Here is a 144179-nt window from a genome sequence, read left to right as displayed (position 1 = left end):
GTTAGAGTGTCCTAGAACTTAGCTCTAAACCCTCTTCTCCGTCTACATTGGTTCCCTAGGTGTTTTCATCCACTGCCATAACTTTAAATACAATCCATGGGCAGGTAATACTCAAATTTATACGTTAAGCCCCTTCTTTCTTCTGAGTTCTGGATGTGTATTATCAAGTGGCTGTTAAGCATTTCTACTCAAATGCATAAGAAGCAGTTTAAACTAAACATGGGCACATTGAACTCCTGATTTTATTTCCCAAAGTCGATGCTTAACCATCCTGGTAACTTCCCACTACTCCTTCAGTTCCTTCAGCTGCAAACACAGGGTCCTCTTACCCTCCATGTCAAAGCCGCCAGCCGTTCTGCCGGTTCTGTCCTCAAAATGCCCTCCCACCCACTGCTTACTACCTCCAGCTTACACACCCTTGACCCTGGAGTAAGTGCACTCTTGCCTCCTGCTTCATTGATCTCCTTCCTTCTACCTTTGTCCTGTTTGCTGTGTCAGTTTCTACTTGGAAGCCAGAGGAAGTAGAAATCAAAAATGATTTACAATGCAAATCAGATCCTAGTTCTTCTCCCCTCAAAACCCCATCCTATGGCTACCCACCTTACCATGGTGTCTAAGACCGTACAAGATCTAGTCTCTGCCTTCCCCCAACCCCCGTCTCTTTGACGTCTTCTTTGACCAGAAACGGCTTTAGTTTCAAGTGAGTGAAGTTTAAGTTTCATGGGCTTTCACTTGCATAGATCCTTCCCAAAATTTGGGAGGGTCCCTAAGCAGTTTTCTTTGTCGTAGAGGGTCCCCAAAACTGCCTAAGATTTAAGCCCCACAGAATCTGTTTTCACCTCTTCTAGCCCTCTCCCTCTTTATTTCTTCTCTCCAGTCATATTAGCCTGCTTTACTATTTCACACATGCCAAGCTTCTTCCTACCTTGTGGCCTTTGCCGTCACCCTTCTTCTAAAGCGTCACACGGTTCACTCCCTCTCTTGTTCAAGTTTCTGCTCACACACCTTCTTCTGAGAGAATCCTTCCCTGATGGCCCTCTCCCTGCATGCTCTACCCCTTTCCTCCCTTTACAGCTTTCCAGTGACACATTATTATACATATACTTGTTTGTTCAGGGTATATTGTTTGCTTTATATGTTGTATCATCATCCGCTAGAATGGAAACCACTTACTAACAGGGACTTTGCCTCATTCATTGTTTATCCCAAAATCCAGGCGCAGGGCCTGCCCATATCCAGGGGCCAGTGAGTGCTAGTCGGATGAGTGAAGGTGGGGACCAGCTGTCCTCTGTCTTCCTTGACACAGAAAGACTTTGAGGAGAACTGAAAATGTGGCACAAGAGAAAGAAAAAATTACTGCCTGGTGGTGAGGTCAATGGAACATAAAGAAAGGGAAGCATTGGGACCCAACTGTCTACAGCAGCTCTGTCCTCTAGAACTTTCTTCAATGAAAAAAATGTTGCATATTTGTGTGGTCCACTAGCTATTAGCCATTGTGGATTGAGCCCTTGGAGGTTAGTGAAACTCAGGAAGCTAGGTTTTAAATGTTAGTTGATTTTAGTTACTTTTATTTCAGTTAACGTATTTGATTAATGTAATTAACTTTAAATAGCCACATGTGGCTAATAGTTACCACATTGATCAGTGTAGGTCTGGGGACTCAGAATCCTTTGTCTTGGATAGCATGATCTAGCCAGGTGCTGAAGCTGAGACCAAAACTAAGTGCTTCTGATTTTAGAAAAAAAAAATGCCCTGAGATCACCACAGATAGTGACAGGGTGTAAAATGAGGCCTCTTTTTCATTATGCCTTAAGATCCTCCAAAATCAAGACCTTTCTAATTTCTAAGAACAATGTCTGATAGTTAGCAACTCAGATTTTTTTTTTTTACCTTAGCCAGACTGCTTAACTTAGAAACACATACACCCCTAAAGGTGAGAACCAAAAGGCCAGGTGACCTACACCAATTAGAAATAGGAGCTGCCCAGGAAGGATGAGAAGCGGTTGTTATAAATACAAGGTTTCCCACTCACAGGGATGCAAACAGCCATGATCTAAATGAGAGCAAGACTCCTTAACTGCAGAGCTGTTGTGTCTGAAAAACACCTAAGACGAAGAGTTAATCACCAACTAAGTAAGGTTTTGCATGGCGACACCAATTCTCTTTTCACACGCAGGGAGTATGACAAGGGGATCCAGGTGGGCAAATGCATTGTTCCAGCTCACCCGAAAAGATTCTAACCACATCTGGAAAGTCAGCTGTGGTTCACATCCCCACAGTTTTAAGAAGGAAAGAAAATGTAGAGGAAATCAAAGAAAGGCCACAAAAATGATAGAATGTTGGAAGAGCAAACTTGAGTGGTCTGACTGAAGAAGTAATTTATATCCTCCCCGAAAGAAAGGCTTCTATGGAGGAACTGACTGCAGTCTATAAATACCTTCAAGGTAACCATATAAATGAGAGAAAGGGATTAGTCACCATTTTCTGGGATGTCAGGACTAGGAGTTGTGGCCCAAAGCTAAGAAAGAAAAAGTATTATAGCCATTAGTTAAAAAAAAAATTCTTTTAGGCTCTAAGGACTGGACAGTGGGCAGAGCTCTCAAGGGAAGGAAGCCAAGTCTTGTCACTACACTCAGAAGCTGATCGAATGAGATAGTAATGGAAATAAAAGGAACATCAGACTAAGGACTTATTATGTCCTGTGAAATAATTGGTCTGATAGGTCCGGAAATCTGCCTTTGGCCGTGGCCCATGCATGAGGCCTCAGAGGAAGGTCAAAGCCCCGCGCAGTGTTTCTCCAGACATGCTGGAGCAAGGTAAATGAGAAAAAGTTTCTCCTGACAATTGCTTTAAATAGGCCCCACACCCTCTTCATGTGGATTTTTGGTTTATCTGACCAGCTGTGCTGTGGGACCTGGGCTGGGAAGAACCCTGGTGCCAGCTGTCAGGGAACACCCCTCAGGTTTCTTCCTGAAGGGGAAGATCCTGCAGCACCGTGTGCAACCTTCCAGGGTAAATTCTGGCCCTGCCTGACCCATGCAGACGAAGCAAGGCTATGGCTATGTTAGTCATGATTCTCAAAGTGCTTGCATATTTGCCCTTGTCTTTCCTTGGAGGACTTTATAAATTGAGTTCTCTGTAATCTTCCCATCATGCTGAGGTGTTAGCATCCCAGTCTCTTAGCATCCTAAGCATTTGAGTCTAAAGGAGTGTTAGAGACCCTATCATCTGCTTATATTTTTCCCAGTGAGAAAACCAAAGCCCAGAAATAACAAGCGAATGGCTGTAGGTCACACAGCTAGTTGGGGGCTGAGCCAGGCACCTGAGTCACAGTCCTTTGTCTTCTTTGTGACAGTGTCCTGCCTTGCAAGGAGGAGAGAATGATGTGTCCTCTCATTCAATAAATAATTATTGTCTCTTATGATGATATGGCACTGTGTTAGATTCAGCAGCTGTGTTGGGGGAGGAGTTGAAATATGGATCATGCATAGATTCTAGCTTCAAAGATGGCCATCTCCAAAGCACAGCTACCTATATCGAGGGATACACAATGCAATCCACTGAGGGCATACAAAGAAAATGTTAGGAACCCTGTTTCTGAAACATGTCTGTTTTGTGTAAGTTCTTTTATATAAATGATATTGCTACATTAGGTTATATATACGCATATATGTAACTTATAAATGAAGTAAACATACCTTTATTGGGAATGAATAGCCAACGTTTTATAAACTGATGTAGAATGAAATGCAGCAATATAAATTCATGTAATTAAAACAGAGCGAGCCTAGTGATACTGCTGGATAACTGGGGACCCAGAGGAAGTTTATGGTGGGATTAAGTCGAGCATAGAGGAGGTGATGTTGGAACTGTACTTTGAAGGATGGGTAGCATTTGGTAATGTAGAAGAGACAGAGGAGATAAAGAGCTTCCAGTGTAGGGAGAAGAACCCTCCCAGCAGGAAAATGGTGATTCTTTAGGGAGTATACAGGAAACACGATGTAATTATTATTGCCTGAAACGTCAGGATAAGGAAATGAAATAGTAGTAAATATGATGGGAAAGGCAGAGTGGTGTCATATTGTGGCAGGCTAAATGTTAAGATCTGCCTTGACTGTTTACTAAATTGGTCCTCTTTGAACCAAATGGAAGGGGGGTAGATGAGATCATCAGTTTCCCAAGGGAGTTCGCATGAGCTGATTTGTGGTAAAGAGTTTTTCTTGGCTAAGAGTAGAAAGGAAGGCTGTGTACAAGGTAACAGATGAGCAAAGGCATGGGGGTGGGGAAAGAGAAGGGGTTTGTCAAGTAAGATGGTTTCTTCCCTGCTCAGCCCTGAGAAGAATGAGAACAGAAGCCAATGAAGCTGATTTCAGTAGGGCACTTGGGGCACAAATTATGACGCGGTGATGAAGTTTGCTACATCTGATGTATCAGTTAACTACTGCTATAACATGCTGTGTAACAAACCACCCCAAAACTCTGTGGCTTAAAAGAATCATTTATTGTCCTTTATGTGTGTGGGGGTCAGATGACATGGCTTTTCCCTCTGAGTGTGGCTTCATGTTGCAGCTCTTTAAGTCACCTGTGAAGTTCTCTGTGTTCTTTGAAGCACACTTTAAACCCTTGCTGGCATTACACATGATAGCATCCCATTGCTTAAACAGACCATATAGCCTAGCCCACTATCAGTGGGATGGGAAAAATCTACTCTGCCTCTACGAGACCATGGCAAAAGTGTGGATGTAGATTGCTGCAACAGAGGAGTGAAAATTGTGACCAATAATTTAATTTACTTCAATCCAACCCTCTTGATCAGGATTACACATGTTATTAACTCATGAAAAATACACTCAACTCCACCTCTAGACCTCTGGTACTGGAGGACTCAGGGTGGCCATCATAGGAGACTTGAACTCCCTCTGTCTTGCATTCATCTGCAGAGCACCGAGGTAGATGTGTTCTTATAAAGATCATTGTGGCATTTGATGGTGGCCAGGCCCCCTCAAGTGAGGGTGGCAGTAGACCCTGATGAGAGGATGGACTGAAAAAACCAGAAGTGCATTTGTTCCTCAAAGTATGTGAGTCAACTTCTGGACATGTGGCAGATCATGGAAACTTGTAGAAATGGATGGCTCACCAAAGCTTCTATCTCAATAGCATTTTTAATGTGATTTTTATTTGTACATGGACACTGGGGAGACCAGGAGTCCTTTCTCACTTATTTGCACACATTGCTTTTCTTCCTTCCTTCTTTACCTGCTCATGCAAGAACCACTCTTTGGTGGGGCATAGCTCAGTGTCCTTATCATGTTAAGCAGTATTGTCTGTCTCACCTTTGCCAGAAAGTAAGCTCCCTGAGGGAAAGCTTTTTGTTTCTGCTTTTTTTTTTTTTTTGGTTTGACTTTTGTTTCAGTTTCTTCTGTTACCTGCTGTATTTCCAGCACTTACAACAATGCCTGGCACATAGTAGATGCTCCATAAACATTCATTAAATAATTGTACATTCATTAAATAACTGTACATGTTTGCTGTTAGTGATAGTGATGTTTGTTAACCTACAAGGGTTACAGGCTGAGCTGGCTGGAAAGTTGTGCTAGAAGGTAGAACTTCTTCCATTAGGTTGCTTTGCCTGTTGATGACTCAGCTCAGCATTTCTACTGTTCATCCATGTCGTATGATGTGGGCAGGTGTTTAGGAAGTAGAACTTTTCAACTCTGACCCTTGCAACCCTTGTCTTCTGTTGATGGCAAGGGAACTTCTAATAAACATGGAGACATATTCCAGATGGGCTCTTTATTTTCACCAAATTACACTCTTGGCGCCTTGTGTCCCTGCCTATGCCTAGTTGTCAGAGTCAAGTGTAGAAATCTCACCAGTTAACTCTGTGAAAGTCCTCCTTACTTGAAGTTGCCATTTAGAAACAAAGTGACTCCTAGGATCTGTAATGCATTCCTCCCCACCCACCCCGGTGTGTTCTACCTAGGTTTTTACTGCATATGACATTTTCAACTGTACTTTCCACTTTTAAGAATTTGAAGAATCTACCAGAGCTGGACACTAGAGAGGAGTGGGAGATACCATTGTGGTAAAGATCATTATTGTCATTAGTAGGGTTTTTTTAAACAGTTCAAGTGAAGATGCCATTAAATGATAGCCATAGGGCCTAATAATAATATACTATCAAATATGTTAATAAGTTATATACTGTTAAATGTCCTAAATAACATCTGAAGTATCTAAAAGCATGGCCTTCTGAACAGATACCAAATTTGATAGGTTCTTTCCTTCAAAAAATTTCAAACTAGTATATGGGGGGTCATATAAGTTTCTAAGATGGGTAAGTTAATCTTCAGTTTTTATAAGGCAAGTAATATACTGAATCATTTTGCTGTCATTTCAATGATATTTTACATGATGAAATTGTGTCTAATGGATTCTCTTGCATTAGTCATCTTGTCAAATTGTGAAATACCTAATGTTATTTGACCAACATTTTCTCACTTGCTACCATGACTCAAGGCAAGTGTTCCTGCTGTAGTCATTTTCAAACAAATTATTAGATTTACATTTATAGTAGAGAATTATTCCACTTGAAGCCCAAAGTGATCTTTGTTACATGGCTTTTAAGTCTTAAAATTAAAAAATAGCATACACTGTGTCTTGTGGTAAAATAATAATAGTGTTTATAATCATGCCTCATTGCAAAGAACCTTCACATACATTTTTGCCTTACTATCTCCATTTTACAAGAGAGGGAACATGGATGCAAATAATTTGCCGAGAATCAAAGTGACAAAGCTGAGTTTCACATTTTCTTCTTATGAAGGTAACTACAGTGGTCTTTGGAGCAGCTCACTACATCCTTCCATTGTGAGGGCATGAGCATGATATATCTAGAGTAACCCTGTATGTGTAACTTTCTACAGTTGTAACTGTATGAGCTTATGTTCCTGGTGAGCATTTTTCCTGAAAATTATGGCACCTAAGTGCCAGGTCTCTTCATGTTGGCAGCATGGTTTTTTTTAGTTTATTTATTTATCTTGAGAGAGAAAGAGCGTGTGCCTGTGGACACACAAGCAGGGGAGGGGCAGAGAGAGAATCCCAAGCAGGCTCCTCTCTGTCAGTGCAAAGCCAGGGCTCGATCCCATGACCTGTGAGATCATGACCTGGGCGGAAACCAAGAGTTGGACACTTAACTGACTGAGCCACACAGCCTCCCTGGAGGCTTTTGGAGATTGATTATTCAGGAAAATATTTATTAATTTCTTGTTGGTTTTTCTAAAATGGTTTTGATATATCCAACTCTTGCTTTTGATGGTCCTGAATATCTACTGACTGTTTCTGTGTGTGTGTGTGTGTGTGTGTGAGAATATATACGTATATCTGTCAATTGGTTCAGGCCATTTCCGTTCACTTGGCTGATTAGTACATGTAGGTTAATTATTTAAATAACTTGATTGTGGAATCAGTACCGATCACTTATTGCTCCGAGTGTTCTTGAATTGAGCAAAACTGATATTTGCTGATCTTTGAGGTTTTCTCATTCTCTTGGCTTTCCCTGGGAGATTTACATCCCCACCCTGTTCATTTTTTTATGGCTATGCTGTGGAAATAATTCGCTTCCATTATTCTCATTGTTGCTGCCATTATACTGTGATATATCTGCTGTATATACATACTGAGGTTTCCACTAGCTTTCAAGACTCTGTTATTTAGGTGACTTGCCTTTTCAGAGTCATGTATCTTTGAGAAGTTGAGTTTTTGTACAAGATCAGTATAGCTAAATGCCACTAGAGCTTTAATCAGATGCCTCCACAACACATGAAGCATTTGCAAATCCTCCCAGTACTTATTCATGGACACTGCTGGCTCTTCCTTTGTTCACTGTCTTTCCTCTTGCCAGAACCTATCTCTACTTTCTGATTCATCATCAGAAGGGGACTCTTCACTTGTTATTGGTTGTATCTCAATTCTCATGAAGCCTGATCTCTGACGGCTTCCATTTCCACTGTAGTCAGCAGGAATCTCTTCAGCAAGGCCCCATTCCATTTTGCACCATTTTGTTCTTTTACCCAATTTTTGTCAGTATAGAATTTGGGCTAATCAACAGCCTGTGAGTTTCTTAACCATATGTTCTCATCTCCTTTTCCATTTGAATTGGTTGCAGACAGCAGTGTAGTATTCTTGTTTCTTTTGATTGTGTCATCAACTTACTTTGTATAATTCTTATGATTGAGAGTGACATTATAATCTAACTGGTTTGATCCAGTTTATTAATACATAATTGTTGATAATTCTAGAAAAGTGTTGCATTACTCTTCTATGGCTGCTGTAGCAAATTATCACAAACACGGTAGCTTAAAGCACAGCAGATTTATGATCTTTTAAAAATTTTTAAAAAAATATTTATTTTTGAGGGGGGAGAGAGAGAGAGAGAGAGAGAATGAATATGAATGCAAATGGGGGAGGGGCAGAGAGAGGGAGACACAGAATCTAAAGCAGGCCCCAGGCTCTGAGCTGTCAGCATAGACCCTGACTTGAACTCAGAAACAGTGAGATCATGAACTGAGCTGAAGTTGGAGGCTTAACCAACTGAGCCACCCGAGTGCCTCCAGATTTATTATCTGAAGAGTTCTGGAAGTCAGAAGTCAAAAATGGCTCTCCCTGGGCTAAAATCATTCTATTCCGGAAAGTCTAGGGGAGAATCCATTTTCTTGCCTTTTCCAGTTTCTGGAGGCTGCCCACGTTTCTTAGTCCATCTTCAAAGCCAGAAACAGTTGGTCTAGTCTTTCTAACATTATATCTCTCTGTCACTAGTTCTTCAGCCTCCCCCTTCCACTTTTAAGGACCCTTGTGATTACATTGGGTCCACACCCAATAATCCAGAATAATCTCTATATCATAAGGCCATCTGTTTAGCCACCTTAATTCCTTCTACAGCTTTAGTTATCCTTTGCTAGGTAACATAGCACATTCACAGTTTCTGAGGATTAGGGTGTGGACATAATTCTGGGAACCATTATTCTGCCTACCACAAGTGAGTGATAAATGATAAATAAACCTTCAGCACATTATTCTCGTGAACAATATGATGTAATACTTTTAAAATTTACATACCTGAGTTATCTTTTGTCTTTGGAGCTGTACCTATACACTAGAGAGAGAATTCTGTTGACTACTGGGGCCAAATAAATGTGTTGAGAAGGAGTGATTCAGAGAGATGGGGTCATAGGCAATAACCTTGTTGTTCTTCTATGTTTTCAACCCTGAACATATTTGAAGGATAACTGATTTGTTTATATATCAGAAACATTCCAGCAAAATACTTGTCCTTTTAAATATATTGTAGCTTTAGAAGCAGTTTCAGTGATTGAAAAGGTAAAAATTTTCATTTCACATTTTAAGTTACTTTTTAGCTGTAATAGGTTTTTGGATTGTCACTGATTTTCTGTCTTTATAGAAAACCAAATAGCTGCTTGATTTGGAACTCCTGAGTATAAACACAGATGCTCACGCCCATTAAAATTTGAATAAGAATGGTAGCATGGTGCCATTAATTCTATAAGGATTTGATGAATTTGTATAATATACTGTACATTGCAAACTAACACAACACTATCATGAAATGTCATTATGACATTTTCCAGGTCATATTTTCATTCAATATAAAAGAGCTCATTAGGGACTTAGGTGGCTTGGGATGGTTTGCTAGGTGGCTTACAGACATGTTTAAATCTTCATGAAGTTTATGATGTAAGACAGTGAGGAAAAGCATGGGACGGTAGAAGTTTTGCTTCCAGTACTGATTCTATTTTAACTGGCCATGTAACATTGGGAAGTTTCGTGATAATAATGGGCCTCAGATGCCCCATCTACCAAATGCCAAGTTTAGTGAAGAATTTCATCCAGGTTCAGGGTCAGAATTGCCAAATTTAGCAAATAAAAATGCTGGATTCCCAGTTTAATTTGAATTTCAGATAAACAGTGAATACTACAGAGTGGGACATATTTGTAGCTAAAATGATACATTGCTTATCTTTAGTTGAAATTTAATTGGTCAGCTTGTATGTGTGTTAACAAGATAAATTAATTTCAGGTATATGTGCTGTCACCCTCCCTCCATCAGCTGGAAGAGACACATTCCCTGTTGTGTTGGGGTCTGGCTTTTGATTTCTGTCAACACAGTGCTCCAGGGAGCCCCTACCAATCACTTACAGTTGGCATGGATGACAAAATCCAAGCTCAGTAATTATTTATGGAATGAAGATAGCTGGCATCCCTAATCTAATGTTATCTTCATTTTATTTCTAAAGTTTGTTAATTCTAAAACACTTACATAGTGTAGGTATGAATAAAGGCGAACAAGAAATGTGTAATACAGAGTAGCACAAGGTTATGTGCAAATTGTAGAGAGACTGGTTTGAATGTGGATCTCAGAAAGGATTAAGGTTATATGTAATAATTCTCTTTTTCTGTTGAAAGCTTGAAATTGAAGATAGGATTTCAGGTATAGTTTGGATTAGAAGAACAATAGGCTGGAGAGCCATCAGAGGGGTTGGGCTCGGTACATTTGTGAGGTGTTCTCCTGGGTATTTTCATTTGCCTCCATATCTGTTCTCCCTTCCTCACTCTGCTTTGTGCCTCAGGAGGCCAGCGAGCATGTACTGTATCAATGGGATCGCTTGCTTTCTGGTTTCCAGTTAGATTTGGTAACTAGAAGGTAGAGAGTGGGAGGAGAGCAAGAGGGTATTTATTTCACATTAAATGGCCAAGGGTTGGTTGTATTCCTTTTAAAAAAGACTCCAGATCCTTTTTGGCATGTTCTTCCTACAGCTCTTACTCCCAGATTATGTGAATTACTCTCTCTGTGCCCCTTCAGATCTAGGAACAGTAATGGCTCCCTGCTGTTGCTAGTCCTAAGGTGATGTACTCTTATTTCCCTAAACCCTCTCTCACCTTTACAATTGGTCTTTTTATTAAACTCTCCTCAATTAGTCATTTTGACTGTGCCATCTGCTTCCTGCCGGGCCCTGACTGGTACATGTGGGTGCGGTTATTAGCTGATTATATGACAATGCAGGGCTCACAGGGTTTAAGTCACTTGTCCAAGGTCACGTAACTCATAAGTGGCAGAAGTGGGACTCAGACTCATTATCTTCAAGTGAATTAGTAAGAAATAAGAAAGAAGAGAAAGTATGTTGGGAATTCCATGGGGAATCTAGTTATGGTCTTGGAAATATATAGTATACATTTTTTAATTGCCCTGGAAAATATTCTAAGGAAACAAACATACATCATCATCCATCATGTTTCTTTTTCATTTTGGAAAAGTCAGAATAACAATGCTTCTTATGTACCTATTCTTAGTCTTTGAAAAAATGGGAAATCAAATAAATTAATGATGTGTGATTCTTAGCCTAGTACTCTGTACTCTAGAATATGCTGCTTCCAATTCATTTTACCTGTCTTGATCACTTTTCTTGAAGTCCAAATGACTTTAGTTTTTAAAAAGAGGATCCTTCTGCAGTGCATGAATGTATTCTTGGCGAATTATTATTATTATTATTAATTATTGTTATTATTATTATTTGACAAGTAGCTTGATATTCTTGACATCGAGTGCCTCCTTTGAGATAATTATGAATTAATTGGAATTAATTAACCTTTCTTGGATCAGACCATTTCCCATGAGTTTTCTTTGCTGCCAGCTAACCTGGGCATGGCAAGGAGGGACAAGTCCTGGGAACCCACGTCTCTCTGACCAGCAATATATGCTTTGGGCAGCCCGCCTGGCCATTCTGCTTCCGTTCATCATTTTATGCATCCTGAACTCACTCCACTTTCCCTCTTCTCCTACTAAACACATCTTTCCAAAGCTTCAGACTGCCTCACACTCAAGTTCTTCTTGACTCATGTCACTTTTCTGCTTCCTGCTTTATTCTTATTGGTACTTGCTAGGTTAAGATCCAGTGCTGGTTCTAAGAAACATGAGTGATATTGACAAGGCAGGAATATGGTACAGACATCAGGAGGAGGATGCTTCCTTTTATTTCTGGATGGAGAAGGGTTTGGTGGCTACCAAAAGATCTAGTATGTTCTAAAGCCTTATGATAGATGATACATAGGCAGTGAACCTGGTGTATTAACAGAGCCATTTGAGCAGAAGAAATAAGAAATTTTAAGTTCAATACTTAAAATACTGAACAATGAGCCAACAGGTTTTTGAGGAGAGGTTTGGGTTTTATTAATGGAGAAGTTGCTGCTGAATGGTTTTATTTTAGCTAATTTCTTAAAACTAGAATTTATTCATGCTGTCACTCTAGGGGACTAAAGTGACAATGAAAGTGAATGCTTTTTCTTGTTTTAAAGTTTATTTTGAGAGAGAGAGATTATGTGCAAGTAGGGGAGGGGCAGAGGGAGAGGGAGAGAGAGAATACCAAGCAGGCTCTGTGGCAGTGCAGAGTCCAATGCGGGGATCTAACTTCATGAACCGTGAAATCATGACCTTAGGTGAAATCACGAGTCGGATGCTTAACCAGCTCTGCCACCCAGGATCCCTGTGAGTGTTTTTTCCATAAAGAATTTTCTTAGTGGATATGGAATCCAAGGAACTTTTTTCAACGTCATATAATGCACCTATGTGAAGAAATTCTGCTATAGGGACTAGATAGGTCAGGGGCTTTACTTTTGTCTCTGTTCTTTCTTATTTTTCATCTCTGCTTCCCGAAAACTCAACCATATTGAAATGGACTGAGAGTAACCCGAGGGCTTTATTCTAAGAATCATCCATAGGTTACAGGCACACCAGCCAATTTTATGTGACCTTCCTGGCCAGAGTGAGTGGTGTGACTAAGAGATGGTATGGAGACAGATGAGTCATTCTGAACATTCATCTTCATGCTGGAAAACCTAACATGTTTAGTTGGCATTGAACTTCTTTCACAGAGAGTTAGTTGTACCCAAACTGAACCCGTTATTTTTCATGGAACTCAAACTAGACCTGTTACTTTCTTCTCTGTAGGGACCACATAATTTGGGCAGTGTTTTCCTTAGTTACCAGTGGACTGGTAACTGGCCTTGAACCAAAATGAACTGAGTGAGTCTGGTCATGACTGAAATGAAAATGTAACTGATTTAAGCCTCAGGTGTCTTTCCTTGGTGTTTTATTTAAATTCTAGATTGAGGCATTTGGCCTGATAGCCACCGACAGGTGACCCTCAGCTTTACCCAGTCCTACAGCCCACCTTTTCATTCCATGCTTTGTCAATCAAGTATGTAAATCAGGTCATTTTCATCATGGTAGTTATAGTGGTAGTTGTATCAGTATTGAGAATCAGAATTGCTATTTTCTTTACTAAGATGTTATTTCCCATATATTCACACTGAAAAAAAAAAAGGTGAAGAAATTTTAGTAACTCAGTAAAATGTTTCCCATTCAAATCAGACACGTTTGCATTGCAAATACTGCCACTACTCTTTGCCTATAGAGAATCTGTCTTTTTAAACCTTCAGGAGTGACTCAGGTTGCTTGGGGAACCCATAAGACAAATCAAAGAATGTAGATGAGACTTTTTTCTTTTCAACGGTTTCCTTGGGAGCAGGAGGGAAAGGCTATGCCGTAAGGGAAATAAAGATGGCTTTTCTGTAATTTTGAGAAGAGAAAAAGAGGAAGAATATAAGTGAAAGTGAAAGACAGTGAAATTAAGGAAGTTGGGGTATAAGACTCTGGAGAAAATGAGGGTCCAAGAAGAGGTTTGGAGATAGAACTGTGTTGTTTGTGCTTCCTGAAGAAAGTGCTGAAATTATCCTAAATGGGTAAGACAGTGACTTCTGGAGGGGCACAGAGCAGAGTATTTCCAACCCAGCTGCCTATAAAATATGCATCAAGACACAAGGTACCAGAGGGCTAAGAGCTGCAGATAGGGATTAATTCGGGAGAAAAGCATGGTGATGTAGAGTTCCTGAACTTCAGGACATTCAAGCCACTGGTGTGCTCACTTTAATCCTGATTTTAGGTTTGTGTGTATGTAGGTTGACTACGGTTTGCTTTTAGAAGTTTTCCTAGCTATTATTTGGATGCTCCTGTCCTATATATTCATCTTGGCCAAGCATCCTACATGGTTGGATTGCCTATGAACATAGAGCATTCTCCTTCCTTCTTATCCTGAGCCAGAGATCATTCCCTTTTGTATCTGCTGTTTTCCTTGGAAGCGTGAAGCATTAGCTTTAATCAGTTTATAGAGCCCCTGACCTAATTTTACATCTGCAATAAGATCACTATGAATTCTCTGCTTCCCCATGGAGGATAAAGCTCTGTCTTCCCCCTCCCCTCTGCGGTCTTTCTTTGTGATGGACGGTAGAGAGCCTGGCAGGCTCTGTTCCATACTGCATTGCTCCAAGAGCAAATTTATTTATATATTAATTTTTATATTAAAAAGATTTCTCATAGGGAGCCAAAGATTGAATCATAGGCAGAAACCTGATTTGAGGTTGAAGGCAGGATGGCAGCAAGCAATGTCAAAGATAAAAAGCTTTGGGAGTAGGAGGTGAGCAAGGATTAAAGATTTGCTTCCAAAGAGCTCTGCACCTCTCTCTGCCCCTTCAGTGCATTGGCACATGGTGAGCCTACTACTTGTGTATTAGGTTCCTTTTGTTCCATAACAAATTATCACAGCTATAGTGGCTTAAAATAATCTCCGTTTATTATCTCATGGTTTCTGTAGGTCAGGAATCTGGGCTTTGCTTAGCTTGGTTCCCTGCTCAGGGTTTCATAAGGTGGGGATCAAAGTGTTGGCTGGGCTGTGTTCTCATCTGTAGGTTCAACTAGGGATGAATCTGCTTCTAAAGTCCCTCAGGTTGTTTGCAGAATTCATTGTCTTGCAGCTGTAGAATCCATGGCAGCTTGCTGCTTCAAAGCCAGTGTGTGTGTTTGGGCAGGGGTGGGGGGGGGGGTGGGGCGTCTATGCTAATGGCTCTAACCTCCAGACACTATTTTAAAAGATGGCTCTGATTAGGTCAGGCCCACCAGGATAATCTTCCTTTTGATTAACTTAGTCAACTGCTGAGAAATTTTAATTATATCTGCAAAATCCCTTCACCATTGCCATATTATATTAGTTAGAAGCAAGCCATAGGTTTGAGGCCCACTCAAAGGGAGGATATTATATGAGAATGTGGCTCATTGGGCATCACCCAAGGGAATGTCCTTTATATGTTATCAATCCTCCAAGCTACCCAGGGTCCAAAAAAATCACATGTTCAGCACCACTGTATCATTTTAAGCAATGAAATATGGTCAAAGGAGTCATTAGCAAAGTCATTTGTGAGTTTACTTAAATAGGGTTCATGTGGATAATAACCTAGAAATAGAAAGGAATTAGAGTTCATTTATAATTATATACCTCACTCAAGTGTGATATAACTACTCTCCATTTTTACAACTGCATTTATTCAGTGAATGCCTTGGACTTTTAAATATTTTGTTAAGTTTGATATCAGCCTTCTCTGGGATCTTTAGCACATGATAAATCAATTAAAAAATAATTTTTTGCATAAATAAGAAAGTATTATTTTAAAACAGTATGCACATTATTTTAAAACAACAGCATTTGAAGACTTGTAGTTCATTTTTGTAAAAATATTAATTTTTAAAGAATTAATGTATGAGAAAATAAAGGGGCATTTCCTTTCTAATACATTTGGGAAGAGATATTTAGGGGAGGGAAGCTCACTTTCCACTTCTTTTCTTTCTGTAATACCAACACAACATCAGTTATGCTCTAGATAATCAAAGTTCTCAAAATTATTCTGCATCTGGAAATAGGACTCTGCTTCCTTTCATTGTACTACCTTGATTCACAAACTCAAAGGGCATAGCCTAGAGATTGGTCCAAAGTACAGCAAAGTGTAATATCCTTTAGTTAAACAAATAGTTCCTGAGAATCAGGGACTTCATTCCAGAAATAAATCCTCAGAAGGAGGACTTCAGAAGACCAATGTAGGTAGAGAGTCCTGGAAGAGAAGAGGTTTAACTTACCTATACTCGTTAGTAGTTTTGCCTCTTCTTTTTAAGCTTCTTTCTGTTTTCCCCTTCTCCCTTGCTGTAACCTGTACTGGTTTTTTGATGGGAGCTTGTAACTCCGAAGCCAGTCTTTGGACATAGCCATTTGCCCTTTCTGTATAACAAGAATTTTCAGCTAGGCACATGACTTCCCAGTATGCATTTCCCAGCTTCCCTTGCAGCCAGGCATGGCCATGTGACTAACATCTGATCAATGAGATGTGAGTAGCAGTCATGTGGGCCACTCCCAGGTCATGTCCTTAAAGGAAAGGTACGTGCCCTCTCCTCTCCTTTTTTTCCCTTTCCTTTTGGCTGACTGTGAACCTGAAGATGGAGGTGAGATCCACCCTTCTGGCTCACATGATGGAAGCCATGTATTAAGGATGGCAAGGCATCAAGAGAGAAGGAGCCTCAATGCCATTAGAACTGTGGAGCCACTCTACCTATCCTAGACATTGACGTGAGAGAGAAATAGTCTTCTATCTTTTTTAAGGTACAATTAATTTGGTATCTTGGTTAAGTCAGCTAATTGTTATCATAACAAATGCAGCAGTTGAGAGGTGATTCACCAATGATGTCCGGAGACAGCATAGTGGTGGAGAGCAAGGCAGAGGTGGGGAATCAGGCAGACCTGGATTAACTTAGTGCCATTCTGACACCCACATCTGTGGCTGAGTCCTATTTTCATCTTTTGTAAATGGGGTTAATAGTAAGTGCCTCAGAGCACATCATGTGAAACCAAGGGATGAAAATTCAATGGAATTACAAAGTAGAGATGGTCTTTGTTCTCATAGAACTCAAGGTACAGAGGGGGAGATACATAAGTAGGCATATGCATAACTAATGCCAAATTGTAAGCAGTGCTGCAGAAGAGCAAGGAAGATGATGAGCGGGGGATTCCTTAGAAGTGAAGGGATTCCATTAGAGGAGTACAGTGAGAAGGAAGCAGCCATACCAAATGTATCACTGTGGCCCTATTTGATATGCCTGCATCAGACCACAAGGATGTCACTTACTCTTCTCTGGCTCTTAGTTAACAAAGTTGCACTTAAAGTACTTGAATTTGAGGTTGGGCTGTCCTCACCAACTAGCTTGTGTGCCTCACAAGGGCAATGTACATGTTCACCTTGCTTGTTGCTGAAAATACGGGGCACACTATTATTAGTGAAGTGAAAAATGGCTAATGATCAAAGCACAGATTGCATATCTTCTAAGAGAGGTTTAGTCTTCTTCAAAGACAACTGGATTGGAGGTAGGCTAGCAAGGTGTGATCTCTGAGAACTCTGTAGTCAAGTTACTTACATAATCATATTTATACTGAATTCTTAATAACACAATACATGCCAAATAGAGGGAATTTAGTAAGTATTTGTTGAATAAATGAATGAGTTTCTAGAAGTATTCCAATTCTCATGGTTAGAAATGTCAACCTGATGAACATTCTAATAATGAGGGCTGTGCAAAAGTGGAATGAGCCCCTTGGGAAGGTTGACTTCCCTGTTGTTGGAGGTGTTAAACAGAATCTTTCAGGATTTGGGGCAGGATGTCATGCTCTCAATGGAGGGCCTTGTCTTCTGAATTCCTGCCAACCCTGAGAGACCATGTTCTTGAGGTTTATACTTGAAGCAGTTGAAATTTATTCTTAAGGTGTTTCTTATCATTTTTATTGGAAGAATCTGTGTGTTCCGAAGTTACTTAAATGGTCTGACTTCTGTACCAATGAGTCATAAATTCTGAATGGCATTGCGTTCTCCTGTGTTTTTTGGGCACGTGGAAGCTGTTGAAGCCTCTGGAGACCAGAGGCAAGGCTTCCAGTCCAGGTTTTATCATTTCACACCTATGTGTCCTACAGGGACCCTCTAACTCTCAGCTCCATTAACAATAACCTTTCCATATTTCCATCATGAAAGTCCCCATGTTAGATTATAATGATCTCTTTTTGAGTCTGTTTCCACCAATAAATTATGACTTCCTCGTGAGTATCTTATTCCTATTTTATCTCTGTGTCTGACACCATGCCTAGCCTTGATAGGTGCTCAATAAATATTTCTTGAGCTACTGTACTCCTGGGGAGAGAAAAAGGGGAAAGAGTTCTCTGATTTTCATGGATAAAGAAACTACATTGTAGAAAAAGTAGAAATTGCCACAGCTGGCATTCTGGGAATGCCATCTTTCTAGGTGTTTCACTGTGGATTTCTAATCCACTATGGAAGCTTATCCATACACACAAGGGGGAACCCACAGAACTCATGTGAGATGAGAGGGTGAGATAGACATACTTCTGTCCCACCTAGTTTTTCTGTCCCCGTACTGTGGCATACCAACTTGACTCTTTCCCTCCTTCCCCTTCCACCATAACCTCACCCATCTCTTCTCATTACTGGCTTTCTCAACCCTCCTGCTTCTCACCATTTTTGGATTCCCAGCCATTCTTGGGAAGAGATAGTGAAGCGTCTGTGAGCCAGCATTTGTTCCTGCACTTCCTTACAGTGACTAATGGGTAACACCTGTCCTGTGGATTCCCTCTTGCACTCTTATGATTGGATTTATCACTGCAGTAGTTTAACCATAACTAGAAAAATGTAGCTCTCTAAAGTCCCTATAATGTGGAGGTTCCTAATGTGGTTTAAGTTATTCTTTGTGTCATAAATAACACAGACGGCACTATTATGGACCAATACCCTGAAAAGAAAAGGCACTAAGATAATAAATAACACACACAATAGGGGCTTGAGCAGAGTCATGGAAATGCTTTGGTTCCTGATGGAGGACAGGGACGTAGGTGGCTTCTAGGAAGGCTTGGGATTTCAGGGCTCAAGCTTGGAGAGAAATCTCATCATGTCTGTGAAAACCTTTCCAATTAATCTAACCTAATTGTGCAGGAAAGGGATTTCACACGGTCAGAGGCCAAGGTCAGCCTGGTTTCCCACCCTAGGAAAGAAGAGAAGAGGAATCAATCTGTTAGTGTATTTTCTTATCCTGTACATCCCCTATTATTGCCAGGAAAAGGGAAGAGGGTACAAGCAAGCCCATGATATGCATGAATGACCTCAGTCCCTGCAAGGACCAAAAGCTGCATTTTGTGATCACCTGTCTTTCCATCTATTCTATCTCTTGTCATTTATACTGTTGCAAGTAGTTACCATTTTTACTGGATTAGGCCTATCAGATTATACTCTAAAGATGAAGAAAATGCTACCTCTCCAACAAAATGGTTTCCACTTTACCTCAAAGGCTCTCATTCTCTTTGCTTTGAGGAAAAGAGAAAGAGAGAGAGACAGTGTGTGTATGTGGTGCCCTTTATTTGGACTTTCATCTTAACCCGGGAAACACCTGGTCTTCTATTTCCTTCCTTCTCATGTAACTCTTCATTGATTTTCTTTAAATCAAACAAGCCACCATCACAGACTCTTAGAAAAGAAAGTCAGCCATGAAGAAGCCCTGGGCTTGGAATAGAAACCAATCTAATTTTAGTTGCCAGTGAGCATCTGTAAGCAGTGGACAGTGGTCAGAAGTTCATCTTGGCGCACATTGTCAGGATGCAGTTGCAGATGGCCACTGTCACCCAACTTCCTGGGGGCGGGGGTAGGCCAGGGGTAGCCCTCCCTGATGACATTTTCTGCCATGATGTCCTGATAAGGCAGCTTGTCTGCTATAAGTAGGCCTTTCATTCTTTAAAAATTTTTGTCTCATATATGCATTAATCTCTTGCCAGCATCATGGGTGGGGGTTGATGTGCATCACTGTGATGTGCAGCTAGACTCCACACTCCAGCTTTTCTTCATGGGAGATCCTACTCTTTGCCTTTGGCTGAAGTCAGGGGCCTGGGCTGACCATGAACCATCAGGAGAATTCTGAGGACATATCTGCAGGATCCCCAGCCTTTACAGACCATCCCTTCAAATCCTATTATAAGGACACTGCATTATTTTTTAAAAAATTAATTGTTTGATTTGTTAATACTAATAAGTTCCAGAAGTTCTTGTAGGATTTTTTAAAAGGAAGAAGTAATGTGAAGAATTACTCATGTATTGTGTTCTGTCTTGAAAAAATAGTCCAGGCCCTATCTACTTATTCATATAATTAAAACTAGGTTAGTGAGGGAGATTAGAGACTTCCTAAGACCATCAAAGTTTTGAGCTCCAGAATTTTCCCACCCCTCTTTGCCCTCCTCTGTACTTCTTTAATTCAAATTTATGTATGTCATTATATCTGACTTATGCAGACCACAGTCTTGAACACGGGACCTTGTTTAGCAAAAGGGAGAAATCTTGGGAAAGAACATAAAATGGTTGAGAAGAAAGGGACCTTAGAGATTAACCAGGAAGTATAGAAAGTGATTGTATTAAATTGCCTGAATTTAAGCCATGACTCAGTAGCTGTGTCCATGTGGAGGAGTTCATCATCTAGCCACACCGCACCTCTCTGAAATGCAGCTTCCTCGCATGTGAAATGGGAATAATAGCATCTATTTTGTAAACTTATTCTGAATATTAAATAAAATTGTGCTGCAAAGTGTAAATACAATAAAAGTTATCAATACCATCATCATCATCATCTAGTCTAAAGTTCTGGGGTCTTTCTTGGAAGGGAAACTGGGGCACTGAGAAGTCTACCCATTTGCCCAGTAGCTCAGAGCTATAAGCAGAAAGGACCCCAGCTGAACCTTTGCTTAAGTGAATTCCATATATTATGTAACATACAGAAACTTACTACTCTCCTCTCCCATTTCTTCCCTCCGATGTTAAATTTTCCTCTTCCTTCAACTGAAAGAGAGCATATGTAGAAAAGTCTACTCCCAGTGCAGATCCATAAAGCTAGGTTGATCAAAAGAACAAGTCTGAGAAACAAAGCAGCCTCTTATGAGAACACAAAAGTCAGATTGAGGAAAAATTTGTGCGTTTTTCAGTTACCTCTGTGTCATTACCAACAAGATTCTAGCACAGTGGAGTGTATGGCACCTGATTCAGCAAGGACAGCGATGAGCCAGAGATGCAGGTATGTGCCATGATGTTCATATGTGCCAGAGAGAAAGAGAGATGTCTCTTCCATAGCAATGCTCTCTGACCGCTGGACATAAAATGTGCCAACTCCTCTCTACCAAGGGTGAAGAAGTTGGTTCCCATACTGAATTTTCTTCCTTCCTTTACTCCATTTACCATGAAAGTGAAAAATAGTTTTGGGTGGACACCACATGTGAATAGATCTAGGACACACCAAGAGAAGGGAAAGATAGCAGGTCATGCTCTAGAAGTGTTTTTGCATGGGAACAATTGAATGAGTTGAACTGAATTGATGTAGGTTCTGTGACCAATATATCCATAAATCAGTAAGTTTTGAAGTTCCTACTGTGTGCCTTGCTGTGTACAGAGCCCATATGGCGTGAGTTCTACAGAAGCTGGCAATGTAGTTGGAAAAGACGAAATACATGAAACATTTGGGGAGCAGTCCAAGAGAATAACATTGAGCTCCTTTATACATACACACCCGCACAGTTGATTCTTATTATTTGTGGCAGTTGTGTTCTATGAAGTCATTGCAGACATTGAATTAACAAAAACTGAACTTTGCTACTAGGGAAATACAGGATTTGGTTCCTGAAACCCTCTGGTCACAACATTTTGTCAGCTGCTCCACACATAACCTTGTTTTATATGTGTTTCTGTTTAAAGGCACTTGAATATATATTGCCGATTCATGAACTTTGAACTCACAGCCAAGAGCACCGTGAGTCATGCCTGGAGGAAAGCTTATCTAGTACATGTGTTTTCTCCATAAGGTACATCACAGCCTTCTTGAGCCAGAACACCAGCCAGCACTTTGGCACTCTTGTTTTGGGGCCATTTTAAACAGTGAAATCGAGACCACAATAATCACCAATATAAAAAAATTTAAAAAACACAAAAAGGCAAAAAGAAAAGAAACTGGGACTAAACAGCTGTAGAATAAAAGGACAGTTGTTTACAATGTGAGTGTTGAAACCAGGAGACAGCGCATTGCCTCGATTGACCACAGCTGGGAACGGGCACAAGGGTGACTCAGAATCCTTGCCTCTCTGGGCACATCTGTGAAAGTGCCAAGTACTCTTCACAAGTGGTGAGTTTGGGGTAACAAATGAGTATTAGTAGGCAAATTCACAAATACTGAGGACCCACTGTATCTCCAAATGTTATTTGGTATTATTGGAGGTTCTATGCTTCTGTATGTGCTGTGGTGAATGAGGGAAGGAAACAATCAGTGAAGGTTTGCTGGAATAAGGGAAAATTTCATGGGGGAGGAAAGATTCAAGTTGCACTTTTAATTTGTTTTTAATATTTATTTTTTAGAGAGAGAGGGAGAGAGAAAGGGAGGAGATAGCATTAGTAGGGCGGCGGTGGGGGGGGGGGGCGGTGGAGGTTGTGCAGAGAGAGACAGAGACCGGGAATTCAAAACAGGCTCCAGGCTGTGAGCTGTCAGCACAGAGCCTGATGAGGGGCTCGAACTCATGAACCATGACATCATGTCCTGAGCTGAAGTGGGAAGCTCAACCGACTGAGCCCCCCAGACGCCCCTGGAAATGCGCTTGTAAGGATAAGTAACATACATGCTTTTCAGAGAAGAGGGACCCCAACAAATGTGCAAAGATAGGAATGATTTTGTGTTGATGGGGATGTGAGGAGGCTGACCTGGAGGTCAAAGAATGTCCATCTCAAGGAGTAATGAGAGGTGAGCTTAGATGTGGCTGATGGACATTGATTTCTTTTGCCTTCCTTGTACCCATCCCCCCTCATCCTCACATTGCCTGAGTCTTCCTTTGGACACTTTTTGAGTTCCTCCCACTCCATCTGTATCATTTGCATGGAGCCAATACTTACCTCGTCCTCAAGGTGGACCGTGACACTGGGCTTGGCCAGTCAGGATGCTTCACCTCTTTGACCACAGGGACTGTAGTAAGGACTTGGCATTTCATCCACAGCCAGTGAGAGTCACCTCTGGAAGTGTTTTTCTGCTAAGACTGACAGTTGCAAAAAGATGAAGCTTGGAGCTTTTGGGGACTACCAGGAAGAGAGAATATGTCTGAAAATAAAACCAACACAGAGTGAAAAGAGGGACAGAGAGACAACAAAGAGACAGTGAGTGAGACTGGGTGTCAGTTTTTAAAAGTAGCTGGATCTCACCATGCCTAAAAGAAACTTGAGCCTTTTCAATTGTGTGAGCCAATTGAATCAGTGCATTTTTGTTTCTTCACATAGAGCTGGGTTACATCCAGAAGAGCAGGATAGTAAGTAGGTGTCCAAGTGAAGCAGTTTTGAATAAGGAACAGACACCTCCTCTAAATAGGTTAAGTATAAAAAAAAAATCTTGCTCTAAACCACAGAAACTCACATGGAATCCAAACACAAGAGGTTTAACAAGTCCTCGGAAAAACTGGAATTGCGAACTGAGAACTCTAGAATTAGGGTTATTCCCCTATGTATCGAAGGCTGCATGGCTTTGCTCATCTCTGTTTCTCTGGAACCCGGCTCCGTTCTCCTTTCTCTCTTTCTCTCCTTACAGATTTTGCTCATGGCTGGCCACAGTGACCTCGACTTTTTACACCATTCCCAGCGTCTTTGCCAGCCCAGTTTGTCACAAAACCAGTTCTAAAACCCCAAGAAGGGAACTTTATTGACTTGGTTCAACTTTTTTTGAAAGACTAGCCTATAGATTCTTTCCTCAGATTAGAAAGAACTCTGTTCAGGTCCAGCTGATATAAAGCGTCAGAGGTAAAGATTGTACTATGACAGTAACAGACATCTCTGATATGGATGAGGCTAGAACTGAAAAGGTTTCCAAGGTCAGATGGTTGCATTTGGGCTTGAGGCTGTGGCAGTAGGAGGCCAGAGATCTCAGAAGATAGCTCAACCATTACCTTCCTGTGAGGACCTCTAACTTCCTATTTTTGAACATGAGAAGATGGGGATTAAAAAAAGACATTTATATTGAGAAAATTATTTTATTTAAAAATATTTATCTTAAATATATGTTCATAATATATTATGAAATATATTAATATAATTAAATGTGTGTGTATATATATATATATAAATCCATACATGTATACACGCTCTATACCTATGCCTTTCCTCATATTTCACTCCCTTTGACTTGCTTTTCTTTTCTAAATTCCTATTAAGGTACATGTGCCTGTCTATCAATGTATCTATGCGATTATATATAAAGATGCATAGTCAGGCATTGGTTTGCAATTTTTGTGCATACAAGGATGGACATTTTGCAAGTTGATACACAGTGTATCCTTGATTGAGGGTAATATGTGTGTTTTTAAAAACCAGAATGTATTATGACCCTATTTCTTAAAACCCTTCAGTAGTTTTCCATTGTACCCTGCTTTTTCCATTCATGGCTCTCTAATCTAATAATTCTAATCTAATAAACACATATAATTATGTATTTATGCATTATTTACTGAAGACACTATTCTCAGTGCCAAGTGCAGTGTGGGCATGTAGGACCTGTTCAGTGCACATTTGTTGAATGTGGGACTGAGTGACTTTGTGTCTATGGATTGAAGGACCTTCCTGCAATAGCTCTTGAGTTCCTCCCAGAGGTTCTCTGTCCACACATCTTGGATAATGATTTTGAGGTATTCATAGATTCTAGGAACCCAGGTCTGTTTATTATCCACGACAGAGTCCCCATGCTTTAATTAGACGGATGCAACACACTGACTTTCTATTGAGTTTTCCAACAGATGCAACTATAGGTATTTTTCAGAACAACGGCCAGACCAGTAGACCTCTAGGCCTCATTTTGAATTTTTACGCTCTTTTGATGGTTATCATAGTCCCCTAGGTTGTTATTTAGTCAAATTATGTTCATTTTATCGCCCCTGCCTTTCCTCATATTTCACTCCCTTTGATTTGTTTTTCTTTTCTTTTCTAAATTCCCTTTGAGGCATCACATTACCCCTAATTGCCTGCAATGTTGCAAGTCTGGTCTCATTGCTGACACAGACACAGACTCTTAGCCATGGTATGGGATGCCCCTGTGCATGGCTGAAAATGTTGCTAGCTCAGAGAATTGCTTCACTGCAGTCCTTGCCTAACCTCCTGATGGCTCTTTACCATGAGCTCACGGTTTTGTTGTTTTCTCTATTGCTGCCATCCAGGAATCCCCTTCAAGTTAAATTCCGTCTTTAAGTTTATTCATCCCCAGATAGATCATCTGCATTTTTTCAGCCAGAGCCTCATTGTGTTACTTTTGACATCTATTACTAAGATTCACGTATAGCTTGGTATTGTGTGCCAGTCTTCAACTGCTGTTGGGAACACCTCCCAATTCAGTGTCATCTGCAGATGTGATTATCATGATAATAGTAATAAGATCTTCCTCTCTCTTTCTTGATTCTTAATAAAGTTAGGAAAGCTGTGTATCTTTGCAGACCGTACACTTCAGACTTCTTCTCACAGCTCTTGTCAGTATCTACTGTTTGCTGGGCTTGGTTTGGGGTCTGTTTTTATTTCCTGTGACAGTGCTGAAGGATACACCCAGACTTCTCTTTATTAAAGGGCTCTTCAGTTGCAATTTACCAAACCTAGGGGAAGCTTTCAGTCTTGGTTTCCTTCTCCTTTTTTTGGTTCCGTCCTCTCCACTTCCATCTCAGAGGTAAGGTATATATCCCCTGACCCCCTAAAGGAGATTGTAGAATGCTAATGGTTGAATGGATGAATGAGGCTCTCAGGCCCTAGGCTGCATACTGCCCTGAGGTTAGTGAACGCACCTTGGGAAGCCAACGAAGTGGTACTTCCCATTGGTCTGATAGAAGTTGTGGTGTTCTTTTTGGCAATTCAGTCAATTTCTGTGCCAGGCTGCCCTTCAAGGAAGGAGCTTCTGTCATCTTCCAGAACAAACCTTGCATTCTTGCTTTTAACTCAGCCCCTGCATGTATCCATTGCATGAAAGTCAAACCTTACATGTTGTAGTGCATTCCACTGTATGTGGCATTGGTGCCCTGCCTTATCGTTCTTGTCTCTTCCCTAGGACTCTGCTATGTAGTCACGCATAGGGTAGTATCAGGAAGGGTTGCCCCCTGCATTTCAGCTGTATTTATAGTACTTTTATTTCTTGCTTTTGGCCTTTGTTGTGTTATTCTCTGTATGTTTTTGAGTGTTTCAAATGTTTTATAAAAACTTACAAAAATCAAAGACCAGGATTTGCCCTTACGAGGACCACCCGTTTACCAGGGAAGACTTGCGTAGTATTAGCCATTAACAAATGACACGAAAGCACTACGGATGAGATGTGTCTGCAGTCCTGTGGCTCTGGAGACGGGTGAGCGACCTCGACCCAGTTGGAAGTGGTGGTGGCATTACCTGGGGTGGTGGGAAGGGAGTCACATAAGTAGAAAAAGCTCAGAAATTATCCTTAGGACCAGCCTTGAAGAGTGAGTGGAGTTCACCAGGCAGACAAAACAGTAAGGATATTTTAGGCAAAAGGTATAAACAGATAAAAATAGATAGTACCTTTGGAAAGCATAAGTGGCCCAGTAAGGCCAAAATGAGTGTATTTGGGAGGCTGGGAGACTTGGGCTAGTGATTAGTTTGGAAAGGAGAGTTTGGGAGAGATGAGGTCGCTCATGCCAGGCAAAGACATTTACATTTTACCCTGTAGGCCCAAGGGCTTTTAAACAGCAGAGTGATGTGACCAGATTTGCATTTTAGGAAAGCTGAGCTACAAGTTGAATATGGGGCAAGCCTGGAGGCAGAAGTAATGGGTCTTGAAGGATGGACATGTGGCATTGCTGGGAACAGCACACTAGGCACAGAGAACAGAAGAGCATCAGTACAAAGGAGGAGAATAGCATATGTTTGTATGAAATAAGTAGAGAATAAGCATTTTCCGCAAAATTCTTAAGCATGATCAAATTTGAAAGCTGCCAATCAAGTCTATGAATTCACAGCAACTCTGCACTGAAGCTTCTATGTTTCCTGTTGTACAGTATAAGGGTTGATAAGATTTTTTTTATTTGTGGAACTTCTTTGCTTTGTCATATTTGTTCTTGGTTTAAAGCCACACGTTGTTATTACCCATCCTTAAAGCATTGTCAATAGGGAACTACAGCAATTATAGCCCAAAATATTTAAAAAGAATTGTTGAATGACGAGGACTGAAGAGACTGGAAAGGGTCTTGAATGCCAGACCGGGAAATGTAAACTTTATTTACATGGTATTGAGGGATTCTTCCAGGTTTTTCAGAAGGGATGACACGCATTGAGTATAGCTTTAGGGAGATGTAAGTTCATGGTAGACGGAAGCAATCAGACAATGAAATCAGGGAGACCTGTTTTGTTTTGGTATAGCCTCTATAGATTGGATTTTTGACTTACCAAGTTCTCACTATGTCCACTTTACAAATGATATTGTTCTTTTGCCCATTTCACACATCTTCATCTCTTTCCATGCCATATTGCAAAAAGCCTCTGCAAAGTTTCAAATGTTAGATTCTGTTTTTCTGCAAGAAAATTCTCAAACAGTGATTCCAAGTGGTTTCTGAAACCTAGCTAATAGAATATTATGCCCATCTTCTTTTCCTCTTACTGTATGTATTTGTAAACAAAGGATAGAAATCTCTCTCAGGAAAAATTTGACAAGTCCTCTTCAGGTGTACGATTACAAAATAGACTCTTTGCCAGGATATGGAGCTTGAATTCCAGGTGCTTCTGTGAGGAATCAGTGATGACTACCAGTTTTGGAACTTGATTAACTGAATGCTGTTCATGCTATTTTATTAGGAAAACTGGTAGAGACCTACCATGGTAGGTGTGTGTGTGTGTGTGTGTGTGTGTGTGTGTGCGCGCGCGCACGTGCGTGTGTGCGTGCACTTGCGTTTGGTGGAGGAGAGAGGATTCTCTTTGGCAGTGTTAAATATAAGATGCCCGGTAGCCATGTAAGGAGAAAAACCAAGTTAGAAATGTGTGTGTGTATACAGATATATTTATATGTATGTGTGTGTGTATATACATATATATGTATATATATACATCTGTATCTTTGGCTATTTAAGGGTGTTGACCTGGAAGATATATTTAGGAGTAATCAACATAGAAATTTTTGTGTTGTTATTGTTAAATCCACAGGCCTGATTAGATCACCTAGTATATTAGTCAGGGTATGCTAGGCTCTGCTGCAGAAACAAACACACCTTGGAAATCTTAGTGATTCGACAGAGTAAGGTTTAGTTTTTCTTCAAGTCAGATGGAAATTTCCTGGGCAGGTGACTCTCCTATAAGCAAGGACTTCAGGAATATAGCTTCTTCCACTATGGGACTCTGCTAGCATAAGTACCAGTGTCTACCTAGATATATGTATTTGTTTTCTATTTGTCCTTCTGTTTTTGTGATTATTAAAAAAGATTAATAAAAATTTATTTAAATTCAATTTCAGAATTCATAGAAAGCTAATAAACTATAACAGAGCCCTCATTTTGAAAAGTATGTATTTTGGCAATTAAAAAAAAAAAAAGCCAGTCTCTTAAAAGTAGATAAATTTAGACTCCAGTTAATTAGATACATGGGAAATTTTGGTCTGTTTTGTTTTTACATGAATAATCCTTTCAGGGCATTTGTTATCTTGCCTAAGGAATGATTCATAGTGCTTGATAATTTGGTTAATTTAACTTTGATGTTGGAGGAGCCCAAACGGATTCATGCCACTATCTAGACAGCTGCTGCTCCATTGCATTGATATTTTAAGAAAGTTGACCCTCAGTGCAGGAAATAGTCTCATCAGTGAACCCCCACTCAACATAGGACATAAGTCTCAGGGGGCTGGAAATAAGCCACATGCTCTCTGGAGGGGCTTTTCTAATCCATTGGCCCTAAAAGATAACTCTGTATTTAGTATTCTGTCAAGAGACTACAGAGGTGCTGTATTCATGTATCATGACTGAGAATGGTTTAAAACTAAGTGCCATCAAGCCTGCTTTTGTTCCATGTATGAGAAAGAGATTTATAACAAAAAGCATAAATAAGAGACAAAGGAATTCTGAAATTTCTTTTTTCTTCTGCCTGCCTTTCCCTGTTCAGTGATAGAACAATTTATGAATCTGACAAATCCTCCCCTAGATAATGGTAAGAGTAACATAGTGTTCAGCTGAGTAATCCCGGGCCACTAAAGTTTATTGGACTGTGGAGCCACAGCAGCAGGATTGACGCAATAATCAAATGACATGCTTGATTTGGGCTCCCCCTGTCTCTTTCTCCCCACCCGCTCCCCCATTTCCCAACCCCCCTCCCTTTTTCCTGCCTGCGCCTAAGGAAAACTAAATACAGGGAATTTGAAATCAAATAGGTTGGCAAGGGTAGATTTCCAATTTCCACAAGCAACATTCACTCAGAAAGTATGAGAAGTCTGTGCCAAAAGGTTAAATGAAAAGAAGGAACGTGGTTGTAAACACGTTCCGACTGAATTTTTGGTTTGGATTCGAGTAACCTAAGAGCAGGAAGAGAAGCCTATTCTGACAGCCTCACTCTTCGGCCAACACTGAATTGTTGGGACACCAGAGACATCATCAAAGGATGTCAATAACATGAGTTAAACTAGTGTTGATTGTTCAGAATTGGCAAGAAGACAGAAATTTAGGCACTAAAAAGAAACTCAGCTGTGCTTTGAAAACTGTGGACTGCATGTAAAAGCAAAGTTTTTTTAGAAGTCGCTTAATCCAGTACTTCAAAATGGCAGCTGCAGGCTGCATCTGGCTGTACGTTTACTTAGTTTAGTCCTCACGGACAATTTCGTAAAGTTGAATTTTAATGCCGTCAGGGTGGATTTGCATAGTCCGGTCCACCAAGGGGATTCACCTCTTTCTGTTCTGCCTCTTCTACATATACGTACCTTACCCCCTGGCTCCTGAGGGAGTTTGTGGTTGAGTCATGAATCCGTCTCTTGCTCTAGTAGGACCAAGGAATGACTTCCAGTTGAAAAGAAGTGGGAATCTTACACTAGCCTCTTCATTCTTTGCTCTTAAGAGGATGGAATTCAGTTGAAATGGCTAAATGTTACCATTGTTCAGGGGAAGAAGTTAACATATTTTGAGAACACCACTAGGAATGACACCCAGCCCAGGAGACCTCAAGCTTTTTCAAGACAGTGAAAGAAAAAGGTCTCTCAAATATCAAGAAACATACTTTATAACCAGAATAGTCTGTGATGAATGGGGTAATAATATTCCACCCAGCCTATAAAGAAAAGTGGTATGGACATTATTGCTTTTTTGGACACTGGAGCAACTGTATCACTCATTTCTGAGAGGTTGTCAAAAAAAATTGAAGGGTTTAAATATATGACCTTTTACAGGAATTACTTCAACAATAGCTTATTCTACTGAGTCCACTGAAGTTGCGGTTTGCAACAATGAATTTCCTGTTGCGAGATGCAAATTGTGGGCTAATTGCAGGATTTAATCCAATCTGTTTAGGGCAGTACTTGAAAGATCGGTTCTTGCGACACTCTTTTATTGGTTGATACCAAATACATTCTGTCACAGAGGAGAAATCACAGAAGAAAACTGAACAAAGAGAAATGGTAATACTCAGAATGCAAAAGTGGTCAGAAATAGGGACTGATCTTGAGGCACAGGGATTTTACTTTGTGAATCAAGGTGGTAATGAAACAACAGAGCCATCTGGATTGATGCAGAACACTGAGCCCTCCGAAAAACAGGGCACAATATATAGATGCCAACCACGTATGTATAATATAGCAAAATAAGAAAAATGAATGTACGTTTCTTCTTTGGTTAGTCACTCTCATATGAGACACCATGCCATTATACCTGCCTAGACCATGCACAGGATCTAGTCTGAATGACAGCATTTCAGAGATACCAGGGTGAGGTAGGAGAGAATGTTTATTGAAATAGATAATTGAAAGCCCCATTTCTAGCCTGTCAGTGTTGCCAGCTGAATAATTGAGTCTGAAGCCCTGAGTAAACTCCATCTATAGATGAGCTGTTCAGATTAAATAGTGTCACGTGTCATCATGGACAACTCCCTGGATCTTCTCTGTCAAACACCATATGTGCACACCAGAAACATATCCAAAGGCGACTGGCAAACGTCTTTAGATAATGAGTACAAATTAATAACTAGTTTTGTACATCACAAGAGATCATGCCATTTTAATGTTATGCCCTTTGGCTGAACAAATAGGACAAAGATCTTTTAGATACTAATGAATAGTGTCTTAGAAGGATTAATTTGCCCAACTTTTTGCTGAGTTGACATCGCAGGCAACATGGCTTGATTTGTTGAGTCTGTGGGACTCTGGTTGGCTCTGTGGGACTACAGAAAAGAGAGAGTTTGAGCTTGAAGCTTTAAAACTATTATCTAAGAGGGATGTCATTCTGGATTCTCAACGAAGCCGCTTGTCATTGAGTCACCATGTACAGTTGTACAGGCTGCACCCTCATTCATATCAGTGTAATATACATGAATGGTGCCCCCTGGAGTTGGCTGTGCATAGCCAGGGGAACTGTTTGCAGTGGCTCTAAAAGCTTCTTACGATTGCTCAGCATTACTTTCTAATGACATTGTGTAGTAAGAGTGTGATACTCCATTGAATTAACGAGAATTTGGTTGTAAGGATTTATAGTCATTCTGATTAAGAATATAATGGCTCTTGTTTTTTGTCATATATGGGAGGTATAATTATGTTTTCTAATAAAAATCAGATCAAAGTTTTTAGCTATTAGACTTCCATATGCTAAAAGTGTAGATAATTGCCATTATTGGCTACAGAACAGGGAAATGGGCATTCTCTTAAATTCTTATAAATTAGTATAGCTTTTTAATTTTTAGGGAAATTTGGAAATAGCTGTTATATAAAAAAATGTGTGTCTGCTCTGACCAATGAATCTCTTTAGGACACGAACAGAAATGCTTTCACAACGGTACGGTATATGTATGAGTATTGTCTACTGGAGTTTGTAATGACAAAGACAGACATTCAGACAGTCAGATGTCTTCCAAAGTAAGAATTTGATTACATCAACAGTGGGCTGTCTGTCTTTGCAGCGGACTGCTATGAAATGGTCCAAGAGTGAAGTAGATCCACTGACTGCCTGTACAATGTCCAACATTTGCAGGCATGAGCAGCAACCATGTCTGTTTATAAGACCTGACCTAAAAGAGACCCGAGATAAATCATTACATGGAAAAAAGCAAGTTGTAGTACAGTATTTAGAGTATGATCCCATTTATATAAAAATTAAGTAAATAAAAATGACACACACACACATATGGAAACAATTCAGTATGAATAAACACTGAATTGTTGCCTGGGATTATCTCGGGAGGATGAGATTTTAAAGGACTCTTGTTTCCTATGACATGGACTTCTGTACCTCAAAAAAATTGGCGATGACCAAAAAAGCCTCTTTAAAACTTTGTCGTTAGAAAAAAATAAGCCTGCCATCTTCTGAATGGGAGTGCATTTAGTCACATTTACAATAATGAATTCTCATGATAAGGTGTATCCCCCAAGACAAGGAGAGACTGGGTGCTGAGCCCAGCTCAGCGCTGATTCCTGGCTCTGTAGAAGGAAAGAAACCTGACTCTTCCCCAATAATGGTGACCACAATCTTCTACAGTGGTTACTTGCTCTGTGTGCTTCAATCCAAATTTTGACAACATGCTGCTATGTCTATAAAACTGACATTTCAGATAAATAGTCACAAAACGGGTTGACCGCTTTGACTTCCACTCCTCCAGGAAGTCCTTGTAGTTTTTGTGTATCACTGAGGGATCAAAATGGCTCAATATGAAGTATGTTTCCTTGGCCTAGTAGAAGACCAGAACCCATCCACTTGTCAAGTGCTGTTAGTGGTAGAAGGGTTCCTAACCGTTTCGGTGGGAGGCACTTGTGAGAATCTCATGGAGGCTATGGAAACAATAACCAGTCTACCTACATACTTGCTTCAAACATCATTTTGTACATAACTTGGGGGCCCTCTGCCCTTTTAGAGACAGTCCATTAAGGTACTATTTTTTAATTAATTTATTTAAATTCAAGTTAGTTAACATAGAGTATAGCATTGGTTTCAGGAGTAGAACCCAGTGATTCATCGCTTATATGTAACACCCAGTGCTCATCCCATCAAGTACCCTCCTTAATGTCCAACACCCATTTAGCCCACTCCTCCCACCCATCTCCCTTCCAGCAACACTCAGTTTGTTCTCTTTATTTAAGTGTCTGTTATGGGTGGCATTCTCCTCTGTTTTTACCTTATTTTTCCTTTCCTTACTCTATGTTCATCTGTTGTGTTTCTTAAATCCCACATATGAATGAAATCATATGTTTGTCTTTTCTTTAACTGACTTATTTTGCTTAGCATAACACACTGTACCTCCATCCATGTTGTTGAAAATGGCAGGATTTCATTCCTTTTGATCATCGACTACTACTCCAATGTGTATATACACCATCTCTTCTTTATCCATTCATCAGTCAATGGATATTTGGGCTCTTTCCATACTTGGGCTATTGTTGATAGTGCTCCTATAAACATAGTGGTGCATGTGCCCCTTTGAATCAGCATTTTTGTATCCTTTGGATAAATACCTAGTAGTGCAATTGCTGGTTAGTATCCAAAATCTGTAAAGAACTTATCAAGCCCAACACCCAAAAAACAAAGAATCCAGTGAAGAAATGGGCAGAAGACATGAATAGACAGTTTTCCAAAGAAGACATCCAGATGGCTAACAGACACATGAAAGATACTCAACATCACTCGTCATCCTCCGATGATGTGGCAAATCAAAGCCACCATGAGATACCACCTCATACCAGTCAGAATGGCTAAAATTAACTCAGGAAACAACAGATGTTGGTGAGCATGCAGAGAAAGGGGAAGCCTCTTGCCCTGCTGGTGAGGATGCAAGCTGGTGCAGCCACTCTGGAAAACAATTAGGAGGTTCCTCACAAAATTAAAAATAGAACTCCCCTATGACCCCATTTAAACATGATAAAAATAGACTGGATAAAATATGTTGGCGAGTAATATATGTCTGTGTTCATTTGCACATTTAAAAGTGGCAGTAACTTCAGTGGCCTGATGGCTCTAGGGAGGTAGCCTTCTTCAGAGATCTGAATAATGAAATATTCCAGGTTTATGCTTTGGAAATTTGAGTTGGTTATGGGCTGATGATCTCAATATTGGTGATGCATACTTGCTAAATGGGGACCCACTTAATCTCAGCACCAAGAGTTTCTGGATTTCTCCTGGTTTGTTTTCATTTTGTGGACACTGGAGACTTCATAAATGGTTAAGTTTTCCCTCTTTGGCTTTGTTGCTACAAAGTCTTAGAACCAAACTGGTGGTCCATTGGGAACAAGTACATAAGACTCAGTGCTATTTTGCATTTATCTGTTTCTGGGGCCAGCTTATACTCCTTATGATTCCCTGTATTCCCCCTTCCCTCCCAGTTTCTCACTTGGGTTGCCTTGTGTTGTTTTGCATGGTAAAATATGCAATAAATACAGGATATAAATATAGAGAGATAAGCAAATGTGGTAGTCCTAGAAATGACGGCATTTTGTCTCCTGCATGAAGCTCAAGACTCCAGGTTTTCCAGTGCTCGTGGAGCATCCAAGGCAATTGTTAGAAACAAAGCTGCCTGCTGCCCAAATAAAGCTGCTTCAAATTTGTAGTGATGCCGCTCAGAGCATCTGCACAGTTTCTTCCGCTTCTTCCACCCATGTCATAAACACACATGAGAGGAGAGAGCGATGGAGACTCTATTTGTGGAAGAAGTTATAGACCCGACTTGGGGCCATGGAGGAAGAAGGGCTTCCGGAGCAACGTGGACTTCCAGGATCCAGAAACTCCAGAGAACTCAAGTCCCACTCTTTCCCTAATTGTCACTATGATAAGAGTATCATCCTAATTTGACACGTGAAGTGGATACTTTATAAAGGTGGTGCTTCTGCACATGGTTACTTCTTAAATAAACTGATGAGGAGGTGTCCTGTTTTTGCCCTTTTATGCCGTACCTACAAGAGCATTTCAGAAACAAGTACAATGGAAACTGTCTTAAGTTTTTTACTTAAAAAATTAAGTTTATAACCTTAATCACTTAATTTATGGGGGAAAAAAAGGTTCATTGTCCTAATCACTGTAGGACATACCTCATCACACGTGGCTACTATGGCCATGTTAATCCTCAACATGAACATGAGTAACCAAGGTGACCTGAGGATGTCCTTTCAGGAAAAGCCTCTTTCTTCCTGGTGATATGGCTTTTTGACCCCCGTGTATTCCATGAGGGACATGATTGAAAGCAGGGGTTGCTTTCTTTAATAATTTACTGTGGTCTGAGAATCTGGGATTTGGTGGTTCTTTGTTCATTAAGTACCATTTCATTAGATCTCAGCTCAGAGAAACCCAACAGAAACACGTCATTTAATCTCTCAAATAAAGTAGCCTTTTAAGTATTTTGCATTTATGTTTTGCTTTTTTGGAAGGCATTCGAAGCACAATAAAATGACTGCCACTTTATTGTGGATAGCATCTTGCTGAAGGAAGTGAGTGGCAATTTTTTTTTTTAATGATTTGGGAAGTTAAGGCCCAAAGGCAGAGACAGAACAATTGTCAGCAGTGTATCTGGGCTAGAATAGAACTTTCCCATCTGATTTTCATAGCGCTGGGAAACAGCTCCCACTCAAGGATCAGAAGTCCAGGTTAAGGGATATTCATTTTTAATAGGGAGACTCTCAACCTTTAGAGACCAGACTTCCCAGCCTGCCCAGCGAATACTCAGGCACTTCAGTGTGTATTTGATAGTAGTTAGCAATACAAAGCAAGCCCAGTGTCCAAGGAATGTGCAGAGGAATGTTAAATCTAGGAGCGACCATAACCTGATTTTCTAGATTTCCATGAGTTTAAAGTCTCAGCCACAATATTACATTATCAAGTTATTTGCATTTGAAATATAATACCTAGCGGGTTGACATTTAATTAAATTACTGTGCTACCTCCAGGCTGCAAGGAAGTTGGATGGCCTGTTGTGTGGATGGGGCCATAGTACCTTTCTACCCTTTCTGAAAGACAAGGGACCGGGAGGAGGAAACTTCGCTTGTCCCCAAGTGCACCAGGGCCAAGTGCACTTGGTTGGTTTGCACTTAACAGGATGAAGTGGAAAGCAGACAAGCAAGACCTTAGGGAGCATGCACAGCACTGCATTTTTTCATACATGGGGGCTCCAGTGGAAGAGAAGTGGCAAGTGAGAATCCTTTGCCCTTATCATAGCCACAGTCCAGCCTAGACCATCATTTTCCCCAGTGAGGAAGAAAAGTGGTTCTTCACTCTTCAGAGTCCCCATGGCTTAAGATAACTGTATAACTGTAGACCTCTTTGTCTCTAACTCTTGAGAATCCATGGTCATCATTAGAAGAGCTCACCAAGAACCCCACTGATCAGAACTCCTGCCTTCCGTGCTCCTAAGCCCCATTCATTGACCAGGTGTAGGGCAGGAACTACAAGTGTTAGCACAGGGCTGTGGCTCCCATATCTCCCACAGCATGTATTCTCAGGGGACGCTTTGCAGTGTCTAGGGATGTTTTCATTTATTATGATTGTAGAGGTGCTCCTGGCATCTACTGGGTGGAGGCCCAGGATGCTGCTAAATTACCTACAATGCACAGGACAGCTCGTTACAGCAAAGAGTCAGCCAACTCAATGAGTAAATGTAGTGAAGTTGAGAAACCCTGTTCCAATAGAAGACGAAATCACGAAAGAGTAGATTCCCGCTACTGAGGTGCCTGTCAAGAGAGAAAATAATCTATTAAATGCACCGCCACGGTGTGTGAGTCAGGATCCAAGCAGGAAAGCAGAAACCACTTTGGTGTTGAAAGGGGAGCAAATTCAATGCCGAGAGTCAGATGTACTGGTGTTGGAGAGGCTGGAGCGCAGCGAGTATAGCGAGGCCAGTCACAAATTAGCAACAGCAGCAAGCCACTGACATTCCTTGGTCAGAGGACAGAAGGTGGACAACGGCGTTGCTGTTGAGGAATTCTTGTAGTCAGAACCCCAGCAGTCCTGTCTGGTGGGAGCCAGAGCCACACAGATGAGGAAGCTTCTGGGGCTGCAGCCGGAGGAAGAGGGAGAGAAATCCTCAGATTGTCCTGTCTCCCCATCTTTGAATCCTTCACCAGTACCCCCCCCATCCACTGAGTCCCTGCAGCATGTCCGCCTGGGAAACACAGCAGCAGGGAGAAGGATAAGTAACTGAGTGCAAATAGGCGCAAACCGGTTCATGTGAAGTCTTAGAACCCCATGAGTCTTCCAGAGCACGGGAACCAATGGAACGTTGGTACCCTTGAGCAGTCATTTCAAGAGTTCTGCCTTGCAGCTGGCGCTTTTCTAGCCTGTGGAGTCTTTTCTTGTGCCTCGTAACTCTAGGCTTAAACTAATAAAAAGATGCCCTTAAGAAAGAGTAGGCAGACCCAACAGTTTCTTTTTAACGCAGGCTTAGAAGTAGCAAACTTCTTGTTTGCGTGCCCCCCAACATGATGGAGGGTTTGTGTCTCTACACAGACAGCAAGGTTCGATGGAAACCCATGTGAACACACAGAGCACACGTTGTTAATTTTACTGTGTCTGTGGCTAACTCCATCCTTCATTGTCAGGCTTTGGCTCATTTTGGTGGTAGTGATCTTGCTTCTTGCTTCAACTCAGATGTACCCTCTCCATGGGTCCTGCCCCTCTCTTAGCTGGAGTCAGACTGAAAGGGGGAGGTTGTTGGAGAGCCAGGGAACCTGCAGTGAAGGTTTTTATTTTTCCTTACAGTTGCAATTTTAAGAATCTAGACAAAGCAAAGGGAATTAATTTATTTGTTTTCTATTTGAACTGCCCAACAGGTCCCCAAACTCACGGGGATAAAAGTGATAGATTTTTAAGTGTCTTCTTTAAGAAAGTTCTGTAGTTGCTTAATTATTTCGCCCCACTTTTGATTATCTGCACTAATGGAGATGTGGAGGACACAAATCAATAAAATCCCCTGATAATCTAAAAAATCTCAATGTTGCCATTAGTTTTGACCTCCTCCCCCACCAAACCTTTTATCGGAGCTACTAAAAAGTGCCTCTGCACCCCCTGGGCTCTCAATATATTCAACTTGTTGACAGGCTGACTGATAAAATTGTCTGATTTGAGTTTTATCTCTTTTTCTCTTCTCCTGCCCACTCTCTGGGGGAGGTGCTAATGAGCAGCCCAAGAACAAAACCACAGGAAAAAGAGACTGCAGAAAAGCCAGGGTGACACACAAAATGATTAAATAGCTCCCGTATCCCTGAAACTTTACTATATAATGTCAGCTTTGTGGGATTTTTTTTCTTTTTTCCTGAAGTAAATTGAAATAACTCAAATGGCCCAAGTGTATGGGGTCTTCACAGACCCTTGCTTTGAAGCTTTGAATAGCTTTTGTATGGTATCCATTTTCTGGGGAAAGATTTTTAATTGCTAATTTTTATAAATGGCGTTCATATTATGCTGGAAAAAGGCCAGGCATCTTCTTAAACGACTTCAGGGCAGCTGAGAATTGGGATGGCGGTGTTTATCTTAATGTCTGCAAAGAAGAAAACAAACAAACAAACTTGGTTTTCTTGTTTTGTATTTGCCAAACGTATTTGTCCATTATCCAAAATGGACTCACAGATACCATAGAGAAAGACCAGAACGTGACAGGCCCTTACCCATCCTGCTGCCCCAGCCCACTCTTGCTTGCATCCTCCAGGCTCGGGGGATCTGGCACAACTGACAATGAAGAAAGCATATGTTAACATGAACATGCAATCTCTTAGAAGTCCCAAATCCCTTTCTTCTTTAAGTTACTAAGTTTACTAAAGATGACCACCTGTCTTCCCATTGTGCCAGAATGCACCCCTAAACAAATTCGAATGGCTGATAATGGTTACAAAGGTGGGGTGAGATGAAAGGTTCCTATAGGGAGCGGAGATGATGGGATCCCTGCATCGGGGTCAGTGGCCCTTTCCTTTGGACTTTACTTTTCACAGGGGAGTGAAGTTTGCTCTTTCCAAAGGAAAAAAGCACTGCATTTTCTTGTTTTTCTTCTCTGTATTTCCTTCAGTCATTTTATTTCAGTTTGCTACATATCATTTGAAAGCAATTTCATAAACATCAAAGTGGCTATGAAATTCAGTGTTTGTATCTGGCAGGTGGTTTATAAAATCAAGCCAAGGAACCACCTGGGTTTGAAGAATTGGGATGATGTGTCAAGGTACAGTCAGAGAAACAGAACCATCTCGACTGCTTAGAATAAAGGATTTGTTACAAGGTTTAAACCTTACACATTGTGGGAGCTGGTAGATTGATCCAGGCAGGCTGTTGCTTTGGTGCCCAGCTCTGGAACTAGAATTGGCATTGGTCAGTCAGACCAGCAGTGGTCAAGAAAAGCTTGAAATGGCTAAGAGTGAGGCTGAACTAGAAACTCATGAGGACAACTGAATCCAGTAGCAGCAACTGGAGTCCCCATCTATCTTTGACCACTTATAATCTCAGTGCTGTCAGTGACTGCAAAGAGAAGATGGTACTCTTCCCCAAGGAGCTGCATGGGAACCTCGCCAAGGACTGAGAAGTTGAAGCAGCCGAAGCTGGAGAAACTGTGGATCCAAGGGCTGTAGCATGTCAGTGGGCTATGCCAGCAGGTCCCGAACAACGCATATGAGCTGTCACTGTACCTGGTGCCCAGTCACATGCACCGGTCTTGAGAGCATTAAAACAAGTCTGCTGCTTCTCTTCTGCCTTCCAAAACTTGCACAAAATGTCACTTGCGGGCACTGCTGACTCTAACCGTGCAGGAAGGGAATGCTGGGAATCAACCATAGTTCTTGCTTATATTGGCATTGCACAAAGTCACACCATGACATGGCTCAACAAGGAGTGTCTGTGCGCTCACAGATCTGTAATGGAGATCTCACACTTCGGAGAAACCTTACTTCTTGGTGAATAGCAAGGTGTCACGGTTTGATGATGTCACTCAAACATATGTTGACCATATATAATTTGTAAGAGGGAATGAGAGAGCTGTAGTTGGCATACTTACTTGCTGATTGATCAAAAGGTGTTTTCTTGTAACTGTATTATTCCACTTAGGTGAGGTATATGACGAGTCACATTCATAGAGACAAAAAGCAGAGTAGTGGTTGCCAGGGGCCAGAGGCAGGGGGAAAATGAGAACTTATTGTTTAATGGGTACAGAGTTTCATTCTTGTAAGAAGAAAAATGTTAAGTAGATGGATAGTGGTGATGGCACAACCATGTGAATGTGCTCAATGTTATTGAGCTATACACTTAAAAATGACTAAAATGATCAATTGTATATATATTTTAAAAAATAACTTTAAAGATATTTTATTGTTTGGTGGGCTTACAAATGGTTCTATTCAAAAAATATTTTTAAAAATATAGTTCCTCTTAAAATATTAAAATAACATATCAGTGTATATTATAAGAAAATAAAACACTTTTTTATATTATGTGGACATTAAAAACAATGTATGCAAAGTAATTATTCTTAGTACATTTTCCCTACTTTTGTAAGTTCTTGAAGCCATGTTTCTAATAAAGTATCACTAGTATTCTGAAGAATATACTCTTTTTATTGTTATCATTACTTTTAAATTTTTTCATAAAATTGCCTGCAACTTTCAAAGTTGCATTTTTGGTTTGAAACTATTTACACTATTTAATTTACTCTGATACTCTTAAGCAAATAATTACTCTCTCTATAAATACTCAAGTATCTGATGAGCTCAGGGAAAAATTCTATTAAGTGGATTACATCTCAATTCTTCTTCTTCTCCTTCTGTCTCCTCCTCCTCCTCCTCCTCCTCCTCCTCCTCCTCCTCCTCCTTCTTCTCCTCTTCCTTCTTCTTCTTTGTCTCCCCCTTCGTAATGAAGTGTGTAAATATTTCAGACCTAATATCTTCATGGGTACTATCTTACTGCTTTAATTCGGGGAAACTTCTTGTGATGAAAAGCTTGTAAGACAAAACTCGTAATCATCTGTCTTTTTGTAAATCTTTTGAATGTTTTGCCAAGTTAAGCTGCTTAAAAATCCTAAAAATTTTTTTAATGTTTACTTATTTATTTTTGAAAGAGAGAGAGAGAGAGACAGAGCACGAGCAGGGGAGGAGCAGAGAGAGAGGGAGACACAGAATCTGAAACCAGCTCCAGGCTTGGAGCAGTCAGCACAGAGTCCGACGCGGGGCTTGAACTCACAAACTGTGAGATCATGACCTGAGCTGAAGCCAGACGCTCAACCGACTGAGACACCCAGGCACCCCAAATTGCTTAAAAATCCTAAGTTTTCTCAATTTCACTTTATCCAGTAAAGACATGAATTTATATAATTTTTAAAGAACAGATGCATCCAAATATTCTTTGTACAGTTTGAGATAGTCTAAAGGCTATTTATAGAATTTCAAAGTAAAATCTTTTGTATCATATGTGCTCTCATAATTTAATATGTTTAAATTTCCTTCTTGCTTTTTGGGGGATACATTTCAATGTATTCTTACATACAAATTTTGCTCCCAATTATTGTGATTTTTCTGAATTCTTCAGGCTGTAGTCTTTTGGTGTTCATCTATTGAACACTTAATTAAAGCCCTCTAACTGATTTTTAATAAAATGCAAAAAAATATAGAGGACTCACTTATTTATAAAATTCATACCACTGTAAAACAGGTTGATTTATAAAGTAGTTCTTCAAAGGTTGAGATCTAAAACCCACTGATAAAAAAAATTAATGATGAGTAGCACAGAAAGAAAAATACAGTCATGGTCAGAATTTCTTTAAAAAATGAATTTTTTATCAGCTGAGTCATAAAATCTTTCTGCCTCAATTAATTTAATTTTGAGTATATAAAATATAAATTTTAACATCTATTTCAATTGAAACCTAAAGTAAATAAAATTAAGAGAAAATGACATTTGATCTAAATGAAAAGTCATGGTTGATAAAGTGGTACACTATCAAACCTTCTAGAGCTTTACATATTAAGTAATTATCTTTTGGTATTATCTTCTCAGAATAACTAACTTTTTAAGTGGAACATAATATTTGTTTAGCAGATTGTATCTTTAGCTTTTTTTGTACTCAGTGGTATCACTATGATATCTCCACAGTAGATGGTCAATGTCAACATACGTTTTGTGCTAGTTATAAGCTTTCATCAACTTTTTTAAGGAGTAGAAATTCATAACTGAAATTTCCTTTCAACATCTCTTTTTGCCATTTTGGGCTCATTGCTGGCTGAAGAGTTCATTGCAATATATAAAGCATTATTGGATATTAAATAAATAGTCGTAGGTTCTCACCCTACATGGAGGCACAGAGCCCAATAGAAAGAGTACACAGATTATTCTCTATGACCCATGACAGGACTGCTATAATTTTCCACTTCTGATGATTCTTCCAACCTTGTGCATCTTCTAGGCATGGGCCATGGCACACAAGAAGCCAGCAAGAGCAGTGGTGACAAATATCTTTCTCACTACCACTGTCAACCAGAGGAGTTAGATTTCCCTAAGTGCTTACTTTATCCACAAATCCCCTGCAAGCTGTCCTTGAAAAAGAAGTATGAATTGAGTCTTAAGATAGACATGGGTTAACAGTAGTCCTCTTTCAGATTTAACCATGTGCTAATGTGAGAATTCTGTTACTACACATGAATTGCATCCACAAGTAAACAATACCATGGCAGAAGCTAGAATTACAAAGTGCAGGTCTACTAGATCTGTCCTGGATTGATACATGATTAATGAGAGAAAAATCCAAGACAAATGCTCAGGTAAATGAGACACCAGGACAACAGGAACACCCTGGGGTGGGCCTGGGCTTATCAGAACCTTTCACCCTACTGAAAGGCAAATTTTGTTGTGGTTGTTGATTCGTATGTTGATTTCACTGCTAGTTTAAAGAACTTGAAGTAGGTTATTTTCAACTCTGATCTTCCTTTGTTGGCAAGCAGGTGATTCCTAAGAACTCATTAGGCCTTGATGAAACCTTCAGAAGGTAGCACTTTGCAACATCGTTTTCTTAGCAACCAAGCCTGGGTGTTAATGATGAGTAAATATTGAAATTCTGAGTCCGCCTTCCTTGCCATTCTTAAGAGAGTTGATCCCTTTTGGTTTGATATTATCAAATTTGAGATTATTTAGGTTATTACTGAGTCTAGAAAGCTGTACACATTTTTCACACTCATCTAATTGATGGAAATGGTTATTAAATGGAAATAGTTTCATTCAGAGTTAGAATAATTTCTAAAATTACAGTGGTTGCTGCAGATTAAAAAAACAAAACAAAACAGGAAATCCTGCAACTCCAAGTAGGGATCACATATTTAACAAAGCATCAGGCGTTTGAAACAGAAAAATGGTTTTATTCTGTGAGTCTGTATATCAGATGGTTCTTTGCTCAGAATATGTCCAATTCTGTCTAGTGCATCTTTCCAAAATATGTATCTTTAACCCTTCAGTCCCCCTATAAAGAATGGCTTTTCTCTTGCACTTTAAGCCCAAATGACTCCTGCTTCCAGGAATATGTTTGGGTTTTTAAAAAATCTTGTTTGCCTTTATTTTGAACATAATGCCCCATTTGCTTTTTCTTATTGTAGCCTGTCTCTCCTTATTTCAGAAACTTTCCTTGAGGAGTTTGGAATAGCTTTTTTCCCCTCTGAACATCACTGGTTTATGTGTATGAGCTGTTATAAAGTGCAGTGATTGCTTAAAACGCTATAGTTACTTTAAAAAGATGACTTTGATTGTGTGTTTTTTGTTCCCATCACAATAACACTTTGCAGGTGATTATTAAATTAGAGATTTTCTTTGTTTTTCTAACAAGAAAAAACCTTTTTTATGTCAGCGCCAATTATGAGTGGTAATTTTTCACATTTTACAAAAGATTTTTCTGTCCTACCTCCACGCCCCTCCCCCAGATAAAGAAGGGCTTTGACATTCTATGACAGGGAGGGTTTTTTGCATACACAGTGCTTTTGACTTTTCTTTTTAAAAAATCTGTTGACTCTATTGAAATGTGACAGGACAATATTTAACCTGAATAGAGGCATGTTGACTCCTCTTATTAAAACTGACAGTTAAGGACGTTTCTCTCTTTATTCCTTCTGATACACGCAGACAAGTCTTCACTGCTAACTAGTATACAAAATCAAAAACAAAAAAATACGGAGCGAAGAGATGACTACCTTATAAACAATATATGAATGACAATCGCAAGTTTAATCTAGCAAAGAAACCTTTTTTTATCCTTTAAGAAAATTAAAGCCCTTTCAAATTAGCTTGATATATGAAGACAGACTGACATCATTAATTTTCAAGTATTCACTCTTTTACTCTGGCTGCCTTTCCTCTCAAAGATATGGAGTTCTCCGCTAAGCCCTGGACAGGGCCACAGCGACATCTATGGAGAGAGTCCAAGGCCTTACTTGAGTCTTTCATAGAGCTTGAAACCCTGCATCTTGTTCCTTGGAACTCATCCATCTATTTTATCTCTCATGGGACAAAAATGGTGGCCATGATGTTTGTCCCTGAGCTCCCTACTGATGCTTGGTCTCTCTAACAAAAAAAAAAAAAAAAAAAAAAAAAAAATGTCTGGAAATATCAAGCTTTCGAAGTCTTTCTCTCTTGTTGGACAAATAAAGGGCCTCATTAGCATGAATGAGGCTTAAGTTCCTTTGAATTGTGCATGAAGTGGGCCTCTTGGGAAGAGTACAATTGGGAACCTGATGCCAACTTTCAGGGATAGGCAGAAACCATATGGAATTTGGATGTCTTTGGGTACTTGCCCACTCTGCTTAGCTTCCAGGAGTCAAATCTCTTAACAGGAAATGTTGGCTTCCTTCTGTATAATGCACTGGGTATTTAGGTGATGTAAGTAAACTGTCCACTGATGCTCAATTTTTTGTGTGTGGGGGAGGGAGGGTATCACAGAAGGATTAATGATGGAATAATTTTTGTGTAATGGAATTTGAGCTGCAGCAAAAGGGTGAATGGAACTGTGGGCTATAGTGCAGGCAGTTACCTCTTACTTTGATTTCCATATGAGCATGCTCTCTTCTGTATTTACCGCCCAATAAGGGTTCTTTAAACAGTCTTTAAGTCTTTCAACATTTGTGTTGTAGAGAGTCGGAAAAATAGTTTGTTCCATAGCAGCCTCTTCTATTAGCCATGCAGAAAAATCAGTCTTCTGGGCATCTATGCTGATGTGTCCAGTTTATCTCTAGAAATTACCTTATTTGCATTACTCTGGTTATTCTGAAAAGGGCCACATGGGACACCTGGTCAGGAAAGCCTCTAGATCATACCACAGAAGCAATTCTAGATTTCTTTCCTCTTGAGAAGAAGGACCCACTAATGTGTCTATGAGATTCAACAGTGCCTATGGTAAGAAAACACCCTCAGGCCATTAGGTCTAAGGGTTTCAAAAAAACATTAAAAATTGGTGTATAAAATTCAGTCCCTCTCCTTTGTGTGTGTCAAGGTTGTGGGAGAGGCTGCTGTCTGTCATGGTTTTTTAGTTGAGGATCCCCCAGAAGCAGATCTCAGGGTAAGGATACGAAGCAAGTAGTTAATGTGGGATTTGAAACAAGTAGTTCATGTGGGAAATGGTCCCAGATGTGCTGGAAGAGAGTAGGGGGAAGGAATATGTCCCACGAAGAATGTGGGCAAGTAGGTTAGTACCGTGAGCAATTGGAGCTTCTTCCTGTTGGAGGTCCTATCAGATTCATTGTAGAACATCCTTCAGAAGGGGACTATGGAGAGACAAGAATGCTATTTATGACTTCTATCTTTTGTTGCTTGAGGGCCATTCCTGGGCATTCATTTCTCAGCATTAATTTCTTTCTTCTGCTCCTAGTCAAACAGACCCACCTTGGCTACAGAGCGCAGGAAGGCAATGTATGTGGGACATTTTGCTGGTTCCCTCTGTGGTGGCCTCAGGAGATAAGGGGAAGGCACCAATAGCTTCTGGTTTACACAGTTTAGAGAATTAAGGTAGAGTGTGGGTATGTGTGTGTATTGCCACCGTGACTCTCAAGCAGAGGTGCAAGGTTCTTGTTAGACACAGAGGCAAAGCTGTCACATGGTACAGATTCTCAAGTCCTCTGCATGGATGTTTGGGCTCTAGTTGAATATATAGGCAAGAAGAAGAGATTCATTAATTGCACAAATGTTACCATGTATGAGAGTGAGTTGTGAGCCACAGCAACATGTGTTTTGTCTTTATTTCAGCTGTTACTAGCTCTAGAACATAGCTATCCTGTAGAACGTGTTGCTCCTTCCATGTGGTTATTGAGATATGGTTAGTGTGACTATGTTAGTTTGCTAAGGCTGCCATAACAAAATTCCACAGACTACGTGGCTGATAGAACAGAAATGTATTTTCTCATGGTTCTAAAGGCTAGAGGTCTGAGATTAAGGTGTTGGCTAGAAGTCTCAGATTTCATTCTGAGGCCTCTATTTTTGGCTTGCAAATAGCTGCCTTTTTTGTTGTCTGTCTTCACATGGGCTTTTCCCTGCGTGAACACATCCCCGGTGTCCCTCTGTGTCCCTCTTCTTATAAGGGCATTGGTAAGATTGGATTAAGACCCACCCTAAAGACCTCATTTTATCTTCATTACCTCTTTAAAGACCTTATGTCCAAATATAGTCACATTCTGAGATATTGGGGTTAGAACTTCAACATGAATGGGGGAGGGGGGATGCAATTCAGTATAATGATGAATGAAGAGCTGTAATGTCTAACTTAATCTAATTTTAGTTAATTTAAACTTGAGTAGCCATATGTGGCTAGTGGCTAATATTGGATAGTGTAGTTCTAGATTATTTACTTGTTAGCTTTTCTTCTGTGAATCCAGAACAGTCTACTGCAGCTATTGAAATTCCTCTTTGACCACCAAGGGGATAGTTTAACTGGGACACCAGTCAATGGGTTGTGTCTTAGGGATTTCCTACATCAGAAAGAGCCATGATTCTGACAAATAGTGAAGTTCAAGGTTGGAAGAGACAAAAAAAAAAAAGTCAGATTCCAGGGTGATAGATCAGGAGTAGAGTCACCCACAAGAGTCAGGGGCAGAAACCTAGGGAGCAGAAGAAAATCTGGCATAGAATGCAGAGGGTCCTGGACACTTGGGGCAAGTCTGATTATAACTGGTCTCATCTTACTGTTTAGCGGCTACAACCCTTGACAACAGTCTCTAGGTTAAATTAATTCTGTTTAGGGTAAATGTTGGGCTAATGTAAGATTCAAACACCTTTTCAGGGAGGGTTGTTTCTCTCTCTTTTAAACTGTCTAATCCCACCACACTTCTTTTATTCCAGTAGCTTCTGGGTACAGGGGAAGAATATGTCTTCTTCACGGTGGCTCACAAGAGAGGGTCCTCGATATGTGTGCTATCCTTGGGTCTTTTCTATGGTGTCAGTGGCCTGGGTAGTTTCCTCACATGCAGTATGAGTACCCACTGTGGTACAGTTGGATCTATCTGGTCTTTCTGGGTTCGGTGTTGGCCTGGCCATTGCCTCTGTTCCCTCCACGCGTGGTGTCTTCTGGTCTACCAGTTCAGCCACCAATTCCACATCCACCCCTTTTGAGGCATCTGGTCCTCCTTGATTGCCTGTGTTCTAGCATAGGTTCTGAGAACTAAGGTGCTACTTATAGTCCCATGGTTCTCTAGTCCCAACAAAGAATGATTTTTTCCCCCTCCCTAGGGGTTCTTGGCAATGTCTGTAGACATTTTTGGTCACCTCAACCTGGGCATGTGGGTTGTATGCTGGCATCTAGTGGACAGAGGCCAACGATGCCATTAGATATCGTATAGGATACATAGGACAACCTCCAAAACAAGGATTATCTGGCACCAAATGTCATGTTGCTGACATTGAAAACCTCATTCTAGTCCATCCTTTTAAGCAGCTCTTTCAACCATTTCCAAACAGTGCTTGGCAATAACATTACGTGAATATTTCTATCACTCCTTACTCCCAGTCTTTCTCTGGGGTTTTGACCCCAAAGGGAAATTCATGACACTTGTATCTCATCTGTTATTCCTTACCACATCTTACATTTACTCTGCTCCATGGCTAATTGATTCAGGTGCCATAGGCTTAGCTCCATGAAGGGGAGTTTTTACTTCTCCACCTTTCTCTTGAAACAATGAAACTCCTTTATTTAATGGATGGTGAGGGAAATCCACTTAAAAGAAAAAATTAAATAGTTTAATGTTTTCAAAATATCACCCTTTTATGCTATGGCTATTGGGGTTACTTCAGAGTTGTTGGTGAGCATGTGGTGCATGAGCATGTCAGGTGCATAAAGGTTTGTGACCACACACATGTCCGAGTCTGTAACTTGGTCACTCATGGTTTGAAGGAGGATATTTTATTTCATTCTTAGCACTACTGCTCAGCCCTACTTCCACATAGCTCAAATTATGTCCTTAATCTTGTTCCTAATAGCTGCTGATTTGAGAGAATTAGAGCAGGAAGTATAGGGAGACACTTGGTGCTTCTCTAGTTCCTTCTCTTACTCCTGACGTTAAGCAGTCTATACTCCACCGCATTCCTGGATCCCCTACTCCGAGTGCATGTACGCACACATGCACGCACACACAGGGAGGTAGCAAGAGTGAGAAATGGTGCTGATAGGAGGAAGATCTGTGCTTCCTTGGGAATCCCCATAACCACCTTGGTCTCTTCCGTTGGGGACCATAGCTCCAAATCTTGGCACCTTCTGAGCCCTCCTGGCTGCTTCGCCTTTGGCAGTGTGATTCGGGAGGGCTGCAGGCTTGCAGCTTGAGCACATTTCTCTTTTGCTGCTGCCTCGAGAAAACAGAACCCTTTGTGGCTAGGGTTTGGCAAAGCACAGAGCAGTTGAAGTCAGGCTAGGCCAAGAAATGCAGGTCTAGTTTTCTTTTTATATATAAAAGCTTTTAAAAAATCTTTAAATTTGTTCTTCAAGAAGAAATAAACCTTTATTAGACCCTCTGTATTGCTGTAAATTTGATTGACCAGATGTTTGTCAGATTTAATACACGCTGTTTAAAAAGTTGTTTTCTACATTTTGACTGAGGCCCTTTCTGGTGAGGAAGGAGCCAGTTTATAGGAAACAATGAAATCATTTTTTACACCTTACAGATGCTCTAATCCCATTACAGACCGAGGTGTTTAAAATTCTTGGTGTTTTCTTGCTTTATTTTTATGGTATGAGTGATTCTGAAGGAGAAAGCCAGGGCAAGAAAATATTTAAAGGAGACGTCCCCCAAGGGGGCTAGTGCTGTGGGGTGGAGGAAGGGGTGCAAGGAATGGTTGCGGGTTGCTCTTTGTATTTGGTTGGCTTTCCAGCCCTGGCTACTGGCAACGGCTGAAAGGCTACTGCTAGAACTTTGATCAGTGGTGCCAAGTGCTTGGACCCAAATTCTGAAAGTTGCTAAGGAGAAGAACTGGGGCTAGTTTCTCTCTGATCTCACTAAACAGAATATGGCTTTCATCGTCTCCTAAAATTCCTTCCTGAAAAGAGGCTGGTAGTGTGTTTCCTAAGAGGGTAGCAGACTCACATACCTACAAGGGCCAGGCAAATAGCAAAAATGACCAAAGTCAGCCAGAGCGCCCACTGTGTCAGACTGGAAAACCCCAAGTCCCTCCCCACCTTAAAGAACACTGGGTCCTCAATTATAGCATGTCCTTTCCTCTGAGGATGTGAGCCCAGTAAAAGAATATTCACGAGAAACTTCTCAATTGTTAGCAAACACAATTCATCCACAGGGTATATTCTGCCTGAGGACTGCAGGTTTTCAAATCTTGTTGGAACACAATGTGTATAAATAGAAGTGCACTATTTATAGGTAGTTAATCCCCAAATTTGAGTTACCAGGGCTAGTAAAAATGATTTTAAGCTTTGCAAGCTGATGACACAGGAGCTGTCAGCCTTTTATTTTGTTATGTAAGGGTATTAGTTACTATTTACTGTCACCAACATGTTTCATAAAAGAATGGATATTTAAATACCCTCCCCTCCTCAATTCCCCACCCCCCACCAAGAAAAAGAAAAAAAAGAATGGGAAGGAGACTATCTGTGACTTAAGGACAGACTGTAATATGGAAAGCTTTATTTTTATGGAAAAATCTTCCAGTTATCCGTTCATTTCTAATTTTCAGGTGACCATTTCATCAAAGGCCAATGGTGATCTATAGACCATTTGCCTAAGCCAAGCTACCAATTGATGCTAGCATAGGTTGTTTTTTTGAACTATTTACATTATTAGAGTATTCTTGGGTTTTGTCATCTTCTTTCCCTTCTTGATATCTTTGGCTTCTGATCTGTAGAAACATTGTTCAGTAGAGTTGGAGGAACACTAAAGGTCACTGAATTCAGCCAATTTATCCAATATTTGAAAAAATTGTTTCACAGATTGTATAAGTCATTGGTGTAATAACAGAGTTTATAACTAAGTCACACATGGGAGAAATATATAGTTTTTTTAACTACAAAACCTCTACAAGCAAAAAGAAGAAACTAGACATGGCCTTAGTTTTGCTTCTGTGTGATACTGCTTTAAACATTCTGGTGTGTATCCTTCTCATCTTTTTTCTGATTGTGTATTTATTTGGAATCCTGCTGTCTATGCTCTTTCTGTATTTTCTATTCAACAGTACATTGTGAACATTGTTATTTACTTAGTAATCTTCAGCAACACTTTTTAATGGCTGAGTAGCATTATATTTTGTGGCACAATTTAGCATTTAGCGTTATATATTCACATTATTTCTCATTTTGAATTTTCCGAAGAACACCAGAATGACTATCGTTGTAGCTGCAGAACTCACCTTCTGAAGATCTTATTTTGCTTATTCTTGTTTTCATACTTCCCTAGATCTCTAGTAAATTCCTTATACATTAACACAAGTTCAGTTTATCTGTGTTTCCACTCTGAACCATTTGTGAATTGGTTAGGGAATCACTGTGAAAGATAAGTTCTCCAGTTGAGGCTGTGTTTCTCTCTTTTCTTTTTAATGTTTATTCATTATTGAGAGAGAGAAAGAGACAGAATGTGAGTGGGGGAGGGGCAGAGAGCGAGGAAGACACAGAAACTGAAGTATTCTCCAGGCTCTGAGCTGTCAGCATAGGGCCCAACATGGTGCTCCAACTCAAGAACTGTGAATCATGACCTGAGCCCAAGCTGAAAGCTTAACTGAGCCACCCAGGCGCCCTGAGGCTATGTTTCTTGTAGTGGGTGTTATTACATAATAAGTCTGAAGCACCATTGAGCTGCGTGGGTAGAATGGATGACAAGTGCTGGTCTTACCAGTGGAAGGGAGAACATTTGCACTGTGTCTTCTGACCTCAGCATTTAGCTTTAAGATTGTACATCAAGAGGCCACATGAGTGTTGATGAGTTCGAAACTGAGGCAGTTGGAAATGCAAGGACCATACGACTCAACCACTCTGCTTGGAAAGAGATAGGAAATACCTAGCTCTCAATATCTGTATGCATCTTCCCATATTATTTAAGTAGATTTAAAACAATTATAAAACATACCCTTTCCAGAGAGACTTAGAATCTTTTTGTGTTAGATCCCGTTTGTACAGAAATGTTGTAAATCTTCCTTATCTAGGTTATTGGAGGCAATTTCATTAAATGTGTCATGGTTTATATCCCCATTCAGAATCTTCTCACCACACGGCTTAGCTTTACAATTTAGTTCTTCCTTAGGAAAAAGATACACTTTTCTGGAGATTTGGGCATATCTAATTTTCATGCCATTGTATTTCATGGAGTACTCTGTCTACAGCACTTTGAACTATCTTGTCTGAATGGGAGATGAGAGAAAAGAACTTCTGCCTTTGAAAGAAGTTTAATTTTGCTGCCTAAGAATCAGAACCAAGTGTGAGAGGATTTCTTGGTTCATAAAGTCAAGGTTATTTGGGGGAAAATAGTGTTGGTGTCCCACATAGCTTGAAATTGAATTCTTATGGCTGGAATTTGTTTAATTCACTTTATATTTTTCATAAGTCCAAACAAGCAATGCTCCAAGGCACTCAACCAGTTGAGTATTACATCATTCTCTTCGGTTTCTTTGAATCATTATTTCTGAGCCCAGTGCGAATGCTTGTATATTGTCTGTTGTTAAATTAGCTTGTAAGTTCCATGAGGGCAGGGACCTTGTTATTTTGTTAACAGCTATAGGCTCAGTACTTAGCTGAGCCCTATGCATATGGAAAGTACTTAACAGTTATTGAATGGGAAAATGAATGAAAGAACCATTACTACCAGGTAATTTACTAGTGGCATTATTCACACTGGCCAATAATAACTTGCCTTCGTCATGTACAGTTTTCAGAATCCAGATATTATTCTCATACAGACTGGATCTATAGCAGGAGAACAAAAGAGCATCTCCTTGCATACATCTTCAGGAAACTGAAGAAATAAAGCCCTAGAGGGAACAGTTGGAACACCTTGCCCAGTGAGGCTTGAAAGGGAGCTACGTTCCAGAAGAAGACACAAGGCTACCTCTGCCTTGGGGACACCTGCTCTGTGCCCAGGTACCCAGACAGATTTATGAAAGCAGCCTTGATTCCAGATTAACTCCTTGTCTTTATGATTTCTAGGGTATCTTTTCTCATTGACTATTTTCTGTATTATATTAACGATAAAATTGCCTTCTTTGATAATTCCATTCCCTTTATCAATTCGTTCATGTAGTTAGCAGCTAGGAAAACCAGGAGGACAGTAAAAGATGATGTGTCTTTGTTTTGGCAGTGTTGTACAAAAGGGACTGTGTATCCTGCATTTACCCCTAACTCAAATCCAATTCCCCTGTCATTTTTATTAAGATTGCTGCAGAATTACGATTTAAGAATTACAATTAATAAATAAGTTAAAATTGCAAAGTAGTTCATTAATCCAGCCCTTCAACAGGGATACCCTTACTGGAAGAGATGATGGGGCATAAAATAGAAGAACCTTTGTGGTAAAGAGCATTGAGGTGCAGAGGAAAGAACTAGGTTTTGGCACTGTAGACCTTGGCCCAGGGCCTGGCTCATACTAGGTGCTCAATAAATATTTGTTTGTTTAAATTATTTAATCCTTTTGTGCTTGTTGACCATTCATACAATGGAAATAAAAATAGCTTTCTAGAATTGTTATCCTAGTAAAGAATTAAAGGTGCTTATAAATACTTAACATGTTTTTTGGCACATTCTAGGCTTTCAATGAACAGCAACAACCATGAACTATGTGTTAGGGACTGAATATTGTGTCCCCCAAAATTCATATATGGAAGCCCTATCCCCCAGAAGGCAGGATCTTTGGGAGGTAATTAGGATTAGGCGAAGTCATGGGAGGGACCCCTCATGAATGGAATTAGTGCCCTTGTAAGAGTCACGAGAGAGCTTGCTCTCTCTCCTCTCTGCTATGTGAGGCTACAAGGAGAAGTAGGCCATCTATAACCAGGAAGAGGGCCCTCACCAGAACCTAACCATGCTGGCATTTTGACCTTGGATTTCTAGAACTGTGAGAAATAGATTTCTGTTGACTACAAGCTACTCAGTCTATGTTCTAGCAACCCAAACTGATTAAGACACTATGTTTACAATGCTACTTACAAAGCACAAGAAAACTTTTCTACAGCTTCTGTAAGGCCCTGATTGTAGTGAAGCTAGGAGTATACATGGGGAAGGGGTAAGTAACGTGCAGGTGGATGCATACATTAGGAAGAAGGCTGAGGGGCCCTTCTCATTCTAACTTGGATTTCTGTTTATGGCAAAGTTGTTTCACGGAAATAGATAAATGAATTAGAAGTCATCGAATCCAAGAACAGGGAATTGACTCAGGATTATGTAAGACCTTGTGGAGGACTGAGGACTGTGGCAAGCTGGGAAAGGTAGACCTGCTCACAAGAATTCAAATTCATATGTTAAAAATACAAACAAGACATGTCTGTGGACTGCAGGTGGCTCCTAGTTTGTCACAGCATTATCCAAGAATGAATCCAGTGTTCTGTTTTTCTGATGAGAAGGTTGAAGCTGTTAACTTGGAAGGACAGTAGATGAATTATCTGTTCTCTGAATAATCAGAACAAAAATAGACGCAGTACCTTAGCTTTCCTATGTTTTCACGTTTTTTACAACATTAAAAATTATCAGGAAATATTTGCAGAAAGGAAGAGCATATTTTAGAAAATTTGGAAAAAACGGGGAAGTATGGGGGGAAAACACAAAATTACCTGTAATACCATCGCATAGAGATGACTTCTCCTTATATTCTATGGGTAGTCTCCTAGACTGTTTTTCAGTACAGAGGTACAGTCTTACAGACATCCTAGGATTGTACAAAATTGAGATCATGCTCTACAGTTTGTTTAACTCAACATAACTAGTGTATTTTTCTTTCATTAAACATGACTTTAAAAACATGATTTTAAATGGCTACATTATAGTTTACTATATGACTCGACCAAATTTTATGTTGCCATTTAATATTTGACCACTGAAATGGACAGTTAGATTATATATTATCTCTTCTCCCTTTTGAATAACATTATGATAAAATCTTCACATGCAACATCCATCCGTAATTGTCTGATACTTAGAATCAATTTCCAAACACTGAGATTTGTGGACGGGGAGTACGAAGATTTTAAGGGTGTTAATCAGTATGGCCAGACTGTCACCCAAAAAGTCTGTACCACTTTATACCCATGCAACCTTTGTCTGCAACTCTTCTCCACACTAAAAAAGGTACTCATTAAACCATGAAGCAAATGAAATGTTGGCAGTATGTTAGATTGAAAATACTTTTTGTTGTATTTCCATTTTTGTTGGCTACTACTTATTGGTTCACCGTATTTCTTCTTTGAGACCTTATTTTAATGTCCTTGTCCATTATTCTATGGGTTATTCATCAATTTCATAAATATTTATTACACAGCTACTGTGGACCAGGTACTTTTCTAGGCATTGGGGAAACAGAAGTGAAGTAAACAGCAAACACCTGTTATTCTGAGAATTAATTGAAATCATGTTTATAATATCCTTACCCCAGTAGTATCTGGCTCACACAAGACTGTGGCAGATTGTCAGCCAATCTTTCTTGGTATAGTTATGAGTCTCTGCCTGGAGCATCAGTTACTAATCTGGGAACAAGGTGTTTCTGGAATTTTCCTATATTGCATTGGTTAGCAATGACTTGGGTGTTCCTGGACGTGACTGTGAACCTCACATAGATGTATTTCTCTAAAACCAAGCTGAGCATAACCAGATTCCAAAAATGCTGGTGACCATTTGGGTGCCACCTGACACGAAGGGAAGTGTGACAGAGCTAACGCGAAAAAAGACAGCAGCCTTAACTGAATGCCTTAGCATACCTTAGTTTTACCAATTTTGTAAAAACAGCTGACCTTTACCATGGTTTCTCCCAGCACCTCACAATTAATCTGGCTCTGGGTAGGATAGAGAAGAGAGCTTGAATAGCATTACTCAGACTCCGTGTTGAGGTGGGATTATTGAAATACAGTTAAAAAGCGGAAGTTCGAAATCACCAACATGCTCGTTTCTCCTTCTTGCTCCACAAGGATTTTCGAATCTGGTGTGCACTGCCATGTTGAAGTTGAGTATGTGGCATCAGGGTGACAAAGAATTAGGCAGTTGCAGTCAGAATTAGAGGTTTTATAGGGCTAATCCCATTCCTTCCCCTGATTTCAATGTGTTTTCCATATGGTCTGATACAGGGGGGCTGGTTTTTGCTTTTAAACACAACTCAGTTCGTGATCTAGTCACAGCAGGTCAGGGTCCAAGTGGATTCCAGGTCTGCCTATTTTAGCTACACCTCAGTCCCTCTAAACTTGTATGTTTGCAAGTGTTCCCACCAAGCAGGAGAGAGGGAGGGAAGGACGTGTGTGCTTTGAAGGGCTGGCTCTTGTAGTTGGGTGGTGGAGAAGGATAACATGTTAGGTGTGATGTTGTATCCTTTCAAGAAAGCACCGCTTGGAACAGAATGTCACCAAATCCTCGCTTTTGACCAAGAGCAAACTGGCCACTTTTCATTCTGCCATTTGATGGCTGTTGAGCTCCTTAGGTCTGAGCCAGAGGCTGGCGGCCTGTATGCAAAGTGCTGTGTAATTGTGCAGTTTTCTGTGGTCCGCCTTCGGAACAATGTCTCATAAAAATCTTAAGCGGCTATCACTTTTCATGGCTAATGAACTGAGGAACTGGGAATGAGATCCAGAGCCAATTCTTGGATTAAATCTTCTGAGCCTCAAACGAGGCTGTGGTTAGGAACTGGGGCGGGGGGTGGGGGGGGTGGGGGGGGGTGGGAGTGGGGAGGCCCAAAGGAGGGGATGAAGGATGATAAGCCTCCACCTTCCCCACCAGCCTAGAAACCTGCTGGAAGGAATGCACCAATGACCGATGAAGGACATGAATATCAAAAGGCTTGTTTGAGAGTCATTAAAGCATTTAGTGTGTTTTTCCTCCCCTCTGTTTGTTTTCCATGCGATTTCTAAGAGGCTCTTTCTCATTTTAAGAAATATTTGAAGTAAGAAGCTTTTGCATTCACACACTGATTGGTGACCAAATGGTGATCGCCTCTGGTGAACAGTGAGTTGGGGGAGGAGTGTAGAGCAGGAAGCCTCTGGCACAAAGGAATGAAATAGAATGGGAATTGGTGGTCTCTGTTACAGAGGGGTGGTCTGCTGAGAAAAGCATTTAAAGGCAGATTCCATCCTGTGATGCACACATGTAGATAAATAAATAAATATATGTCCACTTTCCCTTTATTTCGTACTAAAGACAATGTCCACAAATGCCTTAGCTCCCTGAGGAGGAATGATAGTGAGATGGAGGCCAGGTATAGCTGCATTAAAAACATCTCAAATAATTCCCAACTAGATCTCCTTGTCTTTCATCAGGTCTTGTTTCTGAGATACCGCAAATTTCCTTTCCTTTCTTTTATTTTTCTGCCGGTCTATGGTGCTTGCACTCATTTCCAGCGAAGGACGTGAACATTCTTTCGTATGGCAAGGTGAAAATAATTTTATTTTCATCACTTCCCTCACCTCCCCCCACCCCCAACCTTGTGATGGATTTACTTGAAAAAAAATAATGACGGGGCTTCACAAACTGGCCTGACAGTTGTGATGCGGAGAGCGAGCCAGCTGAGTAGGGACGGTGAGGCATCTCTGTACCTATTATGGCAAAAATCAATAATGCTTTCTGTAAATTGCTCCTCCCAAAGGAGCCAAACAAATGCAGGAGACAGGGGAAGCCATCATTCTGTGTGAAGGCTTCGCACACTTGGTCCAGTGCAATTATGAACGGGAGGGTGATTTGATGTGTGTGTGTATATGTGTGTGTGTGTGTGTGTGTGTGTGTGTGTGTGTGTGTGTGTGTGTAGTAAGAATTCTGGGGAGGGGGACATTATTCATCATAAAACTTTAATTATACTCTTCTTCTTTCGGAAAGGTATATCCTTCCATTGTACTCTTCTTCTTTCAGAAAGGTGTATCCTTCCATCTTTGCGACCAGGATGGGAGAGAGCCTGGTGTCAAGTTACCCCAGGCAGCCATTTGGAAGGTGCAATGGGTAGATCAAAGGGAATAGCCAGCCTATTTAATTGTTGATTTCTGGGCTGGGGACTTAACCATTTTGATGCTTTTCTGGAAACTCACAAGGGCTTTGGGAATTCCAAAGGAGTCTTCTGTAAGCAATCTTGTATGTTTGGGCTGTTTAAAAATTTTCTTTACATTCCAAATCTGTCATCTTAGGGATCTTTGACAAGATAATGTATTACAAGTTCCTCTAGTGACTGTTTTTTCTGTAAGATTATGACACCTTTCCAGGCTGCCGCACCCTAACTCTCCAGGATTGCAGACTGGAACTGGGAGCCCTTTTCACAAAGATGATTATCTATCGGGAAGATCACCGGATTCAGAGCCTAGGTGTGAGGACCAACCATGCTACCTGCTAACTCCACCCCCAGCATGTTTCAGTCTTTGTGTCTTCCTCTATACAATGGGGAAAGTGATACCTTCTAAAGCTCTTTCCCCATATTGAGAAATGCTCTTTCCCCATATGAGAAAGTTGTATGAAAATCCATTGCCAACATGAAAGTTATATAAGGAAGTCAATTATTATTAACATTGAAGGAGAGAAGCAAGGTCAGGCCTGGGTATGCTTGAATGCAAAGAACAAGTGGGTCTGTCCACAGTCATACAATGTCTGCATGCTTGATCACATTTGGTCTTAGATGCCGTTCGTGAGATGATAAGAAGCCTAGGTTTCAGCCCATGTTGGAGTTGAGCACATACATCAGGGGGAAATGAACCTGTAGAGATGCAAGCTGTTGGAATTTTAGCCATAACCTGACAAAACCCCATTTCCCATGGCATCCAGTTTAAGTCAAGCAGGAAGATTGGGGACCGACTCTATATCCTCAAATAAAAGGGAGTTGCATTTTTGGTGGTGGGAGGGAGGCAACATACAAACTATTAGAAGGCGATGAAAGGTTCTAATTGAGAGAGAGAGAGAAAGAGAGAGAGAGATTTGGATTTTACCTGAGGAGATGACCCTGTCAGAGTTTCTGAATGTTTTGTTAGACTGTTTTGTTTAAATTAATGGGTAGGGGACTGGTGGGTTAGTATGGGAGATCTGTGTGAATCCGTTAGTAAAAAAGTAAACAGCAGGAAAGGGCAGGTGGTAAGGTAAGGGGAGAAAACATTGTGCAAATGCTGAAGTTTTAGAAATAGTCACACATGTGTAGTGTTAAGGATAAATAGTTGTAGGGGCGCCTGGGTGGCTCGGTCGGTTGAGCGTCCGACTTTGGCTCAGGTCACGATCTCGCGGTCCGTGAGTTCGAGCCCCGCGTCAGGCTCTGGGCTGATGGCTCAGAGCCTGGAGCCCACTTCCGATTCTGTGTCTCCCTCTCTCTCTGCCCCTCCCCCATTCATGCTCTGTTTTTCTCTGTCTCAAAAATAAACATAAACATTAAAAAAAATTTAAAAAAAAAGGATAAATAGTTGTAGAATAGGGGAAGTAGACACACTGGAAAGCATCACATATAATCAGTATCATCATGACCTGAGGAAATAAGGCAGTAATGGTTGAAAACATATTCCAGTTGCTTGGGAAGTTGGGAATACAATCTAACATGCAGGTTGAGATGAGTTAGGCAGATATGTCTAAGCAGGAAAGAATTTGAATGCATGAGTAGAAGAGGAGTCAGAAACTGGGGTGATTGAGAGGGCAGTTGGATGGATGGACACTTGGGGATGTCATTTGAGAAATAGAGTCACAAATACACTAGGAAGGAGTAAAGCTAATGGCATTCTACCAGTTTGGTAGAAATGAGTTGAAAGCTGGGCAAGGGGAGTCCCTTGACCCCATCCCAGGCTGGGAGTGAAAGCATATCCTTTCAAACGGAAGGGAACAGTGTCTGATGCTTGCCCCCTGCTGGAAGCAGCCACTTTGGATCCCAAAGGTGGAGGAGGAGGGGAAGGAGCAAACACAGGGAAAAAAAAAATTGACCTATTAAAGTCAATAATCCCGGGATCCTAATGGGTCCAACTGCATCTGAATAGCATATTAAAATTACCAAAATTGTCTTTTAAAACGTACTGATGTGGGTCACCCCAGCAGCGTGCTCCCAGTTGTTAATAATTAATACAGAGCGTCCTGGGGGGGAATCACTGTGGATAATTGTAGCCAGTAAGGATGAGTGTGGCAGCCCGGCGCGCTGCAGGTTGGACAAGGGCAGCAAGGAAGGCATCCTGCATCACGCCGGTACCAGCTGCCAGGTATCGGTGGTCCGCTTCCTCCGGCTGTACTTCTCCTGACGGGAAAGCCTTCTAAACAAGGCTGTGAATTGGTTTTCATGCTCGCATTGACAGATTGGGAAAGCAGTTTGTTCTACCAAATTTAACAATGATATATCATTATCACAACTTTGGGGGAAATCTATAAAATCAATAAGTTTGTAGCCTGAACAGGATTTGTATCGCTTGCTTGCTGTGCTGGTGTCAAAGCGTGAGCATATGGATTGAGTCACAGCCTGAGATCAATGGAATTTGTGGACAGTGAGCTCAATAACAAGCCCTTCTGAAAAGAAATAGATGTAAAAAGCAAATTTACTAGAGTATAAAAAAAAAAAAAAAAGCTAATATCTTTTCCGCGCCTGGCTGTAAAGTGCTGTTTGGCTGCCTTTGGCTGTGGGTACTTTGAAAGCTGTCTAGGCTATGTGCTTGCAATGCTGAATGTTCCTGCGCCAGCTTCATGCATTGCATGTACAGTTGGGTGCTTCTATTTGCAGGGTTTGTACTAGGAAACTCGCCAAGAATAGGAGGAGGGGGAAAAATAGCCCTTTATATTGTAAACTGAATAAAGAATAAAAACAGTCAGTGTGTCTGCTGGGGAAAGACCACGGTGGCTTTATTTACTTTGTGCTGGTAGGACTTGCTAATGGAGAAAAATAAAAAGGCATAATTAAATAGTTTAATGAATTCGCAGCTCTTTTGTTTGAGTGGGACAGGAATGCATGTTCCGGAGAGGCCTCACAAAGAGCTTGGCTGGCAGTGAGTTAAAAGTAGGAAATCAGTTCTTTGAAGGCATTTTTATACTTCATTATCCCAGCATGTAAAATGACTTGTACTAAACGACTGAGGATTTTATTTTTCACTCTCTCTCTTTCTCTCCTTTTTCCTAAACAAAAGGGAGCATGGGGCGGCTGGTGTCTAATTCCCCTCTGGGTCCTGGAGCCGGGAGATCAGCTAGGCTGATCACCAGGCTGGTGGCCAGTCCCTGCACGGGAGCAAAGTCCAGGACTGTGAGCCACCACAGAGCCCACCGCACAGCCGGCCAGCCCAACCCCCGCCACTGTGTACAAGCCCCTGGAGCTGGTGCCCTTGGCCCCTCATATCTTCCTCACCAAGGAAAGCTACTGGCCGTTGCCAGGCTGCGACCTGGGGTGTCCTTTACATTTTGTTTTCTGAATGGCCAAGGTTACTTCATCTCTTATGGGGAAAACAAAGGGGAGAAAACACCTGGGGGAGGTGAAGCCAAGTTGGAGTGCCCAGATTCTGATTCTCAGCCCTCACCTGGTTCCCTTCTGTTCTGGGAAGGGAATGTGCTTGGGAGAGCAGATCCTTCAGGGAAGCCAGCTGGCCATCAGCACACTGCTCTCCCCCAGTGGCCACCGGATTTGCACGCTGAAATTGGCCAGCTGGGTGCTCAGGGGCTGGTGGGAGGTAGGCGTGTCCTCTGCCCTCAAGAGCCGGGGATGCCTGGGTGGCTCAGTTGGTTAAACCTCTGACCCTTGATTTCGATCAGGTCATAATGTCATGGCTTAGTGAGATCCAGCCCTGCCTCGGGCTCTGTGCTGACAGCATGGAGCCTGCTTGGGATTCTGTCTCCCTCTGTCTGCCCCTCCCCTGCTCATGTGTGTGCTCTCTCTCTCTCTTTCTCTCTCTCTCAAAATAAATAAACGTTTTTTTGAAAAAAGAGTCAAACAGGGCTTGTGCTACCTGCACAGGACAAGTTGACCAGGTTGAGCCCAACAAAGGTGAATTCTAGCTGCAATCAGGCAGGGGATGGGGGAGGGTGCAGGAGATCTCAGGGGGTCCGAGTTTCAGGTGAGACTCTTCCTGATGGCCCATTGAGGCAAGGGCCCAAAGGAGGGTAGACTTTGCTGAGGGAGTGGGGCAGCTTGGACTTACAGGCATAGCAGGTAACTGAGGGGCATCCCAAAGTACCTCCGGGCAGGCATGGGTCCCCAGTTTTAATACCATGGTGGGTTAGTTGAGCTCCAGTTCAACCTCTGGAACTTGGTGGTGACAAAGCCCATGTAAATTGTGGCCCAGGATGAGCTATGGGTGTTTTAGGGCCAGTCCTGACCATTCTTCAACCTCCATGTGAGGCTAGTGCATAGAGAGTAAGCAGAATGATTGCTTTTTCAATAAGCTGATTATTTTAAGTGCTTGGCAGGTTCCTGCCCTCTCTCTGCCCCCCTTCCCTCCCTCCCTCCTGTGCTGTTTGGGCACAGGCTTTCCTGGAGGGTGTGGCCAGGGCTGGGGCTCCAGGGGATGGCCCTGGGACCCGGCAGCTGCCTGAGAGCCCCTCTATAGATTTGTTGTTATTTTTTCCTTACAGACAGAGTGAGGGCCCTCTCCTGAGCTTTGTGTGGCAAGACTTTGAAGGCAACGGGAAAACAACCCTGCTGAGGTGGTTCTAGGTGACACGCCTAATCCATCTTTGGAGGAGAAGGACCCTCTTGGGTCTGAAAATAATTGTTTCTTGCCGCCAGCCTCTTATTTTCTTCCTTTCCCTGCTGTACTCATGCATTAGACTTGCTTCCAAATCGAGCCCACTGTGTGGTTTGTGGGCTCAATTTTTCCCCAGCTCAGTAGCATACCCCAAGTAATCCTCAACAGTCTGTCTCTGCACCCTCCACGTCAGAAGGCTACTTCCAGGTGGCCTTTTCCCTCTGTCCCCTTCAGCTTGAGAGTCTCCCGCCAGGCCAGAGGCAGGGAATTGCCAGTGCAGTCCTTCCCGGGGTTCGGAGATGTGCATTTACAAAGCCTCTCTATGCCTTTAAATGGCTCTGCTTGCTTATAAATATCGCTTGATGTTTGTTTCTTGTTCAATTTTACCTCATCAACAAATATTACTAGGGGAGTCTCACCTAACAATTGTTTAATCCTGACTTCTTTATTTTTTTAATGCCTATAAACCCAAGATTTAACCTTTATATAGAGGATTCCTCCCCCCCGCCCACCCCCCCCACCATTGCCCGCATCTCTCTAGAGAGCCAAAGGTTTGTCTGTGTGTGGGTGTTTGAAGTGGTTGGACCCATCTGCATAAATACCAGATACAAAGCGCATCTTCAGCGTAAATAGAGTTAAACACCCTGGTGAAACAAACAAACCCCAAATGGACAGGCTCTGAGTTCTCTTGCCTCCTCTGATCCCGGTGCTGAAAAGTGCAACAGAAATGATTTTCACAAATTAGCCCTAACTTTTGAATTACAGCATTTCTTTGGGTATAATGACCGGGCTGTGTGGTAATTTACAGCCAGTCCCGGCCTTGCTGAGTAGCAGGGAGATGCTGTGAAAGTGACTGTTAATATTGATCAATGAGGGCTGGAGAGAGTTGTAGACCCTCAGCATCGCCACTTAAAGTGGGCAGGAAACCCAAATTGACCAGTAATAAAGTGTTTGAGGTAGTGCGAGGCGGCTCCTGGGGAAGCTGGCTGCTCTGAGGGGAGGCTGGAGGAGAGAAGCTGTCAATTACTCTTGTTTGATGCCCGGTTTCGGGAGCAGGACGGAGCGGGCTGGGGCCGCTGGCAGGCGGAAGGCGGAGGCGGGCCGCCTGCCTCTCTCCGGAAACCACCCTGGTCATTGCAGGAACTGAGACACAGTGGCTCTTTTTACATTCCTTGTGGGTCCAGAGGCCTCAACTCATCACGATGGAGGCCTAGTTTTCTTTAATCTTAGGGGAGGAAGTAAAATCTCAGCTGTTTGCAACCTTCCCCTTACTTCTGTGCTGGATACTAGTTGACCATTGGGCTTTGGTTTGGGCACTGATTGGAGTCATGTGGGTGACAGACCAGAAATCTCGAAAGATAGTGTGGGAATGAAAATCAGCTTCTGTTAAGGACTTTGGGCTTAAGTGTCATTTAAAGTGATCACGTTGTCATTGCCATTGTATAGATAATTAATAATAGCAGCATGAACTGTGTGCTCCGATCTCAGTCCTTAATGCATTAACTCTTTTAATCCTAAAACCAGCCCAGGGGATGGGGGGTGCTATTGTTTTACTAAAGGAATAGTATGTGATTGCAGTTTTGATTTGCAGTATTTGATTGGCAGTAATGTTACTACTTAGAGATGAATTAGAACATGATTGGGATAAGACTATGCTCCAGGGGTGCCTGGGTAGCTCAGTGGGTTGAGTGTCCGACTCTTGATTTCAGCTCAGGTCATGATCACAGAGTCTTGAGATCAAGTCCTGTGTCGGGCTCTGCACTGAGTGTGGAGCCTGCTTAAGAGTCTCTCTCTCTCCCTCTCTCTCCCTCTGTCCCCCTTTCTCCCCCTCTCTCCCCCTCTCTCCCCCGTGCCCTCGGTTGCTCTCCCCTGCTCATACACACTCTCACTCTCTCAAAAAAGAAAAAAAAAAGTGAACAAAAGACTATGCTCCAGAGAGAGTTCATGAGAAATCTTTCTTGTGCTGTGTAACCCCCATAATCATTGCTGGACTGATCGATTTCCTTTAATGAACCTGTGGCATGCTAGCATTATTTGGGGTTTGTGGTGTTAACCTTCCAATTCATTGGGGTTTTGTTGCTTTGAGTCAGCTGCATATCCTTAGTTGAGAGTGAGTAACTTAGTTAAAGCTAAAATTGGGTAATCAACCAAAAATAGACCATTGAAATCAATTTAGATTAAAAGATTAAAAAGCATTGATAAAAGTGAGACATCACTTATGTAGTCATTGTAGTTTTCATATGTTTTGCCCCATGCTGTTCAAATGTTCTTTAAGTTATAGATCTTATTTGGGAACCCTTCCAATACTAGTAAATACATTTTTTTTCAAATTATGAAATATTTCAATTGTACAGGAAAAAGTATAGAGATTAATATCTATCTTATCCACCAAGCTTTGTCTGAACATTCTACCTCATTTGTTTCAGACCATTTTTTTCCAACATATAAAATGTTCTAAGTCTGTTTGAAACCCTTGTATGTGACTCTCCTTGGTCTCCTTTGTCTTTTTCTCCTGGGTCCCTGCCCCCAAGAATTAACCAGTCTCCTGGCCTTTTTCTTTCCTTTCCTTTTCTATTCTGTTCTGTTCTTTTCAGTCTCCTTTTCTTTTTTTTCTCATATGCGGGTGAACATAAATGGAATATGGTTTTGTTTTTGCTTATTTTTAAACTTTACATAAAGGTTATTATAGTGTATGTATCTGAAACTTGCTTTGTTTTCATTCCTCCTTAGATTTAAAAAATGTCTCCACATTGATGTGTATTCCACAGGCCTTTTTTAAGTAAATTCACCATCTTTCTGGAGTATGGAGTGGGCATGTTTCCACCGACTCTAAGCAAAGGGGTCACTCTTGGTGGAGTGGTTTTAGCTTGAATCATGAGAGAAAAGCAAATACCGAGAAAGTTGGGCAGGAAGGAGTTTTTAAAAGTCAGCCTGACAACTTCAAATGAGTTGAATTAATTTTTTTATTTTTTTTATTTTTTAATTGAATACAGTGTACTATATAATAAAATATATTGGCTGTTGAATTAAGCTTAAACTCCCAATTTAGTAGCCAGTTTATTTGGATTGAATTGAACATAAACTATTAATTCAACAAATCTTAAAATTCTGCACGCAACACGCTGTGCTAGGTGCTCCAGGGAGACAGAAATGAGGGCAGTAAGAATAGCAGAAGACATGCTGGTCAGAATAAAGACTGTAAAGGTAGTATGACAGTACATTCTGATCTTTGAAAAGGGGAGAGATTCTGGACTGGGGATGGGGGAATAGGATGTGGTGCAAGGAAAAGCTGCTTGTTGTATGAGACAAGTTTTGAAGGCTGGAGAACCATGTTTCTCATGAACAAAGCAGCTTAGGCAAAGACTTGGAGACAGAAAAACTCTAGGCATTATTATGGGTCCAGTAAGCCATTTAGTTTTTAAGGTCTTCCAGAGTATGAAGGAACATAGGTGGAATAGGGCTTAATGGGAGATTGGGCTATACCAGAGGAATTAGAAATGCTTAAGATCTCTCATTGGCAACCATTGTACCACTCTTCAAGGCATGGAGGAAAAATTACTCCAGAAGTAATTTGTAGGTGGCTTGGAACCAGATGAGACTGGAAGCCATGACTCTACTTAAGAGGCATTGGGAAGAGGTCTATGAGATGTAACGTGGGTCTGGACCAAAACCAAATACATTGTCAAAGGAACTGTAGCCAACAGTTAAGAGAGGACTTCTCAGGGGCTGACTGGATATGGATTCAAGATTAGTGGAATGGGAGTGCTGGGTGGCTCAGTCAGTTAAGCCTCTGACTCTCGATCTTGGCTCAGGTCATGATCTCATGGTTCCTGGGATTGAGCCCTCCATCGGGCTCTGCACTGACAGCACAGAGCCTGGCTGAGATTCTCTCTCTCCCTCCCTCTCTCTCTGCCCCTCCCCCACTCATTCTCACTCTCTCAAAAATAAATAAACAAACGTTTTAAAAAAATTAATGGAATGGGAAGAGGAGAGTGAGTGAATTTGTTTTGGACTTAGTCAATTTTAAATCATAAAGCAGGCCAAGTCGGTAAAGGAAATGGTCCAGTGTTCACCTGCTAGCATCTGCTTAGTCTGGCTACTTTGGTCCATGTCACCGCTCACATCCCAGACTGGAAGTAACAGGGATTTAAGTCACATTGGGTGTGTCCTTCAAACAGTGATTATAGGGAATTTGTGCTCTGGTGGGTTGGAATTGGCTCACCCTGGTTGGCACTACCTGATTGCTAACTTTTCAGAGATTTTGTGAGTCACTTATTGAACACAGACATTATTAAAGTTAAATCATGTTCACTTACAGTGAAGTAAATTATATTAAAAGTAAAGGTAATCAACCCTCACTTCCTAATTATATTACTATATTTTATGATTCCCCATGCTCTTTTGTGTGTAGAAATTGGCAATACCATAGAGCAGAGCCTGCTATGCCTGTGTTCCCAGCTCTCTGTTCAGTGATACTCTGCTGGCGGCTCAAAATCAGCCACTTTGGGAGTATTTACACCATGCAAATTGGCAAATGCTACAAATCAGGGGTCACTGAAACCCACTTCCATTCCTGTTGGAGAACTCACTGCTAAAGACTTACCAGCACACCACTGAATTGGTCAGTGAATACCCAGCCCCTTTCCCCCACAGGTGGGACAGCCCTGAGGCGCATGTCTACACCTTGTGAGTCCCCAGCACAATTAAGGTCCAGTTTCTCACACTGGCAACTTGCTTGGTGGCAAATAATTTTTGGCTGCTGCTTTCTTTCTCTCACTGTTCCACTGCCTTTTCAACAATTCTCCTATCACTTGTAAAATAAACTGTTTGCCATTAAATCCTTGTTTTAAGGTTTGCTTCTCGGACAACTAAAACTAAGATGGGGGTGCCTGGGCGGTTAAGCCTCCAACTTCAGCTCAGGTCACGATCTCACAGCTTGTGAGTTCAAGTCCTGCATCGTGCTCTGTGCTACAGCTCGGACTCTGGAGCCTGATTTGGATTCTCTTTTTCTCTCTCTGTCCCTCCCCTGCTCATACTCTGTCTCTGTTGCTCTCTTAAAAATAAATAAACATTAAAAATATAAAACTAAGATGAGTGGCAGGGATAAATGACAAGGTCAGTCAACAGATGCCTGTGGCCCATTGGGTGATACGTTGAGTACGTGCTCTGTGGATGACCCAAGTAGGGATTAACACCAGCATGTTTCTTCTCTCTGTGAAGAATAGTCATAATGACCTTTAAGTAGTTGGCTTCCAACCCTATTTTATTTTTATTTATTTATATATTTTAAGAGTTTATTTATTTATATTGAGAGAGAGGGCATGCAGAGAGAGAGGGTGAGAAAGACAATCCCAAGCAGCCTCTGTGCCATCAGCCCAGAGCCCGATGAGGGGCTCGAACCCACAAACTGTGAGATCATGACCTCAGCCAAAATCAAGAGCCAGACACTTAACTGACTGAGTCCCCTGGTTCCCCCACCTCATTTTATTTTTAAATCTTACTTTTTTTCTCTTGTGTGTTTTGGAGCACTCTGTATGTACAATTTCTTGTTGATTCCTGGAAGAATAGTATGGTGAACACATGATTGTTCTCTCCTCAGGGACTGTGAGTTCCAATTCCTCTGACACATACTGCTATGGGGAGAAAGTCACAGGATAACTGCGTATGTTTTTTTTGTTTGTTTTGTTTTGTTTTTGTTTTGTTTTTTTATGGGGATTCATGGGGTATGAGTGACCAAAGAGCCAAGAGTTGTCACTTTTTTTAGTCTGGAAATGTATAATGTGAAATTGTGTAATTTGCATTTCTTTGTGACTGCTGGTAGGAGACAAATTTCCTTGTCCCAGCTGACATCTTATAGATGTGTATCACTTGGTGGAATGGCCTTAATTCCATTGAGTTCTTTAAAATAGAGGTGGGAGTGATCAGAATTAGCCAGTGAAGATAGACCCTGTTTGGTGTGGTATGGCCACCCAATGCTCAATTTCATCTTGCTTTTTTATTTCCCTACTCCTAACTCACCCACTCTGCCTTGGGTGCTTTGAAAACTTACCATGGTGGAAGCAGAAAATTTTTAGTGCATCTTAAACCTGAAGATTGCCTGTCTGTGCTTTCCTATCCATCTACCTGTATGTCTACCTTAATGTACTTTTTTTGTTTAGTTATTGGAACGTCCAGTCCAGTGTCTGCCCTGAACCTCTTGGGACTCTTAAATCTTTCTTACTCGTGAAATGATTCAGGTAGGCACAGTCTACCAATCTCTGCACACCTCTTTATTACTAGTTCGTTATGGATACCATTTCATGGCTCTCTCTGCTACTGCTATTGGAAATTATAGACCTTCCTCCTATAAACTTCTCCCTTCCCCTCTCCACATCAATGTTTCTGCTTTCTCTTGCTTTCTGGTTTTCAATTCCTATTTGAATCCACAGAACCTAGTTTTAATATTATTGACTAATTAATATTTTATCTTTTAAAAGAATGACTTCTTTTTTTCTTTAGGTGGGTTATTTTTAACGATTGCTTTAGTGGGAGCCGAGGATGTCTCTGCTTAGGGAGGCCCTTTCTTTCTGTCCATAATGAGGCATAACTCATTTGCACCATCCGGAGATTTATGGAGGGACTGGGTGCAGTTGGGGGGGAAGCACCTTTTCAATTTATTACATCTTAAATGAACTGCTCCCAAAGCAAAAACAAAACAAAAGCAAACAAAAGGGCAGTAAAGCAGTGTCTGTGTCCTGTTGAGTTTGACGTGTATTGAGCTGGATAGGAGTTTGCTGACTCGTCTAAGATTGGTAGGCAAGAGTTACCATTCCATTTGCGTTGCTCTTTTGCATTCTCTTTGCCGGTCGCTCTTCCTCCTTGTCCACCCTTACTACATCCACCTCTGCTCCTCTACTGACTAATTGAAATAATTGCCCGGGTGTAATTCTACCTCAGTCATTATTAGATAGTTAGATTTAATCCTAACTTGGATTTGTTTGGAAGGAGGGGGAACAAGGTGAAAGAGGGACCTCTTTATTTCCTCCTACTTGGCACAGCGGCTTAAGCTCTTAGGTGTATGATCTCAAGGACATTTGTAATTTAATAGGAATCGTTTTTCTTCCCAAACCCTTTTGTGAGAAGGTAGTAGAGCTTTCAATTCAGTCTTCCACTAAAATGCCACTTTATTTCATCTCTGGGGTCCGCTCCCTGAATTCTGTGCTCTCCCATCTTCTCAGGTCACATAGCAGGGGCTCTGCCACCAACACAGCTGACTTTTGACCTGTGACCTTCAAGTGCCCCGGGGAGGGGCAGATGCCTGCACAGTGGGAGAATCGGGAGGGAGTTCCGGGCACCAACTGAATGTAATCTATTTTCCTGCCACTAGCAGTGAAAAGAGCAGCTGGGTCTTTGAGGAGGGAGAGCAAACCCACGGTTACCTGCTCTTTGCTCTTGGTTTTGCTCTTGGTTTGTGAATTCTGGAAGGAGAGAGGAAACCCAGCCATTCAGCGGAGTTTTGGAACCTTCCCAGGAAGGCCAGAGCTGCCTGTGGTGTATACTCCATGCCCGCGCGGTCGCTGCCATTGCGGTGTCCCCAAGAAGCCCTTTCCGTTCGCTGCGCCCTAACATCCCACCGCAGGACTCTTTACTTGCCCACCGTGGTTCATTTTCCTTCCTTCTTTTCTTCGTCCGTCCTCACCCCAATCCTCCCATCGCATCGGTGCAAAGAGGGTGCGGTTTTTATTCACCCTGCCCGAAAGCGGACTCGGAACTTGAAATTGTCGCTCACGGCAACATTGCTCTCTCTGCTTCCTTGGTTTTGGAAATGAGGCATTTCATTTCTGACCATGGTTTGAAGACTATAGCAATGCATTTCACACAGTACGAAACACCAGCTGTATATAGATTCTAATATTTTTTTTCATTAAAAACCTTTTGCTTCTTTCCCCTTGCTTCTCTTGATAGGTGCTGAGATAGAAGGCTCCCCTACACCTAAGACATGCCTCCCCCCCTTTTTTTCCTCCTAGACTCAAACTTCAGAATATTTTCAATATCTGCAACATTATCTTTTGAATAATAATTACCTCTTATATTAAATTATAAGACAGCAGGATTCAGGATTAGATCTCCCCATATTATTCTAGTGAAGGAAATTATGACAGGGGTCATTTTTTAGAATTATGTAGCAGGGTAAAAGGTCCTAGGCAGCATTAGAAGGCAAAGGCGTTTATAATTAAATTGTAATTTAGGCCGGTGATTTATCGTTTTCTCAATGAAAAATTTGGTGCTGCCGAGAGCTCCTAAGAGGAACTTTAGTGAGATACAACTTAATGAAATAATAAAAAGAAAAATTATTCTGCAATGGATTGTATTACAGTGGCGGAACCATCATTGCCTGCCTTCTGTGGGTATTTCCATTATCAATCCTATTTTTCAAGGATTTCTAATTTAACTATCATTTTCTTTTCAGAATAAAACATGGCACGGGAATTCTGAGTTTTATATCTAGAACATCTTTTTTGAAGACTTGGAAAATACAGGCAAAATCTTAGGTGTTGTTCGTGTTCATAAATACATTTGGAACACATAGCCCATTTGCTTAAAAGCTGTTTATTCTAATTCAAGCCATGCCTGCCTCTGTGACCACAATAAAAAAAAAACAAAAAAAAACGTATTTACTTACTTCAAAATAACAGATGACTTTTCTTTGTTTATTTATTGTGGAGGCTTGTGTCCATGAAGGTGGACCTTTGGTATTTGTTACTTTCCTTCCCGTCGACAATTTGGCATCTCCTGTGAGTGAGGGATGAGATACAATCTATGGGATGGATATACACAAGCCAAACGGGACGGTACAGAATAGGAATCATTCTTCTGTTGAAAATAAAAAAGCGAGGGCAATTTTAAAAGTAAAAAGAGTGGAGTTCTTTGCTAAAAAAGATCTTTCGCAGCCTCTCTTATAGGAAATCAGCAGTTTTACAAAACTAATTGTGACCGAAGATTTGGCTCATGATAAGGCCAATTTAGTTGGTGTTTTGAGCCAAAAGATTAAACAGTTGAGTTATTAAAAAAACAAAAGTACATTTTAAACTTGTGGTGTGATACTTGCATTTATTATAATTCAAATTGTTCACTTATTGTTATATTCTAATTTTCTCCATAGAACCTTGATTGCTTTAATGATCTTGGTGGTAATTCTTTAAAAATAATCACGCTAATAAACTTTTAATGGCATGTGTTTTAAATAATTGATTGAAAATGGTCTAAATATCTGCTTATCCAGTAGTCTATAATAGCTTCTTCACTAAACACTTAATCTATTGAGTAAATAATGTGTTTCAAAAAAAATGTACTGTGTGATTTATATAATAGACTTCAGGTGTTAAGAAAACAACATGTACCTTACAGATTTTTTTTTAACATGTTTTCTTCACTAACAGAAGTTGTCACCATTCATTGAGTAAAGAACATGCACTTGAGTTATCTAAATACATGGTTAGATGAAAGATGATAATATTTTGCATGGATCTATTAAAGTTTATCAGTCTCTGCTCACATAGTACATTTTATCTTTTTACTTAAAAAATGTATATTTTTGAGAGAGAAAGAGAAGAAGAGAGAGAGAGGAAAGCAGAGAGAGACAGAGAGAGAGTGGGCAAGGGGCAAAGAGAGAGAAAGAGACATAGACAGAGACAGAGAATCCCAAGTAGGCTCCACAGTTGCCAGTGCAGAGCCCGACATGGGGTTCAGACTCACCAAGTGTGAGATCATGACCTGAGCCGAAACCAAGAGTTGGATGCTTAACTGGCTGAGCCGCTCAGAAGCCCCAGTCTTTTTTACTTCTTTTATTTATTTTTTAATTATTATTTTTTTAATGTGTATTTGTTTTTGAGAGAGAGAGAGAGACAGAGCGTGAGCAGGGGAGAGGCAGAGAGAGAGGGAGACACAGAATCGGAAGCCGGCTCCAGGCTCTGAGCTGTCAGCACAGAGGCTAGCACAGGGCTCCAACTCACAAACCTCAAGATCATGACCTGAGCCAAAGTCGGATGCTTAGCTGACTGAGACACCCAGGCACCCCTGTCTTTTTCACGTCTTAAAAATGGGTCTGACAGGCTTTGGGATAAAATTTTTAGGGAGAGCGAAACCCTCAAAAACATTAACTTTTCAGAGAGGAATGCTCTTTAGTTTTCAATATGCACTATGTCCTTCTGAATACTATTTTAGGCTGTTAACTTGTAGTTGCTTCTCTGGTCTTCCTCTTTCCTTCAAATTTGAGGCAGGATTGACCTGGTATGGTTTCCCCGACACTGTTCTACAGGCAAAGCCCAGTGGTCAAAACAAAACAAAACAAAACAAAACAAAACAAAAAACATGGGAAAAGCAGCATGACCTTGGGTGGTGACTTAATAGTTTTTCACAAGTAAAAATAGAAATAAAAATAGGCTGAGCCTCATAGGGTTGTTGAGCACATTAAATGAGTTCATACATGCAAAGCACTTACAACAGTGTTTGGCATATAGTAAGTACTTAATAAATGCTAGCTAGTATGACTGTTTATTTGTAATTATATTCCATGACCATCTTCACTAGACAGATATCGACAGAAATATTCTATTAAAGGTAATAAAAACTTGGCAATCTAAATTTTGACCTACATATGAAAAGCTTTTGAAAGCAAAGCCAGTAAAGAAACATGAACCCACTAGGGGAAGTGATCTGATAAAGGAGGTGATCCACAAAACATAGCTGTTTTATTAATGTGTGATATGTTAATTTGTCCTTTTATATTCAATTCCCATGACTTTGTTTTTTCACTTTTTATTTTCAAATAATTTTAGATTTAGAGAAAAGTTGTAAAATAGTAGGGAAATTCCCCATGTACCCATCACTCAGCTTCCCCTAATGTTAACGTCTTGCATAACCATGGTACAATTATCAAAACTAAGAAGTTAACACCATGGAATACAATTAACTGAAGACACTTGGGTTTCCACTGTTGTCCTCTTTCTGTTCAAAGCCCTAGTTCAGGACCACATAGTGCATTTAGTTGTGATGCCTCTTCATTCTCCTCCGATCTGTGAAAGTTCCTCAGTCTTTCTTTGATCCCTAGGACCTTGGCCTTTTTTTTTTTTTTCAATTGAGGTAAAATTGGTATAGAACATTATATAAGTTTCACGTGTACGTTATAACTCAACAACTGTACGCCCTTCAAAGTGGTCACCATTAAAAGTCGAGTTACCATCACCACCATACAATTGACCCCCTCCACCCACCCCCAGCCCAGTTCCCCTCTGGTCATCACCAATCTGTTCTGTTTTCTGTATCTATAAGTTTGTTTTTATTTTTGACCTTGGTAGTATTGAAGTGTACTTATCAGTTATTTCATAGAATGTTCCTCAATATGGGGTTTTCTGATGTTTTCCATAGTTAGATCAAGGTCACACAGTCTTGACAAGAATATCACAGAAGTGATGCATCCTATCGTATCATGGGGTATGTGACATCGATAGATCTTATTACTGATGATGTTAACTTTGGTTACTTGGTTAAGATGGTAACTGCTGGCTTTTTTCCCTGCAAAGTCACTATTTTTCCCTTGGCGGTAGCAAGATAAATATCTTGAGGGAACTGCTTTGAGATTATGCCAATATCATACTTTTTCTCAAATTTCCACTCACTATTTTTAGCAGCCATCAGAGGATCATACCTGCAACAATTATTACTGTGGTTTTCTAGTGGTGATTTTCTATTTTCCTTATTTCTTCCACCTTGAATAATTGGAACTCTTCCAAAATAAGAGCTGTCATTTCTCCACTATTCTTTAATTTATTCATTTATTTATATTAAAGTGAATTCATTGATATTTATTTTAATCTATAGACTATAACCCAATACTACCATTAATTTTCTTTTTTTTTTTTTTTTTCCTCAAACTACTCCAGTTGTGGCTCTTTCAGTTTGGTGCCTATGTCCTTTCAACATTTCTCCATCCTATTTTAGGACTTCCTTACTCTCCTCTACCACAAGATGTTCCATACTTATCTTGGATTTAAGGAGCCCTGGTTCCTTTTATTGGATAATGGTATTTAGGTACCAATGTCTAGACTCTAAGTAGGCTCACTATGACTTAGGGTATCATGGCTTCTAGGCCATCTCAGAGAGCAGGGCTTGGGAATACATGTATGTGTGCTTAGTCAGGCATATAACCACATCTGGTTAGGGATTCTTATGTCACTTAGAATTGTCTATCATTTTTGTTTTTTAATGACCACAGAAGAAAAGCTGTGAAAGTTTTTTGGCACAAATAGTATGTTTATAGGTAGAAAAATAAGATAGGAAAATTTTTAAGATGGAATTTAGTACATATCAAGGTTAGGACTGTGAACCTATCATAAGATTTTTGAGAAAGTCGTGACTCTTTGGTATATGAAACAGACACATGAAGTTCCTCCCCATCCTCGTATGTCAGTGACTTGGGGACCTGGTGATGACTCATCTTGAATTCCATTGTCACATATTTGGCAACTTGGGAACAATGCTGAATCATTTATCTTAAAAAAATTGTAATAAATATTGGGATATTTTAATAATTAGATGACAGCTTAATATTTATATGTGCTAAAGAAAATGTTTTGCATCTGTGTTTTGAAACCATGGTTTGTTTCTGTTCAAATATACATGAATTTGCTAAAAAAAAGAGAATAATTTTCAAAACTGCATTCATATTTTAAACAGCTTTTGCCTCACATGATCTCTATTCTCCTGATCATTTCTTACTGTCTACATAAAAAAGTTAAAATTTCAGGGGCGCCTGGGTGGCTCAGTTGGCTAAATGTACAACTTCAGCTCAGGTCATGATCTTGGACTCTGTGGATTCGAGACCTGTGTTGGGCTCTGTGCTGACAGCTCAGAGCCTGGAGCCTGCTTCGGATTCTTTGTCTCCCTCTCTCTCTGCCCCTCCCCTGCTCAGGCTCTCTCTGTCTCTCTCTCTCTCTCTCAAAAATAAGTAAACATCCAAAAAAATATTTTTAAAAAGTTAAAATCAGAAGTAGACATTTCCTAACCTCACAGAATAATTTTATCTTGAAATATCAGAAGTAAGTGATCTCAGAATTGGTTTTTCTATGAGTCATTTCAATTAAGATACTTGTTTTCTATTCCTTATTTCTTCAAGAAAGATTTTATAAGTAATTAAATCCTCTTTTTTCTCTTTACCTATTTTTTTTTCCTTTTCTGCATAACTCTTGTTTTCCTTGATGACAAATAAGCAAATAGTTACTATTTCAATTGATTGCTACATGTTAGGTATAATGGTCACTATTGATTATTGTATAATTTAAATTTGGAGTTTACCAGCACTTATTCCCACCTTAAAACTTATATTTAAGGAATCTTATTATTTCCAGAAGTTTCTATAAAGATTAAAGATATGAAAGCCAAAAGCCAAATGGATAAATGAAAATTAAGGAAGAACTTTGGTGTGCAGTTGCTGTGGGAGAAGGAAAGTGACTAGACAATAAATGACAGTGCCACTTAACATGTTCATAAATCTGGTGGCTTTGTAGGGCTGACGGTACACATAAGCCCCCACAAAGAGAAGCAGTGAGTTTAGAGCTGAACGATGAGGCATTTCCAGTTCCAGTTGGTGTGTCATAAAAACCAAATTGTATGAGGAGCTTTCTAGCCTGAATGGTTGATGAGCATTAGAGATGTCTTCATGCTTCTTTTATCAGTGGCTCTTTGATTTAGAATTTTTGACTCAACATAGAACATACTGTTTCCTTGGCTATTGGTGATTCCAACAGCTACCACAGAAGTGGCAAAATGTCACAATATCAACCTCAGGAAGAATCTCAAGGTGTCATTGCTTGTATTACTGTCTTTACTAGTTGAAAGTCAAGTTATCATTATGGCAGACCCTGATGGTGTCCCATCCATATCCCATGGGCACTGACCTCTTGACACTGAAGGCTGCTTATTGAGAACAGCTGTGACTCTCTGCCAGAGCAAGTTTTTTTTTCTGATTGTATGCTTACCTTGGCCAGCATGTAGGGCAAGCCAGAGTTGCCAGAGAGTTTATGTCATCAGAAGCAACCATCAACCAATGACAAATGAAGGTTTGACAAATACGCCCTCCTTCTTTTCTTGGTTAGAATAACTCTGGGGTAAACAATACATTGTCTCCCAGACTTGCCAGTGGCTCCAATTTAATCAGAGCTTAAACTTAATTTTAGGGCCCAGTTGCCCCCTTAATAATATGCCCTTATTGGCCTCTTTCCCTTCCATATTTCATGCCCTAATTGCCTACTGGTTTTTCCCAGGATGACCTATGAAATAAACTAATTGTATTCCAGTTCTTGTCTCAAAGTATGCTTTTGGGAGAACCTAAACTATAGCAAAATTTAAGTTATCTCTTAGCTTAAGTTAGTTTGTATATCCTTTACCTCCTCTGCATTGCTGCCTCTCTACGTTTACTTTTTTCTCTGGCCTCTTGTCCACCTGGTTCCTTCTGGAGAGGTTGGGAATGAATAGGTAAGCAAGAAAGAAGGTAGTGGGGACACTGAGACAAATGGGCATGATAGAGTCAAGGCAGGGAAGAAGAATTGTGCATTTATTGAGCACCTGTTGTAAACAAGGCAGCGACTGTATTAAGTGCTTTGTAAAAGTTATCTCATGTCGTTGTCTTGACAGCCCCTGGAACAGAGGGGTAGGTGGTATTATGTCTGTTTTGGAGATGAAAGAAATTGATATGCAGAGGGCTTAAAAGATGTGCATAGGGCTACCAAACTGCTAATGAGTAGAACTAGGTTTGGGACCTATGCTTGTGTGTGCCCTTCTAGAGAAAGACCTAGACCAGCAGCCAGAAAGCTGAGCTTTGAATCCCAGTTCTTCTCTTTACATGTTGTGTGGTCTTGGGCATGCAATTTGCATTCTCTGAATTTGTTTTCTCATCTGTCAAGTAGAAAGTGAAAAGTGAGAAATGATTATCATGTTAAGACATTTTATTTAGTCTTAGCCAGTTGGATGCACTAAAATCATTATTTTAGAGAAAAAATGAGTATTGATCTATTTGGCTACACGAGCTCTGAAAAACTACCAGCTGGAACTAGTCCACGGGCAGGAAGGGATGGGTCTGGGTGGGAAAAGTAGCTTATTTTTAAATTTATGGCATTTTGGTAATCACCTGTGTAAATAGCTCTGCAGTGATGGGGCAGAGTTGTGCATCTGAGTAAGTTGCCCTTGTCTCTTGAGGTGGCCAAGCCATGGATCTGAACTACCTCAGCTTAGTGAAAAACTTGGGTCAGTCATGGCTGGTTTTTTCCATTGGTCAGCCAATGGCTTAATCATCACGTGGCCTTTCATTTCATATTTGTCACTGTCAGGTTGACTTTGAATTTTGGAAAGCTTCCAGCATTCATTACCATAATGAAAAAGAAAAGAAGTCCGTATTCGCGGCACACAGACTTAGAAAGCTACTCAGAGGGACCATCCTTGCTCTTAGTATTTCCCCTTTCAACCCAAAGAACCTGCAAACATAGGTATTTAAAAGAATCGTGGTTATTTGAGTCAGAAACAGTGGAGCCCTAACCTTGTCCAGAACTGGCCTGCAAGATAGACAGGATTGATAGCAGAGCCCCCTTGGGCACTAATTGATTTATCCTTTTCTCTTGACTCTTTGCACTTCGGGAGTCACTTGTAAGTGTTTGGTAATCACGAGACATGCAAACTCACAGGCTGCTTCTTTCCATGGTTGGTAGATAGGCAAAGGATTTCTAAGAAAATCTTAGATGAAAGCCTGGCATCTTATTTTGTATATTGTCATAGTGATCCTCACCTAGGAGAAGAGGATTTCGCACTGACTTACAGAGCTTCCTTGATGTGCCTGGAAGCGCTTGAGTTTATGCTTATTAGTCAGAGGCCACTGTGGCCTTTATTGAGAAGAAAGGAGCCCAATTTTTATCTTCTGCTTTACAGGGCAGGATAGAGGCTAGTCTGTATTCGCACTTGTCACTTTCTTGCCTGCTCTGGTGTTGGGAGCTGTCCAGGAACACTTCATGATGCCGCTCAAACACAAATGTCTGGAGAAGCCCTAATCCAAAGTGAATCTTTTATAAATAATAAACAGCAAATAGGCTCCATTTAGTTATATTAACCCCCAAATAGGTCAGGCACGTTGTTTAAAAATGCAAACATCACAATAAAAAAGATTCCCTAGATGCAGAGTTTGATGTGTATGTGCAAATTTTCTGGACATGGTACAGGAAAAAATAGCCCACACCTATGCTTCACTACTTAAAATATTTATATATTATCTCTGAAAAGTGCTACTTTTGAAGTGCTATTTATTATAAGCTGATAGAACTCAAAGGCTCTCCGTCCTCATAGAAGTCCTTATCGTTCCTGATTGCTGAGTAGTTGCTCATAACTTTACATTCTGAAACCTGTGGAGTCCTCAAGAGATTCAGAGCTCTTGCCAACATTTTCAAGATTTCTTCTGAACAATTTGGCATTTGTTTGGGATCCTCTCTAGTTTCATCAATGGGCCTAATTTCACATGTTGAGGTTCTTATTGTTTGCCAGCCAAAATAAAATGGCATAGTTCAAAACTATTTATACAATTCAAAACATTTTTTTTCATTTGGAGCTCACTTAGCTTGCCTGTCTGCCTCAATTGTGTATTAACCTCTCTTCTTTCATGCCAGGAATAATTAGACAATTAAGTGCTGATGCTCTGGAAATGAAAGGGCATATTTTCATTGAAATTCTCACCTACAAAAATACCTAGTCTAATTCACATTCCCCTTAAAACTGGATGAGTAAAGTGTTCCGTTGTGAACTCTAACATATAGATCCCAAAGTATTTACACTTGGGTAAAGATATGGCACTGTAATTCAGTTGAGCAATGGCAGTAATTAGTTTTTCCCAGGGAAGAGTAATTCTTGCAATTAAAAACATACAGAGGTTGGGTGCTACTTTTCTGTACTTCCTGATTTGCTTGTGACTCAGCCATTACTTATGTCAATCTGTGATCCTCTTGTAATGATTTCAAGAGTAAATAAAGCTGCATGCTCTTCCACCAGTATTTCTAGAGAGAGGTGACCTTCCTTACTGTGTTGAAATTTCATGCCCCTTTAAAACTAGTTACATCTTTTAAATCTGCATTTAATTCCTTCTCTTTTCCTCTCCGTACGCTAGAATTGCCATGATTAGGCGATGAAGTAGACACCCCAGTTTGGTTGGCATCCAGCTACACATTAGGCCAGATTCATTCATGTAAAAAGGATGTAATGTAACTCCCAGTCTAATCCGTGGGATCTCCTCTGTAGCTTCCCTTCTGTATATTGCCCTGATCTCTAGTAATCTCTTAAAAAATGGAATTCTTCATGCTTTAGGAAAGAGCTCCCATCTCCTCCCCCACCCCCCATCCTGCACATGCCTTCCTTACTGTCATTTCGACCACATCCTATTAGAAGCAAGTCTGTAAGTCAAGCCCACACTCCAAAGAAGAGAATTAAGTTCCACTTCTTGAAGGGAGGAATGTTGAAAAGATTGTGGGCATATTTTGAAACCACTGGAATCCTGGAGAAGAATTTCAGGTGAAGGAATGATGCAGATCTTCAGTAGAAAAAGGTTGGTCTAGGGGCGCCTGGGTGGCTTATTTGGTTAAGTGCCCAACTTCAGCTCAGGTCACGATCTCAATGCCTCGTGAGTTAGAGCCCCGCGTCAGGCTGTGTACTGACATCTCAGAGCCTGGAGCCTGCTTCGGATTCTGTGTGTGTCTGTCTCTGCCCCTCCCCTGCTTGCACTCTGTCTCTGTCTCTGTCTCAAAAGTAAATAAACATTAAAAAAAATTTTTTTAAAGAAAAGGGTCAGTCTAAAAATAGGGTGCAGAGTGTGCTGGTACAAAGAGAGACTGAGTTATTTGATTATAATCACCTTTACCCACTAAACCTGAAACCCTATTAAGGCAGGGTCCACATCTCTCTTCGTTCCTCAGCACTTCAAACCCTTGCATGTAAGAAATGCTCCTTAAATATTTTTGGCATGGCTGAATCAATGAATGAGTAATTCAGTAAATGAGAAATTAATGAAGAAGGAGTGACTTGGTTACATGTCAAAATGGTATCAAAATGCTCTCTGGAATCAGACGGCCTGGGTTCAAATCTAGGCTCTATTGTATAGCGGATGTCTTTTCTTGGGAGGTCATTTAATCTTCATAAGCCTCAGTGTAAAAATGAGAATATTAATAGAACTTATCCCATAGAATTATTATAAGGATTAATGCTACAATAGGTATAATATTAGGTGCATAGTAAACACAATGTTACCTATTTTTATAACTGTTTTTAATAGTCAAGTTCTCCAGCTATTAAATGGCAGAGCCAAGATTTGAATCCCCGTTTTATTCAAAATCCCACAGTCCTAATTTTTGCACCTTCAAGATTGGACGTAATACTACTCTTTCACGGATAGTAAAGTGTAAACCCATTAGGCCCCTCCAGTCAATATTTTTATATAAAAAGCACTACAATATTTGGGTTTTACCAAGTCCTGGGATTTTTTATTCAGTTGTGGAGGAAGATGATTGAGCTTTTTGAGGTTTGCTGATTTCACAGATTTTTTTTTCGGCTAGTTCTTAGAAACTAGCAGGTGGTATCACCAAGACCACTTTTAGAGAAAATTTGTTTTGATCACTACAATATATAGCAAGATTGGTAGTGGCAGCAGCAAGAACCCACTCTAATTGGTGTTTCTAACCAAGAGATCCCATGTAACTTATGTTGGTGAACAAGTAAGAAGCCTTTAATTGCTTATGGATAAGTTTCTTCTGTGCTTTTTGTTTTAGAATGTTCAGTTTAATATGGGGGGGGGGCGGCTGGAAATGGATCTATGTGTCATTTACCTGTTGATGAGTGAACAAACCACCCTAAACCGTAGAAGTTTGAAACAATGACCATTTAATTTGTTTGCCAGTCTGTAAGTCAGCAGTTTGGACTGGGGTCTGCTGGGCAGTGCTACTGGTCTCACCCGGGGCTGGATGGCCGGAGTGCGAACAGATGTTCTAAGATAGCCTCACTCACATTCAGTGGCCCTGGCTGTTGGCTGGACCCCATGTTTCCAAGCACCTAGCAAGAGATTATTCACATCATGGCAGTCCAAAGAGGAAAAGTCTCAGTGTGCAAGTGCCTTCCAAGTCTCTGCTTTTATCATGTTTGCAAATACCCGTTGACCAAGAAAGTCACATGGTCAAGCCCGTCTTTAAGAGGCAGAGAAAAAAAAAGCACTTCTTGATGGGGGAGCTGTAAAGTTGCACTGCAAAGGATGTGCATTGTAAAGGAACTGGAGGAATCATTGTAGCCGTCTTTGCCAACAGTTAACAACCGTAAAGTAGAAGATAGTTTCAGGAGGGTGCAAAGAAAATCCTTAAAAATCTTTTGAGGGGTTTGCAGCTCAAATTATATCTGGTACAAAATTGATTTGAAACATACTTCTTACATAGCTGCTTCCCGTAGGCTCCTAGGGAACAGCATAGTGTTAGTTGGTGGTCACTAAAACCTTGATGCACTTGCCCTGCACGCAGATGCACCTGCCCTGCACACGGATGCCTGATGCAGATCGCAGTCTGCAGTTGTAGCTTGCGACTGTTGGGTGGATGCAAAAGCCTTGTTTCTGCTTCTTAAATACCCTATGTCTCCAGAGCTGGGTAAGCTTTGCAAATGAAACTCCATAGTCATGTTTTCCATGGTTTCTTAAGAAAATTAAAAACTCCAGGAAACTCTCAGAAATTTTATTTATCCCATCTGATTTATAACAGAGAACTCGTGATCCAGCCTTCTCAGGGAGTTGCCATGCTGTGCCCAGCCTGTCTCTCTGCCTCCCTACCCTGTTAGCTCCACATCTAAGTGAGTCAGCTGGTTAGATGCTGAGCAAATGGGGGAGGGAGTGGGAGGGAGATAGGAACACAGGCCGAATTCCTGCCGCAGTGAATGAACGAAGCATCTGTATGGTGCCTACCCTGCTCCCTGACTTGTTAGATCAGAAACTGTGCTTGCTGCACCCCCCTCCCCAGTCCTTGACCTTGTGGCTCAGACACGCTGCCAAGTCAGTGACCCTAGGAAATCATTCCCATGGGATTATGTGGCTGCTCCCTGGGATGTGGTGAGTGAATTTAGACGTCTGGGGTTCCTAAAATCTTCCTGTCCTCATGGCAGAGAGTGTGAAATCACCATACCGTACACAATAGTGACATAGAACCCTGATGTTTTCAAGTAGCTAGATCTTATTTTGATAGTTTGACTTGGAAGAAGTACAACATTATCAAGATAACCTCTCCTAAATTTGTTAATACCTCGAGGTTTAATTTACTATGTTTTGGAACAACACCATCAGTCATTTGGCAAATATTTCTTGAATCATTTCAAATTAGTTGATTTGCATTAAACTCACCCAAATGTGTTTGCCACAGTGTCACATGTCTTCTGGAATGACATGTTCTCTTATGGGCTTGGGGCTTTATACTGAAATAAACCTATTGTTTTGAAGACAAAATTATAAATATTGTGGAAATTTGGGGGGCTAACGGAAGGACACTTTTAAAAAAAATTTTAGCATTTATTCATTTTTGACAGAGACAGAGCGTGAGTGCGGGGAGGGGCAGAGAGAGAGGGAGACACAGAACATGAAGCAGGCTCTAGGCTATGAGCTGTCAACACAAAGCCCAGTGCAGGGCTTGAACTCACGGACCACCAGATCATGACCTGAGTCAAGGTCCGATGTTTAACCGACTGAGCCACCCAGGCGCTCCAGAAGGATAGTTTTTGTTTTTTTTTTTAAGTTTTAAAAAATATTTGTTTATTTTTGAGGGAGAGAGAGAGAGCGTGAGCATGAGAGGGGGAGGGGCAGAGAGAGAGAGGGAGACACAGAATCTGAAGCAGGCTCCTGGCTCTGAGCTGTCAGCACAGAGCCCGATGTTGGGCTGGAACCTGCAAGCATTGAGATCATGACCTGAGCTGAAGTCAGATGCTTAACCGACTGAGCTACCCAGGCACCCCAAGGATAGTTTCTCATGTTAGCAATTACTAAACTTTTATAGGATGCTAATGATACTTCCTTGTTATTGTACATGAACAGAGAATACACTGCGGGGCCACTCTGTGGCTTAGCTTTCATTTCTTGACATTTAACAACACAGTAAACTTTTATAACAACAACAAAAAAAGTTTGGGAACCAATTAAAATAAAAAGTATAACTTCAAGGAAAAGTCATAATATGTCTCTTGTAACATCCTATTTTTTTCTTCTCTGAACATAGATGGTAAAAATTAAGCTCCCCCTTCCCAGAAGTGTACAAAAAGGCTCTTTCCTTGCAAGGGTGATGAAGAGAGCATGGGCCAAGAGCAAGACACCTCAAGCGAATAGATGTGTTCTGTTCCTTTCCTTTGTGCTAAGGCCATACACTGTGGGACTCTCCTGATGAAAGGGTTTTGAATCCAGAAATATGTGCTACAGACTTCATGGTTATTCGAGTGGGTGTCCCATGCGCACAGACATGCACACTTTTACAGTTAGTTCAGTGAGTTAGTACATCGTACATGCCCTGCTGAGGGGGAGCCTGGAAGCTCGTCCTAAACAGAAGGAGGCTCAGCCTGGATGCTTACAGAAAGGGTAAGAGGCCGAACCCCTTGTGAATTAATCACAGTGGGCAGCTCTAGGGATCGATGGCTTAATTTCATTGGGCATTAGTTTCCTTAACACCTGGAGAGCATGTAAGAATTCCTCAAGAGTCTTGTGCGTTTGCCCATTGCTATATGTCAAAGTTTTCCAAAATGCGTTATGCAGTTTAGTAAGCTCCTGATATTCCTGGAAAATAAAAAGGACTTATGGTTAGAAGAGTGTGTATATATGATTATCTTTTTGGATATAAGCATAAACATGTTAAAGGCTCAGAGAAGACTTACGTAAAGACAACTTTTTAATTTTGTTTGAGTGATCTTTCCTACACATATGCGAACACAGATTTCTTTTTCTCCTGACACACGGTAACACCCCACACCTCAGAGGATGTTGCCCTAGATGTTCTAAGTTTGATCCTCACGTGTAGCCAGACTTTTAGAGAATGAAACTTGTGCTGTTGGCTTCTTACAGAACAGCATTTGCTGTGCTTTGACTTTGCTGCAGTGCTATGGGCTTACTTAACAGTAATTTCACGAAAGAGGGACAGGGACTTTGGCATTATTTTCAGTGTGGGCATCTCACTGAGTATGCAGTCCACATTATTACATAATACAAAGACCCACAAGGAAATTTCTAGTTTATGTTACAGACCTACATACTAACTTCCTATGGTTGCTGTAACAAATTACCTAGAACTTGGAGGATTTAAATCATGTGCGTTTATTACCTTACGGTTCTGGAGGTCAGAAGTCTGAGATGAGTCTCACTGGGCTAAAATCAGAGCCCTGTTGGCAGGGCTCTATTCCTTCTGGAGACTCTAATAGAGAATCCTTTTCTTGCCATTTCCAGCTTCTGGAGGCTGCCCACATGCCCTGGCTCACGGCCCCTTGACCATCTTCAAAGCCAGCAGTAGCCAGTCCAGTCTTTGTCAGGATTACATCTCTTGGGTTCTTCTGGTTCTGTCTCCCTCTTCCACATTTAAATGACCCTTGTGATTACATGGGGCTGACCTAGATAATCCAGAATGGTTTTCCTATTTTAAGCTCAACTGATGAGCAACTTTAATCCCATCTGCAGTCTCAAATCCCCCTTGCCATGTAATCCAATATATTCATGGGTTCTGGGCAATAGGACACAGATGTCTTTGGAGAGCCATTATTCTGCTATCACAGCCCAGCAGACATGGCAATCTTTTTGCTTTGGCTTCTAGGCTGCTTAGAGCTATTTGGGGACTATGTGGACCTTCATCTTACTTTCCTCTTATAATGTAGTAGAAACGATGACTAATAGTGAACCTCTAGAATAGGGGTAGGCAAACTGCAGTCCATGGGCCAAATCCAGCCCCCTCCTGTGTTTGTAAATGAAGTTCTGTTGGAGCACAGCCTCTGTTTTCCTGCTATGAGGACAAGGTAGAGTAGCTGTGGCACAGACCATATGGCCTACAAAGAGAAAATATTTGCTGTCCGGCCCTTCCTAGAAAAAGGTTGCCAGCCCCTGGTCTAGATACTCTGAGTCATCATGCATACAAGCCCCTCTCTTTCTGATGGAAACAGAGATGTTGGGTCACTTAAAACCCCTGAAACATGTTGCAGTTAGCTCTGTTGTCATTTTTAGGTTTTGGCTTCAGTGGAGGGTTGTGAAATAATCCAGAGCATTGGAGACAATGTGACTATAATCTAAGTCACGTAAGAAAATAAAGTCACGTGTTTATTAAGTCAGGTTATATCTACCTATTTTCAAAAGGTTGAGCAGGACATAAGACTCTGATTAGAGCTTGTGTATCTGTGGTTACCACGTTGGTCACATGCATAGACATACCTACCTGCACCTTGTCCCTTCGGCTCAGTCTCTAAAAGTCTGAGAGGGAAGTGACTGTGGGCTCTGAGCTATTCTTAACATGTCATAAGTATAATGGAAACTGTACATTTACCCATAATATCCATCATTGATGGTTTCAAAATGGAGAAACACCATTTTAATTTATGCCATTTGTACGCCAATTTTATTTTTGCAAAATAATTATATAATTTTATAATTTTACTTTTGCAAAAAGTAAATGTTTATAATTTTATATTTATATATAAATATGTATATTTGTATATAATTTACTTATATAATTTTATATAAGTTATATATAATTATAATTATATATTTTTACTTTTATTATAATTTTACTCTTGCAAAAACAAAAATGTTGGAAATCTCTTGAGTATATAGTCTGTTTCCAAAAATAATGCAACTGTTATTTATCTTTCTTTTAAATATGTGTATGATATATGAACTATGAAGTCTTTGGAAGATGGCAGTCTTTATGACCATTCTAAACAAAATAGCCTTGAATTTTCTTCTAAAGGATGTTTGCATTTTGAGCAATCTCGGTCTTTCTTTTCCTCATCCCTTCCTTCCTTCCTTCCTTCCTTCCTTCCAAATAATCTCTCTGCCCAATATGGGGATCAAACTCATGACCCACTCACTGAGAGCGTGGGCCACATGCTCCACTCACTGAGCCAGCCAGGTGCCCCTGAGCAGTCTTTCTCTAAAGTCATGCTCTTGTGTGCCTTCTGGCTAGACATCTAATTTTGAATGCAGTGTATACATGCAAAGAAGCATTGAACATTACGTCTGGAGAATATGGTATGGTGCTTGTCATAGGGCACCTTCTGTCTAAGAGTGTCTATATTAGATAATACTAAGTGAGCTTAGTACTCAGCAAGGTGTTTTCTCTTTTTCAGGATTTATTGAGATATTACTGATACACAAAAAAATTGCAGGGACACCTGGCTGGCTCAGTAGGTAGAGCATGCATCTCTTGATCTTGGGGTTGTGAGCTCGAGCGCCATGTTAGGTATAGAGATTACTTAAATCTTTAAAAAATTTGCACACATATAATGTACACATCTTGATGAGGTTGGGCGTATTAGTGTTAGATACCTCACGTAACTAGAATCGTGCAATATTTGTCCCTCCGTGACTGGCTTATTTCACTTAGCATCATGTCCTCCAGGTTCATGCATGTTGTCACAAATGGCAGGATTTACTTCTTATTTTGAGGCTGCATAATACTTAGTGAGGTGTTTTTATCTTTATAATGGCTCAGAAACACTAACTAGAACCCAAGGCTCAGCCTGTTGCAAACTCCTGACTGTTTGGAATTATTTTTCATTCTCTCCCTATTGACTTTCTCTTTTCCCAGTTTTGGTTACCCTATCCTTCATAATCTGAATCTCCCCATGTTTCAGGTAACTGTACTTTTAATGAAACAAGCCTTTTAAGGTTCATGGTTTTTTTTAAATTTATTTATTCATTTTAAGTAATCTCTACACCCAATGTGAGACTTGAACTCATAACCCTGAGATCAAGAATTGCTTGCTCTTCCAACTGAGCCAATCAGGTGCTCCTGTTCATGTTTTATTTTTAACATTTAGTCCTGCTTCATTCATTTGGTAAGACACTTCTGCCTTGATTTTAGACACTGATTGTTAAATCTGGTTTGTAAAGTAACCAGTAATTAGATCAATAACTGTTTATTCCTCTTCTAAAACAATCACCATCTTCAATTAAAATGCCTTTTTCTTCCATGAGCTCCTAATTTACATGTCTGTTTCAGTCTGAGAATAATGGCAAGATGCTTATGCCATTTTCTACCATGTTTGACCATCTCAACATTTGTTTCTGTGCTTAAAAATAAATAGTAAATAATAGGTTACTTTCTCCCATAAGACCAGACATCCACCAATAGGTAGTCTATTTTTGATCTAACATTGTATAGACTAACAAAACATTTGTAGTCACTTTCTACTTCTCTTATTCTTGCTGGATTTCTGGACTTGGTATTTATTACTTGGCACTCTTTGCATACATTATATTTTACTTATGCTCTGTGTCCTCTTATTTGCATGATGCTGGTGACACTATGTGAGCCACACAACATCTAAGACACTTATCCCCAAACAGAAGCACAAATGGGGCAGACGTTCACTCAAATTCACATCTTTTGCAAAAAAAAAAGGATACAATTTTAGATTGGCTATTTTTATATTAACATGTTATGGTTAGACAAATTTTTGCAATAAACTCCTACCACTGAGGTTCATCTTCAACTCAGAACTCTTCTCTAATTATGCTGGGGAAGAAATTGGCCGTCACTTACCTTGTACTTTTCCCAGATGGAGACCTGTGAGAAAATCACAACTTTTTCCGTCTTTTCCTCAATAAGTGCTTAAACTTCTAATGAATTAAAATGTACACATCATTAGTTATTGTCTAATGTGAAATGAGTTTTTGTCAACATCTTCTACCTCTTTTTGGAGAGGGAATGGCAGTGAATAATACTCTATAGGCTTCATTTTCAATTAGAAACAGTACCTCCATTTTGAGATGTGGTGAAGCAGTCAGTGTTCATTCTGGCCATGACTTCCATAGCTTGCAGATTTTTATCAACTTCCAAATGAGAATGCCTCATTATTAGCCAGGCACACATATTACTACTGTCAATTCTCCTTCATCAGTTTGATTGCTATTTTTTAGATATTTTTCTTAAACTAAACCTTTTTATTTTTTCATATTTACAGACTTCTGGATTTCTCAAATTCTTCTGTGAACAGAAGAAGAATAAATCAAAGAAGAACTCTTACCTTGGTATGTATGTCCATCCCATTGGGGATGCCCTAGAATTACCCATGGAATTCTTTTCACACTATTGTTGTTTTTCTTTTAATTCAAAGTACTTGAAACTTGATTTCATCAGGGAGGGTGTTCTCCTGTTTGATTTCTTAGACATAATGATTTCGAATATTTGTGGCCTGAGAATAAACCACTTAAATGTTAATGGCTTTACTTCACAAACTTCTATGTATTTTTTCTGATACTTATCATGAATTTGACTTTTGTTACTGGGGCTTTGATGCCCTCTGCCCAATAAGAGGTACTCATCAATTTCTCAACTTTTGGTCCTGAAAAAAATCAATCCAGTTGCTAAAGATTCTGTTGGTGTGTAGGTAGGGCCAATTGACAATTTCTAAGGAAGGTGTTGTTGATGAAATTGATCATTCTAGTCGTTAGTTATGGCTGGTTGTGGTAAGTGTCATGTGGATGGCTCATAGATGCACTCTTTGTTGAGACTGAGCATGACTCTGGACCCCTTTTGTTCTAGAAATGAATGAAGCATAGTAATGGAGTGGTGAAATACTATGTTGTTTGTGGTTCATTGGATGTTTCTTGGAATTCATTTCCATGTCTGTACCTAGACCTGAGGATATGGCAAATGTATTCACCAGAAAATTGTGGTTTGAGTTTTCCTACCTAAGGAAAAAGAAGGGATGAGAAGGAGAGTTTGAGAGTTAGGGCATGATGGAAACAGAACCAAGCTGATATTTGTCATTCCTAAGCCTCTTTGCTATTCCAGCATGCTTTTGACCTTGAGAGCATTTGACTGTTTCTCTGTCTGAGTAAAATATCGTTCTCTTTGGCCTGAAGTATACAAGGCAATTTTTTGTACTGCTTTGGAAATACACTTCTCCATGCTGTGATTTGAAAATAGCAACACTGTTAAGAAAGAGCAGGGTCTTCGGTGAACGCATAAGACATTCATTTGATGAAGTGTTGAGTAAACCAGATGGTTGATATCAAACGCCTTGATAAAATATTTTAGAAATCAGAGCTGGTTCTCATTAAAAAAATAAGCCCCTCTGGAGAAATTTGCTTATGACTTTCTCCATTTTGTTTTCATTTATTTCGAATGGTTTTTAAAATTAAGCATAGCTATGAGCATAAGCCAAGCTAAAACTATGGCTTTAAAAAAGTCTTGACTTTTTCATCCCTATCTGTGGTTCCTGGTCACCTGGTGGCCTCATTCTGGTTATCAGGGCAACATCTGCTTAAATGAAGTATTGACATTTGTGTGCATCAGAGCCCCAAACACTTGAATTTTCCAACAATGAGAACATTGGATGTTTCCCTTTGTGTGTGCTAATGGTATAGACTGATTTTGCAGAATCACTGCAGCAAGTTGTAAATGATGTATGAAATGAAAAATTCCTGTCCAGTGCACAGAGTGAATATATACAGTTCTGTGCAGTCACTGCAGTGCTGGGCTATTTGTTTTAATATTTCCTTCAGACATACAGTAATTTTTTTTGGTGAGTCATATCCAGATGCTTGCCATTGGCACAAAGCACAGATTTCCTTTATATACGTTTCAAATGAATTTTAGTATGTATAAGTATACTTAATAGAATACTGGATTTTAGAAGATTTGACCTTTAAAAAAAAAAGAATACGTTTAGGAAAACAATAGCAGTATGTTTATCTTGAAAATTTGGGGGAATACTGAAGAGTCCAAATATTATAAATCATTTAATCCTATTATGGGAAAAATATTCTTTGTTTACATTTAAGGTTTTTATCCTCTGTGATTAGATTGCATTCTTAAAAAAATTAAGCTACTGATTTATTTGTAAAGTTTTAGTCCTAATTAGCAATAAGACTTCAGCATCTTCCCGTGACTTCTACAATTTATCACTGCATACTATTCAATTGCATGGATGTAGCTTAACAAATTCTTGTCCATTCCTGCCGAACAGTGGATATGTAGGTAGTTTCTAACTTCGCTAATGTAAATCATTTCCTATATCAGTGCTGCAGTGGTTATGTGACTGTTGGAATGTTGGTATATAGTTAGTAATGTCAATCTTGGCTCTGTTTTTCTCTTTCAAAATTATCTTAGCTATTATATCTATTTTTTGTGTTGATTTTGATGATTGGATTATATATATAAATGGTCAGAGTAGAATTGGCATCTCCAGAATATTGAGTCATTCCACTGGAGAATGTAGTGTATCTTGCTATTTATTGGTAAATTTTCTAAGGTAGATTCATTCTTGAATATAAGAGATAAGCTTCTCTAAGTAGTGATAACATTTTAGAGTTTCCGCGTGTAATGACTAAGTTATATCTGTAAAGTTCTCTTGTGTCATTTCAGTTATACTTTTTGGACAAGGGTGATTGTAGCTTCATAATATCAATTGACAATATTTTTCCCATCCTCCCTAGCCCTCCTCCCCCCATATCATGCTCTGGGGCCATTTAAGTACAAGGAGTGATCTCTCTTTTTTAGATGTGATAGAATTAATGTCTGCCTCTGGCTCATTTGGGGGGATAAATTCTTTGAAACCTGTAATTTCCTTTTAAGGTTATTGACATATTTAGGTTGTTTTCTGTCTGTTTATTGAATCAACTTTGGTAATTTATATTTCCCTGTTGAAATATCAATTTATTGAGGGTTGATGGGGGGTGGGAGGGAACGGAGGGTGGGTGATGGGTATTGAGGAGGGCACCTGTTGGAATGAGCACTGGGTGTTGTATGGAAATCAATCTGACAATAAATTTCATATTTAAAAAAAAGAAACATTAATTTATCTAGAAGTGAAATTTGTTAATACAGATGCATACAAAATTTTCTGTTACCATTTAAAAATAATCCTATAAATCTATTGTGAGGTCACTTTTCTCATTCTTAATATGAATACCTTTACCTATTTTTTTAAACTTTTTTTGAAGTTTATTTATTTACTTTTGAAAAAGAGAGTGAGCAAGAGTGAGTGTGAGTAGGGGAGGGGCACAGAGAGCGGCAGAGAAAAATCCCAAAAATCTTTGTCAGCATAGAGCCTAACACAGGACTCAATCCCATATACTATGAGATCACATGAGGAGATACAGGATCCTCACCTGACTGATCCACCCAGGTGCCCCATGAATATCTTTATCTTAATGAGCTTTGCCAAATGTATTTTTGAAGAACCAGCTATTGAGTTTACTTACTGTTTATATAGTTGTGCTTTTTTTTTTTTTACCAGCTTCTTAAGTTGCATGCTATATTGATCTTTTTGTTGTTTGTTAATAAAAATATTTCTAACTATGAATTTTCCTATGATTCCCATTTTAGCTGTATCATAAAACTTTTTTAAAGTTTGTTAATTTGTTTAGAGAGAGAAAGAGAGAGAGAGTGAGAGAGTGAGTGAGTGGGAGGGACAGACAGAATGAAGGAGAGAGGGAGAATCCCAAGAATCTGTCAGATTACTGACAGATTTGAGTAAAATATGAGCAAGGATGTTTTAAAGAGATTACTCAGATTCCCAAGAATCTCTCCACTGTCAGCACAGACACCTATGCAGGGCTTGAACTCATGACCCATGAAACAAAGAGTTGGTTGCTTACCTGACTAAGCCACCCAGGTGCCCCTGTTTCATACACCTTTTGACATGTTAGATTCTTATTTTATTTATTAATAACCTGAAGTGATATTTTGATATCCTCTATGACCTCACAATTTTTAAAAGACTAATTTGAAATTTAAAAGTGGTTGAAATTTAAGATTCTATCTGTTATGATTAATTCCTAGTTTTATTTAATTATCTCTGAAATATACCTGCTGTAATGTTGACTTGAATTTTATTGACATTATCTTTGTAGAGGAGTATGCATGTTCATCTTCGGGAAGGAGCCCATGGGCACTGGAGTTGAAAGTTATTTTATTTAGAGAATTTAATCTTATTAATTATATTATCAAGCTATTTTGTATCATAGTTCGTTTGTTGTCTTCTTTGATCTTCTTTGGCCAACTGTAAGGAAAGTTGAAGTCCTTTGTTAATTTGTTCTTACTATTCTATAACTCTTATTTATAGAGATACTTACATTCTGTGAGTCAGTGCAGTATTATTTGACGCATAAACATTGTGTATTTGCATTGAACTGTACTCCTCTAATATGAAATCTGTCTTTGAACATATAGTGTGTTTTGCCTTGCGTTTTCCTTTGTCTAATGTTAATATTAAAACTTCTATTTTCTTTTTATTTGCATCTCTTTAAAACATCCTTGCTCATATTTTACTCATCCTTTTTGAATTCACTTGTCTTAGGTGTATCTCTTGTAATACATATAGAATTGTTTTACCTATGCTTAGTTTTGCAACCTGGCTTTCTCCTTTTTATTCTTCTCATGGAGAAGTTTAAGACCTTTACAAATACTGGGGCGCCTCAGTGGCTCGGTCAGTTAAGTGTCCAACTTCAGCTCAGGTCATGATCTCACAGCTCATGAGTTTGAGCCCCACGTCGGCCTCTGTGCTGACAGCTCAGAGCCTGGAGCCTGCTTTGGATTCTCTGTCTCCCTCTCTCTGTGCCCCTCCCCCACTCACGCTGTGTCCCTCTCCCTCTCTCTCTCTCTCTCAAAACTAAATAAATATTTAAAAAAATATTTACAAATGTTGTCATAAACACAGTATTAGCCTTACTGTGTTCATTGTCTTCTTTTTGGTTTTTGAGTGATTTTTCACCATTCTTTTCTATCTTTGACCATATAGACTGTACCATTCTTTGTTAATGTCTCAGAGAGTATATGTTGTGTATTAAGTTCTGTTTTCATTTAAGTTTCTCAGAAGCATTCTTTAGGCTTAGTTTCTGTCAAGTTTAAGGGCAAATCGCATTTTTACATGTTCTAGTTGAATGGAAGAATTCAGCCTACTTCCCACCCCCTGTACACACACTACTGCTTCCTCTCAGTCCTGTATCTTGCCTCTGTTAATGTAATCTCAGGTTTTAGAAAAAGTATTGTTTTAAGGTACCATTATTCTTGTTATGTATGCCTTCTTGTTTTTGTAAATAATGTTTCTGATTTCTATTTAGCTTTTAAAATAGATTTAATAGAATTATCTTGTTATGTCTATATTGAACTGATTTCACTCTTCCAAATTAGGTTATTATACTTTATCTTTTTATTTTTGACCTGTTAATTTTTCTTAATCTCTCAGTGGGTTTGATTATGGCTTTTGATAATTTTTCAAGAAGGACGCATGGTTAGTCTTCTGAGTTCATGCATTTGGAAGGATAGATTTTCCATTCTTTGTTTAGGTATACAATTCTTGAGTTGCAATGTTTTCCCTGAAAATTTTATAATTTTGTTAAACTATTTTTTGCATCAAAGGAAAAGTCTGAGGCGAGGATGATTTTTTTTTTAAATCATAGATATTTGGTGAGTGTGTATGTGTGTGTGTGGTGGTTGTTGTTGTTGTTGTTGTTGTTGTTGTTGTTTTCCCCATGCCTGGATGTTTGTGAGACTTTGTTCTTATAACTCAAAAATTTTGACAAGATACATCTAGGTATGAGTTTACTCTGATAATAATCATCTTTTTCATCTGTATTCACTCAACTGTTTCCAATTGATAAATATTTTTATCCATTATAGCTTAAATTATTAGTTTTGTCTCATTTATCCTGATCTTTTTAGGAGCCCCAGTGATTTAGATGTTGAAACAGTAAGTTTTGTGAAGACAGGAACCATATCAGTTTTGTACTCTGCTCTGTACTTGGGTTTATGTGTCCAGATCCTGGCACATTCTAGTCACTAAATAAATACATATTTTCTAATGGATATGTGAATGAATGAATGAATGAATGAATGAATGAATGAATCCCAGATCTGACCTTAATATGTACTTTTTCACTTTTGATTATTTTCATCCTACTTTTTCTTCTGCTTTTTAGGGAAGTGGTAGGAAATGGTCTTTCCAGGAAACCATAAGCTGAAGACAGTACTGCAGATTTAACCTGCTCAAGGTTACTTAGGCACTGACTCTGCTTTCCTTGTTCCCCTCCCCTGCCTTCTCATTAGGATATGACTTTCGTAGAAATATCTTTGGCCTAAGAACCCGCAGTTTCCTAAGTCTGAAACGTTCTTTCTAAACACATAACTCATTTAAGCTCTTCCCAAGTGCTGATTGAGGCGAGGAAGGGCAGCCAGGACAAGCTCAGATCCAGATCTCAAGGCTCCTACTTGGGCAGAGAGTGACAGCTGACTACCTCTCCATCAGCTAGCTAGCTTTGGGTGCAAGGTACCCCCCCACCCCCCCCACCCCCCACCACACACACCTCATTTAGTGGCTTAAAGTAGCAATCATTAGGGGCGCCTGGGTGACTCAGTCGGTTGAGCGTCCGACCTCGGCTCAGGTCACGATCTCGCGGTCCGTGAGTTTGAGCCCCGCGTCGGGCTCTGGGCTGATGGCTCGGAGCCTGGGGCCTGCTTCCGATTCTGTGTCTCCCCCTCTCTCTGCCCCTCCCCCGTTAATGCTCTGTCTCTCTCTGTCTCAAAAATAAATAAAACGTTAAAAAATTTTTTTTTAAAAAGTAGCAATCATTTATTAGTTCAAGATTTTATAGGCTGGTAGTTCGGGCTGGGCTCAGCTGGGCAGTTCTTACCTAAGTCTCACACATGCATACTCATGTGACTGCAGCCAGCTGGTGAGTCAGTGGGGTGATCCTGATGACCTCATGCGTGTTTCTGGTGTTGGAGTCACAATCTGAGAGTTTCTAAAGTAGCACATAAGGGCAAACTCCAGTGCTGAGTGCTTTCCAAGCCTCCACTTGCAGCACTGTGCTAAGGCTCTGCTGGTCTCAGAAAGTCACCCAACTGTTGCAGATACAGAGGGTAGAGACATGAACTCTAGCTCTTAATTGGAGAAACGAGCATGCCATATTGCAGTGGCCTGGATGCTGGGAGTGGACACATTTGAGGCCTCTTTACAATTCACTATACTCTCTGTAGGGACTCTAGAAACCGAAGGAATTCATGCTGAGGCACATGGGCTCCTGCCTACATTGCTCTCTTGGCTGAGTTAAATTGGAACTTAATCTAACCTTACAGTGCATGTTTGGTCTCGTCCAGATGATTTGTGGTCCTGAAATGTTGCACTCTGGTATTTCTCCATTATCCTTCTGGTATTTACTGCTTTTAATGTGGATTTACATCCTGTCCAGGCATTTTTGGTTTCATATACTCTCTTCTTATCTCATTCATGTTCCTTTTTAAAATTCTGTTTCTCTTTCATATTTTATTTCTCCTGACTCTTTTATGTACCTGTTACATTGAGGTTTATTTTGCTCTCCATTGTAGATCCTAAACAGTTTATTTTATTTTAAAAGAATCATTAGATGTTTACTTCCTGCCAGGTACTACTTTAAATGCTAGAGACACACTAGTAAACGAGACTTGGACCCTGTCCTCAGGGAATTTACAGTTGGGTAAGACCTCTCATTTCCTCAAGTATAATATTTTCAGAGGCACTGACCTTCCTCTGAGTTTGTGGGATGTTTTTGTATCTTTCTTCTGCAGTAGACTTTGTCTGCCTCGTCTGCAGTAGACGGTTTTTTTGGTGTTTGTCAACAGACTTAAAGGTTTCCTCTTATGTCTGTCCTCTTGTGTGATGGTCAGATTTCATTCTTGGGTTTGTATCTGGAGGATATATTAGTGCACAAACTTCCTTGTTCAACTGTCACGTTTCAGGGAGCATCATCTAGAGATCTAAACCCCAAAAGTCTAAATCTCTGTTCAAATATATAAAACATTCTATTTCCCAATGTGTACTCTTGTTTTTCCTTTTTCTTTTTTTTTTTAAATGTTTATTTATTGTTGAGAGAGAGTGTGTGCACTAGTGGGGGAGGGGAAGAGAGTGAGACACACACAGAATCTGAAGTAGGCACCAGGCTCTGAGCTGTCAGTGCAGAGCCTGATGCAGGAATTGAACCCATGATCCGTGAGATCATGATGTGAGCCGAAGTTGGCCTCTCAAGCAACTGAGCACAGGTGCCCCACGTTCTTTCTTTTTCTCCCCCAACTTCACTACTTCAATTTTGAGGATGTTATTTCCCAGGGAGATGCCATATTACCCCACCCTCCTCCCCCACCCTTTTTTTTGTACTTAGTGTTTCTGAATGGATGGCAGGAGGGTTAGTGGCTATATTTTTGTAGAAGAATACTCTAGCTCATCATAAAATAGCTCTTGAATGGTAGAGAGATAGCTTCCAGTCTTCTGGTCTCCTAGGTCTATGGACTGTGAGGCTCCAATCGTGCAATGAGAAGGACCATTTGACAGGAGAAATCGGTCTCTTTCTTCTTTTCTCTGCTTTGTTTTTATTGGTAATATTTTATACCCACACATTAAATATGTTATATATGTGTAAGTTATTATATATATATATAAAGCATAATAATGAAATGAATACCCACAAACTTAAAATCCAGTTTAAGAATAGGAACATTAGTGGGCTGTGGCATTCACCTGTGGGTACTTTCCTTCATCCTTATCCTATATCCTCCTAACCTGGAGATGACCACTCTTCTGAATATTGTGCTCACTACTCTCTTGTCTTTTGAAAAAATAATTTTATTTAATGAATATGAACAGTATGGGGTGCTCAAGTCGGTTGAGCATCCGACTTCAGCTCAGGTCATGATCTCGCAGCTCGTGAGTTCAAACCCCGCGTCAGGCTCTGTGCTGACAGCTCAGAGCTTGGAGCCTGCTTCAGATTCTGTGTCTCCCTCTCTCTCTGCCCCAACCCACTCTCATTCTGTCTCTGTCTCTCTCTAAATATAAATGAACATTTAAAAAAATTTTTAAAAATATGAACAGTATGTTAATAAAATTGAACACTATGTTGTTTAGATTTTTAAAAATTTTTGAGTGTTATAAAAAATTGTGTTACACTGAAGGTAGACCGATGCTAGTGACATATTTTCCCTCTGGACTATGTTTCCAAGATTCATTTATATTGTTGAATGTGCATGTGTTTTACTCATCTCCAGTGTTGTACAGTAAGCCTTTTGGGGAAAGCATCATTAAAAAAATTATTAAGTTAAAAGCAAAGTTTTTGTCTAATAAGCTGAATGTTGCTTTGAATATTTTGGTATATTTCTCCTGGCTGGCAGGCATAACAACTTCTTTTAGATATATAGATACCTCATTTTCATAAATGCATATAATTATGAATGTACAAAGGTGTAAATGGTTACAAGGTATTTTTGATGATCCTTTTAATGTCTGCAGGATCTTAGTATTGACCACATGCACCTTCTCCCTTGCTTATTTTCATATCTCATCGTGTGTTTATTGATTTTGTAATTGTGTTCAAAACACAATGTTTGGCTTTGTTGATTATTTTCTGTGATTTTTTTCTCTTTTACCAATTTCTGCTCTTTATCATTTGATGTTGGTACTGAGGTTTGAAGGGTTGGTAAAATTTGGCCAGTGTAAGGGTATAATGTGATTAAATATTTGACAGACATCAGATGTTCTTTATAGCAGTCATGAGACTCTAGGAAATACTGTTTTAATGTGTGCTGTTAAAGTAGTTAGTCCTATGGGATATGCTGAATTTCAGAACTGTCAGTATAGAAGTCTTCAACACTTGGGATCATTTGAGTTCATGTAAGCATGAATAATCATTTGTGAGTGATACTTCAGGTCTTTCGCTCTCTCCTTGGTTTACCACGCTCCCCTTAATTCCAGAATGTCCTTGTTCTTTTCTCTTTTTCTCTTTCTAATCTCATAAAATCAGATTCTAAAATGGAAATACACCTCATAGGGGTGTCTCATTAGAAATTATGTGATAATGTTTTTCTAATATATTTCATCTGCTACCCAAATTTGTCTTATGTGCATGACTCTTTCCTTAAACTATCATTGGTTTTTATTTGCTTTGGTTATGCATATTTCCTCCCATGCTTTTTTTTTCCCCTCACATCTGTCCCTTGTTCTTGGATAGTATCAATTTTCTTTACCTAGTGTTTCTGTCTTTGAAAAAAGCAGAAGGATGACACTGTTAAATGGGCCATTTAACTGAAGAATGGCATGTCAGACATCCTTTTTCTATATATATAATGAGAGAGATGTATATAGGTTAATGTATGTATTTATAGAGATGAATATTACAGCTATTTTATGATATTTAAGACTAAATGCTACAGTTGTATTTTTTTAAGTAAGTCTAAACTTCCCTTAAAGGAAAGCTGAGAAAAGTAGTAATTTGGAACTAGTTGGCTTAACTTAAAAAGCTCCCCTGTGACATCGGAGTGTGTTTCATGCAATTGCTTTCTTAGACTTCCTCATTAAAATATTGACTACTCTTTTTCTTCCGTAAATGCTAATCCCGGCTCCCATGTACATGTATTTACATTTCACTGCAGGCAGCCTGCCAGGTTAGAAATAAAACCAATTTGTTAATATCACTATTTCCTCTTCAGCAAAGAAAATATGCATTAAATTAAAGACTTTCTAAAATAATAAGAAACAGCTCCTGTTGCTACCAACCATTTATTTGTCTCTCTGGTTGAGGATGTGATGGCTCATCTTTATGAATCTCGATGAGCTTGCCTTTCTCTGCTCCTCTCAGCTCTGGCCATCGCTGCAAAACTTCAGCATCTGTAAGGTCGCTGTCACAAGACTTGAAAGTCTCTCTGCCCCCTTCTCCCTACCGTTCCCACCACCGCATTTGTGCTAGTGCCTGCCAGCACCTATCTGAGGGTGCAAAACGCTATTTTTAAAAGAGTGTGAGCATGTATGGTTAATCCTGGCTGATAACATGCTGCTTTGCTGGAGCATTCTCTCCAGAAATCTTGGAAATCTTTGAACTGCAAGAGAATCCCCATTTGATTTATGTTTCATAAGTGGATCAGTGTTATTAAAATCCACAGGAGCTCTTTGTTCATTTAGTTATTCTGAGGGCCACCCATCACGCACATCCATACACTATTTTGCACAGGAGCACCTTTCTGGAGCCCATAACTGTTCTTTAAATAATCCTTCAACAGAAAGCAACTAATTATGCAACAAAACATCAAGGAATACTAGTAAATCTAGAATGTTTGTGTGCATTGGGTGATCCAGTCTTGCAAAGTCAAGTGAATTTCTAGTAAAGCTAACACGTTATTAACCTTATCAGCATACTTTGCCTGGCTGGATGCTACTCTTTGACTTTGTTGAACATTTTATTTATAAAATGGATTGATTGATATTTACTATCATTCTTGTGACCCATAAGGAAAAAGGAGTCCTTTGTAAATGCCACTGTGTAGTTGGTGCCAGGAGAAGTGAAATCTGGCACCTAAAAAATGTTGTACATACATACTTTGTTCATTTCTCCTGATTTTTCTGCGTATTTCATTATGTTTTCCCCGTTGTTTTCCTCTCTAGTCAATGTTGGCCTCTGCTCTAATAAGGTTAGAAGAGTAAGGTACTCTTTGTTTCTGATTTGTTACTGATAATCTTTGTTTAGTTTCCACTTTGAGGAAAATATTAAAGAAAGAAAAGACTTAGCCTAAGTAGTTGACGGATTACTTCCTTTCTGATTTTGCCTTAACTGGCTTTAAGATTGAGGCCCCCAGTTCCTTGCCACAAAGATTTCATAATGGCCAACAAAATTGGGAACTATTCCCCCCTCTTAAGCTCTTTCATCTTCCATAATTTTATTCCATCTTACTCCCATTCATTTTGAATGGAGTCGTTGGCTTCTCTCTTGCATCATCGTTTTGGTATTGTGGATTGGTAGAGCATTGTGTCCGTTTCCTGAAATCCTGTACAACCTTGAGATGGGTTCTTAACAAGAGCCTACCAGTCCTTCTGCTGTCGTCTTTGGCCCTGAAAGTGTTCAACACTGAGACACTTCTCAGGAAGACATATTTAGCAGTGCGGTGTTGTTCCGTGAGGAAAAACGCCTCATCCAGCTGGTAAGCAATTTATGCCCTGAAGCATGAAGATTTCATAGCCCTTGTAATTTTATCCTTCCTGGTGTCGCTGCAGGTGCTATTTTTATTCATATAAATATTTAATCTTCTATAAAACTTATTAAGCTGTTGGCCTCAATAATATTTTTTGGCAGAGAGTTCCATAGGTTAAAGGGACACAGTCAAGTACAACAGCTTAGCTCAAGATCACAGTTTTAAATAAAGGTATAAAAGGTGATTTTCTGAGATTTTAAAAAAAAGACTCCAGCAAGGCTGTTTGGGGTTCAGTTCTGACATTTCCCAATAATGCTGCCACAATCTCAATAGCACTGAGTTGGCATTTGAGGGACCAGGAACGAAGCTCGGTTGAAACTAATGTGAAAGTTGTAGTTAACATGTTTTTGTTTTTGTTTTTTTCTAGACCTAGTAAAGAAGAACAGTAGATAAAAATTTTGTGCGGGCAATGGTCTTTATTTTCTTAGACCTCAGCTCTCACATTAAGGTTTTTACATGACTTTTAATCCATGGAATTATTTTTCCTTATCAGTCTTCCCTAACCTTCTTTAAGTAGTTGACGTCTTTTGATGGATACCTCTTTTCTTGTTAAAACAGATGAAATTTTCTGAGTCTTGTGGTTTGTTGGAGGACCACCAGGCAATGTGTGGTGTGGCATCTTCTAATTCCCTTTGGATGATTATGTGGAAATTAAGGGGAGGTTTCTCCAGTTAAATTCATTTAAGGCGGATCCACAGTGGAAATTTTAAACATAAACAACTTGACGTACATGCAGTGACTGTCGAGAAGGGTGTGAGTTGACTCTGGAGTACTATATTTCTTTGTCTTCCTGAATGTTTATAGTGCCTGGTGCATTTGACCTTGAACATTATGGACACTTGTACCACAAAAGAGTCTGGCATATCCTGGCTTATTGCTGGTGCAGATGAGTTGATTGCTTTTGGAGGCCCTAGTATAGGAAGCATATGATTCTCAAGGAGGAGAAAAGAAATATACATGTTTTTAATCGAATGCAAGCCATGGGATATATAATGGAGTTAAACATTATAAGGAACTGTATGGGCTGTATGAATTCAGAGAAAGAATCAGCTATTGTATTGCCCAGAATGCTTCAAGAGAAGCTGGTATTAGGGGTGCCTGGGTGGCTCAGTCAGTTAAGTATCTGACTTCGGCTCAGGTCATGATCTCTCAGTTTATAAGTTCGAGCCCCGCATCAGGCTTTGTGCTGACAGCTCAGCGCCTGGGGCCTGCTTTGGATTCTGTGTCTCTGTCTCTCTCCACCCCTCCCCCACTCATACTCTGTCTCTCCCTCAAAAAGAAATAAACATTAAAAAATTTAAAAAAAATAGAGAAGCTGGTATTTGAATTGGGTCTTCAGGATTCCTGAGGTTTGGACACGTCAAGTAGAAGTGAGGGGAGAGGTGAGGAGGTAACTGGAGGCGCAAGACTACCATATGCAAATGGCAAAACTTCAATGTAATAGATTTAGTGACTCCTAAAATAGAGTCTCACCTAAAGAATCATTACTGAAAGTAAGTGTTGGCTCAGTCCATCTGCATGGAACTAAATTTAGTGCTGGTCTTTCTTTTATTGATGGCTCTGCTTCTTATTGATATAATTGTTTAAAATATTCTCATAGGTCCATGGGGTGCCTAGGTGGCACAGCTGCTTAAGCATCTGGCTCTTGGTTTTGGCTCAGATCATGATCTCACGGTTCAGGAGTTTGAGCCCTGCATTGTGCTCCCGGCTTAGGATTCTCTCTCCGCCCCCCTCTCTCTGTCCCTCCCCCATTTGACTTTCTCTCTCTCTCTTAAAATAAATAAACTTTTGTTTAAATAACTACCTTTAATTCCTGATGTTTAGCACTTCATTAGCTTTTTAAGCTAAATAAGCAACCGAAGTGTCCTACATGCTGATAGAATCTAAAATGGTACAGCACTTTGGAAAACAGTTCAGCAGCATTTTAAAAGGCTAAATATACATGTACCACATGACTCAGGAAACCCACTTCTAAGGATTTTCCCAAGAGAAATAAAAAACTTATCTTCACACAAAAGCCGTCTGTTAAAAATTTATAGTGGTAGGGCGCCTGGGTGGCTCAGTCGGTTAAGTGTCTGACTTCGGCTCAGGTCATGATCTCACAGTTCGTGGATTTGAGCCCCACGTCAGGCTCTGTGCTGACAGCTCAGGGTCTGGAGCCTGCTTCAGATTCTGTGTGTGTGTGTCTCTCTCTCTGCCCCTCTCCCGCTCATGATCTGTCTCTCAAAAATAAATAAACGTTTAAAAAAATTAAAAAAAAATTATGGTGGTTTATTCATAATCACCCAAACTTGGGAATAGCCCAGGTGTCCTTCAGCTGGTGAGTGGATAGACAGTGGTATAGCCATAGGAGGGAATACTATTCAGCAATAAAAAGGAATGAACTGTGATATGTGGAACAAACAACATAGCTGCATCTCACGTGTATTATCTAAGCGAAAGAAGCCAGACTCAAAAGTCTCCATATCATCGATTGCATTTACATGGCAATATTTTAGGAACAGAGAATGTGTCAGTGGCTGCTGAGGATGGGGGCTGGGGGAGGAGGTGACTGAAAGTACAGTGGGATTTTGGAGGAGTGATGGAGCTTTTCAGCATCCTGCGTGTGTTGGTGGTCATCTGACTAAGCATTTGGCAAAATTCATAAAACAGTACACTAAACATGGTATTTATTTCAGGTAAGTTCTACTTCAGTAAGGCTGACTCTAAGAGAGAAGTAGGAAGTAGTCTGATGTCACAGATCTGGCATTATGACCTCACATAGGTACCCTGTGGCTGAACTTCCCGTGCCTCTCTCAGTGGCATCTTCTCCATCTTAAGAAGTTTCGCTTATACACTTCCATCAGCCCGTGAAGGAATTTTTTACTTAAAACTCTCCTAGAATTTTGGTGGAGAGGCTCAAAGACCTAATATGTGATGATAAATGACAAGAGCTGTCTGTGAAACACAAGTATGTAAATAAAGAAGTACTGTTTTGGAAGGACTAAGTCATGCGTGATTAGGTGGCTCTCTTGAGACATGGGTATGACGTGATGAAATCCCATGTAACCTCTTTGCTGTGTGATAACAGATCTGCAGGCCTTAGAAGATGTGGAGACTGGAATCCTTTAAACCAATCTTCACATCCACTTTTCCATATAGGAGTAAACTCTCCAGTCTTCTGTCTTCCAAATTGTCACGCAGGCTACTTAAAGTTTATTGAAGAAAAACCACCCTGTGCCACAATAGGAAATCTTTTGTTGCTCAGTGATGCCAAACCATCAATTTATGGGCGGTTTAAAAAAATTGTTTGTGTCTCATTGGCGTTTAAAATGGATTTGAAGTGCCTCCTCTTAGTAAAACAGATACTCTGAAGTTTATCCATGCTGGGTCGCATTGACACTTCCATGTCCTTCACTTGGCTGGAACAATCTCTCCGTATCACCTTGGGCAACTGGCTGCCCTGCTTCTGGGTCTCAGCTTGTCTTCTCGAAAGTGAGGGATTACAATGATGATCTGAGAAACCATCTCCTTAGTGGTTCCCAAGCATCCATTATGTCTACTTTCATTACATTTGTTGTACCGTATTTATTATTTATTAATTCATCTCCTACATTAAACTATAAACTCAGCAAGACCATGCTTCTCTTTTATTTACTGGGATATTCGCAGCAGACAGGAGGCACTAGTGCAGTCTTTGTTGAACAACTGAACAAATGTAGGGCACCTGTCACCCCTACAGTCCCAGATTGTGCTGACGACATCTGACTGCATGTTTATACCATTCTAGATTTTAAATGAAATAGATTACTGGTGAACATAGCTGAACTAATGATCATCTTTGTGCAAAAAAGTTTTTGGTAAGGAGGTTGCCATTACAATTATTTTTGGTGTGGGTGGATCTGAACACTTGGTTGAAATTTCCTCTTCAGTACATGGTTTGTGTCTTTGCCTATTTTTTTTCAGCTGGAATGTAGCGAGGTGTGGCTCCTTCAAACGAGCGTTTGGTATAGTTGTCCGTATCTCATCACGGTTTACGTACAGGTAACGTTGAGTAGGTAGTTGGTGGTTAGTCTCTTGACATGTGCCTGGTTGTGACTGCTCCTTAAGATGGAAAGTCCAAGATGGCAAATTATATGGGTTTTCAAATTTCAATGTCGATCTGTGGCCATTTGTCCATATTGATTGACTGATATGTTTTAAACCAGTTGTAATCACTGAATTGGGGAGTAGCGTTTTAAAAAGTAGCTTTCTGAGAAGAAGTAAATATGTGGCCATTACATAGAACTTACACACAGTATATAGTGCTGTATGTAGAGCATTTAACTTTAAAATTAAACTCTCTTGGATTTTTGTATCTGATGTTGATGCAATTATCAAAGCCCCGTTCCTCTATTTACTGTGGTTCTTTGTTCTTAATGGAAAGCTAGGTCAATACTGAACACTGCCAGGGCATCCCAAGAATTTTCTCCAGAGATCAAGGATGCCAGACATGCAGAAGGTCAACAACACTTGGCGAAGTTACATTCCCTCGTAGTGACCGCAGTACCTGCTTCAGTTTGGAAAACAGTGACTTGTGAAAGGATTTTCTTTTTCTCCTATTTTTTCTTTTTCTTTTTCTTTTTCTTTTTTTAAACCACTTCCCTTTCCCCTGTAAAATTATTTTGTATCGCATTCTCCTGAAAGCAATGTGTCTATTTAAAGAAAAATGTAACCATGCCACATTTTCAAACGACCACATTCCCTGCAGGCCTACTAGACTCTGCAGCCTTTTGAGTCTTTTGAGTCCAGATGATAACTTAACTGTGTAAGAAAGAGCACCAGGACATGCTGTGAGAAAGAAACATCTACTACATCCTGAAGCCAGTTCAGTGCCCTCTTAGAGACAGTAGGTTCACAGCACTAGACATCATCGATTTCACTTTAGTATACACTGTTACACTCTTACTCTAATTTTCTTGGCTTGTGCTTTCCAAACTACATTCATTCTTTTGTTAACAAATATTAACTTACCACCTCCTCTGTCTTTGACACTTTCTGGGTCTTGGGGATGCGTCTGTCTTCAAAATGAGCAAAGTGCTTTCCCCTCGTTTTCTATTAGCCTTACAACCCCAGGAAGCCAGTAGGACTTTTATTTGTCATCCCCTCTAGGAAATCAGAGAGTTTGTGGCTTTCCTCTGAGATCGCACATGAGGTTATTGGCAAGACTGGAACGAGAAACCACTCCCAAGAAATGTGTCTCCAGCTAACCATGCTATAACCATTATACCAAACATCACCTGTGGGCGGGGAGTGGCAGTAGTCAAGGTACCCTCTGGATTGGTGCCTAGCCTATTTGTCCTTGGACTGTGACCTTCCAGAGGACCACTGAACAGCTTGTCTTTGAGAAATGACCAGCCATTTTCAAACGCCGTCCAGGAGAGTCAATTAGACAACAAGATGGAAAGCGGAGTATTGAGTTTTAAATTTTCTACCTGTGTATTTGGAAAGAGAAAAATATGTGATTCAAGGAGAAGGTGTAAAACAAAAACAGTTTTTTAAAACTCTTTTTGCCTGTAGAGACGCTACTAATCAGAGGGTGGCGTTTTTCCTCTCCCCCCCCCCCCGCCCTGTGCTTCTTTTATTTTTTATTTTATTTTATTTTATTTTATTTTATTTTATTTTATTTTATTTTATTTTATTTTATTTTATTTTATTTATTTATTTATTTATTTGGAAGGGGAGGGATGACCCTGCTGAGTTTTGGAGTATGCCTATAGCAGCTTTTAGCAAATCACAATCCCAGCAGTAGGTTCAGCTTTGAAGAAAGATTTACAAATCTCTCACTGCTTTATAAATATCTGCATTTATATCTTAAAGAAGAAGAAGAAAAAGCCCCTCACGGTTGGTCTCAGCCTTCTTACCCTCTCCCCCCCTCCGCCTTCCCCTTTTCTTGCTTTCCTCTTTCAGAAATTAAAGATTGTGATGTGTGCAGGAAATGAGGGTCTATAAAATTGTGATAAAATGTTCCTGCAAAATTGCCTTTGAATTTTCGCCTTGAATTGCAGGCGAAATGAAATTGTTCGCTTTCAGCATTGCTTTGTTTTTGACCCCTTTTTGTGAATTCTCAAAGGAAAGAAACATATTCCCATCTTTTATAGTAATCAAATTTATCTGGCATCTCTCAGCCTCTTGAATTACTTATGCTAGAGTTGGCCAGCCTCAGGAAGGCTGTGGCTGGTTTATTTATTTATTGTTCTAAAGTGAGGGTTTTTGACATGAGGTTCCCTACATCATCCTAGGGGAGTATAAGAGAAAAATCGAAAGTGCTTTCCGACACTGCATATGTGTCTTATGTACATATGTGCATATGTGTTGTAAAGGTAAAAGAATCCGTCTAATGAGAAATAACAGGGACTTTATGATCACAGGTCATGGCTGTTTAATATTTTCACATGAGAGGGAAGAAATTTTATGCTGCTGATAAAAGATTATATGTAAAAAGCAAAAAAAAAAATCTTGGAAAAGGCTTTGCATTTGGACAAAAGTACCAACAATAGCTGGTTGCAAACCTGTTTGGAAACCAATTGGTTTTATCATGTATTACTTCCATAACAGGTGATTATATCATCTTGTTATTTGGGGCTTTAGTAGGACTGTTTCATATGAGAATGTGGGATCAGAGAGCAAGCTTCGGCCATCACCTGCAGCCACATTCTTCAAGCCCAGCCTTGCCTGGTCACTCTGGGTTCTCCTGTAACACGATTCATTCTCTTTTTATTTCCAGTGCTGTGTGTTTAGGCTCAGAAAACCTAGCCTACAGGTGCAAACCTACAGAAATCATATTTGAGTTTCTAAACTAAATCTCTCCTATGTTGAGAAAACAAAATAATATACAACTATCAGGAAGAATACATAAATAGTACTTCTTTGTGTGGCTGTAAACTCGACTGGGCTAAGTTAAAATTTTGCTAAGAGAAATTATTTTTTGAAACTATCACTAATGCCTCACACACCTGTTCTTCAAGCCTATGCTTAGAAACTCTGATACATGCAACTATTGGACTTCTTCCATGTATATACATTTCTAAACTGTAATAAGTAAACCCTGTAATGCTCCAGTTACTTCATTTTTCCCCATTATTTTTTATAATATAAGCAAAATATGTTTATGTTGCAACCTATTCTCTCCATGCTAATTTTTCGAAGCTTTTCATTGTGTGTTAATGATTTATTCCCTGTACATTTCTTAAATAGGAACTCACATAAAAACCAGACACCTTCTTTAAAAGTCTTCTTATTTAGGTCAGTAAAAAGTCCATATGAGTTTAAGAAAATAGAAAATAAAGATCCTTAGGGAAAGGTGTGATATGCATAGTTTGGGGGTCTCTCACATACTCTACTCCTTCGATGGTGTGCAATTTCAGGATCCTTGGAACAGAGGGTGATGTGCAAGTTACTCTCTGACCGAAAAGCATCTATCTTTGTGTCAGCATCTTAATAGAAAAAAATCTTAGGATTAAGCAAAAAAAAAAAAAAAATCATGTTCAACTTAAGTAAAAGGGTTTGCATGAAATTAACTAATAGCATTGAATTTACATCAGAAATATTTACTTTAACGCTTATTACCTGTGACTGAATTTCTGCTATTTTTTACAGTCAAAGGAACCAACTAACTCAGCTGTCACATTTTGTTTGTGGTGGAAAAGGGAAGAAAATTCGAGAAGATTTTAAATGCAAAAGCCTCAGTTTTCATAGCATTTCCCGTGGGGCTACAGATTTCAAGAGGATGTAGCATCCTTTATGAGCCGTGTCCAATAGATCAGCAGCTTGAATTTCAGTTGCTCTTTCTTCCCGTATATATAAAGAAAGTCTTAACATTTATATAAATACTTTAATCCACAGAAGAGTGGATTAGTATGATTCTTAATTGCGGCAGATGAGGAAATAGAAGGAGCGGTACGTATCCGAAATAATTTTGAAACCAGTTCTCTTCTTCTGTCTCCTCAGAGAAGGCAGCACAGATACTTCCCTGGTTCGGACACAGTAATTTAAATGTGTCCAGTTTTGCAGTTGTGCCTACGAATCAATTTAGTGTGGGTTTGTTCACATCTAAAGGAAAGTTAAATGCTGACTTTGAAAGTAGAGAAACGTTCCATAGATATCCTTTGCTTTCAAAAAGCATGCGTTTGACTGTGATCCTTAAAAGCTCTTATTGAACTATTTTCTTTTTCTGTTTGCAAAATTCACAAAGGGCTGTTCTGTAAGCCCTCTTCATATTTTCCCCGGTTTGTCCTAAATTTTGCCTCAGGGGAATAAACAGCAACAGTGTTCAATTTCCCATTCTGAATGTATATGCCAACACAGAGAGCTTTTATTACAAGGAGAGAAATCAAATCATTGTCACCTAAAGTGCTAATTATGTCTGATAAATGTACGGCATACACTTAATGCAAAGAGAGCTTAGGAAATGATACACCTTCCATAATTACAGTGACCAACCTAGCTCCATCAATCTAAATTTTTTTTCAATCCACGTTCATTTGGGTGGCTTGATTTTTATTAAATGGCTTTCTTAAGCTTCAACAGACCCACTTGCGGCTAATAAGGAAGCTCGCATTAAGTATTTTGGAACTGCTACAATAAGAACGTGTTACATGATATACGTGGAGACGAGTGTACACGGATAAACAACAGGGGCCAGTGAAAACAGTTACATTTTTCTCCCATTGGGGCATGGAACTGCCAGCCGAGGGTGACATTTGCCAGCCTTTGCTTGCCTAATGAATTTGTGTATCCAGTTAACTAAGGACACTACATTTCAATTTCAGGGGAGCCTGAAATCCTTCCATACAGCCGACAACAGAGCCTTTCGCCCCCTCCCCAGGGACGTTAATGACCTCGTGGGTAGGCGTGCTGCCCCCAGAGCCTCTGATGATAACATTTAGGAATTATTGCTCTTCCCCTGTTTTTCCTCATGAAAGAAAGCCACCATTCTTCTCAGAGCCAAAGTGTTTGTGGCCTCTAATCTAACCTGACACGCTTATACAAACGAAATCAAAGTAGGTTTTAATTAGACTGAAGGATACTGATTTTCTCTGAAGCGGCCTCAGAGCCCCTCTCCCCCCCCAGTCCTCCAGCCGGGCCCGCGTATTGGGCCCTGGAGGTGCTGCTCCCCGTGCGTGTGAATTCATGGCTGTCCTCAGGGCCCACTGGCCGAATGTGAGGTTCGGTTTTCGTGTTGCCATGTTACCATTCTCAGTTTTTGTCTGCCGATTTCAGATCCAGGCAGGATGCCTACTGTGCGAACCAGGCATATCTGGGCAGATTTTCTCATCAGCATCAAAAATCCAACCAAACCTTCTTTTTGTTCTTTTTGCCTTTTTTTCCCTTCATTCCCCCCCCCCCCCCCAGGACTCCTCTTAAATTCTAAATCTCCTTCTTTGTAAACTCTCTCCCATTTCTCTTTCTGGTTATCGTTGCCATTTTTCACTCTAAACTTTGAGCAGAGGTGGGGTACCTGGGTGGCTCAGTCGGTTCAGTGTCAGACTTCCACTCAGGTCATGATCTCACAGTTGAAGGGTTCGAGCCCTGCATTGGGCTCTGTGCTGACAGCTCAGAGCCTGGACCCTGCTTCAGATTCTGTGTCTCCCTCTCTCTCTGCCCCTCCCCTGCTCACGCTCAGTCTCTCTCTCAAAGATAAATGAACATGAAAAAAATTAAACATTTAGCAGAGAGCTACACATTCTAAAATCTGTATTTTTGATGGCTGAAAAGAGGCTCATAATTCTTCCATTTTCTTTCGGTTACCTAACTGAGAATCTTTTTGGGTTTGGGGGAAAGTTAGTGTTCCCTGATTGAACAAAAGAGTGAGTAGTGAATACTGAATTCTCCACTTAGGATTACTTTGCTGCCAAAATTCAGTTTTGGTTGTTACAGTTATGCAAGTGGGTAAATCTTGAACAAAGGTGTTGTTTTGTAGAATACTTTTTTTTACTCTTAGCTAACAGTTGTTTACTAAATTTTCAACTTGTCCATTCTTTTAGCCTACTTTAGAAAAATCTTTACTAGGGTGGGTGCCTGGGTGGCTCAGTCAGCTAAGCATCTGACTCTTGGTTTTGGCTCAGGCCATGATCTCACGGTTTGTGGGTTCAGGCCCCACGTCAGGCTCAGCACCAACAGTGCAGAAGTGGCTTGAGATTCTCTCTCTTCCTCCTCCCCTTCCCCTGCTCACGTGCTCCCTTTCAAAATAAATAAACTTTAAAAAAATCTTTAGTAGGATTTGCTATCATTAAAAATGGTAAACATATTTGGACTTACTCCATTGGGTAATTACATAGGTGGGATTATTCTTAAATTAAAGGAATCTTAAAGAAAATTAGAAGAATTTTCATTGTAGCCTTGAAAATTCTCAATGTATGAGAAATATTTTAAGAAACTTTCCATGAGTTTAAAAGACTAGTGTTTCCTGAAATCCACATGTTGTAGCTGAACATATTTAATTACAGTGGTCAAAGAATACATGTCATGTTAATTATAATATTGTATTATCACAGAAGTTTTATGTACTTCTCACTGATGTGATAATCAGCTTTAGAAAACTAAATAAAAGTTTATTTCACAAAACCAACTCCCTAAAAATAACGAAGAAGCACTGTAATTGGACTTTTGTATAGAAACTTGTATAGAAATCTTGATAGCAGCATTATTCATAGCAACCAAAAGGTGGAAATAACCCAAATGTCCATCCATCAATGAGTAAATACACAAAATGCGGTATATCCACACATTGGAATATTATTTGATCATAAGAAGGAATGAAATATGAATACATGCAATAATGTGGATGAACTTTGTAACCATTATGCTAAATAAAAGAGCCAGACAGAAAAGGTCACATGTTACATGATGCCATTCATATAAGATATTCAGAGTAAGCAAATATATGGACATAGAATATAGATTAGAAGTTGTCCTTGGGTCGCCTGGGTGGCCCAGTTGGTTAAGCTGCTAACTCCTGATTTTAGCTCAGGTCCTGATCTCAGGCCTGGAGGCTGTTTCGGATTCTCTCTCTCTCTCCCTCTCTTTGCCCCTCCCTGCTCATTCTCTCTCTCTCCCCTGCCCTGCCCCCGCTTACTCCCTCCTCTCTCTCTACTTCTCCTCCCCACTTCTCAAAATAAATAAATAAACTAAAAAAAAGTTGTCTGTGTTGGGAGAGAGGGAAGTTGGGTGTGTGGAGGGTGATACCTAAAGGGTGCTGAAAATCTCTTTAGGATCATAATTGATTGCTGCATAACTCTGTGGGTATGTATTGAATCACACATCACATATTTTAAGCTGGTGAATTATATGATATGTGCATTATAGCTCAAAAAGGCTATAACAAAAAAATGAGGATTGTGTTTATAAGGCTTATATCTTTTTAAAAAAAATTTGTTTTAGTATTTATTTATTTTTGAAGGAGAGAGACACACACAGAGTGAGAGTGGGAAAGGACAGAGAAAGGAAGATACAGAATGTGAAGCAGGTTCCAGGCTCTGAGCTGTCCACACAGAGTCTGGCGCAGGGCTTGAACTCCCCAATGGTGAGATCATGACCTGAGCTGAATTCTGACGCTTAACCAACTGAGCCACCCAGGCACCTTTGTAAGGTTTATATCTTAAATTACTTTTGAAAAAGAAAACTATTGTTTGCTTAAAGATATTTTGGCTAGAGTGAAATTTCTGGGTTAACACTCTAGCTAATATATTATACATATTGGTATCTTATCCTAGGACTTGAATTTCTCTTATAACAGAAATAACAATTTATTTTGTGAGTGGAACTCTGCAAATAATTTCCTTATATTGGCTTTTTTAGAAACATTTTGATTTAAGTCAGGTCAAAGTTTAAGGAGAGTAAGAAAAAAGTAATCAGAGCTTAAGTCAGTTGTTATTTTGAAAAATGTATATAGTACTAAGCCTTTCACATTTAAGTTTGAAAATAGAGTATTTTACTTTAAATTTTGTTTTAAAAATTATGAACTAGATAATGGAAGCAGTACTTTTCTGTTTTGTGTTTGTTTTTGTTTTTACCTTTTTGAGTATAAAATTTAACATTGATTTAGAAAATCACATGACACATATTATATTTTATATATTCACTTCAGTGGATAAATAAAATTCATATGTATCTACCACCCAGATTAAGGAACAGATCACTGTTACCTCTCCTGATGTCCTCCTGGTGTCCTTTCAAAGCTCACCTTCTCCATCCTTCCCAAAGATAAGCCCGATCATATTTTTGAGATAATCATTTCCTTGCATTGCTTTAAAATTTTGCCACATATGTATGCATCCCTGAGCAATATAACTTAGTTTGCCAGGTTCTTTCCTTGATGTGAGTGGACTAATTTACTATATATTCTTTGCTACTTGTTTCTTTTGGTCAACATTATGCTTGCAAGATTCATTTAAGACAACGGTCTTAATAAAGGCATCTTACTCTGTAAAAGGCTAGATAGTAAACATTTTTGGCTTTGCAGGCTGTATGGTTTCTTCTGCAGAGTACGTGGCTCTGCTGTTGTAGTGTGAAAGCAGTCACAGACTGTATATGGATGAATGAGGGACGTATATTGCAGCAAATTTTATTTACAAAACAGGCCATATTTGAGGCTATAGTTTGCCAGTCCCTGATTTTAGCGATTGCGTAGCTATAATTTATTCATTTCCATCACTGCATAGTATTCTAAAATTATATTAAAATGTATCTATTCTTCTTTTTTTTAAGGTAGAAATACTTTTTTTTTAAAGTTTTTATTTTAATCACCCAGTACTCATCACAGCAAGGGCACTCCTTAATCCCCATCCCCTATCTCACCCATCCCCTCACCCACCTCCCCTCTGGTAACATTGTGTTCTCTATAGTTAAGAGTCTGTTTCTTGGTTTGTCTCTCTCTTTTTTTCCCTTTGCTTATTTGTTTTGTGTCTTAAATTCCACATATGAGTGAAATCGTATGTGAAATTTGTCTTTCTCTGACTGACTTACTTCACGTAGCATAATACACTCTAGTTCCATCCATATCCTTGCAAATGGCAAGATTTCATTCTTTTTGATAATTATATATATATATATACAATATTCATATATTTATATTTATACATATAGGTTATATGTATATATGTATAACCTCTTCTTTATCCATTCATCAACCAGTGGATACTTGGGCTGCTTCCACAATTTGGTTATCGTAAATAATGCTGCTGGAAATATGGGGGGGGGGCGTGTGTTTCTTTGTATTAGTGTTCTTGTATTCTGTGAGTAAATACCTCGCAGTGAAATTACTAGATTGTAAGGTAGTTCTGTATTTAACTTTCTGAGGAAACTCCATACTATCTTCCACAGTGGCTGCACCAGTTTGTATCGCACCAACAGTGCAGGGGGTTTCCTTTTTCTCCACATCCTTGCCATTACTTGTTGCTTGTGTTTTGATTTTAGCCATTCTGACAGATGTGAGGTGATATCTCATTGTAGCTGCGATTTGCATTTCCCTGATGAGTGATGATGAGCATCTTTTCATGTGTCTGTTGGCCATCTGTATGTCTTCTGTGGGAAAATGTCTGTTCATGTCTTTTGCTCATTTTTTTCCCACTGGATTATTTGTTTTTTGTGTGTTGAGTTGTATAAGTTCTTTATATATTTTGGATACTAGTCATTTATCAGATATTTCATTTGCAAATATCTTCTCCCATTCCATAGGTTTCCTTTTAGTTTTGTTGATTGTTTCCTTTGCTGTGCAGAAGCTTTTTATTTTGATGTAGTCCCACTAGTTTATTTTTGTTTTTATTTCTCTTGCCTCAGGAGATAGATCTAGGAAAAAAGTTGCTACAGCTGATGTCAAAGAAGTCACTGCCTATGTTTTCTTCTAGGATTTTTATGGTTTCAGGTCTCACATTTAGGTGTTTAATCCATTTTGAATTTATTTTTGTATATGGTGCAAGAAAGTTATCCAGTTTCATTCTTTTGCATGTTGATCTCCAGTTTTCAACACCATTTGTTGAAGAGACTATCTTCTTCCCATTGGATATTCTTTCCTGCTTTGTTGAGGATTAATTGACCATATAGTTGTGGGTTTATTTCTGGGTTTTCTATTCTGTTACATTGATCATTGTGTCTGTTTTTGTGCCAATACCATACTGTTTTCATTTTTTATTTATTTTTAATGTCTGTTTATTTTTGAGAGAGAGAACATGAGCAGGGGTGAAGCAGAGAGGAAGACAGAATGTGAAGTAGGCTCAGCACTGTCAGTACAAAGCCCAGCGTGGGGTTCCAGCCCATGAAACATAAGATCATGACCTGAGCTAAAGTTGGACCCTCACCCAACTAAGCCACTTAGGCACTGCCAGTACCGTACTGTTTTTAATATTACAGCTTTGTAGTACAACTTGAAGTCTGGAATTTTGATGGCTCCAGCTTTGCTTTTCTTTGTCAAAATTCCTTTGACTATTGGAGGTCTTTTGTGGTTCCATACAAATTTTAGGATTGTTTGTTCTAGCTCTGTGAAAAATGCTGGTGGTATTTTGATAGGGCTTGCGTTTAATGTGTACATCACTTTGGGTAGTTGAGACATTTTAACAATTGTTCGTTCAATGCAGAAGCATAGAATGTCTTTGCACTTCTTTATGTCCTCTTCACTGTCTTTCATAGGTGTTTTATAGTTTTCAGAGTACAGGTCTTTCACCTCTTTGGTTAGGCTTATTCCTAGGTATTATTATTTTGGGTGCAATTATAAATGTTTACTTTTCTTAATTTCCCTTTCTGATGCATTGTTGTTTGAGTATAGAAATGCAACAGATTTCTATATGTTGGTTTTTATTCCTGCCACTTTACCGAATTACTTTTTCTTTTTTTTTTTTTTTTAATTTTTTTTCAACGTTTCTTATTTATTTTTGGGACAGAGAGAGACAGAGCATGAACGGGGGAGGGGCAGAGAGAGAGGGAGACACAGAATCGGAAACAGGCTCCAGGCTCCGAGCCATCAGCCCAGAGCCTGACGCGGGGCTCGAACTCACGGACCGCGAGATCGTGACCTGGCTGAAGTTGGACGTTTAACCGACTGCGCCACCCAGGCGCCCCCCGAATTACTTTTTCATTTCTAGCAGTTTTTTGGTGGAGTTTTTCAGGTTTTCTATATAATCATGTCATCTGCAAATAATGAAAGTTTAACTTCTTCCTTACCAGTTTGGATTTGCCTTTTATTTTCCTTTTGTTTTCTGATTGTTGTGCCTAGGACTTTCACTAGTATGTTGAATAAAATGGTGAGAGTGGACATCTTTGTGTTGTTTTTGACCTTAGGGGATAGGCTCTCAGTTTTTCCTCACTGAGAATGATGTTCACTATGGATCTTTCATATATGGCCTTTATTATGTTGAGTTATGTTCCCTCTAAATCTACTTCGTTGAGGGTTTTTATCATGAATGAATATTGTATTTTGTCAGATGCTTTTTCTGCATCGATTGACAAGATCATATGGTTTTTGTCTTTTGTCTTATTGATGTGATGTATCATGTTGATTGATTTGAGAATATTGAACCACCTTTGCAACCCAGGAATAAATCCTACTTGATTGTGGTGAATGATTTTTTTTTAATGTATTGTTGCATTCACTTTGGTAACATTTTGTTGAGGAGTTTTGCATCTGTGTTTCTCAGAGATACTGGCCTGTGGTTCTTTTTGTGTGTGTGTGGGATCTTCATCTGGTTTTGGTATTGAGGTAATGCGGGCCTTAGAATGAATTTGGAAGTTTTCCTTCTTTTTGTAGTTTTTTGGAATAGTTTGAGAAGAATAGGTATTAACTCTTCTTATTATTTTTTTTAATATATGAAATTTATTGTCAAATTGGTTTCCATACAACACCCAGTGCTCATCCCAAAGGATGCCTTCTTCAGTACCCATCACCCACCCACTTCTCCCTCCCACCCCCCACCAACCCTCAGTTTGTTTTCAGTTCTTAAGTAACTCTTCTTTAAATGTTTGGTAGAATTCACCTGTGACGCCATCTGGTCCTGGATTTTGTTTGTTCAGAGGTTTTTGATTACTCATTCACTTTCTTTGCTGGTAATCTGTATGTTCACATTTTCTCTTTCTTCCTGTTTCAGTTTTGATAGGTTATATGTTTCCAGGAATTTATCTATTTCTTCTAGGTTGTCCAATTTGTTGGCATATAGTTTTGCATAATATTCTCTTAAAATTTCTGTATTTGTATTTATATACTCTTTGTTATTTCTCCTTTCATTTATGATTTTATTTATTTGTGTCCTTTCTCTTTTTTCTTAATAATTCTAGCTAGAGGATTATCAATTTTATTGATTTTTTTCCTAAGAACCAGCTCCTGGTTTCATTGATGTGTCCTTTTGTTCTTTTACTTTCTATATCATTTATTTATGCTCTCATCTTTATTATTTCCTTCCTTCTGCTGTTTTTAGATTTTGTTTGCTGTTCATTTTCTAGCTCCTTTAGGCATAAGGTTAGGTTGTTGATTTGAGATTTTTCTTGCTTCTTAACATAAGGTTTTATTGCTATGAGCTTCCCTCTTAGAACTGCTTTTGCTGCATCCCAAAAGTTGTGAACCATTGTATTTTCATTTGTTCCCATGTACTTTTTTTTTTTAATTTTTTTTAACGTTTATTTATTTTTGAGACAGAGAGAGACAGAGCATGAATGGTGGGAGGGCAGGAAAAGAGGGAGACACAGAATCGGAAGCAGGCTCCAAGCTCTGAGCCATCAGCCCAGAGCCTGACGTGGGGCTCGAACTCACGGACAGCGAGATCGTGACCCGGGTGAAGTCGGACGCTTAACCGACTGAGCCACCCAGGCACCCCTCCCATGTACTTTTTAATTTCTCCTTTTATTTCCTGGTTGACCCCTTCACTTTTTAGTAGTATGTTATTTAACCTCCATATATTTGTGGTCTTCCCAGATTTTTTCTTGTCGTTGATTTCTCATTTCATAGCATTGTGGTCAGAAAAGATGCATAGTATGACTTCAATCTTCTTGAATTTGTTGTGGCTTGTTTTTTGGCCTAATATAGGATCTATTCTGGAGAATGTTCCATGTGCACTTGAAAGGAATGTGTGTTCTGTTTGAGAATGAATGTTCTGAATATATCTGTGAAATCCATCCAATCCAGTTTCATTCAAAGCCATTGTTTCCTTATTGACTTTATATTTAGATGGTTTGTCCATTGATGTAAATGGGGTGATAAAGTCCCCTACTATTATTGTATTATTATCCATTAATTCCTTTATGTTTGTTATTAACTGTTTTATGTATTTGGATGATTCCATTTTGGATGCATAAATACTTAGAATTGTAACATCTTTATGTTGGATTGTCCCCTTTATTATTATATAGCGTCCTCCTTTGTCTTTTATTACAGTCTTTGTTTTAAAGTCTATTTTGTCTGATAAAAGTTTTACTACTCTGGCTTTCTTTTAAAATTCATTTGCATGCTAAATGTATCTCCATCCCCTCAGTTTCAATATCAGGAAAGGAGTGCCATATTTTGCATCTTTTTATTTTGTGAGTTCCTTGACTGATTTTTTACAGAAATATTTATTTTTACTGCTTTTGTGTTTCCTACCTTCATACTGTCATTTTTGGTCTTTCCTTTCCACTAAAAGAGTCAGCTTTAATATTTTTCATAGGGCTGGTTTAGTAGTCATGAACTCCTTTAGTTTTTGTCTCTGAACGTCTTTTTCTCTTCTTCTCATCTGTATGATAGCCTTGCTGGATAGAGTATTCTTGGCTGCAGGTTTTTCCTATTGAGCACTTTGAATATATTATGCCATTCCTTTCTGGCTTAGAAAGTTTCTGCTGAAAAATCAAATGTTACCCTAATGGGGTTTCCTTTGTGTGTAACTGTCTTCTTTCATATGGTTGCTTTGAATATTTTTTCTATATCGCTATATTATGCCATTTTAGTTACAATATGGGTGTGGATCTGCTTTTGTTGACTTTGTTTTTTCTTTGTTTTGTTTTCATTTTTGTTTTTATTTTTTGGCACCTTCTGTATCTGGATATCTGTTTCCTTCATCAGATTAGGGGAATTCTCAGCTATTATTTATTCAAATAAATTCTCTCCATTCCTTTCTGTCTCTTTTTCTGGGACTTCTATAATATGAATGTTATTACATTTGATGGAGTCACTGTGTTCCCTAAGTCTATTCTCGTTTTGCACAATTCTTTTTCTCTCTTTTGTTTAGCTTCATTACTCTTTCCATTACTCTTTTAGGTTATCAGTTTGTTCTGCTTTTTCCAGTCTGCTGTTCATTCCATCAAGCATGTTTCTCATTTCATTTATTGAGCCCTTTATCTCTGCTATATTATTTCTTATCTCTGTGTTAATGATATCACTAATGTCCTCCACTCTTTTCTGAAGTCCGGTGAGTATCCTTATGATCATTCCTTTAAATTCTCTTTCAGGTGTGGTACTTACACTGTTTGGTTTAGCTCTCTGGCTGTGGCCTCGTCCTGTTCTTTCATTTTGGGACAAATTTCTCTTTCTTCTCATTTTATCTAAGTCCTTGTGCCTGTTTCTCTGTGTTAGGAAACTCAGCTACATTTTTTATTCTTGAGGCTAATGGCTTTTTCTTAAATGTTTATTTTTGAGAGCAATAGTGAGAGAGAGTGAGAGAGCAGGGTAGGAGCAGAGAGGGGGAGACACAGATACGAAGCAGGCTCTAGGCTCTGAGGTGTCAGCACAGATCCCAACGCGGGGCTTGAACTCATGAACTGTGAGATCATGACCTGAGCCAAAGTCAAATGCTTAACTACCTGAACCACCCAGGCGCCCCCCTGCCACCCCCTTTTTGAGGCTCATGGCTTTTTGAAGAAGAGGTTCTGTAATTCCCTGCTGTGTAGTGTCCTTTGTTCCCACAGGAATGTCTTGAATGTGTGCTGCTTATGCTCTGCTCTTGTGTCCTGGCCACTTTATCCTTCAGGCCAGTCATCTGCAGAGGCTTTCTTTGACTGTTGTGGGCAATATTTGGTCCCTGGCCTGAATGTGGTACATTTTAACATGATGTCCTCTTATGAAATGAGGCCTGTCACTGTTGCCGCCAGAAACAAGGTTTTGCAAAACTCCCAGGTTAGGAGACACAGTGTTGGCAGGAATTTGGATCAGTCTTTTAGTGGGGGGAGCCTGCCAAGCTGGGAGTGAGGCAAGCTTGACTGGGAAGGGCACTTCTTCCCAGGAGTGTGGCTGGGTGGGGCTTGGTGTAAGCTAATTAGGTCGTGAGTGTTGATGCTGTGCTGGTATCTGAAGGTAGCCTTGTCTTATGCTGAGGGACAGGGGAAGGAAATGGTTCTTGCCAGTTCCTTTATTCCTGGAGGAATCTCTCTGTGATGCTCTGTGGGACATGCTCCAAAATGAACAACTAACCTCCCCACTGTGTACCCCAGGCGCTGTTCAGATCACTGATTCCATGCTGCATGTCTGAGGTCGGTTTGCCCTGCTTTTTCTTCAAGAACAGCCCCGGGTCCTCCAAGTTTTTCCAGAACCAGGCCCAGTGGGCTTTAAAACTCCAGGATTTACGCCCCACTGGTGGCAAGAAGTCACAAAATTTGGCCCCTCTCACTTTCCAAGCCAATTGCTCTGGGGATTTGTCTTCCCCATGTGGGCTCCCCTGTGTGCTAGTCTGTCTCTCTCTTTTCTCTGTAACCACAGCTCCTTCCACACCACAGCAACCATGACCTGTTTCCCTCCTAAGCTGTGTCTCTATGCTTCCTACCTATTTTTGATGTGGCCTCTTCTCTATCTTTAGTTGTGGAGTTTGTTCTGCCAGTCTTCAGGTTGATTTCTGGCGTATTTAGGGTTATAGGATAGTTATCTAGTTGTGTTCATGGGATGAGGTGAGCCATGGAAGGTCCTCTTACTCTGCTACCATTTTTCCCTCCCCATCTGTTCTATTTTTGATGGATATTTGTATTGCTTCCAGTTTGGAATATTATAAAATAGTGCTGCTACAAACATTTTGATACATGTATTTGGGTGCAAATATGCGAGTATTTTTTTAGAGCACATATACCTAGGAGTAGAAATAATGACTTCTTCAAACTAGTAAATGTCAAAAGGTTTTTTTGAAGTGATTTTTTAATTTACAATCTCACTAGAAGTGTTTTAGAGTTCACATTATTCACCAACTTCTTCAATAGGTTTTTAAAAAATTTTTTTAATGTTTGTTTATTTTTGAGAGCAGAGAGAGAGAGAGAGAGAGAGAGAGCATGAGCGGAGGAGGGGCAGAGAGAGGGGGAGACACAGAATCTGAAGCAGGCTCTAGGCTCTGAGCTGTCAGTACAGAGCCCTATGCGGGGCTCATGTGAGATCATGACCTGAGCTGAAGTCGGATGTTTAATGGACTGAGCCACCCAGGTGCCCCGATGATCTCTGAATTTTTTATTTTAACCAATTTAGTAGTAATGCTATCACTTTGTGGTTTTTATTTGTATAACCATGATTGTTAATATTTTTTTTTTTAAGAGGGAGAGTGTGGGTGGGGGTGAGGGACAGAGGGAGAGAATCCCAAGCAGGCTCATGGAGCCTGATGCACAACTCCGTCCCACGAACATTGTATCATGACTTGAGTTTAAATCAAGAGTTGGACACTCAACTGACTGAGCCACCTAGGCACCCCTGTATAATCATGATTATTAATAAAATAGTACACCTTTTCATATATTAGATTTTGAAATCAACGTTTTGTTAGACTTTATATTTGTCCTCATATCTCATATCTTTGTCTTGGTATTACTTCAGCCTTTTCTTAAATTATCATTTCTTTTAGTGGAGACATTCTGGTTATAAACTTTCTCAGTTTTTATTTGCCAAAAAAATGTCTTTGCTTCCTTCTCTTTCTGTAATAAGGAATCTGACTCCATTTTTTGATGTTTGAGTGCTGATGGCTTTTAAGCCCCAACCCCTTTCTCATCCCCTCTGCCCTACATCTGAGTAAGCTGATAAAAAAGTCCAGATTCTCTCTCCTTTGGCACCAGTGGTAGATTCAAACCACACAAGCCCTTTCCTGCATCTGGGACCCTTACCCTGGGCCCACCCCTTAACCACAATAAGAGCCCCTGTGCTAGTCTTCTTTCCTTGCTGTAGGCCATTTTTAGACTACCTCAGGAGTCCTGCCCTGTTCTCCCTAGAAAGCTTCAATTATATAAGTAATAACCCTTTTCATCCCTCTTGACGTGAGTGTGAATGAGTGAGTGTATGAGTATGTGACTGTGTGTGTGGGTGTGATACTTGTGGCAGTGGTCTCAACATCCAAACCAAATTTTTGGTGAGGGTCTGTCCTATGTTTCCATTCTTAAAAGATATTTTCTATGAGTATGGATTTTCATTTTTGCAAGTATTTTCTTTCACCGTAATGAAGATACTATTTTACTTTCTTTTGGCTTCCACTGTTGCTATGGGGATGCCAGATGTCCATCTAATTATTGTTCTATTGAATATAATTTCTCCTTGTATTTTTTTTTATGGCTGCTGTTTGGCTCTTTATCTTGAGTATTCTGTAGTTTCACTGTCTTCTTTCTAAGTGTGTGTTGCTTTATTCCTTTTTTAAATGTAATTTAGTTTGAGATCTGAATCGCTTCTTAAATCTATGGACTATCTTTTCATTACTTTTAGAAAAATTCCTGGTGCTGTTCTTCAAATGTTTTCTCTTTCTCAATCTCTTACTCCTATTGTGAACTCTCATCAAATATATTAGGCTTTCTCATTCCAGCATCCTATGACTCTTAATTTTCTTCTGTATTTTCCATTTTTTCCTCTCCGTGCTGCACCCTAGATAATTTCATCTGACTGAAATTCCCATTTACTTATTTTCTCTTCAGCTGTTTCTTATCTCCCATTATACTTACTTACTGTGTTTTTAATTTCAGCTATTGAATATTTTTATTTCTGGAAATTCTACTTTGTACCTTATCAGATCTTTTAGGATATATTTTTATAGTTTCTTGCATGTATTTTCAAGCTTCATTTTTTTAAACTTTGATAAATAGATATTTTATAATCCATGCCTGATAATTCCAGTTAAAAAAAATTTTTTTTTTCCATTTGCCCGTCTCCATTTTTCTTGGTGTGGTGCCATTTCCCCCCATATACCTGATGTTTTTTAAAAATCTGAACTGCTTGTTGTCTTTGAAAAAACAATTTGCAAGTATTATTTGAGACTGAGGATAAAAGTGGCTCCTTCCATTTGAGTTTGCTTCAGCCAGACACCTAAGAAAATTACCTTGATGACCACCCTAAATTAAATTCCGGGCATCAGGGGTTTTTAGATTACTTAGCTGATGTGAATTTAGTCTGCAAATCCAAGTGAGGAGAGCTTTTTGCTTTTTCTCAATGTCATTTTTTCTTCCAGCTCTACTTAGTGCCCAGACCACTTTAATTCAGTCCCTTGGGAGTGAAGTAGGGCTGGGTGGGTTTACTTCTGGCTTACTCTTATTTTGAGGGTGTGAGCCTTAGGGAATCTAGTTTAATTTGGAGAAGTTCACTGTTTTGGAAAATACCCTTAGGGCAGAAGAAATGTGAGTGCTCTGCTTCCCTCTCTGGGTTTCCACTTTCTCTGATAGTTTGAACTAATTTTTTTATTACCTTATCAGATCTTTGATAATTTTAAGAAGTTACTGTAAAAAAAAAAGTCCAACACTGTTTGTGATGATTTTCAATGGGAGAATTCGTCCAAACAGCTCAGTCTTTCATATTCTCAGAAAGTGAAGTTTCAAACCTAATTTTTAAAAAGAGACTCTTATTTCAGCCACCACTTCAGGTTGTGAATAAAAAAAACCTTGTTCTTCAACACTGGGAGAAAGTCTGGAGACAAGGACAGAGGATATACCATCAGAGCCTCTCATTTTAAAATCTCATTTCCAAGTTGGTAGGACTCAGTCCTCGTAAGGTGTGATTATCATTGTTTTCTTCATTTTAAAAATAAGTAAATTTAGGCATAGATAAGTAAGTTGCTTATCATCACATGATTTTTTCTAAGTGAGAGAGCTGTAACTCAAAGCCAGATCTCTTTGACCCACAACCTATGTTTTAATTCATACATACATTTCCTCTGGCCAGGTTCAAAACTATTCTAACTGCCTTTTTGATTGGGCCAGTGTTCTTTAGCCTTTGGCCTCTTGTGAATTATTTCTTCATAGCCCCTGCAGGCATGGGCTGGTATTCCCCAGGTGTGCCCAGTTCTCTGCCACTGGCCCCAGAAATTTGAGTGGTAATTAAGAAAGGTTATCTATGTTTCAAAAAGGTTATAAAGAGTGTAACTAGCTCTACATCATACCAGAGTTACTAACCCAAACTCTTTGTAACTATTAAAGTCCATAGTTAGAATAAAAACAAGTTTATTAAGACTCTTTCTTAGTATAAAACACATACATACTCATCATGGGAAATCAAAATACATAAATGAGCAAAACCAAGAAAACAGAAGATACTTTTAATCATACCCAGTCAAAGACAATCTCTTGCAAACCCTTCCAAACTCTATGCGTACACATACACTCTATATTTACCTTTATATTCTAGAGGGGAATCATGCATGCATTCTGTTTTACAGCTAGGTTTTGCATGGTATCACATGCTTCAGTGATGATTACGTGTTGAGTATAGAACAGTTTAGATTGAGACCAAAGCCAGAAAACAACAGGAAATCAGACCAGAGGCCTTTTCTAAGATACTGCAAGCTTTGCTTTCCGGGGGGGGGGGGGGGTGTAATATGACTTATTTTCCTATTTCCTAATATTATGCAGCAGGTCATTACTTACTGAGGGAACATCGTTGTAAAGAGAGCCCTTGTTCTCTCTGAAGCAGATACAGTTATGATGTTAACACAGAAAGCACTGTCCCAAGTGGTAAAGGGCTACTGTGATTTTATTCCTGTTGATCTTTTTCTTCTAAGTATAGTAGTTATTTCAAAGCATATAACATTGAAAATGAAAGCCGTGATGTCCAAATGTAAAGATATTTGCATGTAAGTGACATTTCTTTTTTTTTGCTTTTTATTTTTTATTCTATTTTTTTAAATATGAAATTTATTGTCAAATTGGTTTCCATACAACACTCAGTGCTCATCCCAACAGGTGCCCTCCTCAATACCCATCACCCACCCTCCCCTTCCTCCCACCCCCAATCAACCCTCAGTTTGGTAAGTGACATTTCAACATACTACTTAAAAGTCCTGGAGAAGTGGTCTTTATTTCCGTCAAACTTTTGAAAATTAGAATATGTTGAATGACAAAGTTACCCATCCCAAGGGTGGAAGTGATTTTAGAGGATGAGAGCGATCGCCCTTAAGGTCTAATTAGGATCCATTATTTTTATTTGTGTTTCAGTCATTACTAGTAAGTTGGAACACATTTTTCATGTTTATTTTTCATTTATATTCATTTTTTATAAACTAAGCTTGTACTTTTTGACTATCTTTCTATTGTGTTGTTTGTTCCAATTGATTTATAAGTGCCCTTTAGCAGTGTATATAATATACATGTTTTGTTTATTTAGAGACAGGCATCACTAGACCTAGAATTTTCTCCCCCACCCACCTTTTTTTTTCTTTTCTTTCTCTTCTACTTTTCTTGACTGTGAACTGGAAAACCTTTAATCTTTTTCTAAACTTTGATGCAGTTTTCATAACTTTGGAATTACTTATCCTTTGAAAGTTGGTACAGTACAGCCATTTGTCCTGATTTGCCTGAAACAGTTCCTCTGTCTCATATTGTCCTAGCTTAATTATTAATAACACTGTCTCTCACTCTCCAAAGTGCCTGGTTTAGGTGATAAATTATATGGTTCCCCTGGGATGGGCTCACTTAAAACAACTAGCTGAGCCTGAGGCATTTGGGGTGCCCATCTTACACAACTTTTTCAGTTTCTCACACACTTCTTGTGTATTCAGATTTTTTGTGTAATTTTTTTTTTTTTTGAGCCACTTTGGAAATTTGTTTTTCTAGAAAATCATCCATTTCACTTAGATTTTGAAATTTATCAGTACACAATTGCACAACTATCTGCTTTCAAGTATCCTCACATTTTGGCTCCTGCATACGTGTAAATAGGTCCCTTTTCTATTTCCTAAAACTAATTACATCTCTTCTTTTTTGCCAGATAACTGTCTCTTTCCTACATCTTGTAATTTAGTATATCACATTTAATGTATTTTTGTTTTCTTGTTTACACATCTCTGCTTTCTTTGAATTTGCTTTCTTTACCTAGCTTTTTAAATTTTCAGTTAACTTCTTCTTTCTTATTTTCTGTCAGATACCGTATAAACTATAAATTTTGAGCTGTGAACCACTGGCCACATCTCTTAGATTTTGATGTGGGTACCCTGCCTGTCTCATCCCTAATTAGTTTGTAATTTCAGTTTTGATTCTACAAAGATGTGCCAGTATATGTACACAACATTATTTAAAATTTCCTAATAGCATTCCATTGTAATGACACACCATACTTTCTCTAACAGGTCACCTAATTTTGGAAGTTTATCCATTTTCTTCTTATTATTATCTTTTTTACTATAATAATATAACAATGAATACCATTTTTTTTTCACTAGTTCATTTTTTCAGAAGAACATTAAGGCATGAAATTTTGGCTATTGGTAGTCCTTTGACACTTCTTCAAAATTACCCATTCGAGAGATTATGTCCATTTTCAAACTTTTATTAGTGTTGCATGAGAATGCTTATTTCCTCACATGCACAACACTGCGAATTACTGGTTTGGGGCTTGAAAAAAATGAGTTAGAATTTCTTATGCAGAGGCTAAAATATGGCCATCCCTTCAAAGCTGGCAAGATTAGGAGATGGAAGAACGAGATTATGGGACCACAAGGTCAGATGGGAAGACATCTGAAGGATGATCACATTAAACCACCTTGTTTTTACATACTACAGAATTGAACCAAATTAAAAAAAATTTTTTTTTAATGTTTTTTATTTTGAGAGAGAGACAGAGTGTGAGTGGGGAAGGGGCAGAGAAAGAGGGAGACACAGAATTCGAAGCAGGCTCAGTCTCCGAGCTGTGGGCACAGAGCCCGACACAGGGCTGGAACTCACAGACTGTGAGATCATGACCTGAATCGAAGCCGGACGCCTAACCGACTGAGCCACCCAGGTGCCCCAGAATTGAACCAAATTTTTAATGTTTAAAATTTTTTTTCTGTAGTAAAAAAAATTTCCATGTAAATATTCTCATAGCATCATTATAAGTGCTTTGTATATTAGCCATATTACTTATTTTTATAAATAAATTAAAACCTAACATGTGTATGCATTCTATTATCAGCATGTACTTATTGAGTGCGAACGAGGTAAAAGATATAAGTGCTTAGAATCAATGTTGATGGCTAAAGATGGTTATTTAAATGCTACATTTGGAACCCCCAGGAAAACATTTGTATTTATTGTGAATACAAATATACAAGAATTTTAGCAGTAAAATCCTTCCTATTCACTTGCTTTCCCAGAAGAATGTGGGAGCTTTACTAAAATCCATCGTCTTAGCCATATGAGCCACTGAGGCAGATTTAACAAACCCTGCTCCCCACCCCTACTTCCCCCAAACTGTGGTCAACTGACTTACCATGCCAAGGAAGTCAGGTATGCAGCAATATTCTATCCTCAGTCCACCCATTTCTTTATCAAATAGGACTTCATGCCAAGCCCTGCTGTAGGTTCTTTGAAGAACAACATTAAATAGATTGTGGCTCATGTCAGCACCACTTCCGGTGGCATGGGAAACACTTTGTCATACACGTGTGTGTGAGGTGCTGTGGAACACCTTTAAGTACTTGGGAAAATTAAGGCACTTCACAGAGATGGTCAGAAGGAGTAATGCACATAAAGTCACGGAGATGTGGAAGGATATGTTCTCTCTAGGGAACTGTGTGTGTCCCTTGCCACTGATTGGTGCTAGAGAAACGGAGGGGAATTGCATGCAGGCTGGAAGATGTGTTAGGTTTACTGTAGCAAAGTGGGTGGGAATATGCTGTAAACTTAGAACAAGGCAAAGAAGCTTTGGGAGTTATCAACACTTGTTTGCAGTTTTAACTGCCTTAACCAAGAGAGGGTGTGTAGACTGAGAGAGAATGGAATTGAACCAGAACTCAGGAACCACCCAGGTAAAGGAGAAGGCAGAACAGGATTGTGGATGAGTCTTAAGAAAGAACAGGGTGGGTAGATTAGAGGTGTGGTCCAACCTGTAGAAAGGTCAATTAACCTTAGGTCCAACAACAGCCATTGGATTTGGTCACTAAGAGATTATTTTCAGTGAGGTATGGTTGGAAGCCAGATGGCAACAACACTTCTGAGTAGACAATTTGGTGGGAGCTGAAGTGGATAATACTTTCAAGACATATGTAGGTGAAGCGAGGAGAGGGAGATGGGACACAGCTTGTGAGGGAAAACCAGGGAAGGTGAAAGATGGAAAAGAGGTGATGAAGGGATGAACGGGAGACAGGACTGTGGGAGCAGGAGCACCCTGTAAACAGGAAACACCCCTTCAACTTGCCTGCACCCCAAGTTAATGGAAACGTTGGAATTGCTGGGAAAGAGCATTAGGACAGCTTTTCAGATTGAGTTTTGAAACAGTTTTCTGAAGGGAGAAAATGTAACTTCTCCTTCATAGAAGGTTAGTTTCAAGCATGCTGGCTTTGGACAAATGGCATTTAAACAATTGTGTTGTGCTCTGCATCATAGCCAAAGCAGTAGGTAATTCATTTGTTAAGTGGGTGGTCAACTTTGGGTACTGCTATAAATGTTGTTATGAGTGAAAAGAGGGAAATCATTACCCTTAACAATATCTCTAGGGGGCCTGGGTGGCTCAGTCCGTTAAGCGTTAGACTTTACCTCAGGTCATGATCTTATAGCTCGTGAGTTGGAGCTCTACATTGGGCTCTTTGCTGACAGCTCAGAGCCTGGAACCTTCTTCCAATTCTTTGTCTCCCTCTCTCTCTCTCTCTGCCCCTCCCCCTCTCGCTCTCGCTCTCTCTCTCTCTCAAAAATAAACATTAACAATTTTTTAAAATAAAGGGGCGCCTGGGTGGCTCAGTTGGTTGAGTGTCTGGCTTCCGCTCAGGGCATGATTTCTGCAGTTCGTGAGTTCGAGCCCTGCATCAGGCTTGTGCTGACAGCTCACAACTTGGAGCCTGCTTCAGATTCTGTGTCTCCCTCTCTCTCTCTGCCCCTTCCCTGCTCACGCTCTGTCTCTCTCTGTCTCTCGAAGATAAATAAAATTAAAAAAAACTTTTTTTATAAACAAAAAATCTCCAGAAGAGGATTCATTTGTATTCATAATCTTTTTTTTTTTTTAATGTTTATTTATTTTTGAGAGAGACAGAGACAGATCTTGAGCAGGGGAGGGGCAGAGAGAGAGAGGGAGACACAGAATCGGAAATAAGCTCCAGGCTCTGGGCTGTCAGCACAGAGCCCGACGCGGGGCTGGAACTCACAGACCGTGAGATCATGACCTGAGTTCAAATCGGACGCCCAACCAACTGAGCCACCCAGGCGCCCCTGTATTCGTAATCTTGAAGGACTGATGTCATTTACAATTTTAACTAATAGTTAGTTCCCAAAAATTCTATGAAGAACTAAATCTCGTGATGATTTCTTGACTTCCTGATAAAGACTTCTAGTACATGCTATGGTGCAAATGTCTTAAACTGTTTTGCCTAAAATAGTGTTTTTAGTTCTTTCATGAAAGGTGCTGGCAAAGCTTTCAGATATCACAATCTCTACGCCTAGCGCTCCTTTTACATGACCCCAAGAGTTAAACTGCTACCCTGGGGGATTTTTCTTTAAAATTAATTTAACTGAAAATCTCTTCAAACTGCATTGTTGGCTTTGGTGAGGGGCATGAAATAATTTTCCATCGTACCCCACCATTCCTCGAAGGTCACACTTTGAATTGGGCTGTTACTGTCTTGCTGCAGAGTTTCTAAGCTACGTTAATTTGGGGTCTGCTGTTGATGGATGGAGCAGTTTGAATTCTGACATGTAGCAGGCCGACTTGAATGACCTCCAGAGGCAGATGTCAGTCTGTTATTTCATGCCCGTTTGTCAGGAAGGAAAAACAGCATCTGTCCTGGCTGCTCTAGTCCGGGTTCCCTATGTGGAAGTGAGCAACGCGTGCTATCCTTGATAGCGGTTATGGGGGCAGGATGATATGGTATTTATATAACACAGTGAGGTGCCAAGGAACACACATATGACATGTGCATTATGTTTTTATATGCCATTTTGCATTTTGGTGTTGTATTTTGTGGGGATGTAAACAGAGGTGTGTATCTTTGAAACACAGTGACCCATAAAATTGCTTTATATATAAAAGGAGTGTAACCATTGGTCATAACTCATTCATCTTTCTGTGGATATATATTCTTTCCATGGAGAGTATTGGACATGCCTCCAAATGGCACAGGTTAAAGAGCCTGAGTGGACCTCAGATAGCAAGGAAAGCAACACTCTGGAGTTAGAGGCGTGAGGCTGGTAAGGAGGAAATGGGAAACAGAGAAGGTACAGAAAGGCTCTGTCCACATCCTGGCAAAGGACCAAGCGCAGGGTGGGAATAGTTTGATGAACCGTCTGATAAAATGAAAGAACATGGGGTTTCATTGGGAGTCAGAGCTGCTTTCACGAGTCAGTTGAGACTCCCCTGAGTTCAGGAATCACTGTGCCCTATGGCCACCCAGTCCCAAGGGCCACTTTTCTCCTTAAGGGCTTCCTTGACAAAGAAGAACAAGTTGGGGAGAGGGGTTCACAGACTGCCCAAATCCAGTTCTCTGAAGAGAGATGGATGTCAGAAGAGAGGGTGTGGACTAGCCCTCTCCATCCCAGCCCAGAACTAGTTTTACCTGCTTCCCTTCTATCTGTGGATTTTGCACAGAGACTAAGCAGAGACTGACTTTTGTTTATTAATTTTTATTTTTGTTTCTAATGTGTAGAGTTTCTAGAAGTCAAATAATACTAAAAGGCTTAAAATACAACTAACAACTCCCCAATCCACCTTCCATCCCTTATCCTAGTCCCCAAAAAGAACTCCTTTCCATTCATTTATCTGTCTCTTCTGGTGTTTATCTACTCCTAAATAAATGCCTCAATTTATCCATTTTAGTCCTAATCTATGGGCTTCTATTTTAATGGGTGAGGATTCAGCTCTCCTCTATGTCAGCCCCTGCCTGCTTCCTCTGTCCCCTCCTCCCTAAATTGTTATTCAGGTTTATATCTTTATGCTGAGTAAACGTGTTCTATAGTTACATTACTTTCTTTACACAAGCTTTTTTTCACTTGCTTAATTTAAAAAAGTTTTCTCAATGATTGTTTCCATGTGCTCTAACACCTTCCCAATTAAATTTTCCATCTGGTCATACCTATTAGATAATGTATCAGTTGCGTCTGTCAGGAGCTCTATATACTTCAAGTTCAGTGTGGGCTGCTTTTTTAGGCCCTCTCCAAGGCCACGTTTCTTTTGTTCTCAGATTTTGGATGTCATCTTGAGAATACTCTTTACCTCTTCTCTGGTTTTGGTCACTTTTCCTGGATTTTATACCATTTTTTCTCAATTTACTCCCTCATCTTGTTAGGGCACTTTACTGGTAGCAGCTTCAGAAAACATGTATTGAGAGGTGGATGTTTTGAGAACTTAAATATCTGAAAATATCTTTATTCCTTTCTCAAACTTGGTTGATATTTGGGGTATAGAACTTTAGTTTTAAAATAACTTTATCTCAGACTGTTTAATGCCCTGTCCTGTTGTCTTCTAACTTACCCATGCTGCCATAGAGAAGATGGGTGCCATTCTGGTTCCTGTTGCTTTGTATAACTTGTTATTCCCCTTCTAGAAACTTCTGGAATTTTCTCTTTGTTTCCATTGTTTTGTAATTTCACAAAGATGTGCCTTAATGTGTGTCCATCTGCATTCGTTGAGCAGGGCACATGCTTGGAACCTCTTAATTTATTAAAGTTTTGGGTTTTTAGTTCTGGGAAATTTTCTTGAAATATTTCCCTGATAATTTTTTTAGCTCTGTTTTCTTTTTCTCTCCTTTAGAAACATTAATTAGAAGTTGGACCCTCCTGGATATAGTCTCTAATTTTCTTTTCTTTTCTGTTTTCATTTTGCTTTGAAGAAAATTTCCTTGATTTTATCTTTCTGCCATCTGATTGGATTTTTTAAAAAAATTCTGATAATGTGGCATTCTAGTGTTTGACTTGTCTATATTTACATAGTAGTCTGTTTTTGTTTCATAGATACAATACTTTATGTTATTATTTCTTTGTAAACTTTTCCTTTTGTTCCTTAGATTGTTTATATGTTCTTGGAGTTCTTTTTTAGCAGTTCATTTCAGTCCCTGCCATCCAGTTTTCCCAAATGTGTTACGTTCTTCATCTTCCTGGGTTCACGAGTGAGGCACTAAAAAATTGATTGGCTGGGTTTATCCTAGTGTAGAGAGGGACAGGGAACAAGTGTTTATGTTGGGGGACTCCCAAGTGGTAGATCTCCTTTTGAGTGCTGTTTGCTTTCTCTAGAGAAACCTCTAATCCCTTGCCTGAAGGATATAATCCTGGCTGAAAGAAATCCGGAAGCCTGGCGGGAAATATGGTCTGGGGGCAACACTGTTGAGCTTGCCCCCAGATCAAACTTTTTCTTAATGTTCCTGTTTCATACTCAGGTCCAGCATCTCTGAGGCTAGACGCACTTCAGCTTAAATACTCCCTGAAATAAACTTTCCATCTCCTGCAGAAATGAAGCAAGAGTTGTCTCCTGGCTTTGCGGGATGAAGAAGGGAATAGAGAGCTCTACATGCTCCTTCCACAAACCTTCAACCAATCCTCCTCTTTTTAGCCTTTTTAGGATTCTGCAAGGAGAGTCAGCTTTCTTTTCATCCCTCTACAGAAATTTATTTCAGCTTCATCTGCTCTGCTAAGACAATTATTACTCTTCCATGGCTTACTTTCTTTCAAAGCTTTGTTGACATTTCTCATCCACTGTCATCTTCTTACCTATTTTCCTTCTCCTGTAAGTTTATGCCTTTTTTATTCTCTGATTATTATTTTTTTTATTCTTATTACTTTTGTAGGATTGGGAGAGGAAGCAGAGATAAACACAGGTTCAATCCACCATGTTTAACCAGAAGTCTATGAGGCTTTCCTTTTCTAAATACAACCCAGTAATGTGACATGTTGCTGTTTTAATATTAACCTTCATGAAAGGATATGATTAAACCACTCTGCTCTCCAGAGCATACCAATAAAGGAGTCTTCAATGACTCTTGAGTCTCATGGGGCTACCGTAAACCCTGGTTTAGAGATTCTTGGTTTGGAATTTTTTATTTGTGGACAAATGGATTTATCGTCTCCAAAACACATTAGTGTCTTTTCTTGCATAAACAACAATGGAAAACTTACCAAGGGGGGGGTGGTGGTGGTGGGGAACCTCCACTGCAATATATCTGAGCAGTGGAACTAGTATTTGCAGATTCCGCCAGGATTGTAGCAGGAAATGCCACTGTGAACTTCATTAGGCTACTGATAAAGGTTCTAAGATGTTGTAGGATAGGTTCTTAGATACGAAGGAGGAGGTGGAGAAATAAAAGACGTGAAAGAATACTGCCCTGCCACCTCCTTGCAAAGGACCACTATCTCACGGCTTTTTTTCTGCATGACTTCTATTGAGTGGATCACAAGCTCACTTATTTCTATGCCTGAAAATCTAATAAATTGCTAATATATACAATTCTTCCTTCTTTTTTTTACTTTTTCTCCCTTCTCCTGCTTTCAGTAGGATCCACTGAATTATTGGTAGATTTCACCAAAGTTAAAGCCCATACCCCAAGACATACTTTTACATAGCTTCATTTTTAGACTAGTGTTTTGGAACATAGATATAAAGAGTCCATGTTAGGAGAAATAAATTGGGTTCCTATTTCATTGATTCATTCAACAAACATTTGTTGAATGTCTGTTATGTAGCTGGTGCTGTGCTTTGTGATAAGGTTGTAAGGAGGAGGGTATCATTGAAACCTGCTCTCAGAGACAGACAGTTTAGTGAGAAACACAGACATTTAATCAGATAAACACAATACAGCAACTGCTATAACAGATGTTTATTTATATGACAAACATTGATTATTAAATGCATGTTATGTTTAAGGTATATTAGATGCTAGTATACAAAATAGAACTCTTCAAAGGGCTCACAGACTTTTGAAGTCATTTGAAGGACTGAGGAAAAGAGTGCAAATGAAAGCCTTTACACCATGTATCTAGATACTGAAAAGTCACAAGTAAAAAATCAACCTGTTAACTAAGATATTTGCGATTTTCAATGCCTAACTGGTCTGATTCCATTCTTGTTTCCTGACAATCCATTCTGTACAAAGCAGTCAGACCTTTGAATATATACAGGTTAAATCAGTTACCTTCCTAAAATGAAATTGGTCCCCTATTAATTTTCCTTTTAAGAAAAATAAAACCAAACTGTCATTGAGCATCCTTATACATGTATCTTTAGTTCACATTCATGAATATTTCCATAGAATAAAATTCTCTACAACTGTGATCATTTCATAACTCTTGAAAAGTATCGCTACACTGCCCTCAGGGTGTAGTGTGTAAGTTTATCCTCACACTAATAGTGGACATGAAGGGCATTTCCCTATACTCTACCTGACACTGGGAATTATTAGTTCTTAAAAAATATTTATCAATATAACTGATAAGAATGACATATCATTGTTTTTATTTTCAGACATCTATTAAAGAAAGTGAAAAAAATTTCATATGTATTCTTTTATTAACATTCTTTACCAAATTGCCTAAGCCAGTTCTAGTGTTTTCTTTTGGGGTGTTCACCATTTCATACTATGTTTAAGCACTACTTATGTATTTCAAATTTTTGTCCTTCATGCTAAATGCATAGTTTTCCAATTTGTTTGCATTGTTTCTTTTAATGTATAAATTTTGCATCTTAAGCTAATCTGTAAATCTCCGGCTTGATGAAAACTGTTTTTCACTCTAAATTTTTTTTAAATGTTTATTTTTTAGAGAGAGAAAGTAAGGGAGACAGAGTGCAAGTGGGGCTCTTGCCCCACTAGGGGCAGAAACAGGGAGACACAGAAGCTGAAGCCGGCTCCAGGCTCTGAGCTGTCAGCACACAGCCCAACAAGGGGCTCAAACTCATGAGCAGTGAGATCACGACCTGAGTTGAAGTTGGACACTTAACCAACTGAGCCACCCAGGCGTCCCTGCTTTTCTTCTAAATTATGATATATCTTAAACCTTTAGAAAATACTATATTATTTACCTTGCACGTACCACCCAGCTTTAAAACACACACACACACACACACACACGCACACGCACACACACACACACACACACAGGCACTTTAACTTAACTTTTTTGCTTTGACATGTTCTTGTAAGGACAAAAGATAGGACTTTAATTTCATCTTCTCTCCAGTAGCTACTGATCTTCACATACTTATTTTTTAGTGGCCACATTTTCCTATTGATTTGAAGTTCCACATTAAGTTCTTTTATATATTCACACATAAATTCCTTTATATATTCAAATGTATTTTTTCATATTATTTGGTTCCATTAATCTACCCATTTCAAACCACAACGTCATTGTTTTAACTACATAGCTGTAGATATTTTAATATCTGCTAGACCAAATCCTCCTTATTCACTTTCCCCTCCAAAATTTCTAGCTAATCTCCTGTTTTTATTTTTCAGATCAACTTTAGAATCATTACATTAAATTTTACCCCCACCCCAAAGAACCTTGGAAATTTTAGCATAATTGTGTCAGGTTTATAGATTACTTCAGCTGAAGTTAGTAGGTTTATAATTGTATATCTTTCCATTTAGCTGTAAACATGACTTTGCATCTATTTAAATCTTCTTTTATGTTTCACTGTAAAATGTTTTTACCATATAGATACCATGAAATTTTTATTAAATATATTTTTAATAATTATATCCTCTAATTCCCACTGTGAATGGGATATTACTATTGTTTTTTCTAACCGATTATTGCTGGCATATGGGAAAGCTATTGATATTTTTCATTACTTACTGAATTTTACAATTTGCCATATTGTTGAATAGGTTTAGTTTATATAGGTTTTTAGTTGATTCTCTTAAATTTATCAGGTGACAATTACATCATTAACAAACAATGACACTTTGCCTCTTTCTTTCCAATATGCATATTTCTTATCTTATTGCTTTGGCTAGAACTTCCAAAACAAGGTTGAATATTAGTAATAATAACAATAAGAGCAGGCATGCTTGTCTTATATTTGTTCCCAGGGTTCCACCATTAAGTTTGATATTAGCTGTTAGTTTCCAATAGGCATCTTTTATTAAGTTGAGGATATATCGTCTTCCAGTTTTTGTTAGTAAGTTTAGTTTGAAGATAATAAATTTGAGGAGTCTGGAAATACCTCATTGGAGATACCAAGCCAATGAAAGAGAGCTGGCCAGGATTTTCATTATTATATCTGAGAATGGGAACTATGAGGGTAGAAGTGATCAATTCTTCCATGAAAGTGTATAAAGATGGTAAAGAAAAATCAAATAGGATGAGGAGTGAAAATAAGCTATCCAATTTCATTATCTGTGGCCATCGTGATGATAAGAAGTTACTAATCCTACTGAGAATAGATGAGTGCTATACATTGTAAGTGCAGAAGACAAATTACAAGGGAATCCAAAGAATACATATTTAGAAAATAGAGATGCCAATATAAACAACTCTTTTAAGTAGTTTTATGGTAACAGACATAGGCTGCTAGCTTCAGCAGGAAGAAGAAGCAGAGGAAGAGATAGGTATTGTTGACAAAAAGGGAAAAAAGGATTTAAGACCTCAGAGAAGGGAAATAGTTGGATGGATACGGATGGTAGCAGGAGTAGATGTTCAGGAGTCAGTTGGATACAATCCAGGTCATAGAGTGAGAGGTTAGCTTTGAAAAGGAGGAAGGGACACAGACAGGACTATCCTTCTGACATGAGAGGAAAGGAAAAGTACTACTGTTTCCAACCCACCATTGCAAGCTTATCATAAGCCTAGGACATCACCTAGGAGATGGAGAGAGAGAGAGAGAGACGGACCACTTTCTGGAATGAGAACCTGAGTAGCATGCAGCTCCCTGTACCTCTGTCAGAAAGTTGGGCATGTAATTGCTAAGCAGCTACAATTCATTTATCCAGTGGCTTCTATTGGCTTTTGGAAAGAAAGCATATCAGCAAATGATGTAGTAGTTTGCTAGAGCACAACATATGTCTATTTTCATTAGTAAAATCCCTTGGGAACTCTCTACCTTCTCTTTATAATTGTACCACACAAAGAGCTTTGCCTGAATTTCTTTTCAGTGAGAAAACTTTGACAAGATTCCACTGGAATGAAACACCATAGTTTGCAAATTTGAATTTTCTCTTCCACCTCTCCTCCTCCACCCATCACTTCAAATTATTACTTTTATGGTGAAACTGATCTTTAATGAGATCATTAAACATATCTTAAAGTCTGGAATTAAAGTTGTAAGATGTTACAAAGGAGAAAGCAGTCACTCTCATTTCTTCCTCTCTACCTTCTTTGTCACCCAACGCTGCTTTCAGTGACTCAGACGAAATTTGTTTCTTCTAAGAAGCTTATCCATTGATATTCACAGAGCATGTTGTACCTGAATTGTGGGTCCTTCCTGTTGGTTGTCCTCAAGAGACACTACAAAAAAGACCTCTTTGCACCCTTCTCATTTGTAGGACTCATGCATGCAAATGGGTTAAATAGCTCACTGATACAAACCTCTCTGAACAGTGTACTTATACTTGTAAAATCTGTATCTGTAAAATATCTGGGAAAGCATACCAACGTTTCTTCTAAATATTAATCAAAATTAATATTTTAAATATTAGTGTTGATGAGATTATGACTTTTGTAATTAAATGTATATAAATATAATGAGCTGAATTGCTTTCTCCATGAGTGCATTTTTTCCCTAATAGAAAATGACCCTAGGCTCCTTTCTTAAAATTAAGCCAACTCCTTATTCATGTGAGCCACTTTGAAGTGAAAACTTCTCTGAGTGAAAGAAGTCGATCTGGTCCCTTTTTGGAGGGAAGAAAATAATGTTTAAATTTTAGTTCACTAATGAAACATAATTTCATATAACAAATACATTTCCTTTCTATGTTATTGACATTATACAGTGTGTGTTTATAAGTGTGTGTGTGTATATATACAATATATATGCATGTGTGTCGAGATAGATCTTTGCATCTTGCTTTGATCATATAACATATTTTGGTCATTTGTGTATATTATAAAAATGTCAAGATTATTAATTTGGTCACTTCATAATGTCCTCTTATAGATGTGTTATAATTTTTTTACTATTCTTCTTTTATTATACGTTTAAATATTTTACTGTTAGAAATAATACTTCGATAAACATCACTGCTCTTAATCCATTGTTTTCATCCTGGCTTTTTTCCAAGGGTAGATTCTTAGTAGCAGAGTTGGGAGGTCAAAAACCATTTTTAAGGTGTGTGATGCGTGTTGCCAATGCTTTGAAGAAAGGCCATGCCATCCGTGCACCCATCACAGCCACCAGCACTGAACAATGTCAAGTATCTTCTTTCATTTCTTAAATGAACTACTTCTGGTACACAGAAAAGTCATAGAGAATAATGTAATCAAATCCACATACCCACCGCCAGCTACAGAACTCAAGCATTACAAATAGCCCTGAAGTCTCCGTCACATCCATGTCCCCTTTCCTCCTTTCCTGAATGTGGTTTCATCATTTTCGCAAACATCTCTGCTCTTTAGCGGCACTACCATTTCTCAAACAGTTACTAATGCGACATGTGACAACACAAGATTGCATTGTTGATTTAATTAGTATTTCTATGGTTCCTTGTGAGTTTGAACACATTTCATGGTTTGGGCCACTCATAATTCCTGATGTGGATTGTCTGTCCGTTTTGAAATTGGCCTTCGGTATTTCCTGTATCCTTCGGTATTTTCTGTATCCTTTGTATATTAAGGGGGTCAAACTTTAGACATATTTGTGAAAAACATTTTATTTGTTGTCTTTTAATTTTAAGGTGATTTTTGAAACATAGAAATTAAACTACAACAAAGTTCTTAATCTTTGTATATTAATTTCATCCATTACTTCTGTGTTCATAAAATCCTCTGTGCCCAGAATCCATATAATAATATGATTCTCAGGGCACCTGGGTGGCTCAGTCAGTTAAGCGTCCAGTTCATGGTTTCAGCTCAGGTCATGATCTCACAGTTGGTGAGTTGGACTCTTGTGTCTGGCTCTGCACTGACAGTGTAAAGCCTGCTTGGGATCATCTCTGTCCCTCTCTCTCTGCCCCTCCCCTGCTCATGCGCTCTCTCCCTCTCTAAATGAATGAATGAATGATGAATGAATGAATGATTCTCTACTAGTTTCATTAGTTTTGTAAAGCCAGTTATCTGCCTCTGTGATTGTTTTAGGTGCTGATGGGGCAAGAATGAACTTTCACGTGGCTATGTATATTCTCTTCTTCTAATCGTGTGTGAAAAGGCAAGAGGGCAGGAACCATTTCTAACATTTTCTAACTGCATGTCCATTACTGGCCCTCCAGGAGCACAGAACTTGCTAGAGTATGTTTGTTCAATAAGGAAATGACCAATGAATTGATATTTTGCTTGTAGCACCTTCGTGAAAACACTTTATGACCCTTTTGAAATTTCACCTGGGGCACTTTCTTTCTCCCCACATCCTCTCACCTCTTTTGTGTTTCATTATCTTAAGTAGCCTTAAGTAATATTGCTTACTTCCTTTAAAATAAACTAGGTTTCTATTTAGAGATGCAAAAAACTTTTATTACAAAAAAAAACCCCAAAATATAAAGACCATGAAAAAAAGGTAGTAGCATGCTTCTTCCAACCCAAACAGCTTCTTCTGTAAATGATCCTAACCCCAATTCTGTGCATAGATTTGTAATTTATATATAGATAGAAATGATCTCAAACTTGATGACACCTAGATAAAATAAGTATGATGTTAGCTAACAAGTCAGACAGAGATGAAGTGTTTCAAGTTATACAACCAAATGGTTTGAAGCTGGAATTTCATTGGCTTGCATAGCATTTATTTTTTCTTGACTCTGAAGCTCTGAATCCTATACCCTGAGTTGTTAAAGAAATTATGTACTTGGAACACATCCAGAAGACAAATTAATATTCCCAATATAACATCTGGTATTGGTGCGCCATGTTGGTTTCAGAGAACTTCTGTATATAAATGTTTAGGGAAGCAGGTAAAATTCACACCTGACACAGATACCAGAGTCAAGACCCAACTCCAAGTTTCTCCTCGCCATCCTCAACCGTTCTGATGGGTGAGGCCTCATTTCATCTATCTCAGAAATCTCCCTTTGTAGTTTCTTACTGCTGCTCCAAATGGGAACATACCCTCAGCAAAACCTCTGATACCGGGAGGTATGATACCAGTTTTAAGTTAGTAAAGCCTGGTGCCAGCTCTTATTGCGGGTTTAAAACTAACCAGGAAAGGGGCGCCTGGGTGGCGCAGTCGGTTAAGCGTCCGACTTCAGCCAGGTCACTATCTCGCGGTCCGTGAGTTCGGCCCCTACGTCAGGCTCTGGGCTGATGGCTCAGAGCCTGGAGCCTGTTTCCGTTTCTGTGTCTCCCTCTCTCTCTGCCCCTCCCCCGTTCATGCTCTGTCTCTCTCTGTCCCAAAAATAAATAAACGTTGAAAAAAAAAATTAAAAAAAAAACCAAAAAACTAACCAGGAAAGACAGAAGTAGAAACCCATGTTACCTCTCTCTCAGGGGAATGTTTCTTTATTCCCTAGCCACCCCCTTCTCCCAGAGAAATTACATTAAAAACACATTTAAATAGCAATGAGACTGTGTTTCCTCCTGATAACAACCAGGAAATTAAAGGTTAAGCCTGTCGCTCTATCCTTAACTGGGACTGTTGTGGCTTATTCCCCTCCTGGTGTATGAGTTAACAGTGAGACAGCAGCTAAACTTTGTACTTTCTGACTGGTGTTCATTATGTCACCACTTTGTTGAAGTAAGACTTTAAAACATCACTAATGAAAAAAAAAATCACTAATGAGCTGGTGTTGCTGGTTAAAAATGTGGCAGATCCACTCCTGAAATTTGGTTTTTATCCTAATTTGCTCTTTCTGTTTCTACTTGTAAGGACAGGGTTCGCTGGAACCCAGTACCCTGAAAGATACTGAGCAGCACCGAAAATCATTTGATAATGTAGAAAAAATAATAATGTAAAATTGTCTCTAGTCACTTTATGGCAAGGTGAAATTGACATTTGAAGCATTTTATAATTAATTTCGTTTGTTATAGAAAAACAATGTGGGTGAAGAAAGATCCCCAGATAAAACCTGTTTCTTCTGAGAGTGGGACCACCCCTACCCCCAAAGGATCAAACCTATTTCCAGTTTTCTTTCTCACCATACAAAGGGCTTTGGGGAAGTGGAATTCTATCTGGGGACTTCCATTTGTCTTGATTTTCTGGCTAAATGTAAACTGTTTCAAAGAAGGTTGAAATTAGACTAACATTTTCCAAAGTGTCTACCTTTCCGTCTCACTGAAGAAAACCTCTGGAATTTTTTTCACTGTGCAGAAATATCATGACACCTGTCTAGACCAATTAGAGAGAGAGAGTGGTTGAGTCTCTGCAATAGAAATGATGGATGGGCTGGGGGTGATTTCAGTGACTCATTAGCCCAATGCTACAAAGATATAAAAGTTTTCGTGGTTTTTATTTTCATTTACATCAAGAGCCTGCTTAAACCTGTACCGTTCTCTCCATTACCTCTTTTTTGTGCCATTGAAAGCAACTCTCTGTTCAAACCACCAGGCATGCCTCGCATTTAGTATGCGACCTGTCTTGTTGCCGGTGCCTTTTTAGTTATTCCAATCATATTTCTAACTAGTAGGATTTCTAAGCTGGAGGAGGAAAGTGGCAAGAATTTAAGTATGCCTTAAATTCAACTCTTTATGTCCATCTCCAAGCACAAGTGATGGACACACTCTGGGTTTTTTGTTTCTTTTCTTTTTTCTTCCTTTCTTTTTTTTTTTTTAACTTCATTTCAATTTATGGCATTTGGGTTTGCTTTTGTCTTTTATTACCCTCACCCAGCCTTCGTCTTCTCATTCTCTCCCGGGCTCAGTCCTATGGCAGGCACATCTCTCTTTGGTGCCTTGGAAAACACTACGCCTTTATTCATATAAGTCCACAATATCATAAATGAAATTTCGATTTGGGTGTAGCGGCTGTCCTGCTTATAATATGAATCATAAACACGAGCCATGCAATTTTAAGAAGCTGATTTTTTTTTTTCCCAAGAAGGAAGGAAAATAAAATCTCTGAATCTGCCAAAGTCAGACCACCCTCCCTGCTTACTTACTCTGAACAAAGGCTAAGCAATCTCAATCCTTCTGAATACTGTATGAAATTCCAGGCAACATACAGAGCACGTATGGAAACAGAATGTGCAGTAGAAGATGGGTTGCACCTCTTGCAGTATTTACGTATCAGCAGCCTTGTTTGCACACACACACACATACGGCACACGGGAGGTGGTAGGAATGGCTGGCTGTTGGTACAGATTTATATTTCCCATCACTGCTCTCTATCCTTTGGGATCAACTTTGTCACGGGAACACCGGCAGGGGTTTATTACAGTGTGTGACAGCAGGTGTGGGGCTGTGTGCACATTGTAGATTCATTGTCCTCCTGGATCAGGATTTATACAGTCACACACCCCTTCTTTCCAAGAGTTTTCCTGGTGCGTGGATGCTCATGTGTTCTACAGGGCTGGGTCCTGGGGTCCTGCACGATGCTCCTTGAGTCAGTGACCGCATCCTGCACACCTCATCTAGGGCTGGGAGTTCATTCGAAAAGATTTGGTTTGAAATGCTTGCTGCTTTCTTTTTAAAATTTAGATTCTTTCAGGGACACACATGGAACTGCAAGAAAGAGGGAGACTCTCCATGCATCAGGAAGTTCAGAGATTGACCAGTATGATTCAGAACAATTCAAATAGACACAATGTTCACTAAAGCCATCAGTTTAGTCAAATCGATGTTAATTTATTGAGTATCTACTGCAGGCAAAGCAGGCCTAATAAATGGTTCTAGAAGGAGCACAAGAGGATTTCTAGAATTGAAAAAATTCAACTTCTCGGGATTCATAGGGTATAACTCCTTTCCCGTCCTCCTGGCCCCCTTGTTTTCTGAAGAAATCCTGTTTAGGATTAAATATAAGGCCATTTGGGCCAGTGGTCTTTCCGGCAGACTATTTTTCCAAGTTTGAAAAATAGAGATGCTTTATAAATGGATGCCTTTTCTCTAAATAGATCCATAAATTGGAACCCCAGCAATCATCTCATTTTTTATAGCTGGTTAAGAGAAGAATTAAACATACACATTGGGGTGGGAAATTGGATTAACGATCATTTTTATGAGATTATAACACAATGATATGTTTGATAATAAAGCAAGTTTAAAATTTGCTTTTCTTATTCCCAGCTATGTGATAAGGTAGGAAGAATGCATGGCAGGTGGAAAGAAGAGAAGAAAACTCCAGAAAAAAAGCACCTATGGCAGCAAGGGGCAGGAGACTATTTCTTGGTGATCATATAGCCTAGATTTTCTAGGTGGATCTATTTTATGTCATTTAATTCTTTCTAAAGAATGAAGGACATTCATCACACGAATGTCTAAAGGTAACTTGATTTTCCCATGTTTGTAAGCTTTTTCATATAAATAGATTTATAAATTGGAACACATATCTTCATTTTAGATGGGAAAATATGAGTAAAAATTGCCTATGTAAATTTTCATTTCAAGGTAGAAATCTTTTGTGTGGGGGCACAAGTGGATTCAAGGAAACCAGAGCAATGGTATTTTCTTTTACGGCTTTGTTTTGGTCCATGATTCCTGTCTGACTGCTTACTTCCTGTGTGTAGTAGACATATAGATATCCTTGCCCAACGTGAGGGCTTACTTCTTGCAGGGACACCCAACCAGGAAATCCCAAACTTGAAGGAGAATTGAGGTTGGTTCTGTTACATTTAAACTTCATTAAGTGTGAACACATTGAGCTGGGCAGGTGTGAACTATAATCTTGCTGTGAGAGGTGTGCCTTCTCATTGGCGACATGTTTGTTTATATTCTGAATTATAGGGAAAAAAGAAAGACAAACATAACCTGCTTCCTAAAAAACTGCAGCATTCTAAAAATTTAGCAGACTTTGCATGCCTGATTTATAAAACCAAGTGGCTGATTTAAGTAAATAAAAAGCATGGCACATGTTTTTCATAACTCCACATATATATTGTATTTAAATGACTTCAGAATCCAAAGACATTTTTCTCAGACACCTAACACCAAAATCAGTTTGTTTTTTTTTCTTTCCTAGAGTGTATGGAATAACCACTGGAAATGTGGTAATAGGAAAGATGAAATTTTTCCA

The sequence above is a fragment of the Acinonyx jubatus genome, chromosome E2 (assembly GCF_027475565.1).
Source record: "Acinonyx jubatus isolate Ajub_Pintada_27869175 chromosome E2, VMU_Ajub_asm_v1.0, whole genome shotgun sequence".
Taxonomy (NCBI): Eukaryota; Metazoa; Chordata; class Mammalia; order Carnivora; family Felidae; genus Acinonyx; species Acinonyx jubatus.
This window is presented reverse-complemented; position numbering follows the sequence as displayed.